The sequence below is a fragment of the Bidens hawaiensis genome, unplaced genomic scaffold (assembly GCF_021521415.1).
Source record: "Bidens hawaiensis isolate Kalapana, Puna unplaced genomic scaffold, B.hawaiensis_p1.1 tig00002631_1, whole genome shotgun sequence".
Classification (NCBI taxonomy): Eukaryota; Viridiplantae; Streptophyta; class Magnoliopsida; order Asterales; family Asteraceae; genus Bidens; species Bidens hawaiensis.
Window position 1 is genome coordinate 424767 of NW_027491143.1, and position 135533 is coordinate 560299.

Sequence of the window (135533 nt, forward strand, 5' to 3'; positions counted from 1 at the left end):
AAGGGTTATTATTTAATTTTCGGTTTTCTTTTGGCCATAAAGATGGTTCAAATTTGTAATAGGACATATTATTGTTAGTTTATAAATTTGTAATTAAGAAGACGCGAAGATAACCGAGGACGATCTCGAGGACCTTTTGGAGTTAGTGGGAGTTCGGACAAGACGACGAGATGCACCGTGAAGTCCATCCTTGTGGTTGTTTGTGTTGTGAACCCCTTGACCCGATCGGTCTCCCTAATTGGCTCTAGCGAGACCGATCAACTTTTGGCCATAAAAGATTTACATATTTTTTTTATTTGCTATTGGTGGTTGCTTGGTTTGTTTATAATAGGATTATAATATCACCGACCTAATACCAAATAAATTGGAAAATAAACATTTTATTAACTGATTTTGTTTTGCAAATTAAAAGCGTTTTGATTTCCAAAACTAATAAGTTATTATAACTTAAAATTGGTTAGTCGTATCGCTACAAACTTAGTTTTGATAGGTTATTTAAAACTAAGTGTCCTGAGAGATGAAATGGTTCATCTATGCGTCGCGGTAATAAATACAGTAAAATTTGACTTTTACTATATTTGGTAATTTTAAAAATTTATCCCAATTTAAAACCAATAGTTTATGCCAATCCTACTACAAGTCACACTTGAGGCATACTGCGAAATTTCGAGTGTTTGGAGCTACAGCACCGCACTTGTTTTCTAGCCTATCCCATCAAGGTGAAAGTACTTCGTTGACACATCCGGCCCTTTCACACGTCACGAACTAGGACAACTATTATTTTACTCTCCTGTTACGTGCTAAAGCTGTCTGGAGACTTAAAGTGGGCAAAGATGAGGCTAAACGTAACTATATAGACAATCGTTGTCTCTATAGGCCTCATAACCGAGAGTTGTGCTCTATTCACAATTGGCAATCGTTGTCAGTCTGCCTAACCACTTATTAATGTTGTGTGCTACAGCTGCCTTTAATAACTGGAAGCCAGATTCTCATACTCCTAATTAATTAATGTTATTGGGTCATTAATAATATGACTACAACGTCGAAAATACTAATTAAATTTACTTTTGCTTAATTAATCAGATGTCGTCAAACGAAATTTCACCCTACGCCCTTAAGACTATCCTTGAGAAGGATAAACTGAATGGTACCAACTTCATCGAATGGCACCTCAACTTAAGACTTGTTCTCACCAAGGAAAAGCGCCTGTATGTTCTCGATGGACCTGTTCCAACCGAGCCTAAAAACAACACAGCCGCTGCACGAAAAGTTCTTGACAAGCATAAGGATGACTCGGCTGAGGTCTCTTGTATTATGCTAGCCACCATGACTTCTGAGCTTGCTAAAGGCTTGGAAGACTTTGGTACCTATGAGATGCTTGAGCAACTCAAGGGCATGTTCCAGAAACAAGCCCGTCAAGAACGTTTCGACACCATGAAACAACTCATCAGTTGCAAGATGGCAGAGGGGTTTCTCGTCAGTGCTCATGTTCTAAAGATGAAAGGGCACATCGATCAGCTCAAGAAACTTGATTATCCCATGCCCGATGAGATGGCATCGGATTTCATTCTCAACTCTCTCCCCAACTCATACGACCAGTTCGTAATGAATTTCAACATGAATGGTTGGGTGAAGACAGTGCCGGAGCTTCATAACATGCTCAAGACGGCTGAGATGAACATTCCTTCTAGGACCAATCAAGTTCTGATGATTCGATCTGCTGGTGTCAAGAAGCCAAAACCAAAGAATCGGGGTTTTAAGGGAAAAGGCAAGAAGAAAGGTACTGTTGCTGCCCATGTTGCCACCAACACTAATAAGGTGGTTGCAAAGAAAAAGCCGCCGCCCTTTGAGGAGCTCAAGTGCTTCAAATGCAACCAAATGGGGCACTGGATGAGAAACTGCCCCGAGCACCTTGCTGAGATCAGAAAGAAGAGAGCCAATGGTGAAGGCTCTTCTGGAGGTATTTCCATATACGTTATTGAACTTTTCACTGTCTCTAGCAACACATGGGTATTTGATACCAGATGTGGTTACCACATCGTTAATGTCTTGCAAGAGCCTGAGAAGTAGAGGAAACTGAATAAAGGCAGCATGGAACTCATCGTTGGAAATGGGAAGAGAGTATCAGTTCTGGCAACTGGAGTATTTCATTTTACTTGTCCATCTGGCCTAGTTTTTCCTTTAAATAATTGCTTGTATGCTCCTGGCTTGACCAGAAACATCATTTCAGTTTCCTTGTTATTTGAACAAGGATTTAAGTATGTCCTTAATGGCATGGCTATTTCTGCTTACTTAAATGATATCTTTTATTTTGAGGCTAAACCTCGAAATGGTATTTATGAGATTGATGTTAAACCTGACAATAACGTATATCATCTTTCAAAACGTATCAAGACTAGTGTCAATGATACTTTTCTATGGCATTGCCGACTTGGCCACATAAGCAAGGCAAGAGTTAAAAGGCTCCAATCCGAAGATATTCTTGAATACACAGGACCGGACTCTTTTAACACTTGTGAATCTTGCTTAGCTGGCAAACTCGCCAAAGACTCCTTCACTAATAAAAGTGAACAAGCAAGTGATCTGTTAGGACTCATACATACTGATGTATGTGGACCTTTCAGAACCATGACTAGAAACCATGAAAGATACTTCGTTTCTTTTATCGACGATTATAGTCGATACGCTTATGTGTATCTTATGAAAAACAAGCACGAAACTTTTGAAAAGTTCCAAGAGTTTCAAAGTGAAGTGGAAAAACAACTTGATAAAACCATTAAGATACTTCGATCAGATCGAGGTGGAGAGTATCTCAGCACAGAGTTCATCACTCATCTAAAAGAGCATGGAATTGTTTCACAGCTCACTCCACCTGGCACACCCCAACTTAATGGCGTGAGCGAGAGGAGAAATCGAACTTTGCTAAACATGGTTCGATCGATGATGTATAGAACTAACTTGTCTCACTCCTTTTGGGGTTACGCCCTTATGACCGCCGCCCGCATTGTCAATCTAGCTCCAACTAAGAAGATAGACAAAACACCATATGAGATATGGCATAAGGGAAAGAAACCCAAATTGTCTTATCTTAGAGTATGGGGATGTGATGCTTATATCACAAGTGAGTCTGATGACAAACTTGATCCCCGCGACGAAAAAGTTTTTTTCGTCGGATACTACTACAAAAGTGGTTATTACTTCTTTCATCCTGATACAAATACGATTTCTATCAGGAGGAAGGGCTACTTCCTTGAAGAAGAATTTCTTAGTCAAGGAACTAGAAGTAACATTGTCGATCTTGAAGAAATTCAAGAACCACAACCAACTGCTGAGGAAGTTGGAGAGTCTGATCAACAAGTTGTTGTTGCTGATACATCAGATGTGAACACAAGCGTTCGCAGAAGTAGTAGGACTCCCGTACCAAATTCTAGATACTTATGTCATCTAGATGGTCCCGAAGTCTTATTAGTAGCAGAATCTGGGGACGAGCCTACTAACTACAAGTCTGCTATCTTGGATCCAGAATCCAAGAAATCGCAAGATGCCATGAACGCTGAGATGCAATCTATGCATGATAACCAAGTTTGGAACTTGGTTAAGCTACCCCCCGATAGTCGGGCAGTAGGGAGCAAATGGATTTTCAAGAGAAAAACCGACATGCATGGAAATGTGCAAACCTATATAGCACGGCTAGTTGCGAAAGGTTTTACTCAAACTCAAGGTGTTGACTATGATGAAACATTTTCGCCCGTTGCTATGACTAAGTCAATTAGGATATTTCTTGCCATTGCTGCATACTATGATTATGAGATATGACAAATGGATGTCAAAACCGCTTTCCTTAATGGATATCTTTCTGAAGATGTCTATATGGTTCAGCCTGAAGGTTTTGTCGATCCAAAATATCCTAATAAGGTTTGCAAATTGAACAAGTCCATTTATGGACTTAAGCAGGCATCTCGAAGCTGGAATCTTCACTTTGACGAGAAAATCAAAGAGTTTGGTTTTGTCAAAAACGAAGATGAACCTTGTGTTTACAGAAAGGCTAGTGGGAGCAGTATATCATTCCTCATCTTGTATGTGGATGATATACTAATCATTGGAAACGACATTCCTATGCTTAAACAAGTTAAGCAATGGTTGGAATCTTGTTTTGCAATGGAAGATCTTGGAGAAGCCGCTTATATTCTGGGAATAAAGATCCATAGAGATAGATCTAAGCGGATTCTAGGGCTTAGTCAAAGTACTTACATAGACAAAGTAATGGCACGCTTCTCAATGGAAAACTCCATGAAAGGAGTTGTTCCAATGACTAAGGGAACCGTGTTGAGAAAATCGCAATCTCCGGCAACGGACATTGAATCTAAACGTATGCAAGCAATTCCGTGTGCTTCTGCGGTTGGCTCTATCATGTATGCTATGTTGTGTACTAGACCTGACGTGTCGTATGCCTTGAGCATGACCAGCCGTTTTCAACAGAGTCCTGGCGTTGCCCATTGGACTGCTGTGTAGAACATTCTAAGGTACTTGAATAGGACCAAAGACATGTTCTTGGTGTTTGGGGGAGTGAAAGAGGAGCTCACTGTAAAGTGTTACACTGATGCTAGCTTCCAGATTGACCGAGATGATTCTCGCTCACAGTCAGGTTTCGTCTTCACTCTCAATGGAGGAGCTATTTATTGGAAGAGCTCCAAGCAGAGTGTCGTGGCGGATTCTACCACCGAATCTGAATATATAGCTGCATATGATGCTGCTAAGGAGGCTGCTTGGATGAAGAAGTTCATCACCGATCTCGATGTGGTTCCGAGTATTCACATACCAATCGAGATATTCTGTGATAACACAGGTGCTATTGCTCAAGCCAAAGAGCCAAGGTCTCATCACAGAACCAAGCACATTCTAAGGAAGTTCCATCTTATTCGGGAAATATTGGAACGAGGTGACATCGTGATAAGCAAAGTAGACAAAGATCAAAATCTAGCCGACCCGTTCACTAAGCCGATGACTCAGGACAAGCATGATCAGCATAGAGATGCTATCGGGCTTAGACTTGCTAGTGATTTATTTTGATTTAGTATTTGGATGTTTTGAACGTTTAATCAGTTGTACTTTTATGTTCACTTTTGATTTAATGGTTAAATGCAAACGTTGAATAATACAACTGTGTTATTTTTAATACGTTTAATCCGTGAATATTGTATTATAAATTATCCGTAGTCGGTCAGACTCGTGGGAGCAATTCTGAATCAAGGCTATTCTGACTTTGGACTCAAGTAGTTGACTTCCAAACTCACAAACTTCATTATGAATGACGTTGGATGTAACTCGCATCAAATCATCTTCATGGATCTTAATCATAAGATGTTTTGATAATAGTATGCTCATTTAGTATCCTTAGACCTGAGATACATATTAGAACTTTCGTTTACCGAGGAATATTCTTTGATCATGTCAACCGCTGTTGCGTTACTGCCAGCCATGAAGGCATTGGTTGGGAATGTTCTAGAGTTCAGTAGGAATTGTATGTAGTCAAGATGGGATGATGTACTCTTACATTTAAATGTAATAGTTAGACATATTGGAGCCCTCGTTGATTCAAACTGGTAAAGGGTTAGGCCTCACCCAAACTAACTGTGTGTTTGATTGGACCACTTTGACTCTATATCGAGAATTACAATAATTGAACGCCATATGAGAAAGATATGATCCATGTCTCATAGTTCATTTAATGTCTTATACAGAAAGGATAGATGACAACGATTACTATAAATTCATTGTCTTGCAATATGGTATTCCAAGATACTTTGGTTATGGATTTAAAATGTCATATTCGGTTGGGGACAACTATGTGTAGCTAGAACGCCTCTGACTGTCAGCGTTATGATACTTGACCCAAATACGTCCAAGTGGGAGACTGTTGGATTTTATGGACGTTTCGGGTCAAGTCAACGTGACCGACCCGAACGTGTCCCGGACAGAGTTACACCGGGGGTAACAAGATAATGGCCTACTTAGAGATTAATTAGGCCCGACACGTTTAATTAGATGGACTGGACATTGATTAAAAGGTTTTGTTTGTTATTTGGGCTTAAGCCCAAGTTGGTTTAATTGTTAAACCCTAAACTAGTTTACTATAAATACATGTATATTATTCTATTTATGGTAACTAAAAGGAAAACAAAAACAAACCCTAGCTGCCCTTTACTTTTCGGCGCCGAAATCCGGTGAGCCGCTTTTCCGGCGAGCCTAATCCGGCCGCCATATACACACCTCATCCACTAGCAGTCCTTCTTCAACCACCACAAACACCACCGTAGCTCCTTAGAACTCCGGCGCTATCCAAAACCTCTCGGATCGTTTTTCCGGCGACTGGTTCGTCTTCTCCGGCGAAGCTCGTTTTTCCGGCGAACTCTTTTCTGGTGTTTTGAAGCTACTACTGCTTGTTGTTGTTGTTTGATGCCGTCTACCATAACATAGAGCTGCCGGATCTAATTGAAGTCACCAGCCGCCGCCGCTGCTGTCCATATTGGTTGCCGGAATTCTGCCGCCGCCGGGATTCTCCTTTGGTGTTTCATTGTGTCATATAGCATCTCTTGTTAACCCCTTGGTGTCTTCCCGGTTCTTGTAACCGAGGTATATCGAATACCCCCCTATGGTTGTTTATTTATTCGTACTCGTATCGTTTGTAATCGGATCCGGGTTCGGGTTTCGGGTTATGGTTCGTTTTAATTTATTATATCCGCTGCGTTTTTTGGTTCGGTTACTTATTAATGTGATTAATAACTATCGAAACGAAATATTATATAAAACGGGTTCAAATAGTTTAAACCGTTTTGTCTCGGACCACCGTTGAAACCCAACAGTGGTATCAGAGCCGCGGTTACAACGTACGAGTCAATCCCGGTTCGTTTAAAACCGGATCTACATCTTAAACTTTAAATCGTTTAAAGTTTATAGATCTAGATTTATTTTCGGGTGATTTTGAGTTGGTCAAAGTTTTGTTTATTTTATTTGACCAAGTCAAAACGACCCGAAATTCGTTTATTTTGAATGTGTAAATCCGGCCCCGACCTATGTGTTTGTTTGGTTGTGATTGGTGTTTGAGCTTGTTTTGGCCATATGGTTGGTTCAAAAGTTGTAAAAGGGTTATTATTTAATTTTCGGTTTTCTTTTGGCCATAAAGATGGTTCAAATTTGTAATAGGACATATTATTGTTAGTTTATAAATTTGTAATTAACAATTGTCATGAAAATGACACAAAATCTTGTTTCAATTTAGGCCTCAACATTCGTTGAGCCGGCTCTGGTATTAGGTCCGCCCCCCTCCACGGTTTCATCCAAGCTTCTCCGGTATCCTTGGAACTCTCATCGTTTAGGCACTTCACCCCTTGAACCTTGTAGGTTTACTAAAATCACCAACTGCGTCATGTTGCATGGAAGTTTTACATATTACATATAATATTGTAGTGTAATATATCTGAATCTTTTGAAATTTGGATCCGTTAAATAATATTCCATTTGCGTTTTGGGTCATGATGTATGTATAAAAAAAATTCCTGTTTGTGGTGCGCATATATATATATGTGTGTGTGTGTGTGTGTGTGTGAACCCTCAGGTGGGCTAAAGTGAAATTGCACTAATTCCGACGTCATTTTACTAATCTCGTGAAAATAACCTTAAAAGTGATGGAAAGTTAATAAGGCATCATGTGGTGGCGTTGATAGCCGAAAGACAAGGGTACATGCACCAAGCGGCCGATGTACCTATGGTTGAGTGTTATGTGCCTTATGTCCAAGGCTTGATGCAAAACTATTATCTAGCCGGGGGTCTCACCAAAAACAGTCTCTCCATTCTTACGGGATAGAGGTAAGGCTGTCTATATTTTACCCTTCTCGGACTCTACCATAGCTTTGCTATTAGTGGGATTTAGTGATGATGATGATGATGATGATGATGTATGCATGTATAAAAAAGAAATACAGTATGCTTGGAGATGAAGTTTACCCAAACATACGGAGAGAGAGATCTAGATGGTTGCATATATACAATATATATATTATATATCAACTTTCCTTTAAAGGCAATTTAAAAAAAAGTTCTTCACTAACATTAGCGAATTCTTTTAGTTATCCAATCTTAAAAAGGGAAGCTTGACAGATATCAGATAACTCTAGTAAGACTCAGAGATGGATTTTGCTCAAAATTGTTTACAACTTAACTTAATATGTTCTTCAAGTAATTCATACATGATTATCTAATTATATTACCAGGGATAACAAATTTGTTTCATCAGCGTTAGCGATCGAGGTTGTAAAGCTAGAAAAAATGTACTTAGCAGGCTTAAAACCATGGGGTTAGTCAAAATTAATGTGGCCAATATATATAAGGGCATCCGTGGCTAGCAGAAGGGCTAAAAAGGTCATTTTTCATGTCACGTCAACGCCACGTTGACACAGAAGTTTTTAATAGGTTTATTTATAGTGGTTGAGGCCCCTTGTTATGATTTAATATTATTTAAATTAGTTAAACAAGAAAACTAAGTAGAATAAAATCAATAAAGAGGAAGAGGTGCTATGATCGATTGGTCCTTTCACCGACAAATTTCCCCAAACGTTGTCATGGCAAAAAGATGTGGGGCCGAAAACTCATAAAAAATGCCCCTTGGGCGTTTTGAAAAAAAAAGGAGTTGGGGCCCTCATTACAGATGCCCTAGGTATGAATGGCTGACTAAATAAAAGACAAATAAAACTCCAAAAAGATGAGAACGAGAGAAAGTTAACAAGAAATGCTACAAAAAATAAGTTACATGAAATGATCATTTGTTGCCTAGTGATAAAGTTGGAGAGCAAGAAACTAAGCATGATGCATGCTTGCAGGTATGTGGCTTGTTTTATGTTACTAGAACAAAAGTGGTCCAAAACATAGAGACAAACATGACTTTGAAAAGAACGTTTGGAAATTAAGATCTTGAACAAATCTTGTTAAAGGAAGCAAGTTTCCACACTCCCAACATCTATCATTCACCTTGTCTTTTGTCACTTTAACAAAGGTTGACTTCAAGAGAAGAAAGTGTTAATTTGGTTTATACCGAAAACAAACTTATACATCTTGATCAAGGCCAAGTTATTGTAACTATCAGGTGAAATGTATCGCTTGTGGAAAAAGTTCACTTACAAAAGTTAATTAATTTTATAAATAGAATAGTGAACAGAACTCGGTTTTATAAAAACAACCAAGTTATTGTCAGTAAATCATGTGTTAGGGGCTAGTTGTCATACTTACAAACATAAACCTAGGGTTTTTTTTTTAATTCGTATAGAGAGAATGACCAAAATGGCTCATTTGACCAACCACATTCATTAACTAGCCCCTAATTCTACAAATACGCAAAATAGCCTTTCAAGAACGGTCGGACCGACCGTTTAAAATCTGCATGTCGTCTGACGATTTATGAAACCAGCAAGATTTAGACCATTTTGATTGTTTTCCCATTTGTATAGGTTAAGGATTAGAAGGTTATGAATACAATGTTATTTGTAATCAAGTTAATTATCACAATCAATACAAACGAGATTTCGACCAAATCTGAGATACCGATTAATTTCGTTAGTTTTCGAAGCTTCTCCAACTATCACATGATAAAACTTAATTATACCTTTATGTGTTTTGAATTATACTTTTGGTGACCTTTTTTAAAAATGTTTGGTTTAATTTTTTGTTAGTAATTTTTCAGTTATCCGAATGAAATGAATAAAATTTAATTAAATGGATTCACATATAATATGAACATTAAAAATGTGTTTCACAAAGCTTAAAAAAAACTACAATTTCTTCAAATTGCAAACTTCACTCATTTTCTAATAAAATGATCTAAACCAAGAAATTGCCATTTTGAACATTAAATTTGACTTAAATTTTCTTAAATCATTATATACACAACAGCTGCAAATGCCATCAGCATCAAATAAGTTGCCTTTGACAATTCTTGAATGGTTGATCCTGCTGAAGACACTGCCTCTGAGGCCTGCAAATGCATACAGATTAATGACACTCATTAATATTTAATGCGTTGTGAAAAAAATACACACATATTTAATATATAATCTTAACAATAAGTTGTGCAATTTATACCTCTGCGTCCAAGATCACCACAGAACAAAACATTATCAGGCACGGGCAATTCGGTTTTCTGTGCATGATCATCGGGATTGATGATTCTCATATATGTTTCTTGGCCAAGATACCATCTATCAAGATTCACTGTCCTAAGATTCCAAGCTCCAACATTATCAAGATAAACAAGAATTGCAGTCCATCCTCCCGGAAATACCTGTTACATAATTAAATCACCAAGTTTCATTACATTTAAACCAAAAACATTGTCACCTATAGATTTTTTATTTTTTATTTTTTTTTTATTTTTATAGAAATATACTAATTGCTAACCTGTGTAGTAGAGCGTGCAATCGCATCCCATCGGTTATATGATCCCCGACTGCTTTCTGTCCAGTTTCCATAGGCCATCCTAAATATTATGTATAATTCCATCAACATTTTGATGTCTTTAAAAAATATGTGAGTGTGTAACCGAGGGTTGTGAGTGTGTAACCGAGGGTTCATGACAAACCAAAAAGTTACGAGAAAACCGAGAAAACTACTACCAACCGATAAATATTCTTTTTTTCCATTTCTTTTAAGTATAAGGTTATAAGGGTAAAAAAAAGTTAAAAACATTATGTAGCTAATGAAGTTACATATATGTATCTCACACGAGGTACATGTGTAACGTACAAGCTACATATATATAACTTCATGAGCTACATTTTTTTCTTTTTTACATTCATGTCCTTAAAATAAAACGAAAGTTAAAAAATTTTATAAAAAATCGATTGGTTAATAGTAGTTTTCTTGTTTTATCGTATCTTTTAAGTTTTCTCATGATACCTCCTCCATGTGTGTATGCATGTATTTATGTGTGTTATATGAATGGAAAAATACCCGACAACGAAAAATGAATAACCATCCATATGAAAGCTCTGAACTACTGTATCATTGTTTTGCAGTATGATCTCCACAAATGCTTTATAACTTGCATTAATAATGGATCTATCTACACGCGGCGGTTCGTTTAGTGGCATTTTCGGGAAGTCTGTCCTATAGGCACCTTTCACATTATGATCATCAGCAAGCCTCACTGGTGTAATCTTAGGTTTAGTAAACGATATCCCGTTAAAAGAAGCACGACGCCTTCCGTTAATCATTATCGGTGGAATGCTTCTTAACACATATGTGTCGGTCACGTTAATCGAGCCGTAGTGAAACGAGCCCTGCGGGTTCGGACGGGCCCCACTTGCGCTGTTGTTCATCCTGGTATATGGACATAAACATTAGTCATGTAACTGATTCTATATTTCTAATCATAAAGTTTTTCTTTTATTTTCCGGATTAATTGGTGGCAAATGTGACTCATGGGTTGTATTAAAATGTATATAATGGGTCAGAATAGGTCAAACTGAAAAAAGAAAATGATTGAAACGGTTCAAAACGGGTTGACATTTCTCGAGGTTATTTTTATTTTATTTTATTTTTATTTTTTTTATGAAACGAGAAAAACGGAATAAACTTTTTAGTATTTTTACTTTTTGATTTATATTTCAAGTTATATTTTTTTTTGAATTTTTTAATGCGGGGTTTTTGAAATCTTAACCCATTTTGACCCATTTCAAAAACACCTCATTAAAAAATTCAAAAAAAATAATTAAAAAATTATAACTTGATATATAAATCAAAAATTAAAAAAGTAAAATACCAAAAAGTTTTTTCCGTTTTTCTCATTCCATATAAAAAAACCTTTAAGAAATGTCAACCCGTTTCAGTCATATTCATTTTTAGTTTGACCCGTTTCAATCATTTTCTTTTTTTAGTTCAACCCATTATATACATTTTAATCCAACTCATTCAACCCAATGGGTCACATTTGCCACCCCTACATATAGCCAACAATAAAACTAAAAATATCATATATGGTATTTATTAAATTTCAAGTTTTAGAAAAGTAAGGGTAAAAAGGTAATTTATTAAAAAAAACTTTAATGAACCGGGTATATTTGATATTGTAACTACTTTGTAAGCTGGCGTATATGATATTTTTAGTTCTGCATTGGTATATGATATTTGCAAGTTTGTAGCAGTATATATGAAATCGCCTTTTTTAAAAAAATATACCTGATGGACATGGCCTGATTCAAAGCAAATGAAGGGTCATATAAGTCAATTGGCGAGTCGGGTAGAGGACCCGAGGCGTGTCCTTTAGAATTTGAATAGTGCAAAACCGCAACGCCTGTGACCCGTTGCCAAGTTGATTGATTTACAAATCTCGGGCTTGCAACGATGTAATAATCAGTACTTGCATTTTGATCCATTGTAACTAGAAAAGAGTAAGATTGTCCCACGTGGATATCGAAGCTGCTATAGTTTTGTTGAGACGTGTAATGTCCCTCGGTTTCGGCTAGAAGCAAATTATGGTTTTGGATTCTGAAATTTAAACAAGTTGAGACTCCGACATTGATCACACGAATTCGGTATGTTGTGCCTGCAATATATATGTGTTACAACTATGTATAATAAAATAAAAAAAAATTAAAACAATAGGAGACAATTTTTAGATTAAAGCTGCATTTTGAGGTCAAACAATATTAGAGCTAGGCAAGTAAACTGTTTGACGAGAAGTTTGTTTATTTAATAAGTGAATAAACATGAACAAGTTTTGTGTTCATTTAGTTAAATGAACAAACATGAGCACTAGTCTCGTTCGTACATTTAATTCGTTTACATTCACTTATGTTAGTTAGTTTACGGTTTTTCTAATCCGTTCATTTACATATATGTTATGGGCCAATTACAATTACTCTAATTTTTAATAACTTTTAAGACCCAACACATTGTTTTTCACGTTTACTTTTAATTGTTTTAGCTCAGTTATGTTTGTTCGTTTACGTTCATGGACCGTTCTTTTATATTGTTTACAAACGAACACGAACACGAACACATTTATTTTCTTAACGTGTAAACATGAACATGAAAATCCCGTCCGTTTAACTATTCGTGTACGATCGTTTGGTTCATTCAGATCTGAATGAGCCAGATTTGAATGAGCCTCTGTCCAATTCAGCAACAACAATAAGTCTGAATGATTCAGACCTAATTTAACCATTCAGATATTTTTTCTGTTTGGAACCAAACACAAATCAGATGTTTACATCTGAATGGAACTATTCACATGTAAACAAACAGCCCGGCCCATGTGATAAAGACATACTTAACAAATTCATTATGGATATAGACATTATAAAAGGAACAAAACTGTCTGATGGGTCAACCAACCTTACCCGGCCCGGCCCGGCCCATGTGATTTGTACTTAAAGGTGGCATCTTTAGCCCAAATTCTTTATGACCCACTACCCAGGCTACCCGAGCCCGACCCACCCATCTTGCCACCTCTATGGAATGTTTCATATTATAAACAAAAACCAAAGACATTTACCTGGATCAACATTAAGTGTAGTATGGTTAATTCCATCTGGGACAATGGAACTGTATTTATACGGTCCTTTGCCATTAATCAGAACTCCATCCGGCATACCGAGCTCCTTTCCAGCATCAAGTGAAGTTCTAAGTGCCTTGTCACACATAACAAATAAAACCACACATTAGATTTCCATTTTCCTACTAATATATATCAGAACTTGTACATTAGATTTCCATTTATTTTTTTTATGGAACGAGAAAAACGGAGGAAACTTTTTAGTACTTTTACTTTTTTAGTTTTTGATTTATATTTCGAGTTATGATTTTTTAATTATTTTTTTTTTTTGAATTCTTTAATGAAAGGTTTTTGAAATGGGTCAAAATGGGTTGAGATTTCAGAAACCCCTCATTAAAAAATCAAAAAAAATAATTAAAAACTTATAACTCAAAATGTAAATAAAATACTCAAAAAGTAAAAATACTAAAATGTTTCCACCGTTTTTCTCGTTCCATAAAAAAAAATAAAACTCGAGAAATGTCAACCCGTTTTGACCCGTTTCAATCATTATCTTTTTTAGTTTGAACTATTCTGACCAATTATATACATTTTAATACACCTCATTCACCCCATGGGTCACATTTGCCACCAGTAATTAATAAGAGAGAAAGGCGGGAGATTTCAAATACTAACCGAGTGATTTTGCTTATACCAATCACCAATAGTAATCACCATATCTCCATCCGGAGTATCAAAAGGCAACTGTATAACCTTCCGGTTTGTAACAACAAAACCACCAAATCCACCAGCTGCTCTTTGAAAATTAGTACTTGGAACATAATAATAACTGCCAATCTGATCCTTAACTTGGAACCGATATGTCCAGTTCCAGTTCGAAGGTATCGGACAGTTTGTTCCAAGCACACCATCTTGCCACGAAGACCGGCGCATCTCTATTCCGGGCCTATTGGACAATGGACATAAGTTCATAAGTTCATAAGTTCACATGTAAAACTTCATATGTTTGCATATTGAATGTAAAGTGTAAAGTATATATATATTTATTTTATATACCGTGTCACAAGGAGGCTTTCATCAAGTTTGTTCTTGACATTGACAATAACATTGTAATTGGTGGTGACATTGATTATTGGACCTGGAAATTTTCCATTCACTGCTATAACCTGTTATCAAAATTCAAATCAAGCCGAGTTTAAATGAGTTCGAGTCTAAAAAAAAGCTTGTTTAATAAACGAGCTGAGCCCGAGCCTCATTTGTCAAGCTCAAGCCGGCTCGCGAGCCTAAATAAACCCGTTATTTATTTTATTTTTATTTAATATATTAAATATATAACTTTATGATCATTATTATTATATAAAAAACTATAAAACAATAAATAGATAATATATATGTGTCAAATATAACAATATATATAATTGGGATCGAATTTGAAAAACTAACCATGAGCTTGAAAAACTACTCACGAGCAGAGCTCGAGCTAGAAAAACAACCCAGCTCAACTCGGCCAGTTTACACCCTCGGTCAGTTCGGTCAGTTTTGGCATTTGGGCTAAAACCGAACCGAAAATTGAAATATCGGTTTTTGAGTTTTTGAAAACCGTAGTGTTTCAGTTTTCCGGTTTCGCTCTTTTCAGTTTTTTATTGTGTTCGCTTTTTTTTCCCTCTTACCATTTTGGCTTGAAAATTTTGGCCAAAAAAAGTTGATTATTATACATCTGGGTTACATTATAGATTATATATTGAACTGTAATAAATTACTTGAAAACCTAAATTACAAATAAAAATTATATATGGGTTAAATTATAGATTATATTGAACTGTAACTTTTTATTATGTTCGCTTTTTTTCCCTCTGAATTCGGTTCAGTTTTTTCAGTTTTTATTTATTTATTTTTTTTTGGAACGACCAACTAAGTAACGTCGGGTACTCCGTACGCGGCCCCCATTGGCTAAAGGTAGCCCGAGCCGGCCACAAGTCCGGACGGACGGAGCCCCTAGCGGTCCACCTATTGAGGGATTTCCCAGATAAAACCCGACCCCCACGCCCGCCAGACGGCACGACAGCGAGGAGCCGGTAAAACCGGGTGAGATCAGCACTCGAACCATGGGAAGCAAAGGTCATCCCTCATGTCCCATATAAATTGGTGACAGTGAGATTTGAACCCCTTACCTCTCACTAGTAAAGTGAGTGCTCTACCATTGACCACGGTCAGTTTTAGTTGCACAAAACAAAACCAAACCAAAACTTCGGTTTTTACAAAACATAAAACCAAACCATAGGTTTTGTTTGTGTAATTGAAAGTAGGGGAAATAATAAGAAATCAACCTGTTGGAGAACACCAAGTGGAGAAGCAGTGATGTAAGAGAACTCAAGTTCATAAGTTGCAACTGGGTCAGCGCCATAACATAAGCCAGCAAGTAATATTATCAAACCAATGTGGAACCACAACAACAACGTAGGATAATAATAAGATAACGACATGTTCCAGTTGTGTTGTGGACTTAATGGTTGAATTACAAATAAAGTGTGGTTTTTTAGAGTGCAAAAAGAAACACCTTTTCCCCAAAACTCTGGGCCTTTTGCGGTCAGCATGTGGGCCCACCACTGAGTAATCATTCTATTTCTAGCGTTTCACCGGCGTAATACATGGAGGTTTGTAACTGAAATGGCGCTAAATTTGTTATGTGAATAATTTATCCATATACAATATTTCATGTAATTATTATTATTATTATTATTATTTAGATAAATGCCATAAAAAAACCAACGTACTTTCTATTTTTTTTATTATTTTAACAATTTTTTGCACGTTAAAGTTCCTCTGCCTATTAAATTTGAACTAAAAAATGACATAAAATTATAAACATTTTTTTTTTTGCTTATGTGACATACATGCAATATATATTATGTTGATTAAATGTATTGGTTTGTTTTACTTCTTTTTTTTTTCTTAGCTAAAAGTTATATAACTATTTTTAAACTGCAAAACCAGGAAAGAAAAGTTAGTTTTCTATGAAATCATTGTGAACTTGGGGATGGTGAATTGGTGATATAAGCTATTTTATAACTATTTGTATGGAATGATAAAAATAACTTGGTCCGTTTACGAAGCGCAAATTTGTAAGTGGCTAGAACTAAGAAACAATATAGTTAAAGCTATATGTGACCTGTGTCATTAATCCAACACACTTTCAATTAAGCCTACATGTGTGTATATGTATAAATATTTCAAAAAAGTTATTATAATCTAACAGGCTGGTTTATTACGAACGTTTTCATTGCGAACCACAAACCAAACCGTTCGTTACGCTTCCAATATTTTTTGAAACCAACAAACCAAAAACAAGAATACAAAACCGATCGTGAAACCGAATCGATGACCGGTTTGAACGGTTTCGTGGTTTATCATAGAACCATGAACACCCCTACTAGAAAGGATTGGGAAAAAACAAAAAATAAAACCAACAATAACCACGTAACAAAATATAAATAATAAAAAGTATCAACAGAATTTGCTTATGTGTCAATTTTTGTCACAAGAAAAAATATGTATGTTTTATTTGTAAGATATATCATTTTTTTGTTCAAATTTAAATTTATTGGAACTTTAACGTGTAAAAAATTGTTGAGAAACTTTAGTGAGAAAAAACAGAAAGTATATTGGGTTTTTATGGAATTTGTCATTATTATATCGAAAGTTGTATTAACTTTTTAGAGTTTTGAATAAGATTTTATATGTACTTAATATTCATTTTTGAACGACTAACGAATAAACTCAGGCTATTCAATATGATCACGTAGTGGCCCAAACCCACCGTCTCATGTTCCGGGAAAACCTAGCTCGTCGCCCGAAGGCCTACTATGATATAGATTAAATTATAGAATAAAAAATAAGTTATCTATAAATTACAAAATAAAAGAAAGAAATTGTTTCGGGTCAATGCAACCCAAACATTTCTTTCTATATATGTATTAAAACATCAATAGTGAGATATGGCCTAACTTGCCTAAAAAGAGCCAAAAGAATTGGAACAAAGTAAGATTTTCTTGTTTTCGTTATTAATGACAAATGTTACTCATGCATTCCTACTTTATTTACGTTAATAATTTTAAACGGCCCTTTTGTTCACATACGCTAGTTTAAAAGAAATGATGTAACACTTGAAAGTTGCAACAAAAGTTAAATGAGAGCAAGTACAGGCTAAAGCATTAAAAGGGGTTTGTTCACACTTATCTTTTTTGAACAAGACTGGATACACGTAAGAAATTAGATGTTGCGTTTAAATCGGTAAAAGGATTACATTAGATGATAAATCATCATGCTTATTTTCTTAATTCTATAAAGAAGTTGAATGTGAAGGTGACAGTGGTGGTTATGGAGACAACGTCAACAAATGTGGTGATGTTGTGGTGGTAAGGGTTTGCGGGGGTGCTGGTGTTGGTTGTGTGGTGATGATGGTGGCTACAATAGTGGTGGGGAGGGGGGTTCAATTTTATTTGTTTGAATTCATTCATTATTTAAAATAAATGTTGAGTTCATTTAATTAAGAAATTTGAGGAAATTCATTGTGCTCCCATTTATATACGTTGTACAAGTAAACATCTTTATCTTTAAATACTATTAAAGCAATGCATTTGTCCACATGGCCTTCTACTAGTATTTTCACATCAATTGTCCACATTTCATTCAACTAGCCTCTCCACATCATTGCCAAATCATCTATTTCCTTTCTTATTATTGTAAATCATCTCACACACTATATTTAAACCTTAAGATTTTCCATCATAATCATTTTAATCTCTCTCTCTCGGTTTACTAACTCTACCATCCACCATCTTCTATATTCCGGTAATGTAGATCAAGATTAATCGTTTTCCGGTAATGTTATATATTATACTCTAATGGCCAACAATGTTATATGATTTTCCGACAATGTTATATTTTTTTTCGGCAACATCATATTTTCTTTCGGTTATTGTAGATTTAACCGTTTTATCTTTATTTTCATTGTTAACTGATTTTTTTAAAATAAGTTTAGGTTCTAAATCAAAAATGGCGATGAAGCTAATATTTCTACATTTTTCCGGTAAGTTTTTCCGTTCATGTGTTATACCTATAACAATGGTTGTTTTATATTTATTTGAAGTTTTATATTTTTCCTGTTTTTTCTTTTACATGTTGTTCTTCTAAGTTCTAAATAAAAATCAGTTTCATCCATGGACATTATCATCATTCTTTTTCCGGTAAGGCCAATTTAAATTTTCCGGTTATAAATTATAATTCAAATCTTCCATAATATCAATGTTATAACAAAACTTAATTATTTCAGGTTATTGTCCCGATTGATGTACGAAATATTTCATTTTACCTTCTAAATAAAAATCGGAGATACCATCGTCATTATCACTATTTCGTTTTTCCGGTAATACCATTCAAATTTTCCGGTTATAAAATTATAATTAAAATCTTCCGTAATATGACTATTAATATTTGACTTTATCATTTCAGGTTATTAATCCGCCTCATATAAACTAATTGCTTGGATTGAACATTAGTTAATAAGATGTATTTTTTTTTTACTTCTTTTAATATTGATGTATATTTTTTTAATATTCATGTATATTTTTTTTAATATTCATGTATATTTCTTATTTGTAAGATTATAATATACATTAAATTACCTATATTAATATAATCATTATTCTATTGTTTTTGTCAACTTTCAATTAAGTGACAAATATTCTGTCTAATTTAAAATCTTATTATAATTTCCAATCTTATATTGGTTTAAATTTTTAGATTTATACACATTGAAGAATCTCATTAATACAATTTATAGAGTTTGACATTCCTTATTTTTTAAAAAACCGAATGAACAACCCTTTTTTATGCTTTTAATTTTTTCCATTTTTATAAACTCATTCATTAATTTGTGGTTTGACCGAAATAATAACCTGATTATCCCATTATTACAATTTATATTTTTTGACTTTCCTTATTTGTCAAAAAAACAGAATGAATAAGTTATAACTTAAATAAATTTTCGACTGATTTAAGTATTTGACCATTCACATTAAATCGTTTTTGACCATTCATATTAGTTTACATTTTTAGATTTATACACATTTAATAATCCAATTATGGCACTTTATAAATCTTGACATTCCTTATTTTTTTTAAAAACCGAATGAACAACCCTTTTTTATGTTTTAATTTTTTCCATTTTTATAAACTCATTCCTATGGTTTGACCGAAATAATAACCTAATTATCTCATTATTAAAATTTATATCTTTTGACTTTCCTTATTTCTTAAAAAACCGAATAAATAAATTATAACATAAATAAATTTCCGAGTCTTACTTGCAACAAGGTTTAAGTATCACATTAATACAATTTATTGAGTTTAACCATCCTTATTAGTTATAACTTAAACACATAAGTATAGTCAAACTCAGTAAATTGTATTAATGATTTTAATACAATTTAATTAACATATTTAAACTACATTTAAATTCGAAATTTGACCAATCTTTCAACAAAGTTTTAAAGGTTTTAATACTCTTCATAATTTTAAACTCATTTTAAAATATTTTCATAATTTTTTGAAGTTTTCAAATTAACCGATTTGATTTTCATTTTTGTAATTATTTCTAAATTAATTAGTTTTATTAGTAAAATTAGAACATATTTGATTTTAATTTTTATCATTTGGCATTAACTAGAATATGTTATCATTTTAATATTCAAAACTGCTTGTCAAACTAAAAAAACTTGTCATAATTGTAATGTAATCTTATTTTAAATTACGTGAATATTAATTATTAATTAATACTAAAATAATAATGTCATTATTTTAGAACACAATATTCGAATTGACATAATTTCTAATAATCAATACTTAATATATCATAAATTAAATAATCGTTTTATCATCATTTATAAATATTATTCGTCACATATGATTTAGTGAATATTATTAAACATGACAACTTTTCATAATTTATTAATATTATTATTCCCATGAATCAAGATATTTCAAATTATTTCTATCTTTAAATAGAAGACCAAATTTTTTGAAACTACAAAATTCAATTAACATATTTAAACTCCTTTTAAATTCGAAAATTAACCAATCTTTCAACAAAGTTTTAAAGGTTTTAATACTCTTCATAATTTTAAACTCATTTCAAAATCTTTTCATAATTTTTTGAAGTTTTCAAATTAATCGATTTGATTTTCAAATTTGTAATTATTTCTAAATTAATTAGTCATATTTTTTCAGCTTTAATTATTTTAAAAGTCAACATAAAATTTTTTAATCTTTTCAAAGTTATTTGAGAATTCATTTATTGTAAAACGTTTTTAAGTTTTGCAAATTTAACAAAATATTAATGTTAGTGATTTAAAAGTTTGTTGCAAGATTGGTCAAAAATCAAAAAAAATTTCATAATTTTTTGAAGTTGACTAATTCCAATTTTTTTATATTTTGTAACTATTTTGAAATATTTCAAAACGGATTGTTTTGAAATAGTATCAAATTTGTTAGTTATAAAATGACAGTCAAAAAAAGGTTTTTATTGATATATCTTTTTGGTTTAACGGTTTAAGTTAGAAAGATGTTTTATGTTGTCATTTTACTTTGTTTGTTGTTATATGTTATTTTGTTTTAATAAAAACAACAATTTAATAAAAAAAACTTTATTAATGTTCAAATGTTACTCATTATTAAATATATTATTATGGTATATTTAATTTGGATGCTATTGTTTTATTATAATTTCAGGTGGTGAAGGAAATTGAGTTTCTTTTGATATAATGTTTGAAGAAGTTGATGGTGGTTTAATATGAAAGAACATGTTTATGTCTTTTGTTGATGTTTTTTGGTTGTTCGATATACATTAACTTATTGTAACTTTTAACTTTTATATCTAGACAATGTAAATGGTTAACGTTTTGGTCCGAAAGTTTGAAGAAGTTTTCTGTTGCTTGAATCTGTTGTTTAAATTTATTATGTTTGTTGACATATTTTTCCACTCATGTGTAACACGGGCTATACCCTAGTGTTTTTCTATACAAGTAACTAGCATACTCGTATAAAACCGCATATACCTGTATATTGTCATATTTGAACCCTTGATCTCTGTATATATATATATATATATATATATTAGAGGGCAGACACCTTACCACCGTACAATGCCACAATATCCCTTAGGATCCAGTTGTCCATGTAAACATGTCATCTATGAGGTTTAGATTTCAATTGTAACGAATACTTATAAACCAACCAAGTAAATAATAGAATTCAAATCTAGTTCAATTCTAATAAGCTAAACTCTCTCTAGTGGGTTTGAAACCTTCCATCAACAACCCATGGGGTTCAAGTTAAACAAGAGTTGACAAAAGTGTAAAGTAGGTGGTTGTTCGTTGCATAAAGTCATGTGTTCTAGAAAATAATCCAGTTTGTTTTCTCAATGCAAGCAATTTAAGAAAATATATTCAACTATAAAATAAAAAATAGTTTCCTGTTAGACGTATTTGGGCTATGTGTGCGGACGCCATGGATCGTATGGGCTGCTAATATTAAAGAAATGCCAATTGGGCTAAAAAGAAAAATGCTCCTGAATCATCATTATCGTACTCAGTATATCCCACCAATAGTAAAGTTATGGTAGGGTCTGAGCAGGATAAGATGTAGACAAGCTTACTTCTAACCCGTAGGATTAGAGAGGCTGCTTCCGGTGAGACCCCCGGCTCGATAGTAGTTTTGCATCAAGCCTTGGACATAAGACACATAACACTCAACCATTGGGACAACGCCGATTGGTGCATGTACCCTTGTCTTTCGGCTATCAACGCCACCACATGATGTCTGATTAATTCCGCCACTTTTAACGTTATTTTCACGAGATTAGTGAGATAACGTCAAAATTAATGCAATTTCATTTTTGCCCACCCGGGGATTCACACATATACACATTATGTGTGTGCACCGCAACCAGGGCGATGCTCCTGAATCCTAATACGAATTAGTAATTATAGTGTAGCTAAAGGGTCATGGGCGGTTGTTTATGGGCTGCTAAAGATTAATCATTGATGGGCTTTGGGGGACTCAATAAGTAATCTCTATAAACTGAAGGGATTTGTGTAACTTTAAAAGTGACTCAATTTTTGGGGCCATAGCATATATCCACCTCTTTGCATATTTCTTCAAATTATGCTTGAAGAGCACCGTACATTATGCATTAAAAACTTGTATTTTGAGGAAATATATTGTTTAAATTTAGAGGGGATATATGCAATTGTTAGGCTGAAGGCATCGAGATTCGAGAGAAAGAAAAGATGGACATATGGTTTTCATGTTGCTATTCGGAATTCTTCATCTTCTTTTCTTGAAAAGAAAATTGTAATATAGGTTGAGATTTGCAGTTGGTCTTTTGTCCAATACAATGGGGTGATGATTAAGGCTTGGGATCTTATGATCTCGTGTTCGAAACCTACTTGATGGGGGTTTTCCCGTAGTTGTGGATTTCCTGCTTGAAGGAGTTCCTGGGTGAGTTAGGCCTAGAGAGCCAAAATCAGTATAGACGATTGACGTCCCGTTTTAGAGAAACTCACTCGGGTATTGAGTAGTTATATTATCAATTTGTTATATAGAATTTATGGTGGCATCAAGCGGTGGTTTATGGTGATGGCAGCAGGGGAGGTAACAATAGCGCCGGTGATGGCAGTAGAGACAGTGCCGGATTTAGAAAAAAATTTCAGGGGACCTCACATTTTCTTTTAGCTAAGGATATTCTAATTTTGTAAACAACTTATAGTTAATGGATAAATCTAGTTCTTGAAGGTTGGAAGTCAGTGCAAATGATAGTTGACTGATTTTGAAAACATTTATATAGTTAATGTATCAATTTTGAAAGTAAACATGCGCGAGCATAGCCCACGTAAGTCTATTAGATGGCTTTAAATTGCTAAATATAAGACAAATATTAATTTTATAAAAATTTTGAAAACCTTAAATATTTATACTTTACCGTCAAAGTTGATGGGTAACCTTAGCTACCCCGAAACACTACCTAAATCCACCCCTGGGTAGAGGTGTCAATGGCCAGTAAGTGAATGTGTCTTTTGGCATTGTATAAATGTGAGTACATCCAAATCAACCACTTTAAAGTGTCGATGGTGATTGCTATGTATACAGGAGATGTATTCCAATGAAACAAAAAAATTATGGCAATGTAATAATTCAACACGGTGACTGACTTTCTATTTTCGTATTTTCAATTATCAGTATCGAGGAAGGGGTAATAATTGATATGTGCAGAATCCATGTTCCAAACATTTACATTTGCTGCTTTGGTTATCCTGTTGCATTGTTAAACAAAAACATCTTTGTTGAGGAGTAAATTGCTTTTGTGGGATACACCCTTGATGTTATAACCGTCCTTCCACCTTGCGCAAAGCTTTCCACGATTGAATGATCAACCAATAAATTCATGCTAAGGTTTTCTTCGTCTAGCACAGGAACACTGCTTCCATATATTATCTTAGTGACATCTGAAGCTGTTGATGATCTGCATACATATACATGTTAATATTCAATATTAACATGTTAGTTAGTTGCATATATGGTATTCAATATGACAAATTACAAACTTACTTGGATTGATCGGCACAGAAATGAGTGTAAGCAACCCCGTCAACACCTTTGGAAATATAGAAATATATAGGAGTTTGTTCAGTAAGTGATTTGTCTGCAAGAACCACTACGCCAAATGGTCCAAAAGCACCTCTTGAGGAGGCACCACCACTTGTGGTGCAATTGTAACCCATATCTGCCTCAAGTGATGTCTATATTACTTCTTTATCAAATTTAAATGTCGCTAATATATCTAACTGCGCAAATCAAATACTCCATTTTTAAGGATAACATTAATAATCTACTCGCGTGCAAATAATTTATACTCTACTATTTTAGAGTGGGCATCACCTGTGTAGCTAAGCCTACGCCGAGAGGCACAAGAGATCCTGGTTCAAGAACCACTTTCTTGAATACCATACTTTTGGACCTCAACTTCTCTACCTCTTTAATCGGCCATTGAAGAACATTTGTTCCGGTCTTTTTATCAAACACTACTTCTCTCGGTATGGTCTGCGTAACATAAATTACACAAGCAAGATACTATATGATTTAGGAAAATTGGATTTTAATAATCCCAACTTAATGCAGTTGTCTGATAATAATCCCAACTTTGAAAGTAGCTGTCACTGGTCCCAACTTTCACACTATTTATTTTCATTGGACCTCCGTTAAAAAAAAACTTAACGACGTTATGTTTTTTTCCAAATTTCAAACTGATATTTTAGGGCTTTTGATCGGAATGATAATACGAGTCGATTGATGTAAAACTTACTTCCAAACGGTGGTCCAAACGACTAAAGGAAGCTTCATTTTCGGTGTTTAAACTTTTAATTAACAAAAATCAAGCTGTTTGAAGCGTCGTTTCGAGTTAAGTTTTACATTAATCGACTCGTATTCTCATTTTGATCAAAAGCCCTAAAATATCAGTTTGAAATTTGGAAAAAAAACATAACGTCGTTAAGTTGGGACCAGTGACAGCTACTTTCAAAGTTGGAATTATTATCAGCCAACTGCATTAAGTTGAGATTATTAAAATCCAATTTTCTTAAATCATATAGTATCTTGCTTGTGTAATTTATGTTACGCAGACCATACCGAGAGAAGTAGTGTTTGATAAAAAGACCGGAACAAATGTTCTTCAATGGCCGATTAAAGAGGTAGAGAAGTTGAGGTCCAAAAGTATGGTATTCAAGAAAGTGGTTCTTGAACCAGGATCTCTTGGTAGAGAAGTTAATTTTTATTAACGGAGGTCCAATGAAAATAAATAGTGTGAAAGTTGGGACCAGTGACAGCTACTTTCAAAGTTGGAATTATTATCAGTCAACTGCATTAAGTTGAGATTATTAAAATCCAATTTTCCTATGATTCATGTATTACGATTTCCCAAATTGTATAAAGAGAGTGTCTTTAATTGTTTTATTAACTGTGTTTAATAAAACCGTGACTTATATCCAACGTATAAATTATTAGTGATAAATTTATATGACTATTGTTGACAAAGTCGAAAGGTTGTTTGATTTAACCTGAACCGAGGCCCATCCCTTCAAGATGTCTGCAACTTCACTATCCGTTTCTCCAATCCAACCCCAAAGAAGCCGTCTTTGCGTACTTTGATCGTAAAATGTTTTTGATGCATAGTATTTTCCATAATCAACTCGTAACCCGACACCCACATCTAAATCCGGATCATCAGGTGTCCATTTGCTATTAATCGGATCATACGTCCCTAGTGCATAGTAATCATGTTTATCATCATCCAAGCTAGATTTCAACACATGCTTAATGTCAGGTCCATTAACCGATGTGTCTAACCCATTTGACTCGGTTGTTGACACTGGATAAAAGTCAACACACTCCCACATTCCAGTACCCGGAACAGCATGCATTACCTCATCTAATAACTCATAGCTCGTGAAATTTGTTGTTTCGTAAACTAGTGTTATACCAGTTTTATTAACCTTTGAGCCTAATGCGACACGCCATTTTCCATTTGGTCCAAACCATGCTGTTGTTGGATCCCTAAAATCCTTAATGCCAATGCCGGGTGGAGGAGTCAAAACCGGGTTACTAGGATACTTGATCCAATCTAATAGGAGGGGATCCGATAAGTTGGCAGGGTATGCTAAGTTTTGGACTTGCAGTTCCTCATTAGTGTCCCCGGTGTAAAGCATAATGATCCTACCATCGGGGAGGATTGTAGCGGATCATGTCCAAAAGCCATTAATATCATACCATTGACCTCAAATCATAGCAAAAGGGAGATAAAACCAATTAACCAGGTCCTTTGAAACGGCACGCCTCCACGTGATGTTACCCCAAATTGCGGAATCAGGATTGTATTGGTAGAACAAATGGTACCAACCCATGTGATATAATGGACCTGAGTTACATTCGCTATCAGTACATCAATCATCGTGATTAATGCTGTCAAAATAAACTTAAACTATTCTTTATTGTTACTTTTGTAACAATACTATTACTAGAATAGTTAATTGTTGTTTGTGTGTTACTCTTTACAAATATTATATTTAATTCCAACGGACATACAAAAATGAAACCTAAGCGGCAAACGGTGAGAAAAAATTATCGTATAATGTGTTAAATATCTGTTAAATCAACACATGAAAAATAAATTCCATAAATTAAAAAAAAATGTAAAAGCATTCATAGTCGATTCTCTATCACCATCTGACTTTACTTCAAATGTTGTTCATCATCTAAAATATCATATATCTAATTCGGGGAAAATTAACATACAATCTAAAAAATTATACTAAATATGCGAATCAAATGATAAAGTTATGTATACTGGTAGTGTAATTACACTACTTGCATATAAAACTACACTATTTGATTCGCTCATTTAGCACTCTAATTCAATTTATATTTAATCTAAACTCTATGTAATTCATAATTTCTATTTTTATTTAATTAAATAAAATATTTCTTAATTGTTTTATGAGTCTTCAAAATATAATTAAAAGTTAGTCACCTAAACTTAGCATCATATTACGTGAATAGTTTAAATTTTCCTCTTGAATAAAACAGTGAGAGCACCCGTAGTGACAATTTTTTGAGGCGTTTTGACCTATAACGCAGGGGGCATACCGCCCCCCCCCCCCCCCTGTTTTCGGGTATTTTTAGGCGTTTTCCACATAACGCGAGATATGGGCTAAAAAATCAAAAATATATCCGTTACGCGAGAAATGGGTTTATGACTACACCCTATTTTTACAAAAAGTCATAACTCTGACTGGGCGTCACGTGACGCATAATACCAAGAGGTGAGTTTTTATGACCACTCGTGGTCTGATAGTAGATTATAGTGGATTATCTTAAACGGCAGTTCTCTCTTACATGTCGTAAACAAACAACTCCTTCACATAAACCCACTAATTTTGTATGACACGTGTTATAATATGATAGGCTATTTAATGTAAGAACACCTAGCCACATGATTCACGATGATTATACAAAATTTATCCACGTCATTTCTTATTCAAATAATGTCTCCATTTGATTTTGTACCATTAAATTTATGTGTAAAATCAACTTTAAGCAAGTAACCACATGCAATGATACACATTATTATCTACATATTCTAATAAAGTCAACTAACTGTAGACATGTGTCACTTTGTGATTAATACTCACAATTTCTTTTCTCCAAAACTAATATATGTAAAAAACCAGTAATTATTCACTTTTCTTTTACACTCCATCGATATTATATCTCTAGCATGATTAAATTATTCACTTATCCTTAAACTCAATTTATAATATATCTATACATTTTATAAAAATAAATATTTACATATTATACTACTATACATTGTTAGAATATATTTCACAACATGCTTGGTAAAATTCAAAAACTAACAACCGTGTTTGTTGAATATTGAAAAAATATAATTTTTAATGTTATCATTAACTTATTATACTACGTGTATTATTGAAGATTGTTATTTAAAAAAAAACAAAGAAAAACTCAAACATGCTTTCAATTTATGAAGTAATTTTTTAATCATTAAATTATAAATATATGCTTAAAAGTTAATCCTTTTTTTTTAAAATAAATCATTTATCTATTGGTTTTTTTTGTACACTGTCATATAAATTTATAAATTAAAAATATATGATTTAAATCTATCTATTTATTTTTTTCGGTTAATTTTGTAAACTATACATATATGTGTTAAATTGTAAGGATAGTATATATACCAATCACTTTCAAATATAATAAAGTTTATCATATTTAGTTTCTTGGGATTTTTTTTATCAATGAGTGTTTCGGGTTTTTTGTGAAACTTAAATTTGATTATTATGGGTTAAAAGCTGGTAAATAGATAGTTTGGTACAACTTAACTACATTTGGCTCAAATTTGTTACGGATAAAAAAGGGGTAATCTGAATATTTTTAAAAATTTGAGAATGCAAATAGGTTTATCGTCAAACTTGTTACGGGTTCAAAGTTTTGACTTGAAAATGTAAAACAAATAAAAGTTAGAAATTTAAATGTGATTGGGGTTCGAATTTATTTTTAAGGACATTTTTGGAAATAGTCAAAAGTTCGGGATTTTGCACATTGAATATTTTTCCTATGACTATTAAAATTTAAAAAATTGACAAACATTTCCGACATGCCACCTCCAGGCATATGAATACTTCTAACTTTTAGCAAATAAGAAACATTTGTGTCAGTATTAATTTTTTCTTCAATAGTGATCAGAATGTTGTATGTGAAGCATGTCGTACAAAATTATGCTAAAGTGAAACAAAACATTCACAAAATTGAACGGGTTAACATGTTATTTTTTTTATAATTGGCAAAGTCGAGAAGCCCCTCAAACTTATCAAAATCTTTTCCATAGTGTAGCTCAAAACTATTATTATATAAGAATCTTCGAAATTGGTTCATAACCAAATTTTTTTTCAATTATACATATATGATACCGAGAATAAATTTTTAATAGATTAAGTGTTCTTGGGTATGTTTTTATACATGCATTATATTTTTGATTAAGTTCATTTTTTTAAATCATTTGAGATATAAATAAAATCAATTTATTTTTATATTCGAAAACTGTGTATGGATTTAGTTAGTTAGTTTCTATACCTAATTAAATTTTTACATGAAACCCATTTGAGGTATTTTGATTATTGAGAGTTTTGCACTGTTATTTTGCAGACATATTGTTTGGACCAACAGTAACTATTAAGCAGATTCATGATGTAGCAGCTCAGGATGTTGTTAATGGAGCCATGGAAGGAGTTAATGGTATTTTTTTGTGTTTTTTTTTAAATTAGTTCAAATGAAATTGACAAACATATTTTTTTTCTTGATTTAGTGATTATTTCTTGATTTAGGGGTTTCTTCATAATTTTGTATATGGGTTTGTGGGTTTTGGGTTAAAGATTGGATTTTGAAAGTACCCTTTTGATTTTCTTGATCATAGTTGATAAGGTAAAGATGTGATTTTTCATGGTTGGATCGGTTGATTGATTAAACTCATGGTTGACTCGGTATTCAAAAATCCCGTGGTTTTGGATTTCTAATATTGTGTTGATATACAGAAAATATCAAGAAAATTCGGACACCATGAAGAACATTTGATGGCGGATTTATGATTTGAAGTTGTGGGTACATAAAGATGATTCAAAATGGCACAATATCTCAATCAAGCTATGGGTATTTCCATTCCTTGTATGTATATTAAATTTTTAGATTTGATTTAGGCCTTCAAAATGATAGTAAATTATTTTTTTTTTGTTTATATTGATTTTTATTATTAAGCATATGTTTAGGGGAGTAGAGCCTAAGGAATTGGCATTTTCTGGTGTTTTTGGCATTACTTTAGGAGTGTTCTCAATTGTCGGTTGGTTATTATCCATCTCTTTGGGTACTACACCCATGTGACTTTTGTTTTCATCACTATGACCACCAAGTCAAACAATGTCATGAAATTGATAATATTAAACTATTCATATAATACGTAAAGCAAAGGAAAAAAAAGCTTGAAAATATTAAAAAAATAATGAGTTCTGTACAGTTCGGATAATTCGGTTTTCGATTATTTAAGTTCGATTTCATCGTTTTCGGTTATAGATTCGGTTATTGCTCATCCCTAATACCCACAATAGGTCTGTATAACTCTTCACTTTTACTTCTTGAATTATATCACTAACATGTATAAATGGTGCATGGTTATTTTATTATCCTATTTATCCAATAAAGTTACTTTTGTGTCATATTATAATCTACTTTAACACATTAGAGCTGGTTTTTGGCACATATTATAAACTTTTTTTATAAACTTTTTTATTCAAAATACTTTTGACATCTAAAACCAGTTGTAAAAGACTACAAATTCAAATCCAAATTTTTTTTCTACTTCATAATTCCTGCTTCAAAGTTAAAACTTTTGTATTTCAATACTTTGCACCAAATAGGTATAAAATCCTATACCCAATACCTGAAACCATTTTTACCTTTTCAACTTTACTAAAACAAATTCTAAACTTTTTCAAATCAATAAGTCAACTATAAGACAAACCTATCATTTCGAATTCTTTCACAAAACATACATCCAACTCTTTTACCAACAAAGATAATTCTTCTCAAAGTGTCTTTTATTTATCTTTTAAAGTGTTTTATATTATAAAAATAGTCAACTACATAGACAAATAAACGGTTTCCAATATTTTCCGAACAACACTAATTAAACTCTCTTACCAATAAAAATAACAGATGTTACTTTCTTTCATATGACCTAAAATAAATCTTTTGTTCAAAACTATGGTACTTTTGAAAACCCATAGCTTTTCATGAAGAAAATGACGAGTCTAAAATCGTGTTTAGAATGAACATCACAACTAAAATAATAAATTTGTAATTACCTTTATTTTTATCTACCATCATGTTCTTTTTATTCTTTTTTTTAACAATCTAACTTTAACTGAATTTATTTTATATTAATTTGTGGAAGCATCTTCCCTCTGAGATTGCTAATAAGATTGATGACTATGATGGAATGCTACTGACATTTGTTAATCCCCATGGTCGTAATGGTGAACAATCAAAGTTGACATTGAGATATAATTTGCGAAAATGGGACAAATTCGTGAAAACACATTGAAAGAGATCACTAGCAGTGGTGTTTAAAAGGAATGTGGATATAAAAGTTTGTGTTGATAACAGTAGAAACAAGTTTTAATGGTTTGTTTTGATGTTTAGATGTTTTCTTTTGATACATGTTTCACTTTGTTGTTTTGAGTGTTGGTAATTTGTTTTAAAAACTTACATGCTAATCGATTGGATGTTTTAAAAAATTATTTCTAAACTTGATAGGAAATTTAAAATTAAGCACATAATAACATAAATTAACTCATTATGTTTACTTTATCCCATTCATATTTAAAGTTAAATATAATTTTCAAATTGTTAACCATACTAATTATGATGTAAGTTTGTAAATGATAATATCTTTGAAACTTTTTTATCACCCGATTCAAAGGTTAAAATGGATTGTTCGATGTGAAAAGTCTTTAAATACAAACAACATACTCTCTATAACAAGTTGTTTAGAAATTAGTAAATGAAAACTAGAGCCTATATCTCTTAACACAATATATTTTATTGAATTTTATGGTTATATGTGAAATTGATTTTTATAAATGTTACATATTTTATTATATATTGTTATTAATATGTTTAAGAAATTACATTTTCTCAACCTGTGTAGCACACTAGAATATAAGCTAGTTTGGACATATATAACTAAGGGTGGCAAACCCAACCCAAATGGATTGTTTTAGGTCAAGATGGATAAATTTTAAAAGTAAAATGAGTTAAGATGGATCATAAACATTCTTCAAGTGGGTCAGAATGGGTTGAAAATATACAAGTGAGTTTTATTTATAGGTTAAAATGGGTCAAAACAAAATATCTAAGTTATCCAAAATTTATCTAATTCAAAATACCCAAACTATCACGTGCGAAACAAAACTCATCCGAAACCCAAAAAACGATAACGAAACCAAAACCCCGAACCGACTAAAACGAAACTGAACCGAAATAGAAAAACAACCAAAACGAAACACCAAAAACCGAAATGAAACCGAAAACTGACCAAAACGAAACAAAAAAGCGAAATGCAACCGAAAAGCTAACCAAAACTAAACAAAAACACCGAATCGACCGAACCGAAACAAAACTGAATCGAAATAGAAAAACGAACAAAACGAAACAAAAAAAACCGATATGAAACCGAAAAGTTGACAAAATGAAACAAAAAAAGCGAAATGCAAATGAAAAGTTGACCAAAACAAAACAATAACACCGAACCGACCAAAACGAAACAAAAAAACCGAAACGAAACTGAACTGAAATAGAAAAACGACCAATACGAAACAAAAAAACAAAAATGAAACTGAACCGGAATAGAAAAACGACCAAAACGAAACAAAAAAAAACGAAATGCAACTGAAAAGCTGACCAAAACAAAACAAAAATACTGAACGACCAAAACGAAACAAAAAAAACCGAAACAAAACTGAACTGAAACAGAAAAACGACCGAAACGAAACTGAACTGAAATAGAAAAACGATCGAAACGAAACAAAAAAACTGAATTGAAACTGAAAAACTGACCAAAAGGAAACATAAAAAAAACTAAATGCAATTTAAAAATCGGATCAAAAACATCGAACCGACCAAAACGAAACGAAAAAACCGAAACGAAACTGAACTGAAATAGAAAAACGCCCAAAATGAAACAAAAAAACTAAAACGAAACTGAACCGGAATAAAAAAACGACCAAAACGAAACAAAAAAAAAGCGAAATATAACTGAAAAGCTGACCAAAACAAAACAAAAACGCTGAACCGACCAAAACGAGACAAAAAAACCGAAACGAAACTGAAATAGAAAAACGACCGAAACGAAACTGAACTGAACTGAAATAAAAAAACGACCGAAACGAAACAAAAAAACTGAATTGAAACTGAAAAACTGACCAAAAGGAAACATAAAAAAACTAAATGCAATTTAAAAACCGGATAAAAAACACCAAACCGACCAAAACGAAACAAAAAAACTGAAACGAAACGAAACCGAAATAGAAAACGACCAAAATGATACAAAAAAACCGATATGATACCGAAAAACTGACTAAAACGAAACAAAGAAAAGCGAAATGCAATCAAAAAGTTTACCAAAACGAAACAAAAATACTAAAACGTAACCGACTAAAATAAAACAAAATGAATCGAAACGAAATGAAACCGAAAAAACTTGCTAAAACAAAACAACACTGTTTGCGAAAAAACTGAGAAATCGAAACCGAAATCAATGAAACCGAGCAAATACCGAAACCGACCGAAATGAAAAGAAACAAAACCGAACCTGGAAAACTCGAACCTGGACCGGTACAAAACGGTTTTTTTTTAATGAACGAGGATGACGGGGGAAACATTTTAGTTATTTTACATTTTGCATTTTTTATTTATATTTTAAGTTATTATTTTTTAAATAGTTTTTTTGAATATTTTTTTGAGAAGTTTTTAAAACCCTTTGTATGTCAACCTTAATTTGGGTCAAGATGGGTTACTTTACCCATCTTGACTCATATCCATCCTAACCCTCTATTTTAAAAATCTATTCCGACCCCATACCCATCCTGACCCATCATCCAAATCTAACTCAAGGCACTCACATTTACACCTCTATATATAACAATATATATTTTGGACTTTTCTTTCTTAAGGCTAAGATGGGTACGTTAGGGTCTTTACAAATTACAAGCCACCCATTTTTCATCGATTTATATCCATAATTGCATGAATAAGTGGATATGTAATAATGTAACATAATAAGTTTCCTGTCTCAGGCCAATTGTTAATGAAATAAGTCTATTGGAAAAAATAATCAAGTTAATCTTACTTTTCCACAAATATTGGCAACACAAGAGTTGACCACATAATTTTTAAGATATTTAGTGCTAATTAAATGAAATAACCGCAATAATAATAATAATAATAATAATATAAAGGAAATTATACAAGGAAATGTAAAACATATATATAAGTTATACGAACTAATCAAATTAGTTAGAAAATTCGCAGTGTTCATAAAATTATAATTAATATGTTTGGAAAGTAAACATAATTAATAATAATGATAAATGAATATTAAATAAGTAATATTACAACTATTAATACGTATGAAAAAGAAAGAAATAATAAAATAATTTGAAATAGATAATCACAAGAGTAATACTTGGAGAGATGGAGTCATCTACATAAATCTTATCACATTACTTTCCTTCTCTGTGAAGAAAAAAAAAAGAGAAACTTTTTAAAAGTATATAAGAACATCCTAGATTATTACTCAAAGCATATTTCCAAACTTTCATAACACCTAAACGAATACCATTACCACCCATTTTATCATCTCCACTATTTACTAACTCCAAACCAAAATACCTTTCGGGCATGGCGGCACTTATAACGTACCTTCAAGATCACAAACCAAAGCCCTATACCAACAACTCTTGTTAATAAGCCTTTAAGTTAGTACTAATTATTTTCATAAATTAAGTCGAACAAACCAAAACAATTTCTGGCAAGATATAAACGGAAGGGGTTTCTTTTCTGGCAAAACTTGGTAATCTCGACCAAGTTATTGTACATTAGAAAGGTATTGAAATAAATAATTGCTCATGTTTTTTCTACATATATGATTACTTGTATATATATATATATATATTATATAATTAAATCCCCACTAAAATGAAACTACGATAAATTATTTTCAAGACCAAAAAGGAATAATGATGGAGTTGGGTAAACTTGATCAAATATATAAATAAAATTATTGAAAAATGATTCTAGTAAGGTGGTGGACTAGTGGGTATATCAATTACAACCTTACAAGTAATCTGTATGTAAAACTTTATTTCCATATAAATATTTTAAATCATAAATTACTTTGTGTGGAACTATTATTAAAATAAACTTTGTGTGTGGAATTATTATTAAAATAAACTTTAGATATCTCTGTTTAAAGAAACAAATGTATATACCTGTATATATATCTAAATCACTTTAAAAGGAGAAGTACAAGTTTTGTTTAATAGTTACAAACACAAATACATACATAAAAGTCAACCAAAAGTTTTTATAAAACAAAACGTGTAAGTAACTTCTCGTAAGCTAACTTTCATAAATATATTATACGAAAGTTTTATTATTTTAAAATAACACATAATCAAATATAAAACAATACTAATAATAACAATCATAAAATATCATTCTAATTGGAATTCAACTAAATATATAAATATATATATAGGTTGTCACAGATACTTGTAAACAAGTGGAATCAATTTCGGACAGTACAGTCAATAAAGGTGCGGATATCTTCCTTTACTATTTGCATAGTATAGGCTTTTTAACTTCATTCGTTAATCCTCTTGTACAAGTTATTATCTCATATCATATACTTTCGGACATTTGTCGGTCTCTATCAGTTTAACTATGAAAATGAATTTAGAAACCATATTATATGCTATATTATTTTAAATTAAATTGTACTCATTATCGCATTCCGGTATCCTGACACATTGAATTACGTCCGTTAGTATATTTAAGAATTATATATGTATATATTAATAGTTTTACCCCTGTACTCCGATACCCGAGCACGCCCCTACTTGTGGGGGTGACCACAAGCATGTCATTGCGGCATCGATGGCGTGGCACCGACTGTGACGGTGAGCCTAAATCACAGCGTCTCGCCTGTTTAATTTAAACTCTACGGAGTGCCGGTTATATATTTCGAGGCGTATGGATTGATCCTAGGATATTATTATTTTCTGGTGGATGGTTTGTATGTATGCCCATACACCATTGCACATAGGTTCTGGGCTAGCTACCCGGTTCCTCCTGTTCTGTTATACTATGTATCGGGCTTCATGGGTATTTCGTATAAAATAATAAGATTATTTAATTCTGTCAAGTAATTATAATTATGTTATTTATTATTATTATTAATCGCTCGTGGCATTCTGCTTCCTCGCATTTCTTTCTTTTCAGCAGGTTATCAGGGATGAAGGGACCGTGTGAAGAGAGATAAATAAATAAGATGGAAGCATACTATTAGTGTTTAATAATGTATGAAATAAATGACTAGAAAATAATTTTGTAACAAAGTTTAGTTGTTATATATTAAAGTGTGTATTGTTGTATCTGATTTTGTAATAGTGACACGTCAGCCCAGAGCCGAGCTGGGGTATTACATTAAATGTCTTGTTTAATTTATTTATTTGTTTTGAAGTATATTACTGTCACAAAATAATTGATTAAACAATTAGTAAGAAGTGCATACCGTTAGGATATATATAGAGAAATATATGCATCGATCAGCAAAAGTCAACGACCAGAAAGCATCAACCAAGTAAAAAAAAGGATTAGTGAAGAAGAATGAAAATATAAATGGAATTTTAATTGAGGAGCAAACTATATACACAATCTAATATTCAATCTCACACCGTTCTAAACGGCCGTTGTGACAAAAACTATTCAAACTTTGATCGTCTGAATATTATTCAGCCGCCGTTACAATCAACAATTTTCAAAGTTTGACTTTTTATTATCAAATTAGTCGTCTGAGTGTTTTGTGGGCGATTATTTTTATAACAATGTTTTTTTTCATGTCTACTTGTGAAGGAATTTCAACCGTCCACAATTATCACACGCTTCAGGTCTGAATCAAAGCCTCCCGTAGGTGGAAACCCAAACAACCCGGTAAATCCCCTAGGAAGGCACCGAGGCTCAAAGGCTAGAACAAGCGATCTCTCATAGGTGAAGCAACCGGGCTACCATCCTACCATTAAGCCAAAATGCCCGTGGACGACTATTTTATAGTGTAAAATCAGATGGGGTGATGTTACCACATGACCCTTTAATTAATTATCTTAAACTTTGATATTAATTACCATTCATCCAATTTTTTGGAGGTTGAAAATGAAAGCCAGTTCTTTGCCAAGAAAGCATAGCATTGGTCCAAGGATGCATCTCCTCACCGGAGAATGACATAATATTATTACTCTTCTCCAACACACTTTGTGACACCCCTCTAGACATGGGTTTCACCTGCGTTGACTTTTTGTTACCGGAGTTGTATAAATATGGACCATGTGGTTGACCATGTTGGTTTAACATGAGAGCTACTAAAGATGAAAATAATAACATGGAGAGAAAGATTGTGGATAAGAGGATGATAGCTTGGCGGCGGCGTGACGGTAGATGGTGGTGGTGGTGGTGGTGGTCCGGCAAAGGAGAATATGTTGTATGTCGAAGATTAATATTGTTAACATTCATTGTGGTGGTGGTGGTGATGAATAGTATGGTTTGGAGTACTTAAACAACGATATGGAGTTATGGACAGTTTTAGTATATGTTGGATGGAAATATGGTTTGGGCCATGGGTATCCACAGGGCCGTTTTAGAGGCATGGCAGGGTAGTCGACGGCCACAGGCCCGACACCCCGCTAGGCCCGAAATTTTTATTTTTCAAAAAAAAAAATTTATGTATTTTTATCAAAAACATATGTATAATCAATGTTTCAACACAATTACATAACCACTAGCTTGGTCTAATAGTAAAGGGGTATAACATCTAACCAAAAGGTTGTGGGTTCTAGTCTTATTTGAGACAATTTTAAGCTTATTTTTATATAAAAGTTTTTTAGACAACTTAAATCATAATCAAATAACTCCATTTATAATTAAATTGTTTAAACCCAATAAAATGTTTCTTTTACTTAAGGCCTAAAAAAAGTTTGCCTTTGGCTCAAAAATTTTTTCGTCTTTTCGGAGCCGGCCCTGGTATCCCATTGGTATGGTTGACGGGTCAAGTTTACTTTTGGCTTTTTTTTTATTATTCAAATACTTTTGATGAATTGATGGGGATGTATGTGGGGATGGTGTTGTACTTTCATGGGTTGCGGAGTCACTCGCAAGCTACTTGATATTGGATAGATGAAAAGTTTAAAATGATCTTAGCCTTATCGATATTGAACCTGAGCATCAAAGAAGTGTGTTTAGTTATAGAGCTCGAGCTATCGATCTTGAACCTGAGCATCAAAGAAGTGTGTTTAGTTATAGAGCTCGAGCTCGAGCCTTGTATGAGAAGATCGTTTAGGCTCGCCGGGCCTAATGTATTTTTAAGCTTCAACTCTTTTGGGCTTTTATGAATTCATGTCACGATGCAATACCAAGCTCGAGCCAAGCATAGGCTCATCAAGTATTCTAAAGTTGTAACTTCGATAAAATAAGAATAATTTATTTCATTGGTAGACTATTCCAGTAACGGAAGTTGAAATCAAATCCAGTGTTTTTCCCAAAATATATAAAATATAGATAAATTATTTGATGAACAATAAACGAGTCAAGTTTGATCCGTGCCGAGCTTGAAAATTGACTCACGAGTCAAGCTCAAGCTTTAGAAAAAGAGCTCGAAACGAGCCGAGCTCAAGCTCCCGTAAATCAAAACTTAGTCGAGCTCGGCTAAGTTCGTTTACAACCCTAGTTGGATCATATTGGGGATCATCCAACTTTAAATAACATGTAAAATAGAAACAAAAAATAAAAATACGCCCATAATACTAGTGTTAAAACTTTGAAATCACTAATGAATATTAAACATACTTAGTCAAAATTACCTATGGACCCGTAATCCGCTGGACTTTTCTTTGTTCAAGTTGGTAAGCAGGTTTAACCTCTCTATTGTATGTCTTTTAGAGCATTCTTAATGAGATCTCTAATTTAAAAACCGGTTACTAACAGTTTGACCCATGGTTTAATTTAAAAATCATCAAAATCAGACCGCAAACGTCTCTACGTAAATTGTTGTTCTTAAATGAAAAAAACTATAACAATATGATACTCAAATTAAAGAGAAAAACATGCTCGTTTTTATGATATAATTTCTTTAAAAAAATATTAGTGCATGAAAAAGTTATTAATGTTTAAAAATCATGAAGGAAGTTGAATTAAAAATGAAAATAAAAATCACATATGAGTGAAAGATCAAGAACCATAATTGTAATTATTTTTAAAATTTACAAAAGTTAAACAAAGTGAAGGGGTTAATGTTGTAACTATTATGTAATAACCTCTTTTAGTGGACAAGTTTGCCCTTATCGTAGATGTATTAAAGGCTGTACTATGTGTTGATTGATTTGTAAATCCTTAAAAAATTTAAGGTGTTTTAATGAAGCTTGGGTGAAACTAAGTGGAGGTCTGAAACGACTGACGTTGAAGAATCAGCGGATGAGTTGTGGTTAGGGGTGAAATGTCACTCGAACCCAGAGCTAGCTGGTTCTCCCCGAAATGCGTTGAGGCGCAGCAGTTGACTGGACATCTAGGGGTAAAGCACTGTTTCGGTGCGGGCCGCGAGAGCGATACCAAATCGAGGCAAACTCTGAATACTAGATATGACCTCAAAATACATCGATCATAGAAATGAAATAAAGATAGATTTTAATCCTTACCAACTCGATCTTGTCTCCCTGGCAACAAACATGCATGAACCATTTCACGAAGTATGTGTCCGGATAGTCCAAAGTCTCGGTAGTTAGCTCCTGGCCTTTCAGTTGAAAAACAACGTCGATGAAGCCGTGTAGGTGCACTATTCCGCGTTGGGGATTGTAACTTTCCATAAATTTCCCATTTGTCACTCAACGATCGAACTTTTCTTATTTCTTTTTTTTGAGGATCGACGAATCAAATGATATTTCTGTTCCAGTTTTCGCCTCTTCTTTTCCCTCTGAATCAAACTTTTTTTTTGTCATACTCGTTAAGTTCCTATTAGTATCCATGATACAAGTCGGATCCTAGATGTAGAAATATAAGATAAAAAGGTGGATCTCTTCTTCATCGAAAGAAATGAGATTTTCACGAATACAAAACATTCAATTAAAAAAATTAAACAAATTTCCCTGATGTAGAGGCAATCAAGAAAGCTGCATATGTAAATATATAACCTACAGAAAAATGGGCACTGAGCTAAGCCTTGGCTAAACCTTGGAAATCTTAATGCCATAATGCCTTTCAAATCCTCCTAGCCATTATCCTACTGCAATAATTCTTGCTAAGAAGAACGCCCAGGTCGTGGCAATTCCACCCAGAAGGTAATGGGTTACTCCTACAACACGTCCTTGTACAATGCTTAAGGCTCTCGGCTGGGTAGCAGGAGCATCTTACGTGAACTAGTACGTCCACGTGAACTCTTTTTCTATATAGCTATTGCCATATTTATCATCTCATAAATTTGAGTCAGAGATATATGGATATATCCATTTCATGTAACAAAAGATCCCCCTTCTTATTTGTATATTGGGTCTTTAACGAGTCTTATTATCCTTGTCTTTGTTTATGTCTTGGGTTGGAACAAATTACTATAATTCGTCCCCGACGACGGATTAGTCGACATTTTTCACAAACTTTACGGACAGAAGCTCTTATTTTAATATTTGCCACTCCTTACTTTAATTTTGAATCCATTTCTTGGACGAAAATAAGTTTATTGAAATTTTCGATTTCAAATCGTATTTCCGCGAAAGAAATAGTGAAAACACCTAATCTTTCGAATCTTTGTTGCGGAGTCGATAAATTATACGACCTCTGGTTTAATAAGGGCTGATTTGCAGATGAGGAATTAGCATACCAACTCGCTTTCATCCTTCCCGTTCGTGTTCATAGCCTTTTTTAGAGGGGGGTGGGACCAAGGAGGTAATTCATGATTTCTAAATTGAATAGATATTTGATTCGATTTAGAAAGTAGGAAACTATAACTATATATATAGGGGAAAGTGAATATGAGGCTGTTATACATGTAAGTTAGATGCAAAACCACTCAAAATTACGTCGTTTTGATTAAAAATCCATAATTCAATTAAAATCATTTCCATATATGTGTTAGATACACAAAAATCATTGCCTTGCAATTTCATCCATCTTCATCGTTTTTTTTTGTTTTCAAACCAGGTTAAGAATATTATTCTTTCAAATTCCATTTCAAATACAATCCTAAAATTATTAATTTTATTGATTAACGAGAAAATATTTATGTTGTTGCCTTTTTAAATCTAGATTAAGTGACGAATTGTACACCATTGCAGACTAGTTTCAATTGGCATTTCAATTTACAGCCGACGAATTTTAGTTGGCATTTCAATATTTTGATTTTAAAATAATAATACAAAAATTAAAATGAATTCTTAAATACAACATAAATGGCATATCAGAACTTCAGTTGCGTTCAATTTTGTGGTTAGGGTTGCTGGAAAAAAGATAAGATAATCAAGGAAAATAGTTGTCAAAATTAACTTTTAGTTAATTTTAATCAAAACGACGTAGTTTTGAGTGGTTTTGTATCTAACTTACATGTATAACAGCCTTATATTCACTTTCCTCATATATAAATAGTACAAAGTAATACAAAAAGAACTATGTTCTATTGTTTAGTCTATCTATACGAGGAGATCATATGAAAAATGTAACAGATTCTTTCGTTTCTTTGGGCCACTGGCCATCCGCCGGGAGTTTCGGGTTTAATACCGATATTTTAGCAACAAATCTAAGTCATTCTCTCATACATTATATATAGTATAGATATAGATAATTTAATTATTCGAGTTTGAATTAGGAATTTAAAAGTGAATTACACGGTTTTTAGTTAAGTCAAGATTTCGCATTTAATTCCAACTTTTTATTAATTGCATATATGGTTTCAACGGGTCACTCATCGCCTTTTTTTCCTTGAATGGACGGGTGTTTATTTCAAACAAGTTTTTTTTTTGAAAGGCAAATTTCATTAAACACCCAAAAAACGAACTAACTCCAAGACGGAGATAGTTCCAAGCCAAAACAAGGAAAACGGCTAAATTACATCAAAAAATTGAAAGAATGCCAACCCTTCCAATCTACATCACTTTTACCCCTACTTCTATACCAAAGGAAACCCAACGACTTTACGTCCGAAATAATCTCAGTAATCTTTGTATTATTCTTCGTAAACACCTTCTCGTTTCTCGCCTTCCAAATGCGCCAACATGTTAGCACCAAGATGCCATGAAGAAGCTCCTTTTTCCGGTTCGAACTCCCCGACTGATCAACAATAGTCTGTATATCATTAATTGAGAATAAGAAGATCGGAGGAATGTGACACCACCGAGCGATTCCATTCCAAACTCCGTCAGCAATTCGACACACCGTGAACACATGTTTAGCCGTCTCTTCAGCTTCTCCACATAGGACACACTTGCAGTCTCCTACCAAGATATTCCGTCTTCTAAGGGCAACCTTTGTAGGAATCCGATCTAATAAAGTTCACCACATAAAAATGTTGCACTTAGCCGGTAGCCAACTACTCCATCGAAACGTATGCCCAACAGCATCTGAATTGAAACTTTTAATCCACGACTTAGTTTCCTGTACCGTTAGTTGCTGCAGTCGACCCTTATTCCATTCCCACGAATCCCGGCTCGAGTCGAGAGTAGTCCCTGAAACCATCTGAGAACACTCAACAACCTCAGCTATTTCCTGGACAGTGGCCGGATACTTCTTCCAATCCCAAGTTATAGCACCAACAAAGTCATCATTGCCGACTCTATCCGCGACCATACACCATTTATTCTTTTCGAGACGGAAGAGTGCAGGGAATAAAGTCTTCAAAGGAAGGGGATTTATCCAAGGATCAATCCAGAATTTAATACTCAATCCGTTCCCGACCTTACCTTGCATCAAACTACTAAAGCTAGAGCCATTCACTATAAGCCGAGAACCACTGTTAACAATCTTTGACCAAGTACCCGAAACATTCCTATTACACGGAACAGATTGCCACCGTCGTTTAGACCCATGAACAGCATCAACTACTTTCCTCCATATAGCATCGCCCTCCATTCGGTATCTCCATATCCTTTTGAGTAATAACGCATTGTTGCAATCCTTCTCCTTTATTTCAAACAAGTATCTCGTATATATGAGGCCATTTTAGACGTTACGATTTTGAAAATTTTTTCTTTTGCGTTCCTTCTTCTGTTGTTCGACTGTTTACTTCATTAATTTAACCATTAAAAAAACTCAGGTTGTTCCTCAAGCTCAACAACTGTAACATACTATTGTGAAAGAGAAGTCGTGTAGTGGCGAAGCTTGGACGAGGACGTAAAGAGGGGGTGGGGGAGAACACAAAATGTATTTACAAAAAAAAACATAAACGAGGGGGGCATGCTCAATTCTTCGGTCGCAGAAGGGTAAATTTAAACTTCGTATAAAATTTTACATGCGAAAAACAAATAAATTGCACTACTGCGTAAAAATAGAGGAGGTCGGAACCACCCCTGACCCAAAAGAAGCTTTGCCACTGAAGTCGTGGTTCAAACATCATGAACCTTATGACCAGTGCTCTAGCGGCGCCTCGGTTTTTTTTCTATGGAAGGTCATTAGTTCGAGTATTGTATTTTTATCTTAATATTAAATAATTACTAAATGTGAGGACAACTTATATTATTCCCACACCATATAGGTTATTTGGACACCATATGTGCATATACGGCTCGTATAGGGGCTATACGAGCCATATAGGTGCCCAATTTTGTCCTTTTGTGATGGAGAGTGTCAGGTGTTTGAAACCTAAACGGGCCGTATGGGGGCTATACGACCCGTATAGACTTGAAAAACTGTCATCCGTACGTTAGTTAGTCATGCGAGTGCTATAAGACTCGTATAGCCCCTATAACGTATAGAGTCGTTAACATGCCATAAATGTGGTGTTTTTGAATATAGCGACCATTTCATTAATGGAGACAGGAAAGTCGAAAACAAACGGAACACCGTGTCGATTCTCAACCACAAAGAATAGAGATTTTAACCTAACGATCTAGGTGGGCCAACTTTAGTCAATGACCATGTTATTACGTAATGTCTGTCAACAATTTATCAGAAGAATATGGTACAAAGTCTACAAACCCAAAAAGTCTACAAACACTAAAAGTCCCATTAAGACCATCTCCAACGATGACCCAAAAAACCTAGTAAACCATTAAAGTGGTTTGGTTTAAACCAAAAACCAAAGTTTCAAGTTTGATTTTTCAAACCATCAAAAATCAACCATAAGTTCTAGCTTACCACACAACTGGCAAACAGAAATGCATACAAAAATATTATTATTATTATTATTATTATTATTATTATTATTATTATTATATTTGGGTCATTTGCCGAGTTTTTTACCAAAATGGGTGGAGGGGAAAAAGTATTTATCAATATAGGTGATTTGAAAAGTAATTACCAAAATAGGTGAAATTTCTTTTTTCTCACTCTTAATCCCATTGAATAAAAACAATTTTTATTATAAGAAAAAAAATAAACATGGTTTTCAAAAAAATATTCTCCAGTTTTTTTTTTCAAAAATAAACCTGTATCTTAACTTTTTTGTTTAAATAATTTATTTTAATTCTTAGTTAATAATGTTATTTAGTGTTACGATATATATGACTAAAAACAATTCTATGCGGAAGTTAAAAAAAATTAGAACCGTCTTTTGAAAAAGGTTAGAAACTAAATCAATTATTTTTCTCTTTTTCGTCTTTTTAGTCATATATTATTTTTCTTATATATAAATATTAATAATTGTTGTTTATGACTAAACATAAATGTTTTAGATCATTTTTAAGTAGCCTTTTGTTTTAAATGTTTTCTTTAGTCTAGTCATATATGGAAACATTAAAAAACATCTTTAACTGAGAATTAAAAAAATATTTAAACAATTTAAAATGTAGTTTTTTATTTTAGAACAAACAGTTGGAGGATATTTTTTTTAAAGTTTATTTTTCTAAATACCTAAACCAAAGAATTTAGGAAAAATCACAATAATGAAATTGTGATATGTTCAAAAAGACGTCGATACATCGACGAGTACCGATATCGGTTTGAATAATACTGATACAGGTACCAATATTGTTTGGACAGAATCGGTTAGATTTTTGAAGGTACCGATGCAGTACTGCAACTCATATAGCTTACGTTCCCAAAAAAATACTATATTTTTAAAATATATGTTTTACAAGAATAACAAGAAAAACAAAAATCCTCTGTATACATACATTTCCCTTTTATACATATAATAACAATAATTTCATATCTATATATTAAAAAGTAGTATGGTATCCACATATAAAAAATAAACATATTAAAATCTACGTTATATATATATAAAAAATATTATACATACTTATCTGAAAAATGTTTTTTAAATAAGTTATTTGAAAATTCCAAGTTTGAAAAAATATTTTAAATCTTTACTGCTATTTTTCTTTATCGTTATGATATGACAACAAAAATAATTTGTTTATAAACAAGCCACTTAATTTTATAAATGTAATATATTTGATATTTAATAAGAATTGTTTTTATTTAATGAGATTAGGAGCGAGAAAAAGTAACTTCACTTATTTTGGTAATTACTTTTCAAATCACCTATATTGGTAAATATTTTTTTCTCTCCACCCATTTTGGTAAAAAAAACTCGTCATTTGCCCCCCGAATCTATTACATTTCTTAAAAGAGTTTAACGGGTAGTGAACAGTAATTTATCGACGCTAAAGAACTATAACTTTATTTTCAGTAGGATCAGGTTTGACATTCAAAATGGAGTGGCGACGCAGCTTGTTGCCCACTTATCCACCTCTCTATTGTAATGGGATCATTTTCATCAATAAAAAGTCATATTTATATTAAAAAAATTTATTATTATTATTATTAAATAAACAAAATAATTTTGGTGAAGGGCTAATTTATATTTATCCTACATTTTCATAACTGTAGAAGCCAGAAGGCCCAAAATAATACATGAAAGTTCATTCGAATGAAAATAAAAAAAAACTAGTAAATAAACCAAGCCGACAAATTAAAGCTTTAGGCAAGCTTGCTCGAGTTGTCTTAAGTTAAAGGGACCAACTCGAGTTCAAGCCTACTCAAGCTGTCTTAAGTTAATCAAGCCAGCTTGTGCTCGAACTTAATTAGTTCCGTTTACTTAAAACAAGTTTGCAATGCCATTTCCTGTCTTTTAACTTAACAAGGACAATAGAGTGATGAATCTAAATGGTAAATACATACAATTAATAAGTATACTTTTGGAGTTTTGGGGCATCTAGTTTTAAACAAGTTTCTCTTTTGAATGTTTAATGAATAAAAAGGAGAGAATATAAAGTAAAAAATAACCATGATTGTTTTCTAACATATACACAAATAAACGATTATTTTTCATGAAAACTGAACTCTTTACTAGCTAAGTGATTCAAGTAAGAACTCAACAGCCTTCCCCTTGTCCCACTTAAGCACGGGGCGGACCTCTAAAACCTAATGATTATAAATACAAAACAAAAGTTAAGCAAACTTAATTTGATCAGATTTATTTGTTGTGAAGTAGAAGCTTCATACCATTCGCCCGTATGTCAATCGTAAACACAGATAATTTTTCAAAGTGTTTTTGAAGAAACGTGGATCTACTCACTGGTAGCAGATCAACTTTCCTCGGGTGTGATTATACTATTTCACCGATGGTTCTTCTGGATCAGTGTTCTTCCACCTACAAAATGAACAGCGCCGTTACTTACCCCTCAGAAAGGGACAGAGGGGTCCTCTTTGGGGTAACCCTCCGGCGTGAGAATCAGTATCTTTGTGGAGAAGATAATAGTGTGTGTAAGAGAATCTCCAGGGTATTGCTGAATAGCTGAATACCCTTTTGATTGTGAGACTGTCTGTTTGTATGTAACTGACTGTGAGTGAATATGATTCAATATGATTGAATGTGTTATCACTGCTTGTAACTGTCAATGATTGAGTATGAATGTGTCATCAAAGTGGAGTTGATGCTGTATTTATAGTGCTAGGGTTACCACCGGTTGGGCTCAACCTCGTTGGCTTCCTCCAATCGCACTGCGCCACGTGTCCTCTGGGACACCTGGCGCTTTCTCGTTGGTTGTAATCACGTGGTAACACATGTGTCATGCTGAGTTGTCGACCTTTCATTCGGCAGCTATCAACATCAGCATATTCTTTCTCCTTAAAAAGATACCTTCTGGAAGGTTGTCTGATGTGCACAATCAAGGTTGCCATAATCCTGATTTGGATAAGGACGAGGTTGATTATGTGCACGTATGATATGCGCTCACCCTGAGGATGCGCGGGGTCTTCTCTTTATTCTCACGCGCAGATATTTCATGCGCAGATGTGATATGCACGGGCATGTGATATGCGCCGCGCGCTGATGCGCTGCGCGCATATGTGTGCCTGGGCATATGATGCCTGAGCATGTTTTGTATGCGCCATGCGCATAGGTTTTGGCTTTGTGCCTTCATAATGTCTTTATCTTGTGGGTTGACCCGCCTTGCTTGGTGTTGAGGCGGGTACATACCTCTTCAAGCCCCCCCAGTCTAATGTGTGTCTTATCTCGCGCGAGCGCGGTAAGATGGATATTAGACTTACTGATTTTTGTCTTTTAATGGGGTTTTGTCGTTTTCCTGGTTGCTTCCATCGTTGCGCGAAGTTCTATCCATTTGGTTGAAAACGAAGGGTCCAAACACGTGGTTAGTTGGTGGTGACGTACGCCGTAAACATGTCAGACGTTTCGTGTGCTCGAGGTGCTACAGTTGCCTTTCACGTCCCCTCACACAGCTGTCTTGAACACGTGTCGCGCTCGCATTGGTTAGCACCTGCGAGTGGGGGCGCGTCTCTGCTCCGTGGCAGGTCGGTTACAATTTTATGTCCCCTCAACAGTGTTAGGGACACGTGTCGCGCCCTCGTTGGCTTGGACCCGCGAGTGGGGGCGCGTGAAATCCGATCAGCTGCCACATTTCTCTCTCCTGGGCCTATAAAAGGAGGCCCTTAGGAAATTTTTATCTTCATCTTCATTGTTGATAATTTTCTTGTTTCTGCCTTTCATATTCTGAATTGAGTGTTTTCATCTTTTCGATTTCTTGATTATCTGCTGCTGCAGTTGTATGTCTGATAGTTCAGACTCGTCTAGCCCCTCAATCACCTCTGTTGCCTCTCGAAGACGCCGTGTGAAATCTGTGGTGATGTCGACATTGAAGCAAAAGGGGAAGGGGAAGAAGGTTGTTGAGACCACATCGGAGGAAGTAGGGAGGACCAAGGCCACCAAAAGGTGGAATGAAATCCCCTGCAAATTGAAGCAGGCAGATCTCGACAACCTCATCACCTCTCAGGGCTTTCCCACCCTGTTTGGCTGCATGTTGCCTAGGTCCGGGCAAACGGCGGCGGACCCGCCTGCCGGCTATATATCCCTATATAGCCACTTTTTCACCCACTGCAACCTTCGTCTCCCGATGACAAGGTTTGTGGGTGCACTGCTGAAGTTCTATGGGATTCATATATCCCAAGTCCATCCGTTTGGACTCGTGCGCGTGACTCACTTTGAGTTCATGTGCAAATCCCAGCGCGAGGAACCCACTCCTCGGCGCTTTCAGTATTTTTATAAGGCCAAGATCCAAGACAATTGGATCTCTTTTATTCCTCGCAGTCAGAAGGTGAAGTGCTCCACTGTTTCATTCAAGAGCCTTCATGACTGGTCTGAGAGGTTTTTTTACATTAGGGCCGGTGTGATCCCCATCCGTATGACCATGCGCTCTATCACTTCTGCGCCTGCGGATGAGGGTGTCCTCAAGAACCCAACTGGCGCCTGGGTTAAGAAACTGACCGCCGAACCATCCCCCGCGAAGAAAATTTGCGAGGAGGCGCTGGTTGGGGTCGGCATGAGTAAGCTTTGGGCCGATAGCGCGCTTGAGCCCGTTATCCAAGTCGACGGGTTGTGTAAGTTAATTTCATTGGTTTATTTATTTTTTCTGCGCGAACATAATTCTTTTGCTGATATCACTTGATTCGTTTTTGCGCAGTCACCAAGGATTATGTCCTTGCCGCTTATGATGAACAAGTGGAGGGTGGCTCCGTCGCGCTTGGCGCTGGGGAAGTTGGTTTCCCAGATCGCTTCGATGACATGTTCATCCCAGTGGATCTGGAATTTGACTTTGACAGTGACGCGCCTGGTAAGCCTTCGCACTTATGCTCATTCCTATAGAATATCCAAGTTTATTAACAGTTCTGTTGGTTGTTTTTGTAGATGCGCTTGAAAACTACGAGCTAGAGCTCGCGGAAGAGGAGGAGGAGGAAGAGGAGGCGCCCCTACTAAAGCGCAAAGCTAAGGGGAAATCTGGCGCAGGGGCCAGTAAGAAACAGAAGAAAGATGACACCCCTGTCGCTCATCCCCATGCTCAAACGAAGGGACCTAAGGAAACCCAGGTGTTTACCACAAAGGTTTCTTTAGCTTCTCTGCCTGTGAGAGTGGGCAGACCTCCTGTCCACTTGAGGTATGGTGGCGTCGCCTCCTCCTTTCGCGCGGCTGAAGAGAGAAGCAGTGCCGCGCCTGCAACAGGTATACTTTATTTATCTTCATCTGGCTGAATTGTTATTAAACCTTTCCTCCTTTGAATGTTTGCAGAACCGGCGACGGTAGGAGATGAGCCACAGGCGCCACAAGGTGCTGAGGCTGCGCCGGGGGCTGCTTCGGAGTCCCCTGTTCTACCCTCTGAAAAGGGTAGAATGAATTTTATGGCGATGTTCGCCGCGCGAACAGAATTGCGCCAAGGTATGTTTTGCACACATGTCTTCTTTATTTTTCTTTTGGATTCAGTCATAAACCATTTTTCCTTGTTGATTTGTTCATAGGAGTTGTAGCTGGCGTACAAGTTGCTGGCGACACTCCTGGCGCCGTTGGCGGCGCCGCTGGTTCTGGTCCTGCTCCTGCTAGTGCTGATTCTCCCCTTATTGGGGTTACAAAAGAGCAGGAAGCCGTACTGCGCGCCGAACTGGCGGCGTCGAGACCTCCCTCGCCTCCTCCTACGCGCAGCCCTCTCCGCGATGCTGGTTTGGAGCCCCCCAGGTCGCAGGAGAAGAGGCCTATTCAAGAAGATGAGGAGGATGAGGGGGCTCAAGCTGAGGGCTCCTTGGGAGTCCGCGCCAGCCCTGCGATGCCACAAGTCTTCGCAGCGCATACTTCTGGTGGGGCTGGCGCTGACTTTTCTGCTTCATCCCCGCAGGTATGTTTTAATTTGTTGCTCCGCTGCGCGTACCTCCATATAAGTATGTTTTATGACTTAGAACATTTGTTGTGTTTTGTAGGAAGGTGACCACGTTTATCGCCCGAGATGGAATATTAATGAAGAAAGTTCCTTCCAATCCATGGGCGTATGCGAGGACTTCTGGGCTCATGCCGTGCCTCCTACTGAAAGGAGGTATCAGGAGGAGCGCACTCGCGCTGACTTGCTCAACGATCACATTTTCGCTGGGTCAGCTTTCTTTGCTGCCTCCCAAGAGCTTCATCGCGATTATATTAAAGTACGCGATGCTCTTGTGGCAGCCCAGCAAGAGGCTAAGGTGGCTGCCTGGAACCTTTCTGATGCTCGCGCACGAGCTGAGAAACTCCAGGCGGAGCTCAGCGAAAATAGAGCAAGTGCCAACACCGCCTATATTAAGCGCGGGCATGAGCTCCAAGCTGCGCGAGAGAAGCAGCAGTTGGCGGAGGCCGAAGTTGCCGAGTACGCGCGTAGAGTGCGTGTCTTGGAACAGCAGGCTGAGGCGCGTGACCAAGCTATCGTCCAGAGTATCACTGAAAAATCATCACTGGAGAGCGAGGTTGCGCGCCTGAAGAGGGAGTTGGCGGCCGCGCAGGCCGATAGAGATGAGGCCTTGGCGACGGCGGCGTCCAGCCAGGAAGCACTTGGTGCTGCGCAGGCGGAGAAAGAAAACATCTTGGCGGCAGCAGCGTCTGATAAGGAGGAGCTACAAAAGACTAAGGAAACTGTTGAGTTATTAAACTCCCAGGTTCCTGTCCTCGAGACGTCTGTTGCTGGCCTAGCGCAGGATCGCCAATGGCTGGTGTCACAGGGCATAACTCGCTGCGCTTTGGCGATGAAATATTCCGCCGAGTTTCAGGCCCTTGTGATGGACTGCAATGCCGCCGCGCGCTTGGTGGGCCGAGCTGAAGGGTTTACGGATGGGTATGACTATGGCATGTTGAAGAAGAACCCATCCGAGTACCCTTACAAGAGCGACGCGGCCTGCGCGGACATGGCCGCGGTGGGGGAAAAGTATATGAATACTCCCATCCCCATCCTTATGCAGGTACCTTGACCTTAATGAGTTTTACTTGACTAATTTTTCCAAGTGTTTTGTACTCAATATTTTTCTAATGATTTTGCAGATAGCTGCGCTTGCTGACCAGCCCGACCTCGGCGCGCTAAAGAAGTTGCTCGATGAATGCGAGAGGGCTGGTGGCGATGATGGTGGCGCGGGGGATGTTGCCCCTGCCAGCGGCTCTGGCGCTGCGAATAAATCTGCTCCTGTCACCGTCGTGATAGAAGACTCCAATGAGGAGGAAGAACTTGACTATGGTCAGTTCGGAGACGAGGAGCAGGCCGCGTCAGATGCTGCGGGAGATGATGAAGGTGATGAAGTGGCTGACGTCGACGTGGAGACTTGAGAAGCCCTTCACCAAATTTTACATATCTAATTTTTATACTTGTAATTTGTAACTCATCATACTTGTAAATTTCAATCCAATGGAATGAAACTTGTTTTCTCTTTTTCACATCTTGCGCATTTCCATTCATCTCTTCATGTTTGCTTGTAGATATAAGATATGCTTGCACGTTAAAATAAGAACAAGGTTGTAAGGAAATTTTTCACTTAACCTCTGTTCTATTTTGTTTGTGGTTTCGCAGTATCTTGCTCATGCTGACATGCGCACTAACTTTTCATTATTTCTTTTTTGCGCGTCGTTGTCGCGCGGTATTTATATGGAAGTATGAGTTTAACCATTACATGTCAGCGTGTGTTACTCAGATATCCACTATGATTCCGCGCGCGACCTCGACCTGAGACGTTAACATGATATGGCATGTACTTTGCCTTAGTTGTGTTTAAGGATTTTTATGATCAGGCTGCGCGGGATGTAAGATGGATGTTTGTGAGTGTTTTGAGCTAAGGCTCTTTGTTTTGGGCTAAGGCCCTGACGTATTTAGAGTTAAGACTCATTAACGTGTTTGAGCTAAGGCTCGTAGGTTTGGGCTAAGGCCCTGGCGTTTTAGAGTTAAGACTCGCTAACGCGTTTGAGCTAAGGCTCGCGCATGTATGTTTTACTTCGCTTTATTTTGCTTTGAAGTCAATATAGTGTTGTCATATTGTTCCAAATTAATAAAGGAAGTGTGAAACATGTATGCAAAGGTAATAGAACAAATATTGAAAGATAGCGCGACAAATATTGAAAGATAGCGCGAATCATCATTCATGATGGCTTAAAAGCCTTGATTACATATTTGAACTTTTTACATGAAGCATTTTCTAAGTTGTGCCGCGTTCCACGCGCGCGGTATCTTTTTTCCATTCAAATCTTTTAAAGTGTACGCGCCTTTCCCCAAATCTTTTGAAATTTGATAAGGTCCCTCCCAATTGGGGGACATTTTTCCTGGGGGTATTACGCGACTAGCTTCATTGTTTCGAAGGACAAAATCATTTTTCTTGAAGTGGCACTCTTTAACGCGCTGATTATAATATTTTTCCAGTTTTTTCTTGTATCTGGCTTCATTAATGATAGCCGCTTCTCTGCGCCCTTCAAGCAAGTTAAGGTCCAATCTTCTTTCGCGCTCGTTATCAGTTTTGCTCATCATGAGTACCCTATGGGATGGGCATCCAATTTCTGCTGGGATCATAGCCTCTGTCCCATAGGTTAGGCTGAACGGGGATTTCGCCATTGCTAGTTTTGCTTAATGTCCTGTGCGCCCACAGGACATTAGGTAACTCTTCGACCCAAGAATGGGATTCTCCCTCCAACCTTTTCTTCAGCCCATTTAGCAAACTTTGATTCGCGCGCTCCACTTGGCCATTCCCCTGAGGGTGGTAGACGGACGTGAAGATTTGGTTGATGTGCAATTCTTTGAGCCGGCTCGATATCTTCCTGTCAGTGAATTGTTTGCCATTGTCGCTCACAATTTCCATAGGAAGGCCAAAACGGCAAATGATGTGGCTCCAGATAAATTGCTTCATCGCCTCAGCTGTGATTTTTGCTAGTGGCTTGGCCTCAACCCATTTTGTGAAATAGTCTATCGCCACTACCAAAAATTTCACTCGCCCTTGCGCTTGCGGCAGGGGCCCCACAATATCAATGGCCCATTTGTGGAAAGGCCATGCGGAGGTCACTGGAATCAAGTTGTTCTTTGGACGCATGGTGTTTGGCGCGTAGCTCTGACATGCCTTGCATTTTTGGATTTCTTTTAGCGCATCCAAGTACATGCCTGGCCAATAGTAGCCTGAGCTCATAGCCTTGGCAACCACCATGCGCGGACCAGCGTGAATTCCACAGATTCCTTCATGAATCTCCCTAATCACATAGGTTGCCTCTTCAGCATCCAGGCATTTCATGAGCGGTCCGAGATAAGAGCGCCGATATAATGTACCATCAAGTAATTCATAGTTCTGTGCCTTGTGTCTTATCTTTCTCGCCTGTGCGCGATCGTCCGGTAACTTCCCCTCCTTCAGGAATTCCATTATTGGAGTTATCCAGGATGAAGGGGTTGTATGAATTACAAGGACCGATTGCGTTTGCACTGACGGGCTGCTCATTACTTCCACCCTGACATCTTTGCCAAAGTGATCAAAATTAGTTGATGCCATTTTACTCAACGCGTCAGCGGACTTGTTTTCGCTGCGCGAGATGTGTATGATTCTGAAGAAGTCAAACTGCTCAACGAGCTTTTTTGCCTGCTCTAGATACAGAGGCATTGTGTTCTCCTTGGCGTCATATAGGCCGTTGACCTGAGCAGCTACCAAGTAAGAATCAACATGTGCCTCTAGTCTTTTAACCCCAAACTTGAGCGCGATGCGCAGACCAGCCAGCAGGGCTTCATACTCAGCCTCATTGTTGGTACTCTTGAAGTCCAACCTAATAGCATAAGTATATTCATGATTATCAGGGTCCACCAGTTTGAGGCCTGCGCCGGACCCTTCGCTGTTGGAGGCTCCATCAGTGAATAGCCTCCAAACATCTTCTTCACCATTTGCTCGCGGAGGGTCTACCTCTCGCTGAGCTTCTTCAATCTTTCCCTCTGGGATTTCCGTGATGAAATCCGCCAAAACTTGACCCTTTATCGCTGGACGGGGCTTATAAGTGATCGTGTGTTCACCTAATTCCAGCGCCCACTTTGTCAGCCTTCCGGAGAGCGCGGGGCGACGCAAGACTTGCTGGATGTTGTAACCAGTCAGAACTTCAATAGGATGACCATTGAAGTATCTATGGAACTTGCGCGACGCGTGTGTTAGTGACAAAACTAACTTTTCCATGATGGAATAGCGCGTCTCAGGGTCTGTGAGCACCCGGCTCACATAGTATATTGGCGTTTGGACCCCCTTGCGATCCACCAATAATACTGCGCCGATAGCGCGGTCTCCAGCTGACAGGTACAATGTAAGGGTTTCGCCAGGAAGTGGAGCTGTGAGCGCTGGCAACTTTATGAGACATTCTTTTATCTCAGTGAAAGCTTGCTCAGCCTCAGGCGTCCACTTGAATTGGCTCTTCTTCAAACAGTTCCTCAAGGTGTTAACCAATGGAGTAGATTTGCTGGCGTGGTTCGCTAGGAACCTGTTGATTGACACCAATCTACCATTCAGCTTCTGAACCTCTTTCATGGTGGATGGTGAAGGCATGTCAAGGATGGCTTCCACCTTTTCAGGGTTCACCTTGAAACCATCCTTAGTGACCATTACACCAAGAAATTTCCCCTCTTCTGCGCCGAAAGTACATTTGCTCGGGTTGAGCTTCATGTTAACTTCCGTTAGGCGCTGAAGAGTTTCCTCGATGTCATTGAGCATTTGTCTCTCCTCCCTGCTCTTGATCACCAAATCATCAACGTAGACTTCTAGATTTCTTCCGATTTGTTCACTGAAAACCGAATCCATAAGTCTCTGATAGGTTGCGCCCGCATTCTTTAAACCAAAGGGCATTTTTGTGTAACAAAAAACACCCTTGTCGGTTCTGAAGGCAGTCTTGTCTTCATCCTGTGGTGCCATTTGAATCTGGTGATAGCCTTTGTAGGCATCCAGGAAACATTTGAGCTTGAATGGCGCCACGGAGTCCACCTTTGCGTCGATGTTTGGGAGGGGGTAACAGTCTTTCGGACATGCTTTGTTGAGGTCCTTGAAGTCAATACACATTCTCCATGACCCGTTGCTTTTCTTTACCATCACAGGATTGGCTACCCATGTCTGGTATCGGATCGGGCGGATGATGTTTGCGCGCAACAGGTCCTCCACTTGCTCATTCATGGCCTTCGCCTTTTCATCCCCCATGATTCTCTTTTTCTGAGCAATTGGCTCCACCGACTTGAACGTGTTAAGAGAATGTTGCGCCAAGTCTCGCGGGACCCCCGTCATATCGGAGTGTTGCCACGCGAACACCGACGTGTATTTTGTGAGCAACTTTTTCATTCTCAATCTCGTTTCGTCTGAAATGGTAGCGCCAATTGTGACCGTTTGCTCTGGGAATTTTGGGTTTAAAATCCACTTCTCTGGCGCATTGTCAGCCATTGGAAGTTTCATTCTCCCTTCCCGCGGCGTGCTTGTCACTGCGCACAAATGATCGCGGTAAACAAATGTTACGCCTGTTGGTGTAGGGATCCCCAATGCGCCGTGCGCTGGCGACGGTACAGCATTAAATTGGGCAATCGTTCCCCTACCCAGGATCATATTGTGGCATGACGTGGTGGGCAAGACCAAGAAGTTGACAACTTCGGCTCGCTTGTGCTCATCATCCCCCATAGTTAGTTCAAACTGAATCTGGCCTAGGGGATGTATGATTTCATTTGAGACACCACAGATTGGTGCGTTCACAATTTCGAGCCGCGCTTGGTCTGCCGGGTCTAACTTTCTGAAACACTGCTCATACATAATGTCAGATTCGCTTCCAGTGTCCACCAGGACCTTTGACACTTCGTAATGAGCAATGTGTGTGGTGATGACGAGAGGACTGCTTATTGAAGGGCCTCCCCTGATTCTTGGGAAGATGACTTGCTGCTCGCGCCAATCTCCGTGGATTTGCGCGCTTCTCTTTTTTGACGTCTGCCCTTGTCGTCCCCCCTCAGCCACACAGATTCTTTTGTATTTCTTGCTGGCAGAGGCTCCTTCCGGTTGCTCATCTTCTATTCTTTGGTTTTTTACCAAGTGAGCCAGCCTGCCTGACTTTACATCCTTCTCGATCGCATCCTTTAAATGATGGCATGCGTCGGTGTTGTGGCCCGGGGACCTGTGAAATTCACAATATTTGCCACTGTTTTGCGGTCCCTTGTAGTGTAGTTGCTTGGGGGGCTTGAATTGGACATTCTCAGAACTTAACACCTGTGAAGGTGTTTTAGTGAGGGGCGTCCATATTCTTGGCAGAGGTCTGCTAGGATCTCTGCCGCCCTCCCTCTTGTCACCCTCCCCGCGATTACGAACTTCTTTTTGGGGCTGTGGTGAGGTTGGTTGCGCTTGTTTTTCCGCGGAAGAAAAACTTGTTGGCTGCAACCTGGACCATACAGAGTTCTGTTTGGCCCTCTTCTCTTTGCTGCGCGGTGATTCTGCCTGATGCGCTCTTTCTCTTGCCCTATCTTGGGCAATCTGTTTCTCATTTCTCGCGAAAACTCGCGATGCCTCCATTAACTTGGCCCACGTGGTGGGCATACCATCTTTGCTTACGAGAGCCCGGCGGAGTTGATCGCTGCGCGCGCCTTGTATAAAGGCCACGCGCAGGAGCTGCTCAGTTATACCCCCGATTGCCAGGGATTCCTGATTGAAACGAGTGATGTAATCTTCAATCGTTTCATCATTCCTGCGTATGCAGTGCATGATGTCATCAGGATCGCGCGTGTGCCTGCGCTGCTGTACGAAGTGGGCTTGGAACTTTTCTAATAGTTCCTCGAACCCATCAATTTGCCCTGTCGGCAAGCTCTCGAACCATACCCGCGCTGCGCCCGTGAGGCAGCGAGCAAACATATGACACCATGTTGGCATCGTCCAGCTCTCTAGGTTTCCCGTGTTATAGAAACCTTGCAAAAAGTCATCTGGATCTGTTGTGCCATCATATTTGCCCATACCACTTGGCATCTTTGTCTTGTGCTGGATTGGAGCCTGCGCGATGCGCGCAGTAAACTTTGAGTGTTTTACCAGGATGGCTGGTCTGTAGGGCGTGGTTACGTCCACTTGCCCTCTGACCGGTGGGCTGTACGGCATGTGCAGATCCAGATCTGCTCTGGCTCCAGGCGCCATGTTCACAGGCGCGCGGAGCTGTGAGCCTCCTGCATGAGTATCCCGTGTCTTCCTCATGCTATGCACTTCTTCATCACTGAACTCAGTGTGTGCAGTGTGAACAGAATGTCCTTCTTCCGGCGCGCGCGGCCTCTTTGTAGTCTGCTTATCAAAAGCTTGCCTTTGTGTTTGGTCGGCTAGCTTCTTCTGCTTGACCATTTCGTTGTACTTTTCAATCAGACGCCGCTGCTCTTTTATGAGCCATTCATTCGGATCATTTGCTTCATCTTCTGGACCCATTGGTCCTTTCAGCTTCGCGCCGGCCATATTTTGTAACGTGAGATCGTCTGGAGGAGTTTCAGTCTGGCCGTGAGGGGTTGTGACGAAGGGACGGTTGCTGGTGGTACGCGTAGAATCACGCGGAACCCTCAGAACCTGCTGTCCGTCGTTAACACCCTCACGTTCAATATCCTCCAGAGCTTGATCAACGTTACGAACTCCAGAAACCATGGTGAGTGATTTTTTTTTTTTTTTTTTATAGATCTGATGAGATCTGATTGCCGTTTGTAACAGTGGATGGCGCCAATGAAGAAACGTGGATCTACTCACTGGTAGCAGATCAACTTTCCTCGGGTGTGATTATACTATTTCACCGATGGTTCTTCTGGATCAGTGTTCTTCCACCTACAAAATGAACAGCGCCGTTACTTACCCCTCAGAAAGGGACAGAGGGGTCCTCTTTGGGGTAACCCTCCGGCGTGAGAATCAGTATCTTTGTGGAGAAGATAATAGTGTGTGTAAGAGAATCTCCAGGGTATTGCTGAATAGCTGAATACCCTTTTGATTGTGAGACTGTCTGTTTGTATGTAACTGACTGTGAGTGAATATGATTCAATATGATTGAATGTGTTATCACTGCTTGTAACTGTCAATGATTGAGTATGAATGTGTCATCAAAGTGGAGTTGATGCTGTATTATAGTGCTAGGGTTACCACCGGTTGGGCTCAACCTCGTTGGCTTCCTCCAATCGCACTGCGCCACGTGTCCTCTGGGACACCTGGCGCTTTCTCGTTGGTTGTAATCACGTGGTAACACATGTGTCATGCTGAGTTGTCGACCTTTCATTCGGCAGCTATCAACATCAGCATATTCTTTCTCCTTAAAAAGATACCTTCTGGAAGGTTGTCTGATGTGCACAATCAAGGTTGCCCTAATCCTGATTTGGATAAGGACGAGGTTGATTATGTGCACGTATGATATGCGCTCACCCTGAGGATGCGCGGGGTCTTCTCTTTATTCTCACGCGCAGATATTTCATGCGCAGATGTGATATGCATGAGCATGTGATATGCGCCGCGCGCTGATGCGCTGCGCGCATATGTGTGCCTGGGCATATGATGCCTGAGCATGTTTTGTATGCGCCATGCGCATAGGTTTTGGCTTTGTGCCTTCATAATGTCTTTATCTTGTGGGTTGACCCGCCTTGCTTGGTGTTGAGGCGGGTACATACCTCTTCAGTTTTTAACATATTGTGATACTGTTTTCCAATTCTGTAATCATGAAAATATTATGTTATATATGTTTAAATGAGTAAAATCAACTTTGTGTTGATTTTCAATCTTTTAATGCTATATACAAAATATATTTAAAATCATAATTACCTATTTCGAGATAGTAAAACAATTAATAACTATAAGGTAATAAATGTATGCTAAATATAAAATGTTTGATCTTATATATGTTGAGTTTTTATAAATTCTTACATTGATCAATAGATCGAGAACTTAATGGCTTTTAAGGTTAATCAAATTGCCCCAATACTGACTGAACCCACGTCCGTTAACCAACCATGCTCATCTTCTCGACTACTTGATGATGTTTGTTCAACTAGCTGGTTGGATGCCATGAAATCTTCTTCCCCAAGGAAAAATATTAATAAAAACGCCTCGGAGTTTTCGAATGAACTCGCTTACCACGACTGGACGGTATTCATATTTCGTTTATTCACGTTCGTTTTTAATATTTGACACAAATTAATAAATTATATGTTAACCTTTTTTGAATTGTTTTTGTTGTTTTGTATGTTAAGTATCCGTCTGCGCTTACTTCCATTGAACATATTGTGACTAATGGCAAGGGAAAGCGGATAGCGCTGTTTCTAGATTATGATGGAACGTTATCTCCGATTGTTGACAATCCAATTCATGCCTTTATGTCATGTGATGTGAGAATCAATATCTAGTTTGGTTCATTTAATACACGTGTTCAAAGTTTTTAACACCTACTCGTAAACAGATGCGTACTTCACCACGTTTTTAACAGCAGCACACAACAAGTAAACAGATGCGTACTTCACCATGTCATCTCGAGGTTTAGATTTCATGTCCATGTAAACCTAACAAGTAAATAATAGAATTCAAATTTAGTTCAATTCTAATAACTAATAAGCTAAACTCTCTCTAGTGGGTTTGAAACCTTCCATCAACAACCCCATGGGGTTCAAGTTAAACAAGAGTTGACAAAAGTGTAAAGTAGGTGGTTGTGTAAGTTTGTTAAAGAAAAGTTGGTTCGTTGCATAAAGTCATATGTGTTCTTGAAAATAATCCATTTTGTTTAATGACTTAATCAATGCAAGCAATTTAATTTAAGAAAATATATTCAACTATAAAATAAAAAATAGACATTCAATGTGCATGTGTTAAGAATAGGGGGCGTTCATTTCACAGAATGGAATGGAATTGGAATTCGAATTTGCATAAGATTGGAATTTGAAGGAATTGGATTTGGAATCTGAACATTCCAAAAGGAATTGGAATTGAGGGGAATTAAAATCCAAATAGATTCTTAATGTATTCGTTTGACAAATGAATAGAAATTAAAGAGGTATTTTTTAACAATGATAACGGCAAAAACATTTTAGTTTTTTTAGATTTTTATTTATATTTTCTGTCATGATATTTTTATTATTTTTTCATTGGTTTTCTATTAAAATAAAAAACCCCTCAAAAAATATTCAAAAATAATTAAAAAAAAGTCATAACTCAAAATATAAATTAAAAAGAAAAAATCTAAAAGAGCTAAAATGTTTTATTCGTTGTCCTCGTTAAAAAAAACTCGAGATAAGATTCCAACGAATTTTCTTGAATTCTTCCACATTTTGAAAGAATTTGAAATCCCTCTATTTAAAGGAATTTGAAGGAATTGAATTCCAATTCCAATTCTTTGAACCAAACATACCAAAATGGAATTAAGATTCCAATTCCAACAAAACGAACACGTCATGGGATTTTAATTCCAATTCCTTTGAATTCCCACGAATTCTGTGAAACGAACACACCCTATGAGTATTTGTTATCATAAATTTGGATAGTTTCCCATTAGACGTATTTGGGCTATGTGTGTGGACGCCATGGGTCCTGTGGGCTGCTAATATTACAGAATTGCCAATTGGGCTAAAGAGGTGCATAAATCGGGTTTTTCAAATACTTTGGTTTGGGTATGGACCGGGTACGGGTATGACCGGGTATTGGCAATACCCGGGTCGGGTTCGGGTCCGGGTATTGCCTCTAAAAACCATACCCTATGTATCGGGTTCGGGTGGGTATAGAACCGGGTATTTAAATACCCTATTTTTGAGTTTTTTCTGGTATTTTTAGGATTTATATGGATTTTTTAAGGATCGCACCTTTTAGGATTATTTTCCGGTATTTTTCGGGTAGTGTTGGGTAAAACTCGGGTATTTGAAAAACCCGGTTCTTGGTATTTGTAAAACCCGGTTCGGGTATGGAACCGGTTTGGGTTTTCCGGTATTATCGGGTACAAATCGGGTCGGGTTCCGGGTACGGGTTTTGGTACTGAAATGCATACCCTATATGTACCCTATGGGTAGGGTTGGGTACAAGTTCGGGTATTAAAAACCCGGTTATAAAAAAACCGGTTTTGGGTATTTTTATCGGGTCCGGTTCCAAGTTCGGGTTTTTTTTCACCTCTGCTACTGAATCCTAACACTAATTAGTAATTACAATGTAGCTAAAGGGTCAAGGGTGCTTGTTTATGGGCTGCTAAAGAGTAATCATTGATGGACTTTAGGGGACTCAAATAAGTAATCTCTAATTACTGAAGGGCTTTGTGTAACTTCAAAAGTGACTCAATTTTTGGGGCAATACTGCAATAGCATATTATATCCACCTTTTTGCATATTTCTTCAAATTATGGTTGAAGAGCACCGTACATTATGCATTAAAAACTTGTATTTTGAGGAAATATATTGTTTAAATTTAGAGGGGATATATGCAATTGTTAGGCTGAAGGCATCGAGATTCGAGAGAAAGAAAAGATGGACATATGGTTTTCATGTTGCTATTCGGAATTCTTCATCTTCTTTTCTTGAAAAGAAAATTGTAATAGAGGTTGAGATTTGCAATTGGTCCTTTGTCCAATGGCATGGGGTGATTGTTAAGGCTTGGGATCTTATGGTCTCGTATTCAAAACCTACTTGATGAGGTTTTCCCACAGTGGTGGATTTCCTACTAGAGAGAGCTCCTGGGCGGGTTAGGCCTAAAGAGCCAAAATCAGTATGGACGTTTGATCAAAACTTTGTCAAGTTTAACTTTGGTCTCAATCTTGGGCTTGGGTTCGAGAGTCGTTTTTTCAAAAATGTTCAAAATGTGTTCATTCATTATATTTGTTTTTTATGGCATCTAGTGGCAATGATCGATGTATATGGTGGCATCAAGCAGTGACTTATGGTGATGGCAGCAGGGGAGGTAACAATAGCGACGGTGGTGGCGGTAGAGGCAGTGGCGGATTTAGAAAAAAAAATCAGGGGATCAACATTTTTTTTAGCTAATGATATTCTAATTTTGTAAACAATTTATAGTTAATGGATAAATCTAGTTCTGGAAGGTTGACAGTCAGTGCAAATGATAGTTGAGGACGTATTTTGAAGACAATTATATAGCTAATGTATCAATTTTGAAATTAAACCTACGCGATCACAGTCCACGTAACTTCTTATATACACAACCCCCACTCTAGTAAGTCTATTAAATGGTTTTAAATTGCTAAATATAATACACGTATTAGTTTCATAAAACTGCTAAAATCTTAATTTACACTTTACCGACAAAGTTGAGGGATAACCTTGGGCTACCCCTAAACACTACCTAAATCTGCCACGGATAGAGGTGTCAATGACCGGTAAGTGAAGGTAGACAACGATGGTTAGCAAGTTTTAGTAAGTCTTTTGGCATTGTATAAATTTTAGTACATCCAAATCAACCACTTTAAAGTGTTGATGGTGATTACTATGTATACACGAGATATATTCCAATGAAACAAAAAAATATGGCAATTATAACACGGTGACTGACTTTCTATTTTCGTACTTTCAACTATCAGTATCGAGGAAGGGGTAATAATCGATATGTGCAGAATCCATGTTCCAAACATTTACATTTGCGGTTATGGTTACTTCTGTTGCATTGTTAAACAAAAACACCTTTGCTGCGGAGTAAAGTGCTTTTGTGGGATACACCCTTGATGTTATAACCGTCCTTCCACCTTGCGCAAAGCTTTCCACGATTGAATGATCAACCAATAATCGCATGCTAAGGTTTTCTTCGTCTAGCACAGGAACAGTGCTTCCATATATTATCTTAGTGACATCTGAAGCTGTTGATGATCTGCATACATATACACATTAATATTCAACAATATTAACATGCTAGTTAGTTGTTTATATGGTATTCAATATGACAAATTACAAACTTACTTGGATTGATCGGCACAGAAATGAGTGTAAGCAACCCTGTCAACACCTTTGGATATATAGAAATATATAGGAGTTTGTTCGGTAAGTGATTCGTCTGCAAGAACCACTAAGCCAAAAGGTCCAAAAGCACCTCTTGAGGAGGCACCACCACTTGTGGTGCAATTGTAACTCACATCTGCCTCAAGTGATGTCTTTACCACTTCTTTATCGATTTCAAATGTCGCTAATATATCTAACTGTGCATATTTTTAAGGATAGTATTAATAATCTACTTGCGTGCAAATAATATATACTTACTATTTTAGAATGGGCATCACCTGCGTAGCTAAGCCTACGTTGAGAGGCGCAAGAGATCCCGGTTCAAGAACCACTTTCTTGAATACGGTACTTTTGGACCTCAACTTCTCTACCTCTTTAATCGGCCATTGAAGAACATTTGTCCCCGTCTTTTTGTCAAACACAACTTCTCTTGGTATGGTCTGCGTAACATAATTACGCAAGTAAAATACTATACAGTAATGTACCAGTATTTCTCAAATTATAAAAAGAGAGTATCTTTATTTGTTTTATTGATTTTGTTTAATGAAATCGTGATCGATGTCCTACAAATACATTATTTGTGACAAATTTATATGTCTATAGTTGACAAGGACGAAATGTAGTTTGGTTTTACCTGAACCGAGGCCCATCCCTTCAAGATGTCAGCAGCTTCACTATCGGTTTCCCCAATCCAACCCCAAAGAAGTCGTCTTTGCGTACTTTGATCGTAAAATGTTTTTGATGCATAGTACTTTCCATAATCTACTCGTAAGCCGACACCAACATCTAAATCCGGATCATCAGGTGTCCATTTGCTACTAATCGGATCATACGTCCCTAGTGCATAGTAATCATGTTTATCATCGTCCAAGCTAGATTTTAACACATGCTTAATACCAGGTCCATTAGCTGATGTGTCCAACCCATTTGACTCGGTTATTGACACTGGATAAAAGTCTACACATTCCCACATACCAGTACCCGGAACAGCATGCATCACCTCATCTAATAACTCATAGCTCGTGAAATTTGTTGTTTCATAAACTAGTGTTATACCAGTTTTATTAACCTTTGAGCCTAATGCGACAAGCCATTTTCCATTTGGTCCAAGCCATGCAGTTGTTGGATCCCTAAAATCCTTAGTGCCAATACCAGGTGGAGGAGTCAAAACCGGGTTACCTGGATACTTGATCCAATCCAAGAGGAGGGGGTCAGATAGGTTGGCAGGGTATGCTAAGTTTTGGACTTGCACTTCTTCATTAGTGTCTCCGGTGTAAAGCATGATGATCCTACCGTCGGGGAGGATTGTAGCGGATCCTGTCCAAACACCATTAATATCGTACCATTGATCTCGGATCATAGCAAAAGGGAGATAAAACCAATTAATCAGGTCCTTTGAAACGGCATGCCCCCATGTGATGTTACCCCAAATTGCGGAATCAGGATTGTATTGGTAGAATAAATGGTACCAACCCATGTGATATAATGGACCTGAGTTACATTCGCTATCAATATATCAATCATCGCGATAAATGATGTCAAAATAAACTTAAACTATTCTTTGTTGTTACTTTTGTAACAATACTATTACTAGAATAGTTAGTTGTTGTTTGTGTGTTACTACTTTACAAATATTATATTTAATTCCAACGGACATACAAAATTGAAACCTAAGCGTCAAACGGTGAGAAAGAATTATCATATTAGGTGTTAAATATATGTTAAGTCAAACATGAAAATTAAATTCCATAAATTAGTAAGATGTAAAAGCATTTATAATCAATTATCTATCACCATCTAACTTTATCTTCAAATGTTGTTCATCATCTAAAATCTCATATATCTAATTCGGGGAAAATTAACATACAAACTAAAAAATTATGCTAAACATGCGAATCAAATATAGTTATATACACAGGTAGTGTAATTATGTCAAACAATTGTTTTGTATGTAGTGTAATTACACTACTTGCATATAAAACTACACTATTTGATTCGCTCGTTTAGCACGTTAATTTAATTTTTATTTGATCCAAACTCTATCTAATTCTTCATTTCTATTTTTATTTAATTAAATAATATATTTTTTAATTGTTTTATGAGTCTTCAAAATAGAATTAAAAGTTAGCCCCCTAAACTTAGCATCATATTACGTGAATAGCTTAAATTTTCCTCTTGAATAAAACAGTGAGAGTGGGTTATCGTAAACGGCAATTAACTCTTACAAGTTACATGTCGTAAGCAGACAGCTAATTCCCATAAACCCAATAATACATATGACACGTGTTATAATATGATAGGCTAGTTAATATAGAACACCTAGCCACATGATTAATGATGATTGTATAAAATTTATCCACGTCACTTCTTATTCAAATAATCAAATCTATTGATGGGTCTCCATTTGATTTTGTACCTTTATATTTATGTGTGAAATCAACTTTGTTAAATACGTTCACTAACATAATACGTTCAATCTTTATGTTTAACATTTTTTAGTGTTGCTAAACATACACATCGCGCACAATTAAGGGTGGATCCTATCATTTTTCTTCTCACAAAAACGTATACTAAATATCTTTTGAAAAAATATGATTGGATGATAACTTTCACTGGATAGCTCTTTTCCTAAACTAGAACCCCAAAAATATGTGTAATAGACTTGCATATCTAGTTGATATGCAATTTAACATAAAATTTTGTTATTTTACTAGACACGTAAATATGCAATCAATTAAAAAAAAAAAGAATATGTAGATGTACAATAAAAGATGTATGAAATACAAGCTAGTACGTTCTTCAACCTAAAACAAACGTGCTATATATAAAATATAAACACAATAGTATATTCTATGACATTTGGACATGTAACAATATATATTTTGGACTTTTCTATCTTAAGGCTAAGAAGTAAGAAGGGTACTTTAGGGTCTTTACAAGCCACCCATTTTTCATCGATTTATAACCTAACACTACATTTATCTACCCTTGCATTCCTATTAAATAAAATACCTTTTATTAATATCCATAATTGCAGGAATAAGTGGATATGTAATAATGTAGGCCAATTGTTATTGAAATAAGTTTATCGGAAAAAATAATAAGTTAAACTTACTTTTCCACAAATATTGGCAACACAAGAGTTGACCACATAATTTTTAAGATATCTAGTGCTAATTAAATGTCTTAATTAATTAATTTGTTTTGAAGTATATAACTGTCACAAAATAATTGATTAAACAATGAGTAAGAACAAGAGTGAGGGGGAGCATACCGTTAGGATCTATATAGAGAGAAATATATGCATCGGTCAGCAAAAGTCAACGACCAGAAAGCATCAGCCAAGTAAAAAAAAGAAAAGGATTAGTGGAGAAGAGTGAAAAAATAAATGGCATTTTAATTAAGGGGCCAACTATACACACTATCTGACATCTAATTCTAAGTCGTTTTTAAACGGTGGTTTGGGCAAGGTCGATCAAACGGCCGTTTGACCAAAATAGTCAAACTTTGATCGTCCGAATATTATTCTATCACCATTTTGAGTCTTCTGATCCATAATTCTTAAAGTTGACTTTTTTTTTTTATCAAAACAATCGCCAAGTGTTTTGTGGCTGGTTATTTTTTTAACAATATTCTTTTCCAAGTTTGCTTATGACGGGATTTCAACTGCCCCCAGTTATCAGACGCTTTAGGTCTGACTCAAAAACCTCCCGTACGTGGAAACCCCAACAACCCGATAAACCCCCGACGAAGGCTCAAAGGCTCGAACAAGCGCTCCCTCATAGGAGAAGCAACTACGCTACCGCCCTACCATTAAGCCAGAATGCCCTTAAACGACCGATTTATAGTGTGAACTTCATATGGGATGATGTTGTAACTTATAGCATTACCCTTTAATTAATTATATTAAAGTTTGATATAAATTACCATTCATCCAATTTTTTGGAGGTTGAAAATGAAAGCCAGTTCTTTGCCAAGAAAGCATAGCATTGGTCCAAGGGTATGTCTCCTCACCGGAGAATGACATAATATTATTACTCTTCTCCGACACACCTTGTGACACCCCTCTAGACACGGGCTTTGCCTGCGTTGACTTTTCGTTACCAGGGTTGTTTAAATATGTATCATGTGGTTGACTATGTTGGTTTAGCACTAAAGCTATCAAAGATGAAAATAATAACATGGAAAGAAAGATTGTGGATAAGAGGATGATGGGTCGGCGGCGGCGTGATTGTGGGTGGTGGTGGTCCGGCAAAGGAGAATATGTTGCATGTTGAAGATTAATATTGTTAACATTCATCGTGGTGGTGGTGTTGATGGATAGTATGGTTTGGAGTATTTAAACAACCATATGAAGTTATGGACAGTTCTAGACTTCTAGTATATGTTGGATGGAAATATGGTTTGGGCCATGGGTGGCCCATTTGTATGGTTGGTGGGTCAAGTCTACTTTAGGCTTTTTATTTTAATTCAAATACTTTGATGTATTGATGGGGATGTATGTAGGGGTGGTGTTATACTTTCATGGGGTTAGTATTTAGGGATGTAAACAACTCGAGTCACTCACAAGCTACGTCATAAAAAAATGAGTTTAGTTATAGAACCCAAGCTCGAGTCTTGTATGAGAAGATCGTTCACAACCCTAGTTGGATCATATTTGGGATTAGAGGTGCACAAATCGAGTTTTTCAAATACCCGGGCTCGGGTATGGAACCGAGTCCGGGCATGACAGGGTATTGAAAAATCGGATATTGGTAAAAACCGGGTCGGGGTCAGGTCCGGGTATTGTCTCTCTAAACCATACCCTATGCATCGGGTTCGGGTCGGGTAAAGAACCGGGTGCTTTAAAACCGGGTATTTGAATACCCTATTTTCGGGTATTGAAAAAACCCTATTTGTGGGTTTTTCGGGTTTTTTTTTTCTGTATTTTTCGGGTATAGATTGGATTTTTTAAAAGGTTGCACTTTTTAGGGGTATTTTTAAAGTATTTTTCGGGTATACATCGGGTATTTGAAATACCCGGTTTTGAGTATTGGAAAAACCATGTTCTGGGTATGAACGTGTTCGTGTTTTCGGGTATTACCGGGTACAAATCGGGTCCAGTTCAGGTTCGGGTTTTAGTACCGAAATGCATGTCCTATCTGTACCCTACAGGTAAGGTCGGGTACGGGTTCGGGTATTAAAAAAATCGGTTCCGAATTTTTATTTCGGATCCAGATCCGGGTTTTTTGTGCACCTCTTGTGCACCTCTATTGGGGATCATCCATCTTTCAATAACATGTTACAAAATAGAAACACAAAATAAAAATAGACCCATAATACTAGTGACTTTGAAATCACAAATGAATATTAAACATACTTAGTCAAATTCATTTATGGACCCGTAATCCGCAAGACTTTTTTTTTTAAGTTGGTAAGCAAGTTTAACCTCTCTATTGTATGTCTTTTACATGTTTATAATTTGGTTCTTCGAGTTTGAATTAGGAATTTACAAGTTAATTACACGGGTTTTTTTAATTAAGTCAAGATTTAGCATTTAATTCCAACTTTTTATTAATTACATATATGGTTTCAACGGGTTACTCATTCCTACGTCTTTGTTTCCTTGAAAGGACAGGTGTTTATTCCAAACAAGTATCTCATATGAGGCCATTCTAGTCATAGGAGTGTGCGTGATGCGTTTCGGTGCTGGTTTAGGCTAAAACCAAACCAACAACCAAAACTTCAGTTTTTGAATTTTTGAAACTGTTCGGTTTCGGTTTAGCTTTTCCGGTTTTCGTTTTAGTTTTGATTTTTTTCATTCGAGCTTGAATATTTTAGGCCGAAATAAAAGTTGGGGAAAAATAATGAATATTAAGTATATATAATTTTGTTAATTTTTAACTAGTGGATAATTATTTATGTAGTAAAAAATATTCGAGTTTTATACTTATTAATTATTTAAATAACAATAAAAAAATTATACATTCGGTTCGTTTTTTTCGGTTTTAATTCATGCAAAATCAAAACCGAACCGTAAGTTCGGTTTTTACAAAAACGTACAACCAAGCTGTCGGTTTTTGTTTCGTTTCGGTTTTTTAGTTTTTTTTGTTTTGGATCGGTTTTTTTGTTACTTGCACAACCCTTACGATTTTGAATTTTTTTTCTTTTGTGTTCCTTCTTCTGCCCTCGTTCGACTGTTTACCATATTAACTTAACCGTTAAAAAACTAAAGTTGTTCCTCAAGCTCAACAATTGTAACATACTATTGTGGAAGAGAAGTCGTACATGGGCGAAGATTGGATGCGAACGCCGAATGTCGGAGGCCCGAACACAAAATGTATTTAGAAAAAAACATAAAGGAGGGGGGCCTCAACTTTCTGGTCGCAAAACGAGTAAATTTAAACTGCGTATGAAAATTTACATGTGAAAAACAAGTAAATTACATTACTGCGTAAAAATTAAAGGGGGGGGGGGGTCAGAGCCAGCCCTGGCCCAAAAGAAGCTTCGCAATGAAGTCATGGTTCAAACATCATGAACCTTATGATCAATGCTCTAGCGGCACCTCGGTTTTTTTGGGATGTGTTATTCATACCTTTATAGGATAGAGGTATGTTAAAAGGGTGTAAATAACATAAAAGGGTGTGTGAATAACCAATGGCTTTTTTTTTCTATGAAAGATATTTAGTTCGAGTATTGTATTTTTATCCTAATCTATAATATATATAAACAAAAACCCAAAAATCCTATGTGTCGCGATGTGGTCGCTCCCCCCTTTCTTGGAGTCACCAGATTTGCTTGAGTTTTAAATGGAAGCTTCTCATGCATTTGACCCAAATTCATGGGTATGGTGTCACACCCCGACCAAAGGCGGCGGAACATGCCGGGGTGCAACGATTGCTCATAAGCGCATGACACTATTTAAAGCGACAATATTTAACAAACTCATTTCATTTCACAACATCGAAAATGTCACATAACCAAATATTCATAACTCAAATACAACAAAATATAACAAAATATAGCAAATCAAATATTGTTCATTTTTGCTAATATCCTAACGGTATTTGTGATGTTTTCTTCACCAAACTCCATAATCAACCTAGATGCAAACCTGTAACATTTCATAAAATAAAGTTTATCAACACAAAGGTTGGTGAGCAATTCATAAGTTTGAACAATAGATATATAGTATGAAAAGCCACAAAACTAGTATACAAAACCATAAATAATAGCTATAAACTTGGATAAATAGTTATTGCTAACAAGTTAGCGACACCCAACTATAAGGGGTTGCCAAATAGTTTAGGATTTTATAGTTATCGTTAATTGCATTACGTTAACGACACCTTGCCATGAGGGGTTGCCAAATGGTCTAGGATTTATAGTTCCACCATCCAAAAGCGATAAACACATAGTCAAATAAGCATAGAACACCAAATCGAGCAATTATTCAAGTAAGGTATACAACAACGTTTGTGGTTTAAGACCCCAAGTATAAAACATTTAGTTTAGATAAGTTGAAATGTCACCCCCAAAATAAAGATAGAAAACGGGGTATGAAGTTACTCACGTTCAAGTAATAAACTTGAAAGATTGATTATTTGGAGATTTGCCGGAACGACGAGTTTAACGTATGAAGCCTAAATAAAAGAAAGTCTTGGATTTAGAAAGGTTGTCTTGAAGATCTTTAAATAAAATAATTGTTGCAAAAACTAATCAATTAAAGTTCAAGGTTTAAAATGTAACTATTTAAGAATTTATAATAATAACCCTTTTAAAAAATGTAAGTTTGCTCAAAACCGGTTTAAAGTATCTAACCTTAATATTTACTTAACCAATGTTAAGTAATAAGGTGGGGAAAATGCTAAAATGCAAGTTCCATTAGGCTAAAGATACTAAAACGGGTTTTTAACGAGTGTTCGGGTTGTCGGTTCGGGTCTTGACAAATGGTCGAACCCAAAGTCAACTTTCCAAAATATTAATTGTTACGAGATAACTCATTAAAACATACTAACACTTAACCAAGTACGTAGATCTGTTGTTTAGAACTAACAACGCACGTTAAGCGAGTGTTCGGTTTTGTCGGTCCAAACTATGTTATGAGATCAAGTTGGATCCAACTATTCCAAGTACTTAAGAAAAATAATTAAAATCAGTTTGTAAACTATTTTTTTTAAAGAAATATACAAGTCTTGATAACTAAAAACACACTTGTGTGTCTTAAGCGAGTAAAAGTCGGTATAGTTCGGTCTCCATCTCACAAATAGTTCATAGATGGTTTCTACATGCCCAAATATCATAGAACTTGTATATTGGTTTATAAATGAAGAAAACTTAAATTTTACAACAAAAAAAGTTAACTACAAGTCTTTTAAGCAAAAGTTTCGGTTTAGTTCGGTTTCCATCTCCCAACGAGTTCATAGATGGATTCCATATGCTTAATATCAAAGAACTTGTAAAAATGATTTTTGAAACTCAAATCTAGCAATAAACATGTTTAAACAACTATTTTAACAAAACTAGTAAACAAAAGTTTGGTTTCCGGTTTGGACTAGTTTCGGTTAAACCGAAGTTAGTCTTATACAAACCCACACCATGGAACTTGTAAATAAGATGAACAAACTAAAGGGTTAGAAGTTAGTCATAAGTGATATGTATAATAAGTTATGTGTGTGTAAATATATATCAAGAACACGAAGTTCTCCATGAAGCCTTGCCTTATGACATTCGAAACTTAACCAATCAAAGTCGGTGAAGTAACAAATAAAGGAAACAAGGGGTGTGTATTATATATATGTTGTACCACCATATTCAAGAGTTAGTAATGTTAGATGAATAAGTTAGAATGAAAGACTATAGTTAGTTTGACTTGAGAAGTCAAAACTTCAAAAAAATACATAAGAAATAACAACCTTGAATCTATGGAGTTTGAGAGGGTTTTTTGGAGATGTAGCAAGAGTAAAATGAAGAAGATGGGTGTGTATATATAGGGAAGGAGTGAAGGGTTGGGTATAAAGATTTTTTTTATGGTTTGCATAAAAATGGGTATGTTTAAATGGTCAAACAATGCATAATATAAAAATAACAATATTTTATGTATTTTATATATTTTAAATGACAAGATCCAATATTTTATATATTTGAAATGTTCGGGTTACAAACGGGTCGGGTTTACATAACAAAAGTGACCCGAAATTGACGAATGTCACAGTATTCCCTACTTTAGCAAATTTCGTCCCGAAATTAAGATGAAGACGACGATGCAAACAAATGTGGATACTTCTCTTTCATTGCGTCTTCTCACTCCCAAGTAAACTCCGCGCCACGCCGTGATTCCCAACGAACTTTTACTAACCGAATACGACTACGTTTGGTTTTCTTCTCGTTGCGATCCATAATCTCAACGGGTCGTTCAACCATAATCATAGACTCATCAACATGAACTTCATCGAGGGGTATATGAAGATTACCCTCGGCTAGGCACTTTTTGAGATTCGAAACATGAAATGTCGGATGAACACCGGCAAGTTCTTGCGGTAGTTCAAGTCGATACGCTACTTTCCCAACACGCTCAAGAATTTTAAAAGGACCAACGAAACGAGGAGCTAGTTTACCCTTCTTTCCAAAACGGACTACCCCCTTCCAAGGAGATACTTTTAGAAGGACAAGATCGTCAACATTAAATTCGATCGGCTTTCGCCGTTTGTTGGCGTAACTCTTTTGATGATTTCTAGCGGTTAGGAGATTTTTACGGATTTGATCAATGACGTCGGTGGCTTCTTGGACCATTTCGGGTCCCGTGATTTGAGCTTCACCGATTTCGTTCCAACAAATCGGTTAGAATGAGGTTAGTCTTATACAAACCCACACCATGGAACTTGTAAATAAGATGAACAAACTAAAGGGTTAGAAGTTAGTCATAAGTGATATGTATAACAAGTTATGTGTGTGTAAATATATATCAAGAACACGAAGTCCTCCATGAAGCCTTGCCTTATGACATTCGAAACTTAACCAACCAAAGTCGGTGAAGTAACAAATAAAGGAAACAAGGGGTGTGTATTATATATATGTTGTACCACCATATTCAAGAGTTAGTAATGTTAGATGAACAAGTTAGAATGAAAGACTATAGTTAGTTTGACTTGAGAAGTCAAAACTTCAAAAAAATACATAAGAAATAACAACCTTGAATCTATGGAGTTTGAGAGGGTTTTTTGGAGATGTAGCAAGAGTAAAATGAAGAAGATGGGTGTGTATATATAGGGAAGGAGTGAAGGGTTGGGTATAAAGATTCTTTTATGGTTTGCATAAAAATTGGTATGTTTAAATGGTCAAACAATGCATAATATAAAAATAACAATATTTTATATATTTTATATATTTTAAATGACAAGATCCAATATTTTATATATTTGAAATGTTCGGGTTACAAACGGGTCGGGTTTACATAACAAAAGTGACCCGAAATTGACGAATGTCACATATAGGTCTTACCAAACCCATATATTCCTTAAGCGGGTTATAACATCTCATTAAATAAAATATTATTCTCACCAAATTATTAATGTAAAAATCCTATAAAATAGGATATACTAAAAATTAATATCTTATTTATTTTAAATATATATATATATATATATATATTTGAGGCATTATAAAGGCTTTATGACTACACTCTATTTTTGTATAAAACCATAATCTGTCTAGGCTGAGGGGTGTGGGGGCTTTAATGGAGGCTTTAATGGGAGCTCCAACCAATAATATTATGACGTGTGGCAGAGAGAGAAACTGGATAAGGGGTGTGTTGGAGCCCCTGGCCCTGGTGTGGAGGGGCTCCAGCGAATTTTTTTTATTTTTTATAAATATACACTCTATTTTTATGACTAGACTATAAAATTTTTTATTTATAAAATTGGTTTTTTAATTTAAATTATATATATATATATATATATATATATATATATATATATAATTTAAATTAAAAAACCAATTTTATAGTAAAAAAAATAAACGGGTCTTGGGTCTCATCAAACACTAAGTATATTATTAACTTTCATAAATATTATTTATAATTAAAAAAACCAATTTTATAGTAAAAAATAAACGGGTCTTGGGTCTCATCAAAACCATATAACTTTTAAACCGGGTTATAATATCTCCTTTATCTGTGAAACAATTTCAAACCATAAGTATATTATTAACTTTAATACAATAAAACAAATATAAATTTAAAAAATAAATAAATATTAGAACAAAAAATATAAAACAACCCCCATAATACGATGGACAAAAACTAGTTATTAAATAGTTATTAATTTGATGGCAATTATCTCATTTATAAGACATGACAAGTCGAAAACAAACGGAACACGGTGTCGATTCTCAACCACACAAAACAGAGATTTTAACCTAACGATCTAGGTGGGCCAACTTTAGTCGACCACGTTCTCACGTGGTGCCTGTTAACAATTCATCACAAGAATATGGTACAAAGTACCCATTAAGTTCTAGCTTACCACACAACTACAGAAATACATACAAAAATATTATTATTATTAAATAAATAAAATTAACCTTGGTGAAGGGCTAATTTATAGGTTTATTGGATTTTAATAATTCAAACTTTGGTCTATTGGTCGATATTAATCCCAACTTAAGAAATTCTCTAGAATAATCCCAACTTTACTCTATTGGCCTCCACTGAGCCTTTTCTTAACAGGAACTGACCCAGTTAGTTTTAGGGCAAAATATGTCATTTCTACAAATTGAGTGGGACAAACGAAAAATGTAAAAAACTTAATAACTCAATGACACAGGCGCCACCACCACCGCGGTCGCCGCCACCGACACCACGACCCTCGACACCGCCACCGCCACCACCACAACCGCCGCCGTCGACACCAAAATTACCACAGCGACCTCCGCCATTGCCTCCACCGCCACCACCGGTGGCGGAGGCCGCAATGGTGGTGGTGACGATGTCGACGACGGCGGTCGTGGTGGTGGCAGTGTCGAGGGTCGCGATGTCGGTTGCGGCGACCACGGTGGTGGTTGCGCCCATTTCGTGGAGTTTTTAAGTTAATTTATATTTTTCGTTTATCCCCCTAAATTTGTAAAAATGACATATTTTGCCTTAAAACTAACTGGGTTAGTTTCTGTTAAGAAAAGGCTCAGTGAAGACCAACAGAGTGAAAGCTGGGATTATTCTATGGAATTTCTTAAATTGAGATAAATATCGACCAATAAGCCAAAGTTTGGATTATTAAAATCCAATAAACCTAATTTATATGTACCCTACATTTTCATAATTGTAGAAGCCAGAAGGCTCAAATAAAACATGAAAGTTCATTCAAATAAAATAAAATAAATAGTAAATAAACCAAGCCGACAAATTAAGGCGTCAGGCAAGCCTGCTCAAGTTGTCCTGAGTTAAAGAGGCCAACTCGGGTTCAATTCGCCTCGTTGGCAATAGGTGTGGAGGTCGTTTCTGGCGACAGCTGGTCGTGTGACTAGAATGGATTTGATCGTTGAGCTGAAGGTGGTTGGGTGGGTGAGTGGTGGTTATGTATCGATCGAGGTTGTGGTTTATGAAAAAGAAGATAGGAGTTGGTGGTGTGGAACCAGGGTCCGCTCTGAGAATTGAAAAAATCTTTTGGGCCGAAGACGAGAACTATTTTGAGCCATAAGTAAGGAGTATTTTGTTGAGTTTAAACAATTTAATTTTTAAATGATCTTACTTGGTTATGATTTGAGTTGTGTAAAAGATTTTTGTATAAAAATAGTTTTAAACATGTCTCAAATCATATTATAACTCACAGCCTTTTGGTTGAGAGTCATACTCATTGCCACTAGACTAAGTTAGTTATGTAATTGAGTTTAAATATTAAATATACATACCGTTTTTCATAAAAATACATATATTTTTTATAAAAAAATATTGGGCCTAGCGGAGTGTCAGGCTGGAGGCCGTTGACCACCCAGCCCTAGGGCCGACCCTGTGTGGAACCCACATGTTTTTTTTTTAAAATGTCACCTAATTACATCACATTATTAAAAAATATTAAATCAACAAGAATGATAATAAAGTTTGTGTTTAACGAGTGAAAGTTGATGGCATTTAAACCCAAGCTGAACTAAAGTGTCAAGCAAGCCTACTCAAGCAGCCTTAAGTTAATTAAGTCAGCTCGTGCTCGAACTTAATTAGTCCCGTTTACTTAACACAAGCTTGCAATGCCATTTCCTGCCTTTTAACTTGACATGGACAATAGAGTCATGAATCTAAATGGTAGATACATACATTTAACAAGTATACTTTTGGGGCATCTAGTTTTAAACAAGGTTCTCTTTTGAATGTTTGAATAAAAAGGAGAGAACATAAAGTAAAAAAAAAAAACCAATGATTGTTTTCTAACATATACACAAACAATAGGCAAACTCAAGAAACAAGATTAATGCATAAAAAATTTAAACTACCATATAAGTTAATAAACTTTCACAAAAAATATATAATCTAAAAGAAAAAGATTTTTAATATGTTAGGAGTCAGCAGATCATAAAAAGGACTTCTTATGTATCACTATTCGCTAGTAAGTTGATAAACGGTCCAATCTCTATCCGATCAAACAACCGAAGGAAGCTTGTACCATCCTGCTACTGACTTACCACCAATGATCAAGGAGATTAATATTTCAAACTTGTTTAAAATTTTGTAGCAATAGTTTCCAGTTTTATAATACTTATTGGGCGTGCGTATTTGAAACAGATTTTTGTGTCACTTGTTGAGATCATGAAGAACATAGGAGCAAAAGTTGAAGACAACAAGTTTAGTGTCACGGTGCACTACCGCAACGTGGAATGAAAAGGTAACACGTCGCGTTACCTTTTCATTCCACGTTACGCGTTACCTTTTCATTCCACGTTGCGGTAGTGCACCGAGACACTAAACATGTTGTCTTCAACTTTTGCTCCTTCTATGTTCTTCATGATCTCAACAAGTGACACAAAAATCCGTTTCAAATACGCACGCGCAATAAGTATTATAAAACTAGAAGCTATTGCTACAAAATTTAAACAAGTTTGAAATAATAACCTCCTTGATCATTGTTGGTAATTCAGTAGCAGGATGGTACAAGCTTCCTTCGGTTGTTTGATCGGATGGAGACTGGACCGGACCCAATATGTCCATGCAGTGGCTACCAGCATAATATAGTTCTTTCAATCCTACAAAGTTGTATGCCTGAGAAAACATATAACCAATTAAAACTAAAATTTTTATAAAAGTTAATGATAAAACTAACAACAATAAAGTACCTTTGCACGGCTTCTGCCGCTAACAACTGTTGTTGGAATGTACTTCACCACGTTTCTAACAACAGCACGCATCTTTTTACGAGTAGGTGTTAAAAACTTTGAACCCGCATATTAAATGAACCAAACTAGATATTAGATTCTCACATCATATGACATAAAGGCATGAACTGGATTGTCAACAATCGGGGCATCATAATCTAGAAACAACGGTATTCGCTTTCCCCTTGGCATAAGTCACAATATGTTCAATGGAAGTAAGCGCAGACGGATACTTAACCTACAAAACAACAAAAACAATTCAAGAAAAGTTAGCATATAATTTATTAATTTGTGCAAATATTAAAAACGAACGTGACGAAAGTGACTAAACGAAATATGAATACCATCCAGTCGTGGTAAGCGAAGTCATTCGAAAACTCATAGGCGTTGTTTTTATTAATATTTTTCCTTGGGGAAGAAGATTTCATGGCATCCAACCAGCTAGCTAGTAGAACAAACATCATCAAGTAGTCGAGAAGATTAGTATGGTTGGTTAACGGACGTGGGTTCGGTCAGTATCGGGGCAATGTGATTTACCTTAAAATCCATTATGTTCTCTAGTTGTGATCAATGTAAGAATTTAACTAGACGGTAATTAACAACTAACAGTATATGTAACAATACAACATAGACAAATAAGAACAACACAAATAATGGAAAAATATGTACCAATATTATCAGATTCTAACACAGCTTTCGTGTCTTACAATTAAAAAGTCCAGGAAAAACTCAACATATATAAGATCAAACATTTTATATTTAGCATTTATTTATTACCTTATAGTTATTGATTTACTATACCGAAATTGGTAATTATAATTTTAAATATATTTTGTATATACAATGAAAAGATTGAAATTTTACGGTATTCACAAAGTTGATTTTATTCATTGAAACATATAAAAAGATACAGCATATTCTAGTGGAGATATATCTCTAATTATTGTTATACATAAATACAAAGATGTACAAAATATGTTCTAATGTAGATATAACGTGTGATATTTATACATTATATTCAATACTAGTTTTAGAAACCCGTGTATTACACGGGATAAATTAATGTATAAATTACAATGAATAATTTAATATAAATAAAAAAAGATAACTAAGCCTCTTTATATTATGTAAAAAAATTGTATTACAAATATAGTCGTATTATATCATCAAATATATTTGACTTTTAAATCGAGAATGAGTTGTTCTACAATCGGTATTCGATGAAAATTTAAAACAATGAGGCATTTCGATGTGAAAGATACAGCTAAAGTCTTTCACAAATTTTCAATATTTAATTAACATGGTTTGTTGTGGATTTTTAAATTTCACCAAGTATGTTGTGAAATATATTCTAATAATGTACATCTACCTCTACGTATTCTAATAAAGTAAAATAATTGTGATACGTCCTTACAATTTATTCGCTCCAAAACTTATATATTTTGGAGCTTGCGTAGGCGGCGCTTGGAGGTGAACAATATTAGAACCTTTTTAGCAGCTAGAAGCTTTTTGATATTTTTAAAGTACGCCATTGAATTATGGAAGATGGTGTTGTGGTGGAGGTTATATAGAATGGGTTGTGTAACTTAGTTTTTAAGCTAAGATATCTTTTAAGGTTTAAACTTATTCGTTTTTTGTGGTGGGTTGGAGATTCTGATATCCTTTTTTGGTTCCACTAGCAGACGCGCACGACTCGATTCTTGATCTTGAGTTAGCTTCATCATTAAGTTCTAGGTATATGACTTAGGGCTGTGCAAATGAGTTAACCCGGGTTAAACTCGACCCGACCCGAGACCGAACTTGATAAAAAAACCATACCCGAGGATTGGACCTGTGTATGAATCCGGGTATCGGGTCTGTTAAGATTCGGGTCTTCAGTTCACAGAGTAAAACCGAGACCGATACTATGAAATGAACTTTGAATCACCCTTTTGTTTATGTGTTTGGATAGTTAGGACTTGGGGTTGTCCATGGTTTGGGTAGTTAGAAAGTGAAATGTATTCATGTCGGCGAGAAAAAGGAAACAAGGTGCTCTTTGAAGTTTGAACACTTACTTTTCACCACTACCACACGTTAGTAATTGGATATGGAGCATCACCTTTCTTACAATATTAAAGATTTGGTGTTTGCTGTAAGCTGAAAGCCGGTAGCTGAAGGCCGGAAGCTGGTAGCTGCTAGTTGTAGCTTTTTAAAATTGTTTAGGTGTTTGGCAGATTAGTAGAAGCTTTTAATAAAATTAGCTGGGTGCCCGCGTGGTGCGGCAGAATGGGCGCACACCTAACATCAACCGCATAATCAGTGTCAGTACATGATTCACTTGATGACAGTGCATGCATAACCTGAATGTAAACGTGTAACTCATGGAAAGGCTGTAAGCGTGTAACTGATGGCGACAATCAAAAAACAAAGCTGAAATATACAGTAATTTCAAATAAATAATTTTTTAAACCAACATATTTTGATATGAACCCCTCTCTGAACATGCACTGTTCTAATCTGAAACATGTTCTGACCTGACCTTTTTCGACTCAAAAACGTACAGACACGAACCGAATTAATTTAACCCTTTTGTATCGACTCGTTCTGACCTTAATTTGGTCTTACACATGACTCAAGTTCATCTGACTCGACTCCTAATTTGGTCTTACACATGACTCGTGCTCACCTGACTCAACTTGTTACCGATCATAACCGATAATCACGTAGCATGTTAATTTTTTAAAGTTAAAGAAGTATAACAATATCATACTCAAATTAAAGAGAATAAAATGCTCGTTTTTATGATGTAATTTGTTTAAAAAATTATTAACGTGTGAAAAAGTTAAGCTCCTTAAAAAAGTCGTGGGGGTAGTTAGTTTTGAATAAGGGTTGAATGTGTAACTATTATATAAATTAACAAAAATTGATAGAAGTTCAAGTACTAAACTTGTAAATTCAAATGTAAAAGATTGTAGCTAGCTTTTTCTGAAATGATACTAATACTAGCGTTTAAATATGGAGCTTTTTCTACCAATCTAAAAACTTGAAGCTACTTCTACCCAACAAAACTTTTTACTAAATGAGTTTTTTTTTATAAGCTTAAAGCTTGAAGCTCTTAAAAGTTTCTAGCCTAACATACCCTTAAAGAAAATAATTAAATTGACTTTCAAGTTTCAAACATTATTTGACATTACCCAAATAATTTTGATATATTTACCGTTTCAACAAAAAGAATATCTAAGATTTATCGGTTTTAGAGTTGAGACAAGCAAATCTGTTATATCTTCTTAATGCGTAATGTACAAGTATTTTTTTTTCAATTTTTATACATTCATAATGCATTAATGGAAGAGGTCGCGCTTCACGCAGAGTACACAAGGGGTTTCGGTTTGATGTGAGTTGGTTTGCTAAGGTACTGACATTTTTCATAGTCCAAATTTGTAGTCGGTATAGTTTAAAATATAAAAATTAAAATAATGATATAAGATTATCATAAAAACTCAATTAAACACAATTGTGCATAGGTTACTAACGTTGATTCGTCACGGTACATTGCGGAGTTGAAAATGCAACAAAAACCTTCTATTTGCATTATCATTCAACATAACCTATCAAATGATCTCTAAAATTTAACTACCCTTAGTATAACTCATATAAATATAAAATTTAATAAAACTTAAGTATACATTTTCTTATATTTGCTCTACAAGTATAGAAATTAAGAAACTAGTTTATAGGTTTGGTTTGATAATTGATAACTATTATTTATCTTACCAACAAATACTTATATCATTCAATTTTTGAAACTCACACCAACAATAAAGTTGCTTTCCCATAAGTATTACTTTTCCTTTATTATATACTAGGTTATATGCCCGTGTGATACACGGGCTGAAAAACCATTATTTTAAAAAATATATAATATGAAAATTTATACATTTACAAGGGAATGATTTGAATTTTGTACGTTTGTTTTGCAATAATTCTTTCTTAATTTAAATCATCAAATATATTTTGTATTAAAATAAAAACAAAGAAGTATTTATAAAATTCATCAATTTGACCAATCTATACTATTTAATAAATAAAGTTTTCTAATATCACATGTCATTACTATGTTTATCCTTACAAAATTTTTCCTCCCCTCTCTCATATTAATTACATTTCTCTTTTTAATATTTCATTTTCAATTTTTAATTTTTAGATCCTAATTTAAAAGAATTAATACCATCATAAATATGCTAATTTGTTTAATATAAAATATATTACATTAATTATTAATATTAGATTTTTATAAGTAACCAATACGAAACGGACGGGTTTCTTTAACCGGTTAAAGTATCAAACATTGTTCATGTCAAAACAATTTAAGATTAGAATGAATTTTGGTCCATGAGTTGGTTTAAAAAAGTAGTCATTCACAATAAAGTTTTGATATAGAAAATAACAAATAAATAATTTATGATTTATGAATTTACTAACAACTTTTATTTCCAAATTGCGTAATGTGTAATTATTTTATCGTATAATATATCTTTATATATGTGATACATTTTTTTTGTATTTCACATTATGTTATTATTTTAAAAAAGTACTTATTCTAACCCGTGTGCTACACGGGTAAGTAACCTAGTTAGAGATTAAACATAACCTAATTCAATCCATTTGATTTCCATGATACTATAAACGTAACAAAGTGAACTCAAGGTGAGATGAAGCATTTAACTTTATTCATAAGCAAGACACACAAGACTTAAAATGAGGTTTTGAACACTGTCTACTTAAAGGAGTCAGACTCGTCTTTTGATAAATTCATTTACCTGTTATAAACACAAGAGTTCATGCGAAGTGAGAGTTTAAACTTATTCCTCCGGTGTGCACGAGTCAAGTGGACCAAAGTCACTCAACATGTATTCAAAATGCTTAAAACCTTGTCTCTAAATTATAATCTAAGAACTATTTTACTTTTAAGCGAAAATAGTGGAAAATCCAGATATGTCCCTATCAAACTAAGTAATATAAGTTATCATCCTATTTTAACTCTTATTATTTATTTCTATCCCATAGGGATAGAGAGACTACTTTCGGTGAGACCCCCGGCTCAATAGTGGTTTTGCATCAAGCCTTGGACATAAGGCACATAGCACTCAATCATCGGAACACCGGTTGATCAGTGCATGTACCCTTGTCTTTCGGCTATCAACGCCACCACATGATGCCTGATTAACCTTCCGCCACTTTTAACGTTATTTTCACGAGATTAGTAAAATAACGTCAAAATTAGTGCAGTTTCACTTTTGCCCACCCGAGGGTTCACACATACATACATTATATGCGCGCACCGCAAGCAGGACGTATATCTACAAGTGCAAATATCTAAAATGCCACTATAATATTGCATTCTCAATTTGAAACTTTGATTGCAAGTTCAGTAATACCTTTTCTTTAATATTTTGTCTTCAATATGACACTTCACTCAACAATAAAGAACTCAACAAATAATGAATTAAAAAATGAACATAATACGCTATAACTAAACATTCAAAATTTAAAACAACCAAAAATCAATCAACAGTCACCAGAATATAAGTTATTAGCATATAAGAAATACAAAAGATTTTTTCCGATCGGAATTAAAGTGGCAAATTAAGAGAAATAAAACACAAAGTAATCGACTAAATCAGAGTCACATACCTTAAAATCAAACAAAGGAAAAGCAATAATCTACGATTGCAGATGAACAGAACAGAGCATCACTGAAGAGTGGAAACATGGACCAAAGCAATAATCAGATCTGTGTTTAACAAGGGTGATATTCCATCCTTTCATCACCAAGTTCTGTCTAGATATATGAAGAACCAACAAAAGAAGATCGCTATTCACCATCCTCTTGTTTCAACAGCTCGTACACATGTAAAGTGAACATGGGCGTTGATGTGGAATTTTGGTTCAAAAACAATGATATTGGCTGGGTTTCACCCTTCTTCCTTAGATTCTCTATATATTTATTTAGTCGGTTTGGTTTTTGTATGTTTTTCAGGGTAACCGACCCGAGACCGACTTCTGCAAAAAACTAAGACCGAAAATAGATCTGCAATGCCCGCGTCGGTCTTTATCGGGTATTTTTAGGTCCGGTTTTTCGGTCTTTTTCGGTTATACCCGACTTATGCACACCCCTAGTATATGTTATGTCTCCGAATTTTGTTACTCCTGGAGCATTCAAAGTCAATTCCTTACTATATATCCATATATATCATATATTCACTTTCCTTTTACACTCTATTTATATTATATCTAATTAAATTATTCACTTTTATTTAAACTCTATTTGTATTATATCTATTCATTTTTATACAAATATATTTATTTGTATAAAAATGAATAGATATAATACAAATAGAGTTTAAATAAAAGTGAATAATTTAATTAGATATAATATAAATAGAGTGTAAAAGGAAAGTGAATAATTTTTTATATTTGCCATATATAAGTTTTGAAGGGAAAAAAATTGTAAGAATTAACCACAAACTGACACGTGTTACAATTATTTTACTTTATTAGAATAGGTGGTCTGGAGAGACTTACATATCTTATAGTTTAGCGGCTATATCTGTCTTTGGTTTCATTGCTTGTTGTTTTTTCTGGTTCAATAATACGGTTTATCCTAGTGAGTTTTATGAACCCACTGGACCAGAAGCTTCTCAAGCTCAAGCATTTACTTTTCTAGTTAGAGACCAACGTCTTGGAGCTAACGTGGGATCCGCTCAAGGGCCTGCCGGTTTAGGTAAATATTTAATGCGTTCCCCGACAGGAGAAGTCATTTTTGGAGGAGAAACTATGCGTTTTTGGGATTTGCGTGCTCCTTGGTTAGAACCTCTAAGGGGTCCAAATGGGTTGGACTTGAGTCGGCTGAAAAAAGACATACAACGCTGGCAAGAACGAAACATATTCAACATGATAAACAAATCATGTTAACTGAACACAGTCGGTAGTGGTTTAGGTATTTGTTTATTCATGTTTTTTAGTATCGGTACTATTCAATTTCGGTGTTTTCAATGGTAATGATGCTTATCTGTTTCGAAACGGAAAATCGGTACATTATTCAGTATATGGTTTTACTCATTTTCAGCACGGTAGCGATTCGATATCGATAAGATATCGATCGCAAGCCTAGGTGCAAATGAGCCCACTTAAACTCAACTAGGCTCGAGCTCGGCTCATTTTGACTTACAAGACAATCAGGCACGGTACCCGTATTTGTCTTAGCTCGGCTCAAAGCTAACTAACACGTGCCGAACCGGTACCCACCAAACACAATCGGTACCAGTATTCGTATTTGTCTTTTCAAGTTTTTGGTATCGGTATCATTCAGTTTCGGTATTTTTACAGATATCGATCGATACCGAACAGAAAATAATTGTACAATATTTTATAAATGGTTTTACAGTAAAACCATTTATAAAATATTGTACAATTATTTTCTGTTCGGTATCGATCGATATCTGTAAAAATACCGAAACTGGATAATAGCCAGTTTGGCTATTATCTGTAAAACTTTTACTCGTTTTTGGTATGGCTATTATCCAGTTTGGTATTGGTTAGTACCGATTTTATCCCTAGTACTGTGTAAACAAGCCGAGCTGAGCAAGAGTTCGACTAGAATCGAGCTCAGCTTAATTTGACTTACGAGAGTTTAAGCTCTAACTAGTTTCAAGCTTAGCTTGGCTCATTTTAATTTATGAGAACCCGAGCTCAAAACAAAACTTAAAGGTTCATTCAAATTGAATATAATACAATAATATAAATAGTAAATAAACCAAACCGACAAACTAAAGCGTCAAGCAAGCCTGCTCGAGCGGTCTTAAGTTAAGCATGCCAACTTAAGCTCGAACTCGATTCGTCTCGTTTACCAACCTACTTAACACGGGTTTACGACGCCATTTCCCTGTCTTTAACTTAACATGGAGAGTGATGAATCAAAATATACGTATTTAATATGTATACCTTTTGAGGTATTCAGTTTTAATAAGGTTCTATATTGAATCATAAATGAATAAAAAGGACAAATAATTATAAAACAATGCTTGTTTTGTAACTAGGGATGGCAAAAATCCCCGAATCCGACGGGGAAACCCGAAAACCGGCTTATTTCGGGTCGGGTCGGGTTTTGTTTTTTCGGTTTCGGGTCGGGTTTCGGAGATTGTTTCGGGGATTGTTTCGGGTTCGGGTTCGGGTTCGGGTTCAGGTACCCCCGCCCCGACCCGCCCCGATATAATATATAAATATAAATATAAATAATATATATATATATATATTAAAAACCTAAACCTACTGTAGGTTTACAATCTCAATCTTTCATCCAGACTACCACCGCAGCCACACCATCCACTCAAATACTCAGTCGCCGATTCGCCGTCTGCAGACTCCGCCACATCCAGACTCCGCCACCGAGGAAAGCCTAACAAGGAACTGAAGGAAGGAAAGTGACTGATTAGGTTACCTACATCCAGACTCCGTCACCGCCAGTCCGCCCCCGATTCACTCAATCGCCGTCTGCACCACCATCACCATCCACTCAATCAGTCAATCACCGTCTGCACTGCACCACCGGACCTGATTTCCCAATTTCGGGTCGGGTCGGATCGGTTTCGGGTTTTCGGGTTTGGGGACGGGGCGGGTCGGGGGGGGTACAAAAAACCAAACGGGGAATCCCCGAATTAAACCCGACGGGTAATGGGGCGGGTACGGGGATGGTTTTTGGTTTCGGGTTCGGGTTCGGGTTAAGCAAAACCCGCCCCAAACCCGCCCCGTTGCCATTCCTATTTGTAACATACACAAATAGTAATAAAATTTACAAATATATAAAAATTAAAAGATTTACTATTCCCGGATAAGAAGTGCTCATTAAATTCCTTTGTTTTATTCCTTAAAAAAATAACTGTCTTTCTTCCTATAATACAAGTCAGCAAATCATAGAACAGACTTCTTATGCATTGCTAGTAAATTAATAAACTCCATCACCTGTACATGCATACAAAATTTATAAATCTTAGTTATATATTTTATTGATAAAATAATATTAAGGTTTAAATAATTTAGGCATGACTACAGTTCTACAAACAAACAAACCTCTGATGGATCCCGGAGAGAATAATATGCACTGCTTTCTTTCGGAGCAGGAGTCACCAATATCCCATAACCGCGACCACCCTCTCTTAAATACTGTTTTAACATTTTTTAATAAAATGATTTAGAAGGTTTTTTAAACATTATGTAAACGGATCACCATTGGTCAGTATTATAATAATTAAGTTTACCTTGAATGCATCTTCGTCGGTTCTGTCATCCCCAACATATATAGGGAGCACGTCATCACAGTTACTAAAGCCTACAAAAACACCATAACGATTAGGTGCTGGTATTATGTTAAAGACGATGACTTTTCATGTAAACTGAGCTTTTTACTAACCGAGTGATTCAAGTACGAACTCAACAGCCTTCCCCTTGTCCCACTTAAGCACGGGGCGGACCTCTAAAACCTAAACGATAGAAAAACAATACAAAAGTTAAGCGAGCTCAATTTTATCAAATTTATTTACTGTGAAATAAGCTTCATACCATTCGCCCGTGCGTCAATCTCAGACGTGGATACTTTTCCAACGTGTCTTTAACATATTGTGCTACTGTTTCCCAATCCTATAATTATGAAAAATATAATAATAAAAAAAATAAAAAATAAAAAATAAAATAATAATAATAATAATAAGACATTGAAGATAAAAGAAATATCTATGTAAGCAAAAAGTGTTGAAATATTACCTTCTCGTCTACATTACGGTAGTGTACCGAGACACAGAACTTGTTGTCTTCAACTGTTGCCCCTTCAATGTTCTTCATTATCTCAACAAGTGACACGAAAACCTGCTTCAAATATGCAAGCGTTATAAGTATTATAAAACGGGAATCTAACGCTACAAAACTTAAAGAAAGTTTGAAATATTAACCTCGTTGATTATTGGTAGAAATTCAGTAGCAGGCTGGTACAAGTTTCCTTCTGTAACCTATGTTAAACAAAGTAACAAGATTTAGATGTATGGTTCACATTATTCTTTATGCAAAAATGTCATAACTTGCTACCTCAGCGGTTTGATCGGTTAGAGACTGAACGGGGCCCAGTATATCCATGCCGTGACTACTGGCATAATATAGTTCTTTCAATCCTACAAATTTGTGTACCTGCAAAATCATAGCAAGATGTTAAATATAACATATTAACAACCTAGCGCTTCGTAAAAGTTAATGGTAAAGCTAAAGATAGTAAAGTACCTTTGCGCGACTTCTGCCACTAATAATTGCGGTTGGGATGTATTTTGACACATTTCTCACCGCAGCACGCATCTGTTTACAAGTAGGCGTTAAAAAACATTGGACCACATTGCATTAGCCAAATTAGATATTACTATATTAAAATATTAGATTCTCACAGCATTTGACATAAAGGCGTGATCTGGATTGTCAACAATCGGGGCTAACGTGCCATCATAATCGAGAAACAATGCTATCCTCTTTCCCATTGCATTAGCTGCAATCTGTTCAATAGAGATAAGTGCAGATGGATACTTAACCTGCAAAACAAAAGCGATATAAAAAAATTAATATCTAATATGGGTCACATGTTAAAAAAGGAAATATGAATATACCATCCAGTTGCGGTAAGCGACTTCATTTGACAAATCAGAGCCGTTGTTTTTAATAATATTCCTCGGAGAAGAAGCTTTCATGGAATCCAACAAGTTAGTAGAACAGAAATCATCAAGTAGTCCTGGTTTTTTTCGTAACAGAGCTTGAGAAAAGACTCCAGAAGACGAGTATGGCGGTAATGAATCATGAAGTCCTAGTCTTGGTTTGTTAACGGGTGTGGGGTCCGTCAGTATCGGGGCACTGTGGTTAGCCTTAAGATCCATTATGTTCTGTAAATGTTCAGTATAAGAATTTAATTAGATGGTAACAACTAACAACAGCATATGGAACTGTATAATATGGTCCAATGTTTGGGAAGCATTGAATAGGACAAGTCACAACAGAATATTATATATAGTTATATACCAACAAAAAGTGATATGAATATAGACTTATAATGAATTAGCTTGCTAACTACATAGTACATAACCATATTTAATACAACCAAGCATATGTAGACTTAGCTTTTTAAGCTTAACTACTTGATGTATCATTAGAAGACATACAAACAAGTAAACAGCATAACAACCACCATAATGAGTAAATACATTAAGAAATACAAAATAAAATACAGAAATCACAGAATGAGTCAGTGTTCCAGTTATGATGAAAAAGAACTAAGCAAAAGAGTACAAATTACAGAATTTACCAAAAAATCACAAAAATTCAAAACTAAAAAAAAGTGAAATAAACAAATGAAAGATATTAAATCAGCATAGAATCCATTTGCAAAATACAAGAAACATATAGGCAAATCTTCTCATAAATAAAAGTATAAAACTACACAGTTCATGAACTACATAAGTCTACATATAGCTTCAATAATAGACAAATAAGAACAATAAACAATTTCATTAAACTGCTGGACCTAAACAATATCTCAATCATACAATTATAAATATAGAATTTTCAGTACCAGAAAATAGTTACCAAAATTATCAGATGCATTTGTTTCCTACCATTCAAAAATCTATGAATAACAATAACTCCACAAAAATAAGATCATATACTTTTACAGCACAATCAGTTATTTAGTTCTTAAAATACCCACTCAACACTGTAAACAAATCATGTTAACATTAAGGGTGTAACTATATGGATGAGCATTTTACCAAACACCAGTACCAACCGAACACAATCGGTATCGGTACTGGTATTCGTCTTTTCATGTTTTCGGTATCGGTATTTCCAACTGTACCGGTACCAAACCGAAAAAAATCAATACGGTATTCGGTAAATGGTTTTACTCGTATTCGGCATCGATCTATTTTGGTTCGCTACCGATCTCATCCCTAGACTCTAGGTGTGAACGAGCTGCGCCAAGTCCAAGCTAGAGTAGGCTTGAATTTGGTTCGTTTTGGTACCGATCCGAGCCAAGCTAGCCTAGGCTCGAGCTCGGCTCATTTTAACTTTCGAAAGCTCAAACACAAGCCATTTGTTTTGACTTATGAGAGCTCAAACTCAAGCTCGAGTTTGACTCATTTTGACTTACGAAGAGGTCGAGCTCGACTAGGCTAGAGTATCGGTATTTTTCAATTACATACCGGTACAATACTGATCTCATCCCTGGGTGTAGACAAGCCGAGCCGAGCTTCATTAGGCTCGGGCTCGGCTCGTTTTGACTTTTTAGAGCTCGGGTTCATTTTAACTTACTAGAGCTCGATCTCGGCTCGTTTCGAGCTCTTTTTCTAAAGCTCGAGCTCTCGTAAAACGAAGCTAACTAACAGACGTTTCACCGATCAAACAAAGCAAACATATAAATAATAATAAATCTATATTCATACGATTACACATCAAATTAGAACATCGTTACCGCGTTAGGTCACATACGTTCTATAAACAATATATATTTCTGAAACTTCGATTCAACTCTATAAATCGAACGTATAATTAGCCTTCAAAATGCAAGAAAACGAGTCGTCAACAAACTAATTAACAATAATAATAACGAACAAAAGAATGAAGAGAATGAAACCGCATTACCTTAGAGTCCAATTAGCTTCAACAAACAAACCCTAAAGAAAGAAGAAGATATGTATATCCGTACAAAACGCGTATACGTAAGAAGATGAATAAAGAAAGAAAGAAAGAAAGAAAGAAAGAGAGCATAGAAGAGAGTGAATGAAGATGTTTAAATAGAGATTAAATTTCTTTCTTTTTTTTTTAATTAAAGTACAAACATAGCAGTGAGGCGGACAACAAGCTGCGTCATCACCCCTTTCTGAATTGCGATTTATTTATAGAGATTTATTTATTATTTAATAAATAATAGAGATTTATTTATTATTTATTATTGGTTAGGGATGTCATTTTTTTATGTGTTAAAATAAGCGGGAATCTCGGTAAGAAAAGACGCTCTTTTGAATTTATTGCCGGATCCGTATGAAGGAAGGTCTAATCTCTGAGCAGCGTACATTCTTGTGTTTCGATGAGCGGAAGGAAGCATGCTTGTGTGAACCTTACTAGGGTGTCCTCTCTTGTCGGGCTTAGGGACACCGGGTTTATTGCTAGGCAGGCGGTGCTAATGGCAGAAGCAGGAAAAAATGCTAAGAAAGAGCAGGCGTGTGTTGAGAATCAACATGCATTCATTTTTTTTTTTTTTTTTGCTTTTAATACGTTTGGGTCTTTTGTCCCCGATACTACTACATTTTTAAAAAGGGTTCAGCGGGTCGTGCACAGTAACTCAACGACGCCAAAAAACGATAACTTTGTTTTCAATAGAATCAGTTTTGTCATTCAAAAAAGGGTGACGATGCAACTTGTTGCTCACTTACGTGTCTCTTTATTTTAATTGGATTTTTTTGTTAAATGAAAATGACTTTGATAAAAAAAAATTAACTATTCATTACTAATTGGTGTGAGGAGAATAAGACTCGCGGGTAGGTGGCGCGTGAGGGAGTGGAGGAAGTGGATAAAGGTGTTGACTCGCGGGTAGGTGGCGCGTGAGGGAGTGGAGGAAGTGTGGTCACTTTCGGTTACAGCTGGATTGGATTGGTGAAAACAAGTTACAAACGTCGGTGACGGTTAGGAAAGGAAACCATGACCTTTCGTTGGATATTAACTTCCTAACTATTGTTTTCTCAACTACTTCCTACTTTCATTTATTATATGACCTATTCAAACATTTGTCATACGAGTCGTATGAGACCTACACGATCGTATAGTTTCGAGATAAGTTTTACATCAGTCGAAGCGTATCGTTTTTACGATCAAAAGCCCTAAGACATCGGTTTGAAACTTGAAAAAAAAGTTGAGTGCTTTTTAACGGAGGTTCATAGGGACAAAAATAGTTGGAAGTTAGGACCGCTGGTATTGATTTTTAAAGTTGAAATTATTATCGGCTATACATAAAAATTAAAGTTAAGATTATTATTATTATTATTTCAATATGCTTTTTGTTTTAAATATACATATGATGAATTAGGCTTGGCATTTAAAAGTGTGGTACAAGGGATATTGTTATAACTTAAAAGGTAACTAAAGTTTTAAATAGTTTCCAATAGATTTTCCCATAAAATAGTTAATCTAGTAACATCAATAGTTGATTTGGTTAAAGTTATTACAAACATTAAATGCATTTAATTTGGAAAGCGTTGATTTTGGAGTTTCATTTAGACCTTCAAAAAGGTTGTCCCGGCCCTATGAAGAAGACCACGTAGGTGAAAGCATCGCCTCTTTCACGTGTGTAATGGCGTTTGTAGTTTGGCACCCACACTTTTCAGGTGGTAGGGGCTAATGCCCATTCATAGCCACCATAACAAGTCTTACACCCACCTCTTTATCATGTTATCGTTGTCCCAAGAGTTGGAAATGGTGTATCTCCTCGTTTTTCTATCAACTTCAACGAGTTTCTTGTTCACGAGTGGTATTTTGTTGTTGTATCCAACCCACACCATACAAAGGGTGGAAATGGTGTTTCAGTTGGTATTGGTATTGAAGCACCACATCGGCTTCCACCTCAACATTGTCGTCTCTCTTCCCTCTCCATACCGAGTTTCACTCTTATCGGACATACCTTATTTTTTATTAATAGTTCAACTTGTATAAAAAAGAATATCTTTTGTGATCTATATGATGCTTATGGGCGTATGACCTGTCTGTACTTACTTTATACGTAACAACCTTTTTCATACACATGTGTATATGTGTGTGTGATTGTTGTTATTACATCGTGTTTTAAATCAACCAGTTATTTGGTATGCAAAGACTTCATCTTCGTTTTAAGGATGGAAAATCATAATTTTAGTCTATACCATTTACTTAAAGTTAACACTTATCGTCTTTGGTATGGACATACGTTAAAAAGTTAAGTTTGTGCCAAATTACATCTCTTACACTTAAATCAAAAGATCAAAAGACAAACACACAAAGGTATAACTATAAAATAAAAGACAAGGGAAAAAGTGACAATAACCATACACCCCATCATCTTATTCTTCACACCATCCACATCCCAATTTAACCTTGTATCACGCAAACTCTAACGACTCGCCATCTATTAAGGAAAACCTTTTTAACATTGTTTTAGAACATCTTTGTCTCATCTCACCTTCTGCCAACCGCCAAGCGCACCAAGAACCTACGCCGCTGTCTCTTTGATTTTCGAGAGACTTCACATATTTAGGTTTTGTGTGGGCTAGTCTGTCCAGTTCTAAAGTCACCAAAATGGAGCTATGAAGTGGAGACAGTTGGAATGAGGTTTATTGACTCGTTGTTTGTGACAAAATTAGGTGGCTAGAAAAACGTGGTTTGCCAAAAGAAAACATTAGTTCGTCGAATAAAAGAAGATAAAAAGGTGCCAATTTTGTGACGAAGATGAGACGAGTTTTTGCAATTTAACCGAGAACCTACAACATTGCCTCTTTGTTTATAACACGGGGATAAAATTAACATTCTTTAAAAAATAATGTAGATTCTTAATGTTCATCCATCACAAGGACGACAAGTATGCAATTTGACTAGACAATATAACTTAAAGTTGTAATTTCTCACGTCTCAACGATTTATGAAATTTTTGGATGTTGCATACCTTATTTACACTATTACATAATAAGGTTGGTTATGGTGGGGGCGGCATCCTAATCGACCTAACCATCCTTTGCTCGATGTATCTCCGCCAAACCATTGCGTCAAGGGCAGGGAACCCATTTGGGCGCTACAGTTTTAACGAGCAAGGGGAGGTGTGGTCAAATTTTTAATCCAACTAATCACATTTGCTAATTCAAATTTTTATACACAAAAATAGACCATTAAGCATAGCCATATATTTAAATGATTCTTAGCTTAAGTAGTTGAGGTGAGACATTCAAATACTTTAATATTAAAAAAAAAGAAATTATTTTGTTCAAGTCTCACAAGTGGAAAAAACTAGTGGATTTCAATTTGGACAAGGGGTTTTATCCCATTTAATAGGTTTACTCCTGAAAGTGGTATTTGATATTCGAAGAATGGAGATAAATAGATGAATCAGTTGTTTGTTAATAATCCAAATTAGACATTAAAAAAAAGTGTACGAATATATTTAAGTATTTAACATCTCACATGTTATTATTGACTTCAAAGTATGCTAGCGCACGTGGTATTCGTTGCTGGTTTTTTTAGGTTCAACTTGTACGCATTAGGTTGGTGGTTGGTTCTGGTTTTAGTTAAGTATTTGTTTGTCTTTAACTCTCATCGTGGGTTGAGTTTCTTTTTATCAAATTGTTTTTTTAGTTATTAACCATTTATGATGATAAAACTATTATAGATTCATAACCAAACAAAACGTGCTTATAAATTTATCTATATAAATACATATTATAAAATCATACGTGTCATTTTCTGATTGCTGCTCACTTCCTTTTAAGTCATCAGATTGCTAGATTTATAATTTAAGAATTCTTATGGGAACCCGAATTCGATGGTATAGGTCTCACCAGACTCGAATAGTTCTTTAACGGATTATAACATCTTGTTTATTTGTAAAATTCTTTTATAATCAAACAATAATTTTCACGAGTCATGAGTCTTACCAAACTCGGATAACCCTTAAGCGGGTTATACATCTCCATTATCTGTGATCATCAAATAAAAATTTTCACAGGTCATGAGTTTTACCAAACCAGGATAACTCTTAAATGAGTTATAACATCTTATTTATTTGTAAAACTCTTACATCATCAAACTTAATTTACTTTCTCCCATTTACATATTCTCCATCGCCAATCTATCCTCTCAATCACCGATTAACTTTCGATTACACCCACCATCGTCAACCTCCCCTCTCATGCGCCAACCACCATTGTCATTTACATCAATTGCCCATTTTTCATAAGACAAATATTAGTGTTCATCTTTGTTCGTTTAAAAAAATCTACATGTTTATATTCTTTTATGTTCGTTCGCTAATAATCTTGAAAACCTACACATCTCAATTGAAAGAGCTCAAACGTTAAAATTATAATAAATGTAACAAATTAATATATACCTATTATATCAAAACAAAACTACGTTAAATAAATAAAACAAATCATTATAAAATATAAAACAACAAAACAACTAAAAATAAAAACCTAAATAAGAATACGTAATATGAGGGACTCAAACTAGTTAATTAATAATAAATAAATTAATGTATCTATAACAAATTACAAAGTAAATTTAATTTCGTTAATATAAAAAGAAGTAGGTACTTAGCGACAATCATTTGGTGTAAAATAGTTTTAAAGTTTATATTATTTTTGTGTAAAAAGACGTGATAATAACTTTTAATGGAAACATTAGGGATGTTGATGTGTTTTAAAAATGAATAGTTACAAAACATCAAAATCACTTTTTATCACTTTCAATATCACTAAACTATGTGCATGGTTCAAAATTAGCAACACATATGATATAACAAACGTAATATTGTTTTGCTGATTTTATGTCTTGTATTAGACTTAGAACCCGAGACTACACTTTTAAAACTACGTATAACACGATACCTTAAAAAATACATATATCACAATACTTTAAATCTTAAAATTACACAAAAACACATTTTAACAATTGAAAGTATGGTTTATTAAATTAGCAGCGGGAACCAAGGAGGGTTGGCCAATGGCCACAATATTTTGCCGTTTGACCATTTAATTGTAGTCAAAAGAGGAGTGAATTATGTAATGACCCTCTCACCAAGAAGTTTGATTACAAAAATCTCACCTAATACCAATAAAAGGACTAGAGGGTGTCTTATAATATATAGAAAATACTAAACATTGTTTCAGCATAATTGGTCTCTAACACAACACATCCACATCAAGATAGACCCATCAAGCTCAGGACCATGCCTCGGGTCTTAATTACAAATGTAGACATGGTTTACATCTTTGTCTTTAGACAAGTTTCAGTCATAATTTCAAGATTTTATGATTTTGGTCTACAAAAATACCTTAATTGTGCATAAGATCTTACGGTCATAAGATGATTGATATGATCTTGACTGTGAAACAATTTATCATCAAACCATAAGTATATTATTAGTTTTTATATAATAAAAAAATAAAAAATTTAAAATAAATAAATATTAGAAACAAATAATAAAATAACATCCGTAATACAAGGGATAAAAACTAGTATATATACATGGTTATGCTCTAACCATATTGTGTTTTACGTATCTTATTCAACATTTATAAAATACTTTTATTTGATTTTACGTGTTACACACCACCATAAAAAATTAATATAATATAGTTATAACAATTGTTTTTTTTTTCAAAATATTCCTTGTTATTAATTTATTATTAAGTGTATAAATTATATTGATCTCTAGAGCAGCCATACGTATCCAATGATGTCGTGCGTCACATGATTCTAGATGTTCTTTCCACCCTTGACCAGTTGACCTAATATAAAACATGCTCGTCATTAACGTGTTTTTTAAAATATTATTAAAGCTTCACATGGTAAAATTATTTATTATTTGTGTATACCAAATTCAGAAGTGGGTGTGAGATGACGCGCCAACAATAAGAAAACAAAAATAAAAAACATTACCTATTTTTTTGGAAAACAAGGGGTCCCACAGTTTTTGACAAAATGTCTTTGTTCTTCTTTGTAAAGGAATATGACTTGGTCCTACTTGACGAATAATAATCAACTAACATAGTCATCGTATTATTTACTAACAAGGTGTCACCCGTGTATAAATTGACATATGTTTAACATAGAACGTAATATATGTTTTTTTTAGAACGGAGATTTTCTAGTGTGGTAGTGAAGAGGTAGGTCCCAGCAGAGCCCAGTTGGACCCGCAAAACTCACCTTGAACAGGGACGTCTGCGCAATGACCAATTGCTCCAGCAGGACCCACCATGCTCAAAGAACCTTACGCGCAGTACGCCAGCTGTACCCGCAGGGAAAGCCTCCCAATGGTGAAGTACCCCGCCTGTTCCCGCAGCTGCGGATACAAGCCATCAGGGAAGGCTTCCCGCACTAACAGCAAGGCTACACGCACAAGGCATTAGCTACTTCAGTAGTCACATGAAGGAATGAGCAAGGCGGGAATACTCCCGCCTAAATGAGCCAGTCCGTATGCTTCTGGAAGGTCTTTCGTACTATACCTACTAAGGTATGGGCGGAACAGACAATTTGACCAGAGCAGCCCATGAACCAATCACAGGGTGACAGCTCACCGACAACAATACGAGGAGGAGCACCCTCTAGTACTGTTTGTCACTATTAGTCGCTGCCTACTCACCAACCCTTACGATGGGACGTGCACAGCCTACAGTTGGTGGAACAGTGCGTAGCCGGCAGTAAAAGAACAGTATACAGCCGACCTTTACTGTTGGCCGTAGCCTATCCACCAACCAGCATGGCCTGTGCGTAGTCCACTGTTGGTGGAACAGGAATACTATTCAGCCGGCTGTACCTTCTAGGAAACCTACCTTCGGCTATAAATACTCCAACACCTTGAAATGGTAAGGACATCATCTGATATCTCAATCTTATCTAGCAATCTCTTAATATACTCTTATATTCAGAGCAATCTAGTCTGATTCTCACGCCGGAGGGTGGTCACAAGGAGGAACCCCCCCTTCTCAGTGACGAGCTTACGCTGTCTATTTTGCAGGTCCCCTGAAGAACAACCTTCTCTGCTAGACCTCATCCTCGTGGGAAACATTACTTAACCCCCAGATTATCTATAATCTGCCCCGGGTCACTTAGTGTTTCTTCATTGGCGCCATCCGTGCATAAAAGCTAGAACTAATTCTTAGTTTTTTCAAAGTTTATGAAGAAATGGTTAACGTTACTCCGGTCCCAAGACCAGTAAGTGACCAAGAAACCCCGGTGACCATAACCCCAGTAACTGGGAACACCGGCGGTTATACAAATCTTACGAACACTACCCCGGCTACCCAAGCCGGGGCAAGTGCAGTAAATATTCCACTGGGGTTCACTGATGCCCAGTTGGAAAAACGAACGAGGGTCCCTCGCCAAACACTAGATCAAGTGAAGGCGTGGGCCGAAGCACGTCAGAGAGAGTTCCAAGCTGAATTGGATGAACGCTTGCGTTCAGTTCAACAGGCTGACGAATTCGGCAGTACTCGCCAACATCTCAATATGAACAGTGAGTGCGAGTACTCAGACGACGAGAGGGAAGAATCCGATACCGACGCAAACCCTCGCCATAAGGCGAAAGGGAAGCGTAAGGAAACGGACTTCCAACCAAAAAGGAATTTTGGGGAAGCTTTTAAACCAACAAATGCGGAGAGAAACCCGCGTGACTTCTCCAAAACCTTTAGACCAACTGCTACAAATGCAGGAAAGTCAAAGTTCGCAAGGGACATTGCGGAAGCAATCGCCCCGAGAAGTGCCAAACAAATGTCCAACATTGGCACTTATGATGGTCTATCCGACCCGGACGACCACTTGAACAGATTCATTGCGGGGGCAACCGTCAGTAACTGGACGGAACCCACGTGGTGTTATATGTTCCAGATGACTCTGGTTGGAGCGGCCAGGGCATGGTTCGACCGTTTACCGGTCCACCACATTTATGATTGGGCGGACTTTCAGAATAAATTCAGCCAGCACTTCAGCCAGCAGAGGAAATATACTGAAGAACAGTGGACGATCCTCAACTGCGTTAGAGAGGAGGATGAATCTTTACTAGACTTCATCACCCGCTTCAACTCCAAAAAGCTAAGTCTCGGCAACATAAGTGAAGATCTTGTTCGCGCCGCTTTCATCCAAGGCGCCGAATACCCAGAGCTTATCCGCACATTGACGGGTAAGGATGGCATGCCATCAACATGGGATGCCATCATGACGGCGGCAAAGCGCTTTGCCGAGACGGAGAAGCAACTGGGAAGGGATCTTCCCCAGAGTACACACCTCTACACGCAGAGGACAAGAGAGAACAATGTTCGGATCGCCCGGCAGAACAAAAAGAGGAAGCTAGGTATCTGGCAGTCAAGGGTAAACTTTGACACCTCATCCAGCTCTCACCCTCTTGTTGGTGGAAGAAATCACACACACCCTTCAAGCCAAAAGCACCGGTGGACGCCACTCACCAAAAGCGTCACGGAGATATTTGCCACTGAAAAGCTACAATGGCCAAAGGCTCCAATGATCCGGCAGCGACCTAATGCGGATCAGAGTAAATCCTGTGACTTCCACGGGACAAAAGGTCATAGTACGGAAGAGTGTACATCCTTGAAGGATATTATTGAAGCATTCGTCAAGGATGGAAGACTGGCACACCTGGTGGCATCAATCAAGAAGGGAGGAAGAAACGACAACCGGTACCGAGGCAACGGACGAAAGCCCGTTGACATCAGCATCAACATGGTTCATGGTAAGATCAGAGGAAGAAAAAGGCGAACGACAGAACCATGTGCGTGGAAGGAAGCTGAGGTGCGCTTCCCGCGAGTGCCAGGAGGACCCAGCAAAGAAGGCCCTATCGTCATCAAAAGCCAGCTGGGGCACTACATCACTTCTCGCACTCTTGCTGACAACGGCGCCTCGTCAACGGTGATGTACAGGCAGTTCTTTGACAAGCTAGATGACGAAGACAAGGAACGCCTGGAAACGATCTGCGCCTCGATGGAAGGGTTTGATGGCAGCACAAACACCCCCTAGGTATCCTATCGTTCCCCGTCACTCTTACGGATGGGAAACACTCCCGCACAGAAGATGTGAACTTTGTCGTGATGAGGAAGCCACACCACACATACGACATTCTCTTCGGGAGAGACGGGATGGCAAGATTCAAAAGCCCTGACCCAGAAGCGGAAGCAGCTTTTCAGGAGATTCGGTCACGCTTGATCGAACTTCCAACGCTCACAGCACCCAAAGCGGGAGAGGAGTTAATCCTATACCTTTCCGCAACAGATAGAGCAACCGGGGCAGTCCTGCTAGTAGAGCGAAAAGGCATCCAGATGCCAATCTATTATGTCAGCCGTATCCTAACAGACGTAGAAACCCGGTACTCTACCCTCGAAAAATTAGTCTTAGCACTTATACATGCTTCACGCAGGTTAAGACGATATTTCCAGGGTCACCCAATCACCATTCTCTCCAACTTCAAACTGGCAAACGTTCTAGGCAAACCCGAGTTATCGGGACGCCTAGTCAAATGGGCAATTGAGTTGGGGGAATACGCGATAAAGTATAAGCCAAGACCAGCCATAAAAGGCCAGGTTCTGGCCGACTTTATTGCAGAAGTGCCTGCATCGCGGGAAAAAGAGTGCCAGGAAGAGGCTCAACCCTCTCCAGCACAAGACATCAATGACGTCTGGCGACTCTACACTGATGGAGCAGCCAGTAACGAGGGTTCGGGCGCAGGGCTGAAACTAACCAACCCAGCAGGCCAAGAATACACTTACGCTATTCGACTGGATTTTCCAAGTACGAATAAAGAAGCCGAGTATGAGGCATTATTGGCTGGGCTGAGAATTGCGCGTAAGATGGGGGTGAAAAACTTGGAAGCCCACGTGGATTCCATGTTGGTAGCCAATCAAATCAACGGGACGTACACGGCCGTGAACGACACAATGGCCCTGTACCTAGCACAAGCAAAATCCCTTATGCGCGATTTCAACGACTGCAAAGTCATACACGTCAAGCGGAGTGAAAACAAATCCGCGGATGGGTTAAGCAAGCTTGCATCATTGGCCTTCACCCACTTAGGAAAGGATATCCGCATTGAACTCCTCGAGGCACATTCGGTCCCGCACAAGGAAATTTGTGTCATCCAAACCGGCACGGAAACGTGGATGACACCAATAATAAAATACCTTGCGGCAGGTACACTACCAGAATCAAAAACACAGGCAAGAAAACTACGCTGTAAAGCACTAAATTATCAACTCATCGATGACATCCTTTACAGACGTAACTTTCTTGGCCCACTCTTAAGATGCGTGGACAACCAAGATGCTGACTACCTCCTAAGGGAAGTACACGAAGGCATCTGTGGAGTACACGCAGGTCCCCGCGCTGTTGTAGCTAAGCTAAACAACGCGGGATACTTTTGGCCGGGGATGCATACTGATGCACTGGCATACATCAGAAAATGCAGGTCTTGCCAGCTTTACGCACCCAACACGCACCGCCAGAAGAATGAACTTGTTCCAGTCACTTCTTCATGGCCATTTCAGAAGTGGGCCATCGATGTGACAGGCCCATTTCCTACAGCAGCAGGAAATGTTCAGTTCTTAGTGGTAGCCATCGACTACTTCACCAAGTGGATAGAAGCAAAACCCTTAGCCCAAACAACCGCAAAACATATCAAAAAATTTATTTGAGAATTTATTATTTGTCGTTTTGGACTTCCACAGAATTTGGTGAGCGATAACGGCACCAACTTTGCTGACAAGAAGCTACAACAGTGGCTGAAAGAACTTCAAATCACCCACACCTTTACCTCAGTGGCACACCCGCAAGGTAATGGTGAGGTGGAAAGAGCAAATAAGAGCATCGTCGAAGGCATAAAGAAAAGACTCTTGAAACACAGATCCGGCTGGGTGGACGAGCTTCCGCACGTCCTTTGGGCAAACAGAACGCTGAAGAAGGCCAGTACGGGAGAAACCCCGTTCAGTCTCACTTATGGCACTGAAGCCATGGTCCCTGTCGAAATTGGTTTACCCTCACCAAGGGTCTTGATTCAGCCAGAAGACAATGATGCGGAAAGACGGTTAGACCTTATGCTAACCGAGGAACGCAGAGACTTAGCCGCAGTGCGTGAAGAGAAGTACAAGCGACAAATGCAAAAGTACTACAACACGCGGGTAAAACTCTGCAACTTCAATGTAGGAGACTACATACTGCGTAACAACGAGGCTTCGAACCAAGAACGCCCGGGAAAGCTGGCCCCGGTCTGGGAAGGGCCATACATCATCAAAGAAGTCCTGGGAAAGGGCGCATACCGGCTCGAAAGGCTCGATGGCACTCCCATCCCAAGAACATGAAATGGAGCTCAATTACGCAAATGTTATATGTAGATCAATTCCAAACTTGTAAAGAAAAGGCCTAGAGCCACTTCTAATGGAAATGATTCTCCTTTCACAATGTGTTGATAGCCTTACCTTTATACTTATGAACTTCCCACACTATTGTGCCGGTATTCACCGCATAAATGGGGGAAGAAGTAAGTCGTTACGTGTGGAAGGCGGCAAAACCCGCATAAACACAACGCTAAAAATCTTAAAGTTTTAAGGAAAACCTACACGCAGGTCAGATGTAAGTAAAGTTTAGCCATCCTTGTAAGTGCAAGTGACGGTCTTACCCGCACAATCACGAACAAGGAAGCAAAACTTCAACCTATCATCTACCACGTTCAAAGGTTAACTTATTCTGAACACTTAGAAAATTTCAAAGGAAAAGATGAGGAAAACTCCCACGCAGGTCAGATATAAGTAAAGTTAAGCCATCCTACTAAGTGTAAGTGACGGTCATACCCGCACAATCATGAAAGAGGAAGCGAAACAAACTTATAATTTACCACGTTAAAAAGTTAACTTATCTAAGTACTAAAGAAATTGCTAAGTTAGATCAAAACATGCGTAAAATAAACAAGGCAAAGAACAAACACAATCTTTATTTCATCAAAATTCAAATATTTCAAAGAGCTATACAAAAGCAAAAATCTACGCTAGTGGTGGAAAGGGATCTTCAGAATCAAGCTTCAGGACCACTTCCACTTGGACCCGCTCCATCAGTAGAGCGTGGTGGTTCAAGGAAAGCTTTAAGGATAGCAAGCCCATCATCAGCAGCAGCGACTTCGTTCACCTTCTCCACCACCGGATGCGGGAAGGCGGCATACTGATTCACTGCTTGGTCGTAAACAGTTTCAGTATCAACATTGTACAAAGGGAAGTTGGAAGGCGGGATGCCTTTCTCAACGAACCCTAGACTAAGCAGGAAGCCGGCCTTTTCCCCATCCTCATGAGAAGCGTTGAGGGCTGCGCTCATAGCATCGTCATAAGACGTCTCTGAGAAGACCCGATGCACAACCTACAAGAAAATATACAAGTATCAGAACCCTTTCTATTTACAAAGAAAAGCGTAAAGACATGAAAGCTTACCTGAGACAACGCTTCTCGAAGAAGCCATTCCTTGGCAACCAGAGCTTCTTGGAGGGCAGCTTGAGTTTCGTTACGGGCGCGTTCGGCTTCACTCTTGTTGAGGTTGGCAAGCAACACTTCCTTTGCAGCAGCCTCTTCGACGCCCTTTAACTTCCGCTCAGTATGGTCAAGCACCCCCCACTGGTCCAAGATCTCCTGGAGCTTTTTGGCGTCTTCCATCGCCAAGGCATCATGAGCCTGCTGGAAAGCCTCTAATTTGGCTTTAAGCTCTTCATTCTCCACGCGTAGAGGCTCAGCAACAGCTTCAGCCTTGGTGGCCCTCTCGGTTGCGTTCCTCGCAGTCTCCTTAGCCAGCCGAAGCTGTTCATTAACAGCTTGGGCAGCCTTGGAACGGGCCTCGAGTCGAGCCTGAACTTCAACCTCAAGGGCCTTGAAGGCCTTCTCCTTTTCCGCAGCCACTACGGAAAGCCTTTGGTTCTCCTCCCGGACAGCCCGCGCCTGAGCCACTTCTTTAAGGCGAGCTGCTTTTAACCTGCACGTCCTGACACAGTCAGAAGAAACCGTCGCACGACGTTTCAGAGGTTTGGACTGTTCTTATCCTTCCACCAACTCTTCGAATTTCAAAATTCAAAATTCAGAAAGATTCAAAAGTAAGTGGGAAAATACCCCTTACATTGGCAACCAAGTAACCATAAGACGGGTGCGGGTACAGTGTCAAGGCAAAACCCTTCACATACTTAGCACCCGCAGGGAATTGACGCCAGGAATACCTTGGAAGTAAAGTAACCGTAAGACAAGTGCGGGTACAGTGTCAAGGCAAAACCCTTCACATACTTAGCACTCTGCAGGGAATTCAAACCAAGAAGGATCTTCTGGGCCATGCTTGCGGAAACGGGAATAACATCCCCGCATGACGGGAACGTCGAGAACTATATTGTTTGAAACTCCAAGATGGAATTGGTGGTTTTAGCATAATTGATCACTATGTTGAAAACTACCAAGACCCCATGGAGAATCCACACAAGTGGGACTCAACGCTCCTGACGTGCGAGGAGGTTACAAACCTACCCGCTTCACACCCAAAGATCAAGCAGAAAAGTCGGGAATTTCTGCGTGACATCAGGAAAACCGCGGGAAGAATCACAACGGAAAACCTAAAAACTAAACCCTTTTCAAAACCCCTTGCTAAGTCCAAAAGTTCACCTCACTTATTAATAATTCATGAGAAGAACATTGGACTGGGGGGACTTGAAGAGGTAGGTCCCAGCAGAGCTCAGTTGGACCCGCAAGACTCACCTTGAACAGGGACGTCTGCGCAATGACCAATTGCTCCAGCAGGACCCACCATGCTCAAAGAACCTTACGCGCAGTACGCCAGCTGTACCCGCAGGGAAAGCCTCCCAATGGTGAAGTACCCCGCCTGTTCCCGCAGCTGCGGATACAAGCCATCAGGGAAGGCTACCCGCACTAACAGCAAGGCTACACGCACAAGGCATTAGCTACTTCAGTAGTCACATGAAGGAATGAGCAAGGCGGGAATACTCCCGCCTAAATGAGCCAGTCCGTATGGTTCTGGAAGGTCTTTCGTACTATACCTACTAAGGTATGGGCGGAACAGACAATTTGACCAGAGCAGCCCATGAACCAATCACATGGTGACAGCTCACCGACAACAATACGAGGAGGAGCACCCTCTAGTACTGTTTGTCACTATTAGTCGCTGCCTACTCACCAACCCTTACGATGGGACGTGCACAGCCTACAGTTGGTGGAACAGTGCATAGCCGGCAGTAAAAGAACAGTATACAGCCGACCTTTACTGTTGGCCGTAGCCTATCCACCAACCAGCATGGCCTGTGCGTAGTCCACTGTTGGTGGAACAGGAATACTATTCAGCCGGCTGTACCTTCTAGGAAACCTACCTTCGGCTATAAATACTCCAACACCTTGAAATGGTAAGGACATCATCTGATATCTCAATCTTATCTAGCAATCTCTTAATATACTCTTATATTCAGAGCAATCTAGTCTGATTCTCACGCCGGAGGGTGGTCACAAGGAGGAACCCCCCCCCCCTTCTCAGTGACGAGCTTACGGTGTCTGTTTTGCAGGTCCCCTGAAGAACAACCTTCTCTGCTAGACCTCATCCTCGTGGGAAACATTACTTAACCCCCAGATTATCTATAATCTGCCCCGGGTCACTTAGTGTTTCTTCAGGTAGGTTATTGTAATTTCTAATTTGGAGAGTCACGTTGTCATAATCTAGCTATATTATGTTGTCTTAACCAGACTCATGTGGTCTTCAGAGTTTGTCTTTTACGTTCCCTCAGAAAACTATACAACTGACTGTCACTTGACAGACGTTGTGTCAACTCAAGAACAAATTTCTCTGGCGTAACACACGCCTCGGGATTCGAACTAACAATATCACAAGACCTAGCTCAAATATTTCATCGCCAATATCCACCAAAAAGTATCACAAGTAGATATCGAACTTGAGTCTTCATTGAAGAACTCATGCTTCTGACCACTAGGCCACAACTATTATTTTATAAGTTAACGAAGAAATAAAAAAACTTAGCCGAAAAAAGGGGATAGAGGGTTAATGGGTTGAAAGTTGAAACAAACTCAGGTTAGAACGGGCTTTGAGCAAAATTGGTACACGTTAAAACGACCAATTCCGAACAAAATGAACCTGAGATGAAATGAGCGGTTTAGAAAATAAGTGTCCATGCTATATTTTCTTTAGACTACGACGGTAATGTGGCAGTTGTAGGGGCAACTGTGGTGGTGGGCCGATGGTAGCATCAAGGTGGGTGTTAGTGGTGGTGACTGGTGACGACGATGGTAATATAGATGGCTGTGTGATGAATGATGATTAGTATTATCTAAGTCACACCTCTAGTTATATAAACAATACTTAATTAACAATTTATTGTTTTAAAAATAGAAATACAAGAAAGAGAAACTAGAAGAAGGAACAAAGGACCTTTGTTATTTTAAGAATTATAATTCTTAAAAGTTTAAACATAAAATCAAATGCAATAATTACAAAGCATAAAACCTCAAAACAAATACAACCAAGTTTTTAATGAGTATAAAGCTATTTGTTTGTTTTATTATCTTTTTTAAGCTAGGCTTGAGATGAACAAATAACTGATGTAAATAAAAAATCTAAGCAATATTAGACCAAAAATATTGAAATCAAATTGAAAGAATCATGTAAAAAACTTTTAATTACCAATAAAAAAATGTAAATTAGATACATTACACCCTGCCTAGGGGGGTGGATGTGATGTGATCACTCATCACACACCTCACCCAATCAAATGATGTCACATCACCAATCCTAAATTCATCACATGTGATGGTTTTTTACTAGGGGTAGTGGTGTGGTGTGATTAGAGGTGTTTAAAAAAACCGGTTATAGAACCGGTTTGGTCGGTTTAACCGAAAACCGGTTAATAGAAAAACACGTTATTAAAAAACCGGTTAGACCGGTTATTGAACCGCCGGTTAGTACTTCGGTTACTCATTCGTGGACAAAAACCGGTTATTGAACCGGTTAGTAAAAAAACCGGTTAAATTTAAAAACCGGTTAACCTAAAAACCGGTTAACCGGTTAACCGGTTTTTAGGTTAACCGGTTTTTGACCGTTATAAAACGGCCATATGACCGTTTGGGTCCTTTTTTGCCCGTTTTTTCTTGATTTCTAGCCGTTTTTTTAACATTTTACCCCCACAAACAACTATATATAGTTTAGGTTGGGTAGGTTAGCTCACACTCGATTATACAACACTGCTAGCTCTAAACGTTTATTTCATACGCGATTATTTTGTTTATTTCTAAACATCCGTTGTTAAGTTTACACCAGTTTGTAATTTCATACTTTTCAAACTTACAAACTGGTGTAAACTTAACAACGGATGTTTGGTCGGTACCTCATGGTTCGCCCGACTCATACATTTGTGTGACGGCTCATTGGGTTGACCCCGAGTCGTGGCAAATGATGAAACGAACCGTTGCGTTTCAATTGTTTGATTACCCGCACACGGGTAGAAATATTTTTCAAATCTTGGATAAAGTCATTCGACAATACAAAATTGAAGATAAAATCTTTTCAATTTCGTTTGATAACGCGTCCAACAATACGGCCGCGGTTGGCCATTTAAAATTAAAGTATAAACCTATTTGTGATGGAGCTTTTTTTCATAGCCGATGCATTGCACATATTATCAACTTGGCCGTGCAAGATGGGTTAAACGTGATCAAAACGCAAAGAAACAGTTTTAAAAGAATGTTACGAGATGTTTTTAGCAACAATAAAACATTTTCAAGATACAAAAAATTTTGTGTAGAAGCTAATTGTCAATGGTTGGCGCCAAATTGGGATTGTCCAACAAGATGGAACTCGACTTGTAATATGTTTGAGAAAGCCATCCAACAAAAAGAATCATTAATTGCGTTTCATCAAATTTTGTCAAGTAGGGGTAAATGTGCACCATATGATCCTAGAAACTGGTTATTGATTGAGATCGTTACGGAGGTCCTTCAAATTTTTAATCTTGCACAACTAGTTTATCCGGGGTTTACTATCCAACAAGCCCCATTGCTTTACCAAAAATTGCTGTCATGTGCACAAAGTTGAGTGAACTTGATTGTAGGGGTGCACCTTATTTTGATATGGGTGTAAAAATGAAAGAAAAATTTAGAAAATATTTTCAACAACTACCCGCTGTTTTGACATGTGCTGCTGCGTTAAACCCTTGCATCAATGTTGGTGGTGTTGAAGCTTTAATAGAAAAAATTTGTGATGAGCTTGGGTTAAACGACGATCAAAACCCCTATTATAGCCAAACTTTAAATAATGCTTTCAACACCACCTTGTCAAACATGTATGATGTCTACCTTACAAAATATGGGTCGTCTTCCCATATTCATGACTCGTTAAGAGCTGTTGCCCAATCCCAATCCCAAACCGACCTTGAAATGGGGATGTACTACATGATTTGGGAAGACGCCGGTAAACGTCAAAGGGTAAACACCCCAAGCAGTGAACTTGGAAGGTATGGTGGTACCAACTTTGTGAAACACATGACTCCGGATGAATTTAGAAGTCTTGATTTGCTGGCTTGGTGGAGAGGTAAGGAGGATGAGTTTCCGATCCTCGCCGCCATGGCCAAAGATTTACTAACGGTCCAAGCTTCCACGGTAGCTTCGGAGTCTGCTTTTTCTGTTTCTGGCAGGGTTATATCGATTAGGAGGACTCGACTCACTGCACCAGCTATAGAGATGTCGATTTGCTACAAGGATTACTTGGACTCTTTAGATAGGGCACAACATCAACGCTCACTCGAGGGGGAAATGGAGTATGAAGCGGGCTTGTATGAAGACGAGGTCAATGAAGGACACACTCAACCAATGACCGATGAAGAAGCCGCGTACGACGATTACCTAAGAAATAGCTCGGGATTGGGTAGCGAAGAAAATTAGTTAAAGAAACAGCAAACATGGAGGCAAATCATGAGTAAGAAACAGCAAGTTATTCATGTAATCGTGTCTAAGCATTCTTTTTCCTAATATGTGCTCTTATTTACTTGTTGATTTGGATTTTTCTAATTTAGTTAAAGAAACAGCAAACATGGAGGCAAATCATGAACAAACTGCGATTGGGAACAACAGGAGCATCTGCTAGTTCACGATTTAATGTTTGTATTTTTGAGTTAAATCATGAACAACAGTTCTTGGCAGAGATTTCTTCAGTGTTAATGATTTAATGTTTGTATTTTTGAGTTACGAATATGCGATAACGATTTAATGTTTGTATTTTTAATGTAAAAACTATAAATGAAAGTTATGTGTTTTTAATCTTTGGTTTGTTGAAAACACATTCACCAACACACACTCATACTCATCTTCCAAGCAAAGAACCCTAACAACGAAAGCAAAGAATGGCTTCGGTCAGTCCGTTTTGCCTTGTAGTTACCGGTTTGTCTTGTAGTTACCGGTTTGTTTATACTGTGAAAAAATAATGGCCTTCATTAAGTACAAAATATAAAAAACAAATATTCGTATTTGAAACCGCGAAATTAAAAAAAAAAAAACCGGTTAATAAAAAAAACCGGTTAATAAAAAAACCGGTTTATTAACCGGTTCTAACCGTTTTCTAAACCGGTCCTAACCGGTTAGACCGGTTAGGGTTTTGACAGAAAAAAACCGGTTATTAACCGAACCGGTTTTTTTCCGGGCCAAAAAAAACCGGTCCGGTTAAAAAAACCGGTTTGTGCACCTCTAGGTGTGATGGTGTGTGATAGTTTTTTTAATAAATACTAAATTAAATAAAAAGAAAACAATATTTTACATTAACTAAAAAATAAAACAAAATTACATTAAACAAAGACAACTAAATTAAAAAACCAACAAAAAAAAAACCTACGGCCCTCCCCAACCCCACTTGTCGCATATCTCGCATTTTCGTTGAAGTAGGAGCGATTTAACGGGTTCATCAAGATGGTCGTGCGGTTGTAGGAGGATTTGTAGATCGGCGTTTTTTTGTTTTCCATTCAAATGGTTGATATACGTCTCCTCACGCTTCATTTTTAAAAGATGAGCTTCTTTCTTTCGCTCTTTCGTCTCGGCCATTTCCTCCATCTTAGCCGACTTGTGTTCGGCGAAGTTTTCGGCCACCTCTTCCTTTCCAAGTCTTGACGGTTCCCCACTTTTCTTGCGATTCGACCGTGCGGGTGTGGGTATGTCTTCGTCAGGATTGTCTTCGGGTTCTTCGTTCAAGTTTCATGTTCGGCATGTTGCATGACAAGCCGCCGGTTGACGTCGTGTAGTCCCCGGACTTGGAAGTTTTTGATCTTTTTGAACAAGATTCTTTCTTCCTTGGAGCCGTTGGTCCGTTCAAATCGACCAACGGTATCGGTACCCACTTCGCGTGACGTCTCGCAATCTGCCACGCATCCAAGTGGGGAAAATCCTTACATTTGTAAACTGAGACATATTCGCCCAAAGCGTTCGTTATCATAGTCGCCTCGCTCGCTCCGCTTTGTGGAGTTCGGGTCTACAAAACATTTAGAAAAAATATATTTATAACAAATTGTAAAAATAAAATACTAGATTATAAAATAAATAAACTAAAATAGTTACCTCTTGGACGTAACAAGCGTTAAATTTTGACATTTTTCGATTCAAATCTCCCCACTTGCCAATCATTTGATCCTTGTTTTGTTCGGTTGCGCCGGGAAGTTGCGAGAATTGTTCTTTAATACGTTTCCATAACGCGTCTTTTTTTTGTTGGTTTGAGCGTTTTTTTGATTCGGAGCAATGTAAATAAGCCTTGGTCAAGGCGACCTCCTCATCGGGCAACCAACGCCGAGCACCTCTTTGATGCGGCTCCTCATCCTCGGATTCATCTTCATCCAAAGTTTGCACATCGTGACAAAAAACACTTGCAAATTGATGTATAACATCGTTATTGTCTAGGGGATCGACGGACATTTGAGACGGTTGAGAGCCAAACAATTGAGACGGTTGAGAGCCAAACATTTGAGACGGTTGAGACGGTTGAGATCCAAAAGTTTGAAAATCATTATTTGGGTAATTTTGGGTAGAAAAAGAGGGATTAAAAGGTCGGTTTTCATACGATTGGTTTTGGGACGGTTGATAATAATGTTGTTGTTGGAAAGGTTGTTGTTGGTTTTGGGACGGTTGAAAAGGTTGGGGATAATAAGGTTGTTGTTCGGGAGGTTGGTTTGTGTCGGGTTCGTCTTGTAAGCGAAATCTCGTCGGTTCGCCTAGATTTTTTCGAACCTTTGGTCGGGTTTGGGTTTTCTTTGAACCCGACCTACGTTTCTTAGAACCCTCCATTTGATATGTTAAAAATGGTGTGTGTAATAGAAGATTTTGAGTTGGATTTGAGTTGGATTTGTGTATGTTTTGAAGATATATTTATAATGTTTATTGTGTTTGGTTTTATTATTTTTTTATTTTTCCAAGTCCAACGGCTACATTGACCCCCCCCCCCCCCCAACGACTATTTCTTCTTGGAAAACACCCCCACCAAGCGTGATGGCCATCACGCAAATTTGATATTTTCGCTTGACCATGGGAGCGGTGGCGATGTTGCCTACCTCATCACGCGTGACGGGGAGGCCACCACACACCGCCCCGTCCGCCCTAAATAGTAAACTTTTAACACTCCCAACACTAAAAACCTTTATTTATTGAGCACTTATAGGCTAACTGGACCTCACTATTGGGTCTGAGTGAAGCCCTTTTAGAACCAACCAAGTACATGGGCTAAGGGCTGCAGCATAAAGGCCCAATAGAATTACCAACTTCGTATTTTCAGCATTTCATGCAGAGTGCGCATACAGCCCCATTTCATGACCAAACCGGAACCGGATCTGGTATACCCGAACCCACAGGTTCAAACCAGGTTTTAGTTTCTTATAGAAACCATATTCGGACCTGGAATCGAACCAGACCCACTGGAATTGGTTTCACCTCTACCCAGGGCCGGCTCCGAGAACGCAAAAAAAAAAAAAAAACTTTGGGCCGTAGGCGAATTTTTTTTTTGGGTCCCTAAGTAGGAGTATTTTGTTGGGTTTAAACAATTTAATTTTTATATGACCTTACTTAGTTATAATTTGGGTTATGTAAAAAACTTTTATATAAAATATGATTAAACATATCTCAAATAAGACTAGAACCCATAACATTTTGATTGAGAGTAATACTTTTTTGCCACTAGACAAAACTAATGGTTACGTAATTGAGTTTAGACACTAAATATACATATTAAGTTTAAACACTAAATATACATATCTACCTATTCTAATAAAGTAAAATAATTGTGACACGTGTCAGTTTGTGGTTAATCCTTACAATTTTTTCCCCTACAACTTATATATGGTAAATATAAAAAATTATTCACTTTCCTTTTACATTATATTTATATTATATCTAATTAAATTATTCACGTTTTAAACTCTATTTGTATTATATTTATACATTTTTATACAAATAAATATTTACATATTATACTAATGTACATTGTTAGAATATATATTTCACAACATACTTGGTGAAATTCAAAAATCTACAAAAAACCATGTTTATTAAATATTGAAAATTTGTGAAAGAGTTTAGCTTTATCTTTCACATCGAAAGGCCTCATTGTTTTAAATTTTCATTCAGTGGCATTGCTTCATTATCGTATATCGATTGTAGAACAACCCATTCTCGATTTAAAAGTCAAATATATTTGATGATATAACACAACTATATTTGTAATACATTTTTTTACATAATATAAAGAGGCTTAGTTAATTTATCCCGTGTAATACACGGGTTTCTAAAGCTAATTGTTTTAATAAAACTACAATTAATTTAAAAAAAAAAAATTTCGGGCCTAGCGAGGTGTCGGGTTTGTGGCTGTCGACCACCCTGCCACACTGTATGGCCGGCCTTGCCTCTACCATGTCATAACCCGGACCGATCCAACCAAAACCCGATAAAAACCAATCAAACCCCGATTATACCCTAACCGGCTCCTACCTGACCCGGTTCTTGACTTTGTTAACCAAACCCGCACGCCCGCTTCTTTCATGTTTTATAACACAATACTAGAGGATAAATAGGTGATTGTGTTAAGATTCAGTTAAATGTCTTTTTATGTAGTTTTAATTAAGTATTTTACACGCAATAGTCTCTATGTTAATATCTTCAAGTTTGCGTATGTGTTTTTGCCTTTTTGGTTATAAAACAAACTGAAGTGAACGAAGGTGTTCAATTTATTTTTCAAACAATGAACAAGTTATGAATATTTAAGAATCATTGCCAATAAAATAAATATATTTTTTTAATCCCAAAGCTCATCAATGATAACAAATTCTACCGTGATAAATTCACCATTACTGATTACATACGCCCTTTAGGATTTGAACTCCCGATCTTTTGAATCTGAGCCTTACCACTTACGAAACCTATTAACTTAAAACGAATTCAAATAGGTCATTACCATTACTACCTCCACATGTCACCACCTCTAGCCACCATAAAAATAACTATAGTAGCTAAAATCATTTCGATACTTTTATGCTTGGTAAAGCAACTCGTTTCAACTTAAACTCACTTTGTTCAAAACTCGCTTTTACTCTTAACCAAATTCCTTTTTCTAAACGCCACAACTAACTCAAAACCATTTCGACACCGACACGCTACTCAACCCATCCTTATACCGGGCTTACACAATCTCATACATATTACTTTTCTAATTTTCTTCATTATATACTTAATAAAAATGTAGTTGCTATAAAGCCTATAATATTGTGTAAATGCGAAATGGTAAAGCTTGAAAGAAAGAGAGTAAAAGTTGGACTTTGAGGTGAAAAAAATGGATCTACCTTTTTTTTTCTTTCCTTTTCCACTCCACAGTATTTGTTGTCTTGCTTTGCTTAATTGTCGGCTTTTATATTAAAAAAGCAAAAGTGATTCATGAGCAGTGGCGGACCCAGGATTTTTTGCCAATGGGGTCCCATATTTTCGGTGTTCAAATTTTTCGGGTCGGTCGTTGTTCAGGTCGGGTCGAGGCGAAGAACATAATAAAAAACAATATCATAATAAAACTTTCTTTTCAATCATCACTACCTGAACGGGTCAAAATGGGTCGGGTTGACACATAAACACTTTGTTTTCCCTTTCTTAAACATTTTTGAGATAGAACCTAGATCCACCCTTTCATAAGCATGTGTTGAAAACCATTAACTTAAACTAGTGAAAAATAAAACTGATATTTCAAAGTGTTTGAATGTTTCTAAAGAAAACCATGCATAAAGTTGAAAACAATGATATGTATTTTAGAGGTGTTTGAATGTTTCCAAAGTTATCATTGCAACATTAGCAATCAAATGATTTATTAACACTAAAAATTAACACAAAAAACCAAAAACTGAGCCTTGTAAGACTTGAACCCATGACCTTTCAAAGATAAAACAAGGGACTTTCCACCAGACCACATCAACATTAATAGTATGGGTTCCAAGTATTAAATCTTATGGGGTCCTAAAAAAATTTAATATACCGCTACTAATAAATTTTTAAAAAACATTGGTGTCCCGGGACCCCGATCCACACTATATGGGTCCGCCCCTATTCATGAGGCGAAACTGGATGCAGAAGTCACCAAAGTATTACTCCGTACTATTTTTCGGGTTAGGCTAAATGTACCCATCTGGTTGCTTGTCATACTCCCCATTGGAAAAATCAACTTTCATATTAACCCTTAAAATTATATAATTACCAAATTAGCACAAAAGTAAGGATTTAATATTATTTTTTTTACAAGTTGCGTTTTCTTTTTATGATTTCGAGTTTAGGGTTTTGGGTTTCGGTTTTAGGGTTTAGGGTTCGGTTTCGGTTTTATGGTTTAGGGTTTAGGGTTCGGTTTCGGGTTTCGGGTTTTGGTTTTAAGGTTTAGGGTTCGGTTTCGGGTTTAGGGTTTAGGGTTCGGTTTCGGGTTTAGGGTTTTTTTTTTTGGTAAAAGGGCAGTGCCCTTGGTAAAATTAACATAAAACAAAAAAATAAAGTTACAAAAGAGTGAGATCAAAGAGCTAGATAGGACATGCCCTCAAATAGAAAACTCTAAGTCCCGTAAAAGACAAACCAACTAGCCTACGTAATGTCCATGGTAGCAACATAACTTAACCACATAAACAAATAATAATACAAAGAAAATAACCAAATATTACTAGATCCCGCCATCTCCACTTTGGTGGGATGGTCAAGGCTTAGGCCTTTGGGTGAGAGTTCCAGGGTTCGATCCCTGGCAATGGCGGTTTATTGTAAATAGTAGGAGGCAAACTTAAACATTCAAAAAAAAAAAAAAAAAAATATTACTAGATCCCGAGGTGTCCAATGTGTCTTGATAACGTGATATAGTTGCAGCCCAAGTCCAAGAATGTTCCCATCCTCTATTGTACGGTGAATCATCCAGCCCAAAAAACTTGTTGTTCGGCCCAGCAGCCCAGATGCCATCTAGGTGTCCAATCCGATCACCCAGCCCACTCATCAATCCCATTCCAAACTTGTTGGTACTTCCATTCTGACCAGCCCAAGCCCAATCAGCTTCATACTTTCCGTCGGTCCAGTCCATGAACGTGGTCCTTTCCAGCCCACCACGAAACTCCCTAAAACCCAGAGCAGACCCAACTCTATTAACCCACTTTAACACTTCTCGGCCCAATTTTGCCTTGGCTTTCATTCCCTTAGCCCATCTCACTCTAGCCCTGACCCACTTGCCAAATCGTTCACCGCCAGCCCAGGCCCCCTGTTTATCTACCCGTGGTAACGTTCACGGCCCAAGTTTTGCACCTCATCCATTCTCTTAGTCCATCACAATCCAGCCCATGTCCATTTATCCATGCTTTCATCCCAACCCAGCCCACATGTTTAGACCTGAGTCCACTTCCCTCGTGGTTCCAACCAGTCCGCCCAACAACCACCACCAAATGTTTGGCCTTCAACTGACCAGACCAACACCCCTCCCCACTATCATTTGTATACCCCTTATTGGATCCATTCATGACCATATCCCACTGCCAAAAGATATAGAGAATTGTTGTACCTTTAGTTGTGGCATTAGATATGTTTCTTAATTTGTAATTCTTGATCTCATCTGTAGCTTGAGTGGTATCCATAAGCCTTCAACCCACTCGGTCCCCAACCCATAATCAAGTAACCCAACGGTCCCCAACCCATAAGTTAGCTCCCACCACCTCAAGCGAGGTTGACACAACTGACTCAAATATGTAAAAATAAAAGAGGTTTCTATTCCTATTAATGGTTTTCACATCATGGTTAGGTGCTAGGAAAATATAAACAAAGTTTGGGGTGGAAGTAAATGTCCTAGTCACCATGATGTGGTCCTTCCATAACACCTCGGCTAAATGGTTCCTCCCGAACCCTTTCCATCCTAACCACCAATCACTTAACGCAGAAGCAATCACCTGGGTTAATGTACCGGAACTTGTGATCACAAAAAATAAAAATAGGTTCAAATTTCCTAAAAAAGGGGTAAAAAAATAACCAAAAAATATGTGAGTTCTAAGGTTGGGGATATTTAGTAAGAGTACTACCCATAGGCTTTTCAGTCTCCTTATTCCTCCTAGTTCCCATAATTTCCTGACCCCCCAGATCCAAGTGGATCTCTTTAGTTCAAGTGAACTGGAAGACTCTAACCTTTGACACAAATGGACTACTAGGCAAGACACAATTACCATAGAACAACCGGGTTTCCCAACCGGGTTTAGGGTTTAGGTTTTAGGTTTTAGGGTTTAGGGTTTAGGGTTTCGGGTTTAGGGTTTTGGGTTTTTGGTTTATTTTGTAAAAGATAAAGTGGTAAAATAAGGATATTATAAATGCATATACTATTAAAATTAAAAAAAGATACTATAAATATTTATAATATTAATATTAAAAATATTAATATTAAAAAAATAAATTAATAGTAATACTTGATAGTTTTTAATTTGATATATGTAGTGGAGGTTATCAAATGAAAGTAATGTTGTAGGGATCAATATGTATATAAATAATGTTAAGAGCTAATTGTAATTTATGTAATAAGTTCAGGGGGGTATATTTAGTAAAAATGAAGTAAGGGAGGTACGTTTAACAGCACCCTATTTTTCATGAAAGAATCTAACAAAGGTGATTAGTAAGTATGAAATACAGTAAAATAGTGGTTACTATACTACTACATAAAATATAAAAAGTTTAATTAAATTTACATAACATGTTTGTAAAGAATATTTAATCACTTAAATATTCCTATAAGTTAAGAATATAATTTTAAAATGTTACATTGTTTATTAAAAAATAAAAAATTCCTATAAAAAATTTACTATATTAATTTAATTTACATAACATGTTTGTAAGGAATAGGAAAGTATTGCTATTTAATAAGCATGAAATATTAAAAGTTTATCACATATATAATTAGGGCCGGCCTTAGAGAGGAGCGATATGGGCGATCTCCACGACCCCCTCTCCTAAGAGGGACCTGAAATTTCTAAATTATATATTGTATATAATTTCATATACTAGGGTCATATTTACTTCATAATGTATATAGAAGTTATATATTTCATATTTCAGGGTCATATTTCATTTACTCGCTCCAGGTCCCGGAATTCTTAAGAATTCTCGAACACGACCTTGTATATATATGATAAAGTAACATCCAATCCATAGTTTATATCAATAAAATCCTTCGCGTATGATAGACAATACAATATTCAGAACAATAAGATATGATAATATATAACAAACCACAACACATTGGAACATTATATACTTGATACATGTGAGATTGGACTTTGGAGTAGGTGGTGGTGATCTCTCAAAGGGCAAAAGGACAAAAAGAGCCCACATGCACCACATTGATGAAACTCACCATCGTACTAAAAGATTCTCTCATCTATGTTTGATTTTTATCTTGGAACATATGTTTTACAAAAATAAAATCACAAACTAATCCATGATCTTTCATATTTACACGGTTATACCACCAAAACAACTATATATAGTATTCATGACTTATTTAGTACTTTGGTCATATATCAAAAGTGGAATATAATTGTGCGTGTGAAAATAGTCATCTTTAGTGGAAGGTTGTGTTGATAACATAATTGAGTGTTTTGAGTGTGATACGAGTCTTTCATCTTATAGACGTTTTGTACTTTAATTTGAAATAATGGTGCGTCTCATGTATCCTACATGGTAGATTGGGTGTGTAATATTGGAGAGAATGAAGAAGGGTCGTTCGATATGTTTTAATCAGAAAACTAATGATCAAAACATATATTTCGAAAAGTTATACCCTAGCCTCAGTTGTAGCTAACTTGCCTCATATTTCATTTTCATTACACATGATTGCATGACATCTCGCCATCAATGTATCGTTTTAAAAGCATTAAATTTTAAGATCCCAAATATTCAAAACATAAAAAGAGTGAAAAAATAATAAAAAAAAAAATACACAAAGACTGAGATGTGAAATGTTAAATAAAAATTTAAAGAGAAACGATTTTACACTTACGAAGATAAAAATTATAATACAAATGCTTTAATTTTTTTTTCTCTCAATAATTCGATACAAACTTAATAAAGCCGTAAAAAGTGAGTTTTATTCAAAAGTAAAATATCTTTAGCACCATAAACAAAAACGAGTTTTGTGTATACTTTAATAAGTCAGATTGTAAATATAGACACAAAAAATATTATGGAGTCCCAATTCTAACATTTTTTCATATCACAACCATAGGTGGGCAAAAACCGGTTATTCTAAGGCCAAAAATTCAAACGAACCAGTTTGTAATCGAATATGCGAAAACCAGTTTGGAATCGATAGAAACCATATTTTCCACGAACGAAGCCGATATTGACCGATTCGTGTCGACTCATCGTCGTAATGCTCGGGTTTACCAACGCCCGTGTTTCAACAATAAGGTTTTGACAACTACCCGCCGCAACACACCAGATAGAAAAACTAATTCGATATAAACTTTATTGAAACAAAGACGTCATATTGTAAATATAGATAGACACATAAAATAATGTGGAGTCCAATTCTAACATTTTTCCATATCACAACAAGCAGTGGGCAAAAACCGGTTATTCGAAGGTTCATAAATTAAACCGAAACTGAATCGGTTTGAAATCAATTATGTGAAAACCAGTTTAGAACCAATAGAAACTATATGTTCGGAACATGTTTGTAATTTTCTCCATAAAAACTGATTAACCGAACTCAAACCGATCGTAACTTGACACCGGTTTCAACACATAAAGTACGTTGAACTTGGTTGACCAGTTGTCCGCCATAATCGTTGCGTTTGTATTATTTACATTTTACAACATTTTCCCTTTTTACCCCTGGCCCCACCACTGTCACTCATATTTATCTTCTTCTTCTTCTTCTTTGTTACAGTCTCTCTCAATCAGTATCATAACATCCGCCATTGATATTAATTAATCAAACACAAACAAACAAACCATGAGCCGATTCAGCAAACTTGACATCATCGATTACCTGTTAACCGACTCATATCCATCACCTTACACTTCTATTCTAAACACTAGCTTCTTCCCATTCGAATCATCCATCACCACCACTGAGCTTGATCTCGCTCTTAGCTTTCCTTCACTCGATCTCGTTTCTCCCTTTGATGACGTCATCACTGACTTCATCCAGATCAAGCCCACTCGTAAAACTATAACCACCACACGACGCCTGCGACCTACAGCCACACGTTTAGAGCAACTGTACTTGAAGTCACTAGCCGATCGAGTGTCAGCACTCGAGCTAGGGTTTGGTGATGTGTTGGAACAACAACAGAAAGCTGTTAAGTCTGATAGGAATAGGAAGTACACGTGGACGGCTGAGATTAACAGTGGCGAGAAGGACGGTGTGGATCGGAAGTATAAACTGACGACGGAGATTAAAGGAGGGAAGACGAGTAGGAAATGGACGGCTGAGATTAAAAGGAAAGGAGATGATGTACGGAAGTACACATTCACTGCGGCGAATGCTGTTGAAGAAGATGTTAATGTTAATGTTAATGAAGAAGAGAAGAAGGATAAGAATAAAAAGGATAAGAAGAAAGAGAGCGGGCCGAGGATCGTTGAGATCCAAGGCGTACCGGATCACGGCACGGTTCTGTTGAAACAGGTTTCTTTCGTTGGTTAGACCTTTAGATTTTATCATTTGGTTGCTATTTTAGCATGTTTGTTAGTTTATTTTATTTTAGCTGATTTACGGAGTAAATTAGTAACAATGTGTTGCAAATATTGGCCTCCTAGGCGCTAATCGGACCCTAAGCACATCCATTTTGGCTAATTGGAAGCTCTAGACTTCTCGTTGATTAGGTAGTTAGTTAGACCTTTAGATTCTATCATTTGGTTGGTATTTTAGCATGTTTGTTAGTATATTTTATTTTAGTTGATTTACAGAACAAATTAGTAACAATGTGTTGCAAATATTGGCCGCCTAGGCGCTAATCGGACCCTAGGCGCCTCCATTTTGGCTAGCCGGAGGCTCTAGGCGCTAGTCAGTCAAAATCGGTACTAGTTGGATAAAATTCGGTCCAAATCACCCAAATCGCGTCGATCAAAATCGGTCATAGTCGGATAAAATCGGTCCAAATCAACCAACTCATCCAAATCGACACAATATGTCCAGTAGCTATTTAGTGAAATGCGGTAAAAAATGTCCTAGTCGGATAAAATCGGTCCAAATCGTCCAACTTGGCCCAATATGTCCAGTAGCTTTTTAGTGAAATGCGGTTAAAAACGTCCTAGTCGGATAAAATCGGTCCAAATTGTCCAATAGTAGCTTTTAGTGAAACGCAGCCCAAAAAAATCGGCCCAAATACACTTTTTGATATAGTTGAAGGTTAGATGTTTGAATTTTGAACTATTTTAAAGTATTATATTCATTTGATGTGTATATAACTATATATATATATATATATATATATGCTTCTAGTGACTTCTGCAACAGTAACAGCAAAATGTAGTGTGATAGAGTTCATGCTAAGTTACCATTTGATAGCAGCAGTAATTTAGAAATCAGAACTCTATATATCAAGATCTGTGTTAGTTACTTGGTATGAGTTTGTGTATTCTGGCAGGCCTTTGCTAAGAGGGTGGAGAAAAACAAAGGGAAGAAGAAGGAGTTATCACCTCAAGATGCAGCCATGTTGATACAGTTGACTTTTAGGGCATATCTGATAAGGAGGTCTCAGGCTCTTCGTGCTCTTCGTGAGTTGGCTATTGCCAAGGGGAAGCTTAAGGAGCTCAGAGCTTTGTTCAACAATTTCTCTTATCGTCGTCGGGTGGCTCGTGATGCAGAGGAGAAGCAGAGGTTTTCTGAGAAGATTATTGTGCTGCTTCTCACTGTCGATGCTATTGAGGTAAAATTCGTTGTCTTTTTATGTTGTCTGCTATGAAACTATTAAAATGGGTAAATTGTAAGTTTATAACTCTTGTTGAATGGCAAATTTTATGTTCAAAGTAGTCTTAAAATGTATATGATTCTGATAGCATGGTAAGAGTTATATATTGTTGATTCAGTAGCTTATGTTATTTGTCATAATCCCAACATCTTGCTTTTGGCTGTGATTCTCTTTCATATTAAGTGTATACCGTCAGTTTTTTCCAAAGATTTTGACTTTAATGAGCTTGATTAGGGGTGGCAAATGTGACCCATTGGGTTGAATGAGTTGTATTAAAATCATAAAATGTATATAATGGGTCAGAATGGGCCAAACTAAAAAAGAAATTGATTGAAACGGGTTGACATTTCTCGAGGTTTTTTTTTCCCTTGTGGAACGAGAAAAACGGTTGAAACTTTTTTATTATTTTTACTTTTTTTAGTTTTTGATTTATATTTCGAGTCATGATTTTTTAATTATTTTTTTTGAATTTTTTAGTTTTTGAATTTTTTTTTGAACCTCGAGAAATGTCAACCCGTTTTGACCCGTTTCAATCAATTTCCTTTTTTTAGTTTGACCCATTCTGACCCATTATATACATTTTAATTCAACCCATGGGGTCACATTTGCCACCCCTAAGCTTGATACTTGATAATGTGAACTTTAGTTTATCGTGCTAGTTAATATTTGTTGCTTGATTTTGTTGACCCTTTGTTCCAAATTAGATGTGGAACTTTTAGATTTATAGTACTTTAAGGTTCGGTCCAATCAAGCGAACCTTTTGGCTTAATCTTTTAGAAAAGTTTTGTTTCTTCGATGCAAACTACCCTTCCATACATGATAATTTTTCTTCTCGCGTTAAAGTGGCTAGTCATAAGTCGTAAATCTTGTAACAAAACAGCTTTGGTTGTAAATGGTTATATGAATATTAGAAACCATGACGAATGTTGTTATTTTGTAAATTTTGATCTTAAAGTTTAGGGATGTTAATTATTGTTTGCAAAAGCAGGGTGCTGATATCCTAGTGAGGGCTGCGAAAAGGTCGATGGTGGACGAACTTGAAGCAATGCTGGATGTGGTGGACCCACAACCAGGAGGGGGTAAATCTCTATCCTTGAAGAGGAGGACATTCGACATGCCAGATGGTGTGATCCAGAGGGAAGTAGCCGAAGGAGTGGCTCAGGTCGTTCGCTTGATTGAACAGGAGAATTCTGAATGAATCAAGGTTGTTTGTAAGTCTTAGGACTATGAAACCCGAGTTGAGTTTGTCATAGGTTGCTGAGTGTTTTTCGGGTTTTATGTAGTTTCATATTGTGTTATTGCGACAATTCTGTATGTTTCTTTGCTTGTGCGACGTTAAGTCCTGTAACCGACCCATGGTAATTTGTTTTAATTAAGTTGACCTTTTTCGTGTACGTTTTAATATTGTAAATTGCTTTTTTTTGTTTACACGGCAAACTCATACACCCTTAAACCTACTCGTAAGTTACACCACTTGTATATGTTTCTCATCTAACTTGTCAATTTGAAAATCGAATGCGAGTAATCAAGAAAAAGAAGTTTGCCATCAGTTAATTGGATGGAGACCTGTTACGCTACTTAAAAGCATGGTGGCAGTAGTCGCTAGGCGGTGCCATGTCGGTCAAATCGAAAGTACTCGGCCTAATCGGGGAGTAACCGGGAATTACTCGTCGAGTACTTGTACTAGGCGGCATTTTTTCAACCATGCTTTAAGCGTCAAATGTTAAAGGTAAACCCAAGCGAGAGTATTCAAGGATTGCTCGTCGAATACTTGATACCTAGGCAAGATTTTACAACCATGCTTAATGGCCATCACATGTTAAAAGTAAAATGTAAACTCAGTGCGTGAAAGCCAATGCATGTCCCAATAATAGAGGAGCTAAAGATATGTGTAGTGGAGGGGCTACAAAATGGGGCATTTTGTATCATAAGTGGGTTTTTGTCTTAGGGGTGTTATGGTATTGTAGCCCTATATATATATATATATATATATATATATATATATATATATCGGATGGTTCAAGAGAGAAATGATATTACTGCAAGAAATGCGAGAAATAAATACGGGCCACTAGTTTTGTTTTAAGTTTTAAATCCTTAAAGCTAAATAAAGAAAATATTAATCATTCTCTTTCTTCAATTAATATAATTAATAAACCATAATACTTATCTACTTAATTAATATAACTAATTAAATTATTATAACTGAAAAATATTAAGAACTCATTTATTTTTATAACTTATTTTTTGTGTCTTAAATTTTTATCATACACAAGTATAATTTATTCATACATTAAAATTTCTTTCTATCCAAAACTAGTTTCTTCCAACTCAATATATTAATATCCATCAACACATACTTACATTATAATGAATAATACCAAAAAATTATTTTACATGTGTTTGCATTATATATCAACAGAAAACATACAACCTACACAAAAACGTATAATCAACACTTGTTCAAAGAATAAGACAACATATAACCTAAACACGAAAAACATATAACATACACACAAAATTCATCATCAATAAAATACACACGCACACGAAAACATATAACCTACACACGAAAATTTTATCTTACACAAATACAATTTATTCATACATTAATTTCTTTTTATTCAAAACCAATTTCTTCAAACTCAACATATCAATATCCATCAACACGTAATTACATTGTGATGAATAATAAAAAAACTATCTTACACATGTTTGCATTAAATATCAATAAAAAATATACAACCTACACAAAAACATATAACTTACACTTGTTCTAAGAATAAGAAAACATATAACATACATAAGAAAAACATATAACATACGCATGTGTAAGATATGTGTATCTTTGCGTAGTTTATATAATTGTTGAAGTCGAATTATATATGTAAGTTGTATGCTTCTTGTATGTTGTACGTTTTTATTGCTCAAAACAAGTGTAGGTTATATAACTTTGTGTAGGTTGTATATTTATTGTTTACATTTAATGAACACATTTGTATGATATTTTTTTTATTATTTATGAAAATAATTTTTATAGGCATACCAATTGAAAAAAATATATATTATGTTTTGATATTTAGTGTTAAAAAACACGTTTATATATGCTAATAAAATGAGTGGAATTTAATTTTTTAATATAAAGAAATTGTATTATATGAATAAATTGTTTTTATGTTGAATAAAATGAAGAATGTGTAAATAAAAAGTAAAACTAAAGTAGTGTTTTTATCTTTTTAATTATTATAGTTAAATTAGTTAGATATATTAATTAGAGTGAGATTAATTATGGTTATATTAGTTGTATTAATTGGAAAGAGATTGCATTTATTGTTGCATTTACATCTTTTTTATTTATTTTTAAATATTTAAAACCAAAAATAAAACTAGTGGCTCATATTTATTTCTCGCATTTATTGCAGTAATATCATTTCTCTATTGAACTTAAACATATATATATATATATATATAAAGGATCCAATACAATAATCCTTAATCGTACATTACGTACGTGACTCGTATCCCCGTCGATTTCAAATAACACGCGGTGGCAATACTGTAATTTTCATCAAATCTAATTCGCTGCTCCCATCGATTCCGTCCACCTTCACCATGACCGTTCAGCAATCCGTCACCATCCAACGATTATGTCCACCGTCGACCATCCAACTATTCCGTCCACCGTACACCATCTTCCTTCGTCACGACTTGTTCACATGTCAGTTGATAAAATTGACCAATTGAAATTGAAATTGTTGAACTAATTGATCAATTAAACTTTGAAATTGGTCCAATTAATCATCGATTTGAAGTTTCAATTGATCAATTTTGAGTTTTGAGTGATGGGTTTTAACTGAATGTTTAAAGTTTTAAGCGCCATTTGCAGAAACCCAGTTGCAGACGTTCCATATTTTGTTCATATGATCGAATCGATAATCGAATTGACGGTCGATTGATAATTGTTTGATGATTACGAGATTATATGAAGTGATTTCAGTGTTCAATTTCATGTTACAGGTGTTTAATTTTTTTTTGTTAGTTTAGAAGTTCTTACCTTCTAAACCTTTTTGAACACCCAAAACTTCTTTGAACGTATTAGAACGTTTAAAAATGTTCATTTTTTTTAACACCCAGAACTTCTTTGAACGTATTATAACGTTTAAAGATGTTCATTTTTTTGTCAAAACGTTAAAAATGTTCTTTTTTGTCAGAACGTTTAAAGGTCTTCACTTTTGTTTCAGAACGTTTAAACATAATATTTTGAACCCTAATCAGAACTCGATTGAGTGCATTATTTCTGCAATTCCATAATTGATTGATGTTTTTGTTAGAACTTCTAAACCTTTTTGTTAGAACTTCTAAAGTTTTGGTACAGAACATCTAAACTTGAACGTTTAAAGGTGTTCGTTTTTTGTCAGAACGTTTAAATGTACAGTCTTCAGTTTTGTTTAACATCTAAAATAAGTTGTAACTGTAAATTGAAGGCTCAAATTTGTATGATTAGGCGGAAAATTGAAGAACAAACAACAATCGTTTGTTTAATTGTAAAAAAAATTGACCGATTGTGTTTGAAGTTTATTCGCAGGTAGCAAACATTTTTAGGTTTAGATAAGTCAATTTAATGTCAATCTGTAGATTAATTTGATATGGATCGACGTTTAAATTATATTGATATGGATGGACGTCCGATGAGTCAATTGATGAATTAGATCGTAGAATTAGATTTAGGTTATTTACGATTATGCCACCGCGTAAAAATTAAATCGACGTTTATAAAGCTCGCGTACCTAATGTACGATAACTGATTATTGTACAATAACCCACCCTATACACACATATATATATATATATATCACACACAATATAATAATAATAGAAACAAAACATAAACTGGTGACAAAACTCATTACCCCCACCCCTATCGCCCCTATTAGCGCGGGTGGGGGGATGGGGGATGGTGTTCCCTTCAAATATCGCCCTCATCGCCCCTCCAATATCATCCGCTACAGAGAGCCTAATGAGTGTAGTTTTCCTAAAAAAAACTTCAATATATTACATACTTTTCTTTTAGAACATCAAGTTTTCTACTCCAAAAGGTAAACCCCCAAATTAGATACCAAGGAACAAAATTATTATGGAAACACAAAAAAAAGATTATTAAGGAAATAAAAAGAATATTTTTAGATGATATTAGGCGGTTCGCAATGGGCGGGGGTTGGGTGGCTTTCGGGTTGAACACCGCCGAGGGGCGCTAACTTAGGGGCATCGGGGTGGGGGGGGGGGGGGGTCACTAAAACCGGCGCTATGGGGTGAATATGTGGGCCCTCCTCTAAGTTCAATGGTCATATAACCATTTTAAATAAAAAAAATTCTCTAAAATCACACACACACACACACACACACACACATAATCCCTCATTAACTAAATTTCAACAAACATCTCATTCACTTCTTTAAACTTATAACATTTTCTCCAAAATTATGTATTCCGATTCATATTCGACACCCGACTATTACCTAGATCCCGACGTTATTTCGGATTCGGTTTCATAGGATAACGCGATATTTAGTGCGATTCGAGAGGCTGCCCAACTCTTAGTCGAGCATTGCGAAATCTCACAATCACGAACGAGACAACCTCATCTTCAACGGGACCGTGTAGTTCTCATGACCGGTTGATAAGAGATTATTTTTCGTCGGACCCGATTTTTGATTCAGAACGATTTTGGTGCAGGTTTCAGATGTGTTGCTAAACTATTTTTACAAATTGTTGATGATTTAGAATGAGTTGGTTGTGTGTTAGTAGGTTACGAGGTTCTGCATTCCAATCATCTTATAATCGTTCGTTAAGGGCTTAAGCACCCGAAGTTAATATAACGTGTGTTTTGAAGTCTAGCGTGTGTTGATTTGTGTTTGTTCATCGCTTATATTGAATCACCTTGTTGTTAGTTTCCACCTAACAATGAGTTTGTTAATATCACATTGAAAGATCCTGATTTGGGACTTACAATGTCTTAAGGGGATAATTGACTATTAAAATATTTTGTGTCAACGTGTTCACCAGCATGCGTTACTGACGTATTTTGTAAACTGTTTATAGGTAACCATGAGTAGGTTTTTGAAGATGGAGGATAGTCATTAGACGATCTGATGGCTAAAATGAAGTTTTAAAATTAAAATAATGTAAATTATGTCATGTTTCAAACACTTTTGTACCAACTATCGGGTGTTTAATTCCCGACTTTTGAATTATATTAATATTTTAAATCAAGACTTCCACTTTACAACCTTAAACTCTGATAAATTCACAAACAAGTATCAACTATTGGTCACACTTCTAGGTCCTAAATTGGGGTGTGACATCTATCGTTAGCCAACCGGCTAGTGTTCACCAAATGGATAAGTTAAGAAACATAATGTACATTAGTATTATCTTTGCATAATATGATATTGGAGGACTCGGGTAGAGCAATTTGTCAAGGTGAGTGCAACGATGAGCTAGAGCCGATCTCAACACTAAAATATGATGAGAACCTTGCTAATTTATTAAGAACACGAATAAGGGAAACGAATCACAGTCCTTGAGCGGATTTGGTTGAACATCTTTGGAGGAACAAGCAAAATGATGGCGACGACTAAAATTAGTTGTAACTTTTTTTGAATTTTTATTTATATGTTTTCAAATTTAATTTAGTTTGTTCTTTTTTATTATTTTATTTTATTTTATTGTGTTGGTTTTATTTTTTTATGATAAAAAAAGTTTAAAGTCCCTCGAGGCGTTAAAGCATAGAAGGGCATTATAGTTTGGGGCATTAAAACCCCTAGTACCCATGTGACGATGATGTGGCACTGTGAAGGGCTTTAAAGCCCCCCCCCCCCCCCCCCCCCACCCACCACCATGGTGAATAGCTAAGACGAAAAGAAACATGTTTCTATTTCAAAGTGTAAATAACTCGAAATAGCAAGGGGCTCTTATAAAACTTTGAGTTAAGCATAAACTGAACATGTTTCAAGAACTCGTATATTAAAAGCACGGATAAACTGTGCATATATATGTACCTTGGTATTAAAAATAAATACATTAAAAGGTCTATTAATATAAGCACATCATAATAAGATAATAAAAGGCTTTAAAACATCATATTTAAAAAGATGCAATAAAATCAAAACTCGATGCTAGTCTCATGATATTAGTGTAAAGAAAAAGAAAAAAAAACAATATTTTTAACCATCCAAGTTTAATTAATATTATATTCTTATAACATCAACACAAAAGATCAACGATATTTTAATACATCTAATCCATTTCTTGTTGGTTTTCAAAAGTCTACCACCAACACAACCGGGCATCCTTTTCTTTAGACAATTCCAAGCATTCTTCTAATACTAGAGGAATCTTATCGATTAATGAAGCAATTTGTTTTTAAGTGAGACTAAGTTTCATAATGGTCCTCATGTCCACCAATCCGTTCAGCTGCAAACCACTCACTGCTACCTCTTATTCATAAAACATATCGCATGTATCACTAAGTGTTGACTGTAACTTTCAATGTAGTTTGACAAGTTATCACTTCTATTGTAAAGTTTTTCAACTGTTTTAGAAATCTACACTCTTAATTTCGTCAATCATAATGTCATTCAAGTTCGAGTTTTTTCTTTCTCAAAGCATCCAGATTTTCCTTCTTATCTTGGACTTCTTCAGAGCTGCTTTTTGACATATTTCCACCCGTTTAATTGATGGTCAGATTGCTATTGTTTGCATTGCACATACATGGTGTAACCTCTCCACTTCATCCCACGTGTTCGATACATGTTGTTTCATTACTAAGTCGATAAACACGGTCTTTCTTGCACTAAGTCCTATTATATAAATACGCGTGCTAAACTTATATGCATTGTGCATTTCTTCAGTCAAGTATTTTATCAATCTCTTCCAAGCATTCAATGTATAGCCTTTCGAACCCTGTTTAACATAACTAGTGTCTTTGAAGCTATAATTAAGATATATGAAGTTCAATCAGAATTCTTACCTCTAACAATTTCACCCAACTCTGGGAGATATTGAAGAACCCCATCAAATCTAGCAAAATATTCACAACCTTGGTATTCGAAACCACAAATTTCTTAAACCTCTATTTCTTGTTCTTAAACAAACTGTATATAGGCGCGAGTCGAAATCGAGAACTAAGCGCCACCCCTCCCACCACCACCACCCACACACATAACAACTTCTCTAACGTAAGATTTTTTCAATTTAAGATCAATAGGTTGCAAGTCAAAATACTCCTTTCAAAGTAGATGCTCTTCTGTGATGAAGATGAACACAACCACACCTCATATTTTTTTGACGCGTCTCAGATTTGCAAAATAAACTAACATATTAGAAAGGGTCAAAGACCAGAGTCTCTCTCTGGACCACCCTCTGACACTCAAGTCAGTATTTGATTCATCATTGTTACATAAGTGTATGTATAAGAACATGGTAATATGTAGGGAGGGCATATGAGGATAACAACCTCCTCATGCATTTAGAAAAATAATTCCTTTTATAAGAGAATTGTGGGCCTAACCCTAATATTATCATTTATACATGTTTTGCATGCATATTTATTACTCCATCCGTCCCATTATAAACGTCCTAGTTTGACTTTTCAAGTCTTTCTTTTGCAACTTTGACCGTAAATATTTTATTCGTGCCATATAATACTTGATGAAAATTATATCAATGTAAAATACATTTAAAACCCAATCCATTTATATATTTTACATAAAGTATTATATAACACAAACAAAAATATTGTCGGTCAAAGTTAAACAAGAAATACTTGAAAAATCAATCTATAACACTTATAATAGGACGGAGGGAGTATTACCTTTACACACTTTGAATCAATATTGTAGGAAAATAAACCTAAATCATTCCTATCTAATAAACAATGGGTTTTGACCCTCAAAAATGATTTAAAGTTTAATAAAATTAGTTGAGCAACCTAGCTTTTCAATTTTAAACGTATTAAGTAAAAAAAATATATGGGAGGTAGTTGAAGTGTTCACATTTAAAGTTTAATTAAATTAGTTAATAACATATATCAAATATTTCAAGCCGGCTCATGAGCCGAGCCATGCCTTGCTCGTGCTCAGCTCATTTACAACCGAGTTTTAGGAAAATTTTGTATGGAAGAAAATACTCTTAACCAGTTAAGTTTCATTTGAATAATTTGATGTTAATACATATATATGTGTTTATACAGGTGTTATAAATGTCGCACAAATTGCCACCGCTTGACATTTTTAAAGCACAAGAAAGGGGTTTGACAGAAGCTTTCGTCAAAGAATGTGGCAGAACCTTTGACCAAGAAGTAGATGATATCATGAATGCTATAAAAGATGATGATGAGACTTCTGCCTTGCAGCCTGCTGATGGTGATCTCAGCTACAAAAGACTTTACCTTACGAATGTTGTGGGTAGGCTTAACGACTACTTCTCTTGTTTGACTAGAAGCCATATGGAATTTGTTGAAGCTCAAGAAAAAGTAGGCAGGGCATATGAGGATAACAACCTCCTCATGTACTTAGAAAAATAATTCTTTTTATAAGAGAATTCCGGGCCTAACCCTAATATCTATATTACATTATAATACATATAGACAACCTTTCACCTCTCACTTTCTCTCTCATGAGACGCTTGTATATTTAATGTTGGACTGAATATTACCTTCAATTCCATTCATTGCTTTGTCATTACCTCATTCGTTGTTTGAGTCTGATTTAAACATTGAATCTTTCATTTGAATGCAACAGATGAATACTTTACCATTTCCATCTACCCGCTATTGAATCCTATATCCGTTTCAATTGAAGCCTACTTTAAGACCTCATCTTCAATTCCCAAATCACATATACGGATTCTAGGGTTTGCCTCCATTAGTTCAGTTTCTTATATAAAATGTTTTCCTTCGATGTATAAACGCATCGATCAGATTTCTATTGTATCCCGCTGCAACGCGCGGGCACTTCCACTATTATCATTTATACATGTTTTGCATGCATATTTATTATTATCTATACACACTTTCAATCAATATTGTAGGAAAATAAACCTAAATCATTCCTATCTAATAAACAATGGGTTTTGACCCTCAAGAATGAAAGGAAGTAAAAAATGTCCATTGTGATGAAGATTTGATGAGTCTAAAGTTTTGCTGAAGTAAAACATGGGGGATGGCAAGGGCATTCAAAAACAATAATTTTCACCTATCTATGTGTGGCTACTCTCAATTAATAAGTCTAGAGGGTTCTCGAAAAAGACAAAATTGGAAAAGATGAAGATTATTTGTCCAGTACAAGCACGCTTATAAATGTCACCATCAGAAGATAGCAAGGACTAACAACCTCAACACTTTTTCTCTAATAATTGATAAAAGACAAATGGGACAAGAGTACGCTAAAAATATGGAGATTCTTTTCTTTTACTAGGTTGGAGGTTGGAGATAACCTCTACTACATCTCCATAATAACCTCCCGACCTCAAGGTTTAATAAACATAATATATAAAGTAAACATAAAGAAATTACTTAAGTCACATGAAATGGTCATTCTTAAAGCATCTACAACACCAAACCTCTACAAACCGCCACATCATATTTCTCACTTTTCTTAAAAACCTCATTTTATTCTACAACAACAAACCTCCACAAACTCATCGTATAATATTAAAATAATAATAATATATATAGATACATGTTATATATATGTGTGTGGTTGAGAGAGTGATCCCCCAATTTTTGCCACCTATGAGTTTGGATGAAAGTTTGTAGTCACAAACTTTGTGAAACAAACTTGTAACCCACAACAAGAAAAGTTGATATCTCCCTTGTTTGAAGCCATCCACATTATCCAAACTTTGGATTCCACACCCCATTATGGATGCTCATAGTTAAACTTCTTGTGTTGTTTGGGTGAAAATTAAACTTGATATAAATTCACACTTTATTTTTAGCAAAGTTATGTTTTTAGGTTTTATATAACTTTTCTTATAATTATTTCTACTCATTTTTCGTTTGTGAACCAGTCTATCCAATCTTGATTTGTTCATGGTAGAAAGTGGTGTGAAGTTTATTAGTATATCAATGGTGCGTAAAAACCAATGTACTAATATTGGGATCCCATGTGCAGTGGCGGACCCATAAATTTTTTTCAATGGAGTCCCAATTTTTTCGGTTTATAAAATTTCCGGATAAGTCGTTATTTGGTTCGGGTTGAGGCGAGTAAAATAATAAAACACAGAAATATGGTGTCATTGGAAACGAGTAAGTAGAAAGAATCTATAATAGAAATTAGATAGAACATAGACTTTTAATTCATTTTTATTCATACTCGAAATACACAAACGTAAGCTACATATATATGGTCTTACAAACATGACCAAAACATGAAAAACTATAACACAAACAAGTGATTAATTATAATATACATACACAAGATAAATAATAAAACAATATGTTAAACCCATGTTGCATTGTGATAATTGCTATATGGGAGAAACTAACGAAAAACACAAATACCCTAACTAAATAACTAATATTGACTAGGATATTAAAAAAAACAAAAAAAAAACCAACAAAAATAGAGTGTGATGAGGCTTGAACCTGCAACCTCTCAAAGGAAAAATAAGGGACTTTTCACTAGACCGGTTCAACCTTAATAGTATTGTTTTCAAGTATTAATTTTTATGAGGTCTTTACAAAATTTAATATACCGCCTCTAAGTAATTTTTAAAAAACATTGGTGTTCCGGGCCCCCGATTGAATCTACGTGGGTCCGCCCCTGCCCATGTGTAGAGATTGGTCCATTTGTAAAGTTAGAAAGACACGCAATTTGTGACTGATCATCTTCTACCAAAATGCAAGCCAAATAATTTAATAAATTAACAATCAACTTTAACCTTAATAAAATACTATTAGGACTTTAGGAGGCTTCTAGTATAGTACCCGATCAGCGTGACAAGTTTTTTGGTAATCGACTAGATATGGTGAAAAGGTTTATGGGCTTAGCCAGATTTTTAGGGAGGCTTATGGTATTGCACCAGATTCAACGAGGGGTTAAGGGTTAATTTATTTAAAATAAACAAATTGAAAAAAACCAAATGACTGACGCTATTTTATTGGTCACTTTGACATCGTAGGATTATGTTTCTCGCAAAAGTGGTTCAGGAAATGGCCATGAAGTGCTGGGAAATATAACTCAGAGATGTTAACACCCTGACTTAGGCCTAAACAACTCACATACGTTGTTTGAATATGGGCTAAATATATAATGGTTTGATTTTTAAATTTAAATAAGTTACAAGAGTTATATGGGTATTAGACTGAACTAAAATATGGGCTAAATAAATATGAATGGATATTGGGCTAAACATGGACTAGCGTTGATAATCTAATCTAATCTAACTATACTATTAAATCAAAAGAGTTTAAGTCAACTTGGCCTATTCCTATTTGTTGTTTCTTAAAGTTTCCATGTGTATCTGGCATTTCTCTAATTTCCATGTGAATAAAATAAATCAAAAATAAATTAAAGTTATATACAATCAATTCTCTTTAATCTCTTTAATGATTAAAATTAATGATTCAAATGCATTTTATAATTATTAATATCAATTTCTATTATTCTGTATACACCAATCATAGTTTAACTAAAAAACCCAAATCAATTATCTCCTCTTTCACGCCTCAATCCTCTTCCACGGATCTCTACCTTTAACTCATCTATCCGGCAAATTCACCATCTACCATCGGTGAAGCTGTTCACCAGCCGGACGTTTTATCCACAACATATTGGCCTACCTATGACTGTCTTCACTATTCATCAACGTTACTACCGGTCAATTAAATCATCAGGTTTTATTTTTAGTATTTTGATTCAATTGAAACTATATTATTTTTTTTTAATTTTTGATTTCATACCGGTCAACGTTACTACGGATTTAATTTTACTAATATTGGTGTTAATTATAGATTTATGAAATTTGGCCCATTGGCTAAATAAAAATATAACCATTGGAGTATAAATTGAGATTTGTAATCAATTTGTGTATATTAGGAAAAAAACAACCATTAGATTAAGGATTACTTTAATTACGGAATTAAATTACTAACTTATTTTTGCACAACTAATATCAATTACTTAATTATTCAATTGCTTATTAATTATATTATGTTGACTATTTTTCTAAATTTCAAACATATGATTAAGGATTTTAATATATCATAATTTATTATAATTTTAGATATACGGTAATTGATAATCAATTTTTCTACGTTAATAATTTAATGTTGTAGGTTGAAATATGAAGTAGATTTAAAGATATCAATTTTAATTATTTTGTCTTTATAATATAATTTAACAAGATTATATTCAAGTATTTCAAATTTTGAAAATCTCCTAATGCAACCTACATATTTTCGTCCATAATTGTAGCTATTTCAAAATCCCTAATTTTAAGTTTTTTAATTAATTACATGGATACATTCCTTTTTTATGTAATTCTCCAAAATTTAAATCCTTTACTACTTGTGTATAAATAGTATGACTTTCACACAAGAATTCTTACACTATCACACCATATTTAGCAAAATCGAATTTGTTTGTTTGTAAGGTCTATATTTCTGGTCGTGCTTATATAATTCATTTTGTTTTTTTAGTTGTTCAGTTCAAAGTATAATTGTTAAAAAATTAATAGTTTGTTTATTTTTAATTTTTCACCACCAGGAAGATGGAGCCAACAAATATTACAATGTTGAACCAATTGGATGTGCTTAACAACGACTGTGTCCTCAAGGTTCGTATTTTGAAATTATAGCGTCTCAAGGACAATAACAAGCCCGGAGAAGATTGGTCGATAAAGATGATTTTGCAAGACGAAATGGTTTTGTTACATAAAAATAAATAACTTACCATAATCCGGACTTTTACTTTTATTCCAAATTACACATTCATTAATTTTAGTATATTATTCACACAATTTTGTACTAATTATTGGATGGTGGATGTTTTTATATTTATTGGTTAGGTTTTCACCGATTTTGTACTAATACACATTTATATGTTTTCCGTTAAGGTTATATCGTTTTCCAGTAAGGTTTACATTTGTTCACATAATTCAAATATTCCATAATTGGTAATTTGTTTATTATGTGATATTAATGTTAACATTTAATTTTATCATTTCAGGTTATTGTCCCCAACTTGATATAATGGATTGAGGATTTGTTGACAAAATGTCTTATTTTTTGTTTAATGTTATTATTCATGTATTTATTTAATTTTCACAATTCATGTAATTTAATTGATTATTATAAATCTGGAAATGAAATTTAATTGATCATTCTATAAGACATTAAATTCGTTATAGTAAGATAATCAACCTTATATTGTTGTTGGTCAAATTCCAATTAAATCACGAATGTCAACGCAATTTAAAACA

The 135533-nt window shown here is 36.1% G+C and overlaps 5 protein-coding genes and 2 pseudogenes across 9 annotated transcripts; 1 reads left to right on the forward strand and 6 right to left on the reverse strand.

The window, feature by feature from the left end:
- Positions 1–9827: 9827 nt before the first annotated feature.
- LOC143620717 (monocopper oxidase-like protein SKS1) lies at positions 9828–16223 on the reverse strand. 2 transcript variants are annotated; one of them, XM_077092344.1, is made up of 9 exons: positions 15871–16223; positions 14600–14709; positions 14219–14489; positions 13544–13679; positions 12226–12592; positions 10999–11367; positions 10447–10525; positions 10132–10330; positions 9828–10050 (listed from the first exon to the last, which is right to left on the reverse strand). In XM_077092344.1, exons 1-9 carry the CDS (start codon positions 16159–16161, stop codon positions 9920–9922), a joined length of 1953 nt encoding a protein of 650 aa, XP_076948459.1. In that variant the 5' UTR covers positions 16162–16223; the 3' UTR covers positions 9828–9919. The 2 variants fall into 2 exon arrangements, with proteins under 2 accessions (XP_076948459.1, XP_076948458.1); XM_077092343.1 differs by lacking the exons at positions 9828–10050; positions 10132–10330 and having other exon boundaries at positions 10486–10562; positions 15871–16214.
- A 7527-nt stretch (positions 16224–23750) lies between these two features.
- LOC143620718 (beta-fructofuranosidase, soluble isoenzyme I-like) lies at positions 23751–26581 on the reverse strand (annotated as a pseudogene). The gene is made up of 4 exons (XR_013151384.1): positions 25714–26581; positions 24539–24700; positions 24209–24444; positions 23751–24122 (listed from the first exon to the last, which is right to left on the reverse strand). The product of XR_013151384.1 is annotated as a beta-fructofuranosidase, soluble isoenzyme I-like (transcript).
- Positions 26582–42139: 15558 nt separating this feature from the next.
- Positions 42140–43159, reverse strand: LOC143620641 (uncharacterized). The gene is made up of 2 exons (XM_077092285.1): positions 42625–43159; positions 42140–42573 (listed from the first exon to the last, which is right to left on the reverse strand). Exons 1-2 carry the CDS (start codon positions 43157–43159, stop codon positions 42140–42142), a joined length of 969 nt encoding a protein of 322 aa, XP_076948400.1.
- A 3375-nt stretch (positions 43160–46534) lies between these two features.
- LOC143620719 (trehalose-phosphate phosphatase A-like) lies at positions 46535–90594 on the reverse strand. Of its 3 annotated transcripts, XM_077092346.1 has the most exons (13): positions 90454–90567; positions 90301–90365; positions 88431–88700; positions 88215–88355; positions 88057–88128; positions 87868–87966; positions 87735–87791; positions 87550–87651; positions 87349–87426; positions 87200–87269; positions 87048–87118; positions 86860–86952; positions 86629–86751 (listed from the first exon to the last, which is right to left on the reverse strand). In XM_077092346.1, the coding sequence occupies exons 3-13, from the start codon at positions 88692–88694 to the stop codon at positions 86701–86703; spliced, it is 1098 nt and encodes a 365-aa protein (XP_076948461.1). In that variant the 5' UTR covers positions 88695–88700; positions 90301–90365; positions 90454–90567; the 3' UTR covers positions 86629–86700. The 3 variants fall into 3 exon arrangements, with proteins under 3 accessions (XP_076948462.1, XP_076948461.1, XP_076948460.1); XM_077092345.1 differs by lacking the exon at positions 90301–90365 and having other exon boundaries at positions 90454–90594; XM_077092347.1 differs by lacking the exons at positions 86629–86751; positions 86860–86952; positions 87048–87118; positions 87200–87269; positions 90301–90365 and adding an exon at positions 46535–46615 and having other exon boundaries at positions 90454–90594.
- Positions 62835–67758, reverse strand: LOC143620721 (beta-fructofuranosidase, soluble isoenzyme I-like). Its single transcript, XM_077092348.1, has 6 exons — positions 67345–67758; positions 66692–66700; positions 64052–64908; positions 63696–63857; positions 63379–63614; positions 62835–63289 (listed from the first exon to the last, which is right to left on the reverse strand). Exons 1-6 carry the CDS (start codon positions 67715–67717, stop codon positions 62995–62997), a joined length of 1932 nt encoding a protein of 643 aa, XP_076948463.1. The 5' UTR covers positions 67718–67758; the 3' UTR covers positions 62835–62994.
- On the reverse strand, positions 77311–78300 carry LOC143620720 (trehalose-phosphate phosphatase A-like; annotated as a pseudogene).
- Positions 90595–119033: 28439 nt separating the features above from the next.
- Positions 119034–122434, forward strand: LOC143620722 (uncharacterized). Its single transcript, XM_077092349.1, has 3 exons — positions 119034–119763; positions 120725–121006; positions 122037–122434. Exons 1-3 carry the CDS (start codon positions 119089–119091, stop codon positions 122244–122246), a joined length of 1167 nt encoding a protein of 388 aa, XP_076948464.1. The 5' UTR covers positions 119034–119088; the 3' UTR covers positions 122247–122434.
- Positions 122435–135533: the final 13099 nt, after the last annotated feature.

Coding starts and splice junctions, on each gene's coding strand:
- LOC143620721 (XM_077092348.1), bottom strand. CDS start 67,717: ATGAATGTTAACAATATTAATCTTCAACATGCAACATATTCTCCTTTG. Junction 63,858..64,051: donor AGGGATGGGCCTCGGTTCAG/GTAAAACCAAAC, acceptor TATGTTACGCAG/ACCATACCAAGAGAAGTTGT. Junction 63,290..63,378: donor TTCTGTGCCGATCAATCCAA/GTAAGTTTGTAA, acceptor ATATGTATGCAG/ATCATCAACAGCTTCAGATG.
- LOC143620722 (XM_077092349.1), top strand. CDS start 119,089: ATGAGCCGATTCAGCAAACTTGACATCATCGATTACCTGTTAACCGAC. Junction 119,764..120,724: donor GCACGGTTCTGTTGAAACAG/GTTTCTTTCGTT, acceptor GTATTCTGGCAG/GCCTTTGCTAAGAGGGTGGA. Junction 121,007..122,036: donor TCACTGTCGATGCTATTGAG/GTAAAATTCGTT, acceptor TTGCAAAAGCAG/GGTGCTGATATCCTAGTGAG.
- LOC143620641 (XM_077092285.1), bottom strand. CDS start 43,159: ATGGAGGGCGATGCTATATGGAGGAAAGTAGTTGATGCTGTTCATGGG. Junction 42,574..42,624: donor TGGGCATACGTTTCGATGGA/GTAGTTGGCTAC, acceptor GAACTTTATTAG/ATCGGATTCCTACAAAGGTT.
- LOC143620717 (XM_077092344.1), bottom strand. CDS start 16,161: ATGATTACTCAGTGGTGGGCCCACATGCTGACCGCAAAAGGCCCAGAG. Junction 11,368..12,225: donor AATCAGGCCATGTCCATCAG/GTATATTTTTTT, acceptor TCCATATACCAG/GATGAACAACAGCGCAAGTG. Junction 10,331..10,446: donor TTGCACGCTCTACTACACAG/GTTAGCAATTAG, acceptor ATTATGTAACAG/GTATTTCCGGGAGGATGGAC.
- LOC143620719 (XM_077092345.1), bottom strand. CDS start 88,694: ATGGATCTTAAGGCTAACCACAGTGCCCCGATACTGACGGACCCCACA. Junction 87,967..88,056: donor GTGGCAGAAGTCGCGCAAAG/GTACTTTACTAT, acceptor ATGATTTTGCAG/GTACACAAATTTGTAGGATT. Junction 86,752..86,859: donor CTCTCCGGGATCCATCAGAG/GTTTGTTTGTTT, acceptor ATGCATGTACAG/GTGATGGAGTTTATTAATTT.